This window comes from Myxocyprinus asiaticus, chromosome 16 (assembly GCF_019703515.2).
Source record: "Myxocyprinus asiaticus isolate MX2 ecotype Aquarium Trade chromosome 16, UBuf_Myxa_2, whole genome shotgun sequence".
NCBI lineage: Eukaryota > Metazoa > Chordata > Actinopteri > Cypriniformes > Catostomidae > Myxocyprinus > Myxocyprinus asiaticus.
Window position 1 is genome coordinate 18,774,416 of NC_059359.1, and position 138,485 is coordinate 18,912,900.

The 138,485-nt window shown below is 38.1% G+C and overlaps 6 protein-coding genes across 10 annotated transcripts; 4 read left to right on the forward strand and 2 right to left on the reverse strand.

The window, feature by feature from the left end:
- Positions 1–10,345: 10,345 nt before the first annotated feature.
- On the forward strand, positions 10,346–56,862 carry LOC127453922 (tyrosine-protein phosphatase non-receptor type 6-like). 5 transcript variants are annotated; one of them, XR_007899474.1, is made up of 17 exons: positions 10,746–10,884; positions 11,177–11,205; positions 12,188–12,310; positions 17,458–17,652; positions 36,639–36,819; positions 43,221–43,337; positions 43,968–44,099; positions 46,347–46,443; positions 47,931–48,010; positions 48,097–48,243; positions 48,630–48,764; positions 49,031–49,185; positions 51,271–51,338; positions 52,502–52,653; positions 52,738–52,811; positions 55,786–55,937; positions 56,382–56,862. XR_007899474.1 is itself a non-coding variant. In XM_051720706.1 (16 exons), exons 2-16 carry the CDS (start codon positions 11,198–11,200, stop codon positions 56,482–56,484), a joined length of 1,767 nt encoding a protein of 588 aa, XP_051576666.1. In that variant the 5' UTR covers positions 10,346–10,430; positions 11,177–11,197; the 3' UTR covers positions 56,485–56,862. The 5 variants fall into 5 exon arrangements, 4 of the variants coding, with proteins under 4 accessions (XP_051576666.1, XP_051576664.1, XP_051576665.1 ...); XM_051720706.1 differs by lacking the exons at positions 10,746–10,884; positions 55,786–55,937 and adding an exon at positions 10,346–10,430; XM_051720704.1 differs by lacking the exon at positions 55,786–55,937.
- A 4,880-nt stretch (positions 56,863–61,742) lies between these two features.
- Positions 61,743–65,275, forward strand: LOC127454551 (retinol-binding protein 1-like). Its single transcript, XM_051721845.1, has 4 exons — positions 61,743–62,161; positions 62,824–63,008; positions 63,165–63,266; positions 64,574–65,275. The coding sequence occupies exons 1-4, from the start codon at positions 62,086–62,088 to the stop codon at positions 64,625–64,627; spliced, it is 417 nt and encodes a 138-aa protein (XP_051577805.1). The 5' UTR covers positions 61,743–62,085; the 3' UTR covers positions 64,628–65,275.
- A 4,148-nt stretch (positions 65,276–69,423) lies between these two features.
- On the reverse strand, positions 69,424–86,113 carry LOC127454234 (tumor necrosis factor receptor superfamily member 14). The gene is made up of 9 exons (XM_051721299.1): positions 85,802–86,113; positions 85,615–85,682; positions 83,433–83,558; positions 83,195–83,350; positions 82,853–82,946; positions 78,007–78,089; positions 77,699–77,815; positions 71,979–72,080; positions 69,424–69,759 (listed from the first exon to the last, which is right to left on the reverse strand). Exons 2-9 carry the CDS (start codon positions 85,640–85,642, stop codon positions 69,587–69,589), a joined length of 879 nt encoding a protein of 292 aa, XP_051577259.1. The 5' UTR covers positions 85,643–85,682; positions 85,802–86,113; the 3' UTR covers positions 69,424–69,586.
- A 19,132-nt stretch (positions 86,114–105,245) lies between these two features.
- Positions 105,246–116,858, forward strand: LOC127453729 (mannan-binding lectin serine protease 2-like). Its single transcript, XM_051720364.1, has 11 exons — positions 105,246–105,379; positions 107,259–107,457; positions 107,984–108,164; positions 112,539–112,661; positions 114,084–114,277; positions 114,398–114,548; positions 114,720–114,835; positions 115,158–115,233; positions 115,389–115,514; positions 115,609–115,692; positions 115,830–116,858. Exons 1-11 carry the CDS (start codon positions 105,366–105,368, stop codon positions 116,600–116,602), a joined length of 2,037 nt encoding a protein of 678 aa, XP_051576324.1. The 5' UTR covers positions 105,246–105,365; the 3' UTR covers positions 116,603–116,858.
- Positions 116,859–118,788: 1,930 nt separating this feature from the next.
- LOC127453727 (complement C1r-B subcomponent-like) lies at positions 118,789–127,377 on the forward strand. Its single transcript, XM_051720363.1, has 11 exons — positions 118,789–119,389; positions 119,619–119,820; positions 120,132–120,306; positions 121,242–121,382; positions 121,925–122,127; positions 123,597–123,744; positions 123,834–123,952; positions 124,603–124,681; positions 125,805–125,939; positions 126,017–126,091; positions 126,383–127,377. Exons 1-11 carry the CDS (start codon positions 119,355–119,357, stop codon positions 127,147–127,149), a joined length of 2,079 nt encoding a protein of 692 aa, XP_051576323.1. The 5' UTR covers positions 118,789–119,354; the 3' UTR covers positions 127,150–127,377.
- Positions 127,378–132,804: 5,427 nt separating this feature from the next.
- Positions 132,805–135,516, reverse strand: LOC127454557 (uncharacterized). The gene is made up of 3 exons (XM_051721849.1): positions 135,371–135,516; positions 134,948–134,984; positions 132,805–134,142 (listed from the first exon to the last, which is right to left on the reverse strand). The coding sequence occupies exons 1-3, from the start codon at positions 135,514–135,516 to the stop codon at positions 132,805–132,807; spliced, it is 1,521 nt and encodes a 506-aa protein (XP_051577809.1).
- Positions 135,517–138,485: the final 2,969 nt, after the last annotated feature.

Sequence of the window (138,485 nt, forward strand, 5' to 3'; positions counted from 1 at the left end):
TGCATTGCATGCATTAATGATTTAAGTTTCAGCAAAAGGTATTCATGCAAGCACTAAATATTTTTCCATGAGACGAGTTGTCGCTATGGAAGTACAACTGAAGTCAGAAATTTACATGGACCTTAGCCAAATACATTTAAACTCAGTTTTTCACAAGTCCTGACATTTAAATGTAGAAAACATTCCCTGTCTTAGGTAAGTTAGGATCACTACTTTATTTTAAGAATGTGAAATATCAGGGCTTGGGTAGCTCAGCGAGTATTGACGCTGACTACCACCCCTGGGGTCGCAGGTCAAGCGACATCTTGAATCCAGGGTGCTGAGTGACTCCAGCCAGGTCTCCTAAGCAACCAAATTGGCCCGGTTGCTGGGGAGTCACATGGGGTAACCTCCTCATGGTTGCTGTAATGTGGTTCTCGCTCTCGGTGGGGCACGTGGTGAATTGTGCGTGGATGCCGCAGAGAATAGTGTGAAAACTTAACACCCACTATGTCTCGTAATGGGCTCAACAAGCCACATGATAAGATGTGCGGATTGACGGTCTCAGATGCAGAGGTAACTGAGATTTGTCCTCTACCACCCGGATTGAGGCAAGTCACTACAAGGACCTAGAGCGCATTGGGAATTGGGCATTCCGAAAAGGGGAGGGGGAAATAAAAGAATGTGAAATGTCATAATAATGTTAGAGAAAATGATTTATTTCAGCTTTTATTTCTTTCATCACATTCCCAGTGGGTCAGAAATTTACGTACACTTTGTTAGTATTTGGTAGCATTGCCTTTAAATTGTTTAACTTGGGTCAAAGGTTTTGGGTAGCCTTCCACAAGCTTCTCACAATAAGTTGCTGGAATTTTGGCCCATTCCTCCAGACAGAACTGGTGTAACTGAGTCAGGTTTGTAGGCCTCCTTGCTCGTTCACACTTTTTCAGTTCTGCCCACAAATTTTGGGCTTTGAGATGGCCACTCCAATACCTTGACTTTGTTGTCCTTAAGCCATTTTGCCACAACTTTGGAGGTATGCTTGGGGTCATTGTCCATTTGGAAGAACCATTTGTGACCGAGCTTTAACTTCCTGGCTGATGTCTTGAGATGTTGCTTCAATATATCCACATAATTTTCCTTCCTCATGATGCTATCTATTTTGTGAAGTGCACCAGTACCTCCTGCAGCAAATCAACCCCACAACATGATGCTACCACCCCATGCTTCCCGGTTGGGATGGTGTTCTTCGGCTTGCAAGCCTCACCCTTTTTCCTCCAAACATAACAGTGGTCATTATGGCCAAACAGTTTTGTTTTTTTTCATCAGACCAGAGGGCATTTCTCCAGAAAGTAAGCTCTTTGTCCCCATGTGCACTTGCAAACTGTAGTCTGGCTTTTTTATGGCGGTTTTGGAGCAGTGGCTTCTTCCTTGCTGAGTAGCCTTTCAGGTTATGTCGATATAGGACTTGTTTTACTGTGGATATAGATACTTTACCTGTTTCCTCCAGCATCTTCACAAGGTCCTTTGCTGTTGTTCTGTAATTGATTTGCACTTTTCGCACCAAACTACATTCATCTCTATGAGACAGAATGCATCTCCTCGAGCGGTATGATGGCTGCATGGTCCCATGGGGTTTATACTTGCGTACTATTGTTTGTACAGATGAACGTGGTACCTTCAGGTGTTTGGAAATTGCTCCCAAGGATGAACCAGACTTGTGGAGGTCCACAATGTTTTTTCTGAAGTTTTGGTTGATTTCTTTTGATTTTCCCATGATGTCAAGCAATCATGAGTTTGAATGTATGTCTTAAAATACATCCACAGGTACACCTCCAATTCAGTACACCTCCTATCAGAAGCTAATACTGATTGCCTAAAGGCTTGACATCATTTTCTGGAATTTTCCAAGCTGCTTAAAGGCACAGTAAAATTTTTGATCCACTGGAATTGTGATATTGTCAATTAAAAGTGAAACAAACTGTCTGTAAAAAATTGTTGGAATAATTATTCATCATGCACAAAGTAGATGTCCTAAACAACTTGCCAAAACTATAGTTTGCTAATATTAAGTCTGTGGAGTGGTTAAAAAATGAGTTTTAATGACTTCGACCTAAGTGTATGTAAATTTCTGACTTCAACTGTACACTGGCGGCAAAAAGTTTGGAATAATGTACAGATGTTGCTCTTATGGAAAGAAATTGGTACTTTATTCACCAAAGTGGCATTCAACTTATCACAATGTATAGTCAGGACTTTAATAATGTGAGAAATTACTATTACAATTTGAATTTTTTTTCATAACTTCTTAAACTACTTCAAAGAGTTCTCATCAAAAAATCCTCCACGTGCAGCATTACGCACTGACAAGTTTCTAGTGAAAGCTGTTTCTTTTTTGCCATTTTTGACCTAATATTGACCTTAAGATATGCCATTCTATTGCATACTCTGGCAACTCAAAATCAAACACAAAGACAATGGTAAGCTTTATTTAACGAACCAAATAGCTTTCAACTGTGTTTGATATAACAGCAAGTGATTTTCTAGTACCAAATTAGCAATTTAGCATGATTATTCAAGGATAAGGTGTTGGAGTGATGGCTGCTGGAAATGGGGCCTGTCTAGATTTGATCAAATAGTGATGGTGCTGTTTTTTACATCAGTAATGTCCTGACTATACTTTGTGATCAGTTGAATGCCACTTTGGTGAATTAAAGTACCAATTTCCTTCCGAAACGGCAAAATCTGTACATTATTCCAAACCTCTGGCTGCCAGTGTATATTAATGGCAAATGTCTTTAAAACAAAAAAACACACTGGATAGATCGCAACAGTCTGGTTCCGGAAGTAAAAATCCCATTCATTTCTTCCATAGATGAAATTTCAACGCTAACTTATAAACCTTTAAAGACAGACCTACCATGAGCTCCGAGGTTGTTCATCAATGATATATGCTTCCGTTAAACCCATGCGCCTGCGTTATTTCAACTTAATTGTCTACAAATTGTCTTTAATAGTGGAATTCCTGTTGAACAACTATATTAACCATGGTCCAGCAGAGAAAGCTTCACCAATCAGAGATCCGCAGCCAACAAAGCCCGCAAAATAAGACCAGAAGTGACTGCCCGCTGACGCAAATGAGTCGGTCTCGCTGCACTCTCAAACTACCTATATATTTGTGTATATCGGAATATTTTGCAATAAATGTAAACTATATTGTTTCAATAATCAACAACCTAAAACTAATAGTTTTATATACTTCCATAGTTTTATATTTGATTACGTCATTCGCAATGCTTCATGGGATTGTAGTCTGTGCCCTCATGAAAGACGGAAAGTACACAGACTTGTACCTTTATCTTTTTGTAGGATTTTAAAATACTGTGACAGATCTCTTGCTCTCTTGTAAAGGAGGAAGCAGGAGCCGGATAAACAATCCACGGAAGTCTTTATTTTTAACACTTTACAGCTTAACACAAAGGTTTACATTTCAGCATAACATAAAAGCACACACACACGAACATGGCTGCGTGCGTCTCTCTCTCCCCTCCGGCTGTCTGGACTCCAGCTCTCACTGCAACACAAAACAGCTGTTAGAGATAATTTCCAATAAGTGTCAATCCTTTCCGCTCTTCCTCTCCCAGCCTCACTCTCCACAGACGTCGCTTGGCCATGCCCCCATCTCCACAAATACTTTTTTGCCTTAAAACAAAGTATGTAATGTTGCGATTCACCTCGGAGCTGGTTGTTTTGGTTCATGCTTTACAACTCTTTACTGAAAAGTCTATGGAAGAAATTAATGGGAAGAATACTTCAGGAACCCAGGAAAAGTGAGTGGGCACTATTGCACTCTATTGTACTAATTAAAAAAAAAGCATTGCATTAACAGTGCTTGCATTTTTTTTTAGATGTAATTTCATATGCTTGTATATTTAAACTGTGAAATTTTAAATTGAAATAATTTGTTGGTCCTCTTCTTATATGAATGCAATGAAAATCAATAAATAAAATCTTTTTTTTTTCAAGATCAATACCTGACTGCAACACCTAGTGGTGAAGTCTAGTAGCAGTAAATGAAGATTGTGCATCGCAACTCTACTGCTTTTTCTGTAATGCCACGATGTACAAGGTTGAATTTCCAACCGAATTTTAACAGCTGAAATTTTAGAGGTGAATTTGCAAAGTGAAATGTAATGGACAGAATATTGCCTGTTAAATAATAAAGATTAAATTTTTGAAGAAAAAAAAGATTTTTTTTGGAACTGAATTTCAGAAGGTGAATATTAATATTTAATTTTTAATGATGATATTTTGTGCGAAATGTTTTCAATCGAAATATTCACAATATTCACATGCTTCTTGTTTCAAAGACTTTTGTCATTAATATACTTCCATATGTTGCTTTTGAGCTTAAGAATCAGAATGAGCTTTATTGCCAAGTATGCTTACACACACAAGGAATTTGTCATGGTGACAGAAGCTTCCAGTGCAACGTATATACGTACGAACATATTAATTTAAACATATATACATACAGTGACATAAAAATAAATAATAATAAAAAATAAGATATAACAGATAAATAAAAGAGAAATATACAATAGCGCAAAAATGCTGTTAGAATATTTTATATACAGATATACAGTTATGTGCAGGTGTTGTAATGTTTTGAAGAGGTAGGATATGAAATATGGATATAAGTAGGAATGGATGGATAGAATATTGCACATGGTTGTATTGACCACAAGAAAGTGGGGGCAGTTTTAACTGTTCATGAGTTGGATAGCCTGAGGAAAAAAACTGTTCCTGTGCCTGGCTGTTCTGGTGCTCAGTAGTGCCGGCCAGAGGGCAATTCAAAAGGTAGGCTGGGTGAGTGGGGTCCAGAGGGATTTTTCCAGCCCTTTCTGAATCTGGAAGTGTACAAGACTTGAAGGGAGGGCAGGGGGCAGCCAATAATCCTCTCAGCAGTCAGAACTGTCCTTTGTAGTCTTCTGATGTCTGATTTTGTAGCTGAACCAAACCAGACAGTTATTGAAGTGCAGAGGACAGACTCAATGACTGCTGAGTAGAACTGTATCAGCAGCGCCTGTGGCAGGTTGAACTTCCTCAACTGGTGAAGGAAGTACAACCTCTGCTGGGCCTTTTTAACAATGGAGTCAATGTGGATTTAGGAAACATGTTTAGGATGTTCATTGATGTCTCTTCAAATATCAACATAAATTAATGAAGCTTCATTCTGATCGGAATGATAGCAAGGAGGGCAGTAAACGACACGTAAATGAGTATGTGGTCAGATGATGATGCAGAGAGAAAGAATGAGTTAATGAATGACCAAAACAGACAGGATGGGGAAATTAAGACAATTATGATAAATGGGAGGGTGGATGCAGATAACTTATCAGAGCCAGAGGCTTAGAGACAGAAGGCTTCAAAAGAGGAGATGGTTCAAGTTGTAACTCCACTAAGAATAAATATGCTCTGTTAGTCAACTCCTGTTCCATGTTATTCCATGTTAAGGCACACATAAGATTTGGTCCATCATCTTTCCCCATAAGTGCAGACACAGGATTGTTGTGTGTGAGTGAGCCCTTAATTTTCTGAAAAGAAGAGGACAGCAACATGCCATGCAGGTGAGAGACACATTTCCTACCTGACAAATGTGCTTATATATTTGTGTGTAAAAAGTATTTATTTTCATCTCCATGTAAACACACAACTAAAATGTTGTTGAAGCAACTAATAATGTAATAACTGCACAAAATGTAATAAGTATTACATTATTAATGTAATACAATTTTCATAATGTACTAATTTTCTCAAAACTTTATAATTCTTGAGCTCATAATGTAATAACAGTTTTACATTGAGAAATGTATTACACCATGAACTCACCAAAAACATTTAAAATTAAAATGTAATCATTTTGCCATATTGTAATAACTTCCAAAACAAAAAGTATCATTTTTAAGGCTTAAAAAACATTGGTATTCCTTTATAGTACATATTTAAAATTTAAATCTAGACTTAAACTACCCACGAAATGAACCAAATTTAAATATTCATGCATTTATTATTATATATGCATTACTAATATATGAAAAGTATTATACATATATGCATTAATTTTTTTTTACCTGTGATTGATGAATATAAATTATTTAATGTATGTTTGAATAAATCTAATTCTGTCAAATGTCTAAAAATTGTTTGCAATTTAGAGTCCTTTTACTCAAAAACAAGAGTTTATGACAGACACCTTTTAAATGATTATATCTCGACAATGGCTTGGAGTAAAAATATAAGTTAATAATTAAACAGCTGAGACTTTTACTGTTACGCTCAGAGGATGACAGATGTGATGATCCCAAATGCAGATTTATTAAGGGATACAAACAAAACACGAGCATATACAGAGAACAGAACTGGATATCAAAAAACAAAGGAGAAGTCAAACAAACTAATAACTTAACTCAAACACAGGAGATATTCTTCAAGAAGAGTGACAAGGATGAGTAGTACAGACGTGAGGAGTCAAAATGAGACTAGACAAGGAATGGGAGTTAGATGTAAGTGTTTATAGTGTCCTTGATGAGGTGGCTAATGGAAATCAGGTGAGGGTAATTAGTACTCGGGAGAGTTTGAGCAGAGGAGAGAGGGAGCAGAGACTGATGAGGGGCCTGACAGTACCACCCGCCCCCACTCACCCCCCACGGGCGGCTCCCGAAGCCCAAAATGAAGAGGATGACACCGAAGGCCAGGGAGGAGCCAGTGGATGATCAGGCGACCACAAGGCCAGGACAAGGTCAGGAGGCCTGGGAGGTGGCCACAAGGCAGTGTCAGGAGGTTTAGGAGGAGAATCCGGTGGCCAGGACAGAGTTGGCAGAGGGTCAAGAGGAGGATCAGGTTTGGAGATGGCCATGGAAGGCTTGGAGGAAGGTGAGGAGGATTTGGGAGGTGGAGACTCAGAAGGCGGAGACGTAGGAGGCTCTGGAGGTGGAGCTGGAGAACTTGGAGTGTAGCCGAAGGCTCGAAGGACCAGGGTGGAGCCGGAGGCTCGGAGGACTGAGGCGGAGCTGGGGGACTGATGACCGAGCCGTAGGGATGGAGGCCCCCGGTGGAGCTGAAGGATCGGAGAGCCAATGCGTAGCCAGAGGATCGGAGAGCCAAGGCGTAGCCAGGTGACCAACAGACCAAGGCGGAGCTGGAGGGACAAGGAACCTCGGTGGAGGTGATAGGCTGGAGGACCACAGTGGAGCAGAGGGATCGTAGAGCCGAGGTGATGTTGAGGAATCGGAGGGCCAAGGTGGAGTCCAGGGCTCGGAGGGCCTAGGCGGAGTCGGAGGGTCGAGATTTATTTTCGTCTGTAATGCCACAGTGGGCGATGGTCGAGCTGGTGACTTGGGGAGAACCAGCTGATCAGGAGGAGGAGGAGGAGCAGCTAATGTCCTGGGTGGAACCAGCGGAGGTGGACTGTCCATCGTGCTGGACAGAACCAGTGAAGGAGGAAGGGCTAGGATACTGGATGGAACCAGTGGAGCAGAAGGGCTTGATGGAACCAGCGGAGGAGGAAGGTTTCTCGGGATGGGTGCAAGGGTGGGAACCAGCTCCAGATCTAACAGCTCAGTGAGCGCTGGCTCTGGGATGGACAATGCTTGCAACGTGGGCTCTGGGGCGGACGAGGCTTCAAGAACTTGCTCGTAGACCGTGGCAGGCGTGGGCATTGGCTCATTGGCTGTGGCAGGCGTGGGCTCATTGGCCGTGGCAGGCATGGGCGTTAGCTCGTTGGCCGTGGCAGGCCAGGAGGGCGAGGCCATGGAAAGCTAGGAGGGAGGAGCCGTGGAAGGCCAGGAGTGAGAAGCCATATTCAAACTTTGTCGATAGCGGATAATCAGCGCTGGTTCATTCCAATGGCTGGCTGAGGCTAACATGCGGATGCATAGGGAATACTCAGGGACTGACAACTTTCTCTGATTAAAATGGCTAAGTTGCTCACCGGCGTGGAAATCCCCCGTGAATGGATTGAATACCTCCTGGAAGTGCGTTGTGAAAGCCCCAATGGATTGCATGACAGAGCCTCTCTGTTTCCACATCGCGTCTCCCCATTGAAGAGCCTTTCCGGTGAGGTGGGAGATGATAAAGCGATCTTTGTACAATCATTGGTGAATCGCTGGGGTTGTGTCTCAAACAACAAGGAACACTGGAGAAGAAAACCGCTGCACTCTTCTGCTGAGCCTGAGTAATTTGCCGGTGATGCCACTGGGTATCTGGACAAACTGACAGCTAGAATGCCAAGGATCTGCAAAGCTGTCATTGCTGCACGTGGAAGATTTTTTGATGAGAACTCTTTGAAGTACTTTAAGAAGTTCTGAAAAATATTTTCAAATTGTAATAGTTATTTTTCACGTTATTAATGTACTGACTACACATTGTGATCAGTTGAATGCCACTTTGGTGAATAGAAGTATCAATTTCTTTCCATAAGAGCAAAATCTGTACATTATTCCAAACTTTTGGCTGCCAGTGTGTTAAAAACATGGCATTACCATGGTATCATGTCCAAAAGTCACTTCTTTGTTAGTGTAGATTATCTTTACTCTGAAGTTTGACTTTATAATTTATTTTAAACTTAGAAGATGCACTCTGTTTTAAGTTATCCTTTTTGGCTTTTCAGTTCAATTTATTTCTATAAAACCTTTCACAATATATCATTCCAAAGCAGCAAATGGACAAATTCAAGATACTTTTTCTGGTCTGCCGTGCTGCTTGGCTACCTGTAACTTCAAAGTCGTAATCCAACCACAACATCCAGCAGAGACACTGTAATTAACTGTATTAGTTAGCTCACCCCTCATTGTACAAATAAGATACCTGCCTATCTATGTACATACCTTTCTGCTCTAGCCCCCCAAATGCAGTTAGAAAAGCTGTCATGCTGCTAGCTACATTTCGGAGCAGACATGAAGGGATAGTTTACACAAAATGAAAATTATTTAATCATTTACTCACACTTATTTTCTTCCAAACCTGTATGAGTTTCTTATATGGAACACAAAAAGATGTTAAGCAGAATGTTAGCCATTGTTGCCATTCAGTTTTATTGTATGGAAAAAAGATGCAATAAAGTGAACAAGGCTAACATTCTGACATCTTGTAGGTTTGGACTGGAACAACATTAGGGTGACTAAATGAAGACAGAATTTAAATTTTAGGAGAACTATCCCTTTAACTTGCATTTGATTTCTACCTGCTGAGTTAAACAAATATACAGTACAATGACCACCAGTTCAATAGCAAGGTTTTTCCATAAATTTGTGTTAAGGTTTGTAGATATATTCAAAGAAATCCTCTCACAACACTCCCATCCTTCATAGGCTACACTGGCTGCCTGTCTCCAATCGTATCCAATACAGAATTCTCCTTACAACATTCAAAGCTTTACATGGTCTTGCCCCCTCATACATCACTGATCTTGTCCGCCACTCCACCCCATCCTGCCTGCTCAGGTCATCTGATTTGGGCCTACTATTCATTCCATGTTGCAAGCTGACCTCACTAGGTGGTAGGGCTTTTTGCACATGTACCCCTTCACTTCGGAACTCTATTCCTCAGTCCCTCTGTGATCTCACCTCCATACATGATTTCAAAATCAATCTCAAAACATATCTCTTTACCCTATGCTTCTCTGACTCTTAAATTGTTCTTTTTTTTAATTTATTTTAATTGTTTTTTATATATATACTTTGTGTTTACTCTCATCCCGTAAAGCAACATTGAGTTTGAAGAAAGGTGCTATATAAAATAAACATATTATTATTATTATATATTTAGTGCTTTGGTCTTAAACCTCCTTGCTGAGGACACACTTGCATCATTGCTGGTGCTGTTATTTCTTTGAATGTGTGTGCATCTCTTCAAATAACACAGATGAATTTTAACATTGAAAAAGCCACTCAGGACAGCTTTTGAAAAGCATTTTATTTTTTATTATTTATTATATGCTGTTTGGAACTGAATCCTGGATTTTGCATTTATTCAAATGTTGCATTTACAAAGTAGAGTCTAGAGGGATCACATTTGCCAGGCAAACATATTCTCATTTTCTGGGTGGACTTTTGGTAATAGTTTTTTTTAAACATGCTAAATTTAATCAGTTTTGGTGTTAAACTTCAAAAATTTGATGGCACTGTTTTTTTTTTTTTTTTTTTACATGGAGACATCATCATTAGCATATACTGTTATTTGTTAACTTCTTTTTCAAATTGCAAAAAGTTTTTTAGGGGTAAGGCTAAGGTTCTGGAAATAGGGAAGTATGCAACACTTATACTATGGACTTTAACTGTCAGACTCAATGACATGCAACCTGTGAAATCAGCTGGCGAGGAAGAGAGATATTAGTAAAGATTAAAAAAAGATACCGTATTAGTAAAAGTTGATCAAGGAAGCAGATGGTGGTAAGGGCAGAAGCAGGAGGCTGTGAGAGGGATATTCATTTTCCATTGTTGTCATTATTATTATGTAAAGCCTGCAGTTCCTCTATTAGTGTTTGGTGTGCCACTGTCTGAGTTTATAAGGCACTATGATGGTAAGCTGGTTGTTTACCTGATGATGTTAACAGGTACTTCAGTATATGTAGTGGAACACACATGCTAGATGAGTGCTTGTATCTGAATTATCTGTATCTTTTTTTCTACCTCTCTTACTGTGTTGCTTTCACTCTTTTATGAAAAAGCCACAAAAAGGAAGGAAGGAGTGTGACAGCGCTTGAGAGAGTGAGAGAGACTGAGTGAGAAAGGGAGGGACATCGCAGGGGTAAAGGCTTATATATACTGACAGGAGAACCTGCTCTTCAAAGCGCCGCAAAGACTGTTTATGTTTCGAGAGAGAAAGAGAAGAACAGAGGGCAGGGTAGGTATGAAGCTGGGAAGAGGGTAAATGATTATGGTTCGAGGTTGGTTCTTTCGAGGCATGTTACTGCACAGGTTTTAGAAGAAGAGAGAGAGAGAAAGGCAAATGAGGGGAGGGGTGTAAAAGCGTTGAGGATGAGAACAGACGTATGACAGTGACAGTATACAAAGAGACAGACTAAGGGGTGGATACTGCACATTACAGTTCTGGATTAATGTTTCTGCCTGTTTCATATCTATTAAAAAATTAATTTCACTACATTCTTTTTTTCTTTTTTTTCTTTGACTGGAAGAGGAACATTTGAAAAAGGAAGATGGTTCGGTAAGTTGAGACAGGCTGCTGTGAACTTCACGCACTTATTCCTCATCTTCCCCTTTTTAGTTTTGCTTTTCCTATGTTGTCTACTGCAAACTGTCATCTGTGTGTTTTGCAATAGGCCTGTGTGTGTTTTTAAGAGGATTTTTATTTAATTTAAGTTTCACTTGTTTTACTGTTATTCTTATGTGCCACTGCAAATGTGCAAGGTGTATGTTGCCTGGCTGCACTTGTGTGTGTGCATTTCTGCAAATACACATGGTGGTTAAGCGCGAACTAGGCCTTTACTGCAAAGCGTAAAGAGCAATTGTTTATAGAGTGTGTGCTTGTTTTTGCATGTGCTTATGAAAGTACAGCTACAGTACATGATCCCAGACATGACAACATTAAAGAATTAATTTGCACAAGTGCCCATTTGCTTTAAATAAGTGCTGAATAGCACTGTAGATTTTGCCAGTAGGTAGGTATTTGGATATGTTTTTAAATGTACAATGACCAATTAAAAAGTTAACTGGACACTTAAGCCACTTCTAAAAATGTTAGAATTTCATTGCATTTTTTAAAAAAAAGTCATTTTTAATTTATCCTCACACAGGTGTCCTAGAGTAACCAGTGGTGTAGTTCATCACATTAACTACTGTATGGACATGTCCCACTAAGTTTGAAAACCAGAAAGTGTCCAAATTTCTTTTGTCTTAATTGTAAACAGTATGTCTATTGTTTTATCATTAAACATAACCATTTATATTCTAAAACCTATTTCTTTTTGTGAGTAAACTTTGCTTTAAAATCTATCAATGGTTAAAATAAACACCACTTGGTTTGACATTTTGTTATTCACTACAACGTGAATTTAGTTGATAGTTCTTTTCTATCTTCCAGTGTGTTATACCACACGTGTGTATGTGGAACCATTTTGTAAGGGTCTATTTTATTTCCACCTCTAGTGTGTCTGACACTAATATACATATGTTTGTATGTTGTACAGGTGGTTCCACAGAGATCTGTCTGGTATAGAAGCAGAGACCGTTTTGAAGACACGAGGTGTCCATGGCAGCTTTTTGGCCCGACCCAGCAAGAAGAATGTGGGCGATTTCTCCCTCTCTGTTAGGTACAGCACTATTGGTGTGATCAAATTATATGAGACCATCATTATATTGGAAAATGCTGCTGAACTGACTAATTTTCTTCCTTAGCCATGCTGTAGGCCTATGTCGTTTATAGGTAGAATATTGATTGTGAAAAAGATTGTGTCTGCTGACGGAAGAGCTCTGATTGGGTGATACAGAGATGTCCTTCATAACTACGGCTTAGATAAAGACTTACAGTATTTACTTTCTAAGATTATTTTCCATTTCTACCTGCACCAATTATCAAAGACAATGAAAAAAAAAAGAAGTTTAGATTTAGCTGTATTTGTCTGGTATGAAACTGTACTTTGTTTCTCTGATTTGTCTGACTGCGTTTAGTTCTACAATTCGTTGGAAAACATCTATAATAGGGTTCAAAAGCCTGCCTTCTATTGTGCATTTTTCTTATGTAACACAGTTTGTTTTCATTACACATTATGTTACCAACATAACAATTGGAGGGAAAAGTTGAATTGAAAAAGTAACATGAATTTCAGATTTTTTTTAGTACTTGGCATGTCCCTTTATGCTTTAATGACAGCATGCACTCGAGCTGGCATGGACTCCACAAGTTTGTGCAAAACCTGATGATCCATGTTATCCCAGTATGTTTTGAAAATGTTCCAGAGCATCTTGTGTGTTTCAATGGAAATCCCACTACACATGCTACTCTCCATCAAACCGATTAATAGATTTTTTTTTTTTTTTTGCAATAGGGCAAAGATAAAGGTTATGAATTGAAAAGTGGCACATTAAGTGCTATAAGCAAACGTTTCTGACAGTTGTATCATATCGACATTTTTAATTATTCTATTCTATTTTGTTAAGTATGCTCCTATTATGCTCCTATTAAGTCAATGGCAGGATAAACATGTGTAGAGTATTTTCAAGCATTTTGCTTAAAATCAGAAATTTCTTGTCTCAACTTGCAGAATTGCTGTTCAGTTTATTCATAATTGTGGTTATACAAATAGAAATGACTGTACCTCTTTGGTTATTTTTGATATCTGCAAATAATTTGCTTTTGTATTGTCCTATGTCCCCCTTTTTATTTGTTGCCTCATTTGCAGTGTATTATACCCTTATTTTGAAAAAAATTACAACATTAACAACAATTATGACATAATTATAATGAATACAGACAGTCTAAGTATTCATGTATTAGTTTGTTAAAAGTCACAAGAATTAAACTGATGTGGGAGTCACATGACGCCATGCGATGAGTGGACGTGTGAACTCTGCGCACTTTGCTAGTTTTAATACTAAATGTCTTAAACCGGTAAGATTCGATACACCCTGTTCCATAACTGTTCTATGAAGACAATATGTCAAAGAATTCAAAATCCTCGGGCTCTGGAGACATTAAAAGACACTTACATGCTCAAGCTGATTCCCCTCAGCGGCAGGCCGAAAGCCCTGGACTCAATTCGGACGGTGAACTGAAAGAAATCCGGCGTGAATTGATGAATGTGTCGGCAATGCTGACGAAGGTTGTTGCAGACTTGGAGGATCTTGCTGTAATACGTAGATTGATCACTTTCATGGAGAGGAAATTCTCTGAGTTGGTTACAGGAATGGGGGACGTCGAGAAACGGATCTATTATCTGGAGTCATCGGAGAGGGAATTAGCTGCTAATCCGCTAGCGACCAAGGTGGATTTGGAATGCGTTTGGGAAAAACTGGAGGATTTGAAGAACCGGAATAGAAGAAACAATGTCAGAATTGTTGGAATTCCTAAGCATAAGGAAGGCCGAGATGTGGTAAAATATCTATACAGGCTCTTCCCGAGTCTGCTTGACATAACAGGCCATAAGCTGGAAATGGAGCGAGCTCACATGGTCCCGGCTCGGAGATCCATGGAGGGAGATCAATGCTGGCCAAATTTCTGAGATCATCCGATAAAGATCTTGTGTTACACGAGGCAAGGAGTAAAGGAAGTCTTTCTTGGAAGAACCACAACATTTTCTTGTTCTCAGACTTTGCGAATTCGACAAGAGTGAAACGTAATCGATTCAAGGAATGCAAGAATCTCTTACATCAACGGAAGGTCGCTTTTGCTCTGATGTTTCCGGCCAAACTGAGAATAGATACTAAGGATGGCCATAGAGAATTTACATGCCCACAGCAAGCATTATCCTACATAAAGACAATGGCGTGAGTAAGCCATTTGGTGATTTTCATGTTGCCGCCTAGTGGACCTGACTCACTGAACATTCTCTTGAATGTCCGAGGAAGCTGGGCATCTTTTTCATTTCTTTTTGTGCTGGTTACGCCTAGCGGCTGGAGTTTGTTTTGTGTAGTATCGTTTCTTCGGGACAGCTTGTGGATGAATCTGCTGGTTTTGGGTCCTTATGCCTCCTGTTGGCTGGAGTTGGTTTTGTGGAATATTTCTTGCAGGACATTGGAGTGAGTTTGACTGCCCGAAGAACTGAACGGCCCGTTTTTTTTAAATTTTTTTCATTTTTTTTTTTTTTTTTTTTGCTGGTTCTGCTAGCGGCTGGAGCTTGTTTTGTGGAGGTACACACCTTCGAGACATTTAAATGGATGAATCTACACCTTTTTTTTGTGTTTACACTTATTGGCTGGAGTTTGTTTTATAGATTATCTTCTGTTGTGTAATTCTGTTTTACAGATTTTTGTATAGAACCATTAGCAGCCGTGATAAGAAGGGAGGATTATTTTCCAGGGGTGATGGCGGGAGGTGTGGCGCATAAGCTTTTGCTTTACACAGATTATATTTTATTATTCGTCTCTGACCCCACTAGATCTATGCCTTGCCTCCATAGAATTATTAATTCCTTTTCTAAGTTCTCGTGATACAGAGTAAATTGGTCTAAATACGAAGCTTTGCCTCTGACAGCGTACTGCCCAGTAACTGCTTTTCAGCCGGGCGTCTTCCAGTGGCCCAAAGAGGGCATTAAGTATTTGGGCATTTTATTCCCAGCAAATTTGTCTGATTTAGTTAGAGTTAATTTTGACCCCTTAATAAAAAGGTTTTCGAGTGAAGTGGGCAGGTGGGCTTCATTACATGAATCTATGATTGGGAAGGTTAATGTTATTAAAATGAATTGTATTCCAAAATTCAACTACCTGCTACAATCTCTCCCTGTAGATGTCCCCTTCTCTTATTTTAAGCAATTTGATAGCATAGCAAAGTCCCTCATTTGGAATGGTAAGCGTCCTAGATTGCATTTTAATAAGTTACATAGGCTGATTGACAAAGGTGGGCTAGGCCTACCCAAGATTTTGTTTTATTATTATGCATTCGGTCTCAGACATTTGGCTCATTGGTCACTTCCACTTGAGAGAGCCCCTCCCTGGTTTTGTATTGAATAGGAAGTTCTTGCCCCTATTTTGCCATTGCAAAACCTTTCTATTAAACTAATCTGAGAAGTTAAGTTACACCCCGTTATCTTGCATTTGCACTTGGTATTGACAAAAGTGCCCAGAGTGTTTAATTCTGACATTTATTTAAATGTTGCCTCAAGCATATGGATGAACCCTAAATTATATATTAATAAGTCCCCTTTCTGCTGGACAGAGTGGATTGTGAGAGGGGTTACTACACTTGGTGACCTGTATGAGAGTGTAGTGTTGAGATCTTTTGAGAATTTGGTTCAGCATTTTGGGATTCCCAGATCTCAGTTTTATAGGTATTTACAGCTGCGCCACCTGCTCTTTATTGTTTTTGGGAGTAGCACACCCGCCCCCCCAAAGCGACAGATACTCTGGGAGAGGTGATTACTGCTTTTGGAAAAGGTCATGAGGCATCAGTGTATTACTCCCTGCTAATTAGATTTAAATTTGGTATTGGAGGAGGGGACTGTGTGCTAGGATCTAAAAAATTTCAAGTCTGCATCTAGAGATGCAAGGGTTTGCCTTATGCAATTCAAGATTTTACATAGATTCTATTGTACCCCCTCTAGATTGTATAGGCTTGGTCTTAAAGACACACCCACCTGCTGGCAATGCTAATCAGAAGTTGGAAACACAACCCATGTCTTTTGGGGGGGTGTTAAAATCCAATCATTTTGGTTGAAGTTTCAGAGTTGTTTGTGTGACGTTTTGGGCACTCGAATTTGACTTTGCCCCAGGCTTTGTATTTTGGGCGATGGGGCGGTCATAAATTTGGGGGAGAAACATATAAAAAATTGGGTTCTGACCAGTATCGTGATTGGCAGACATATTATTTTAAGGGGTTGGAAGTGATTTCCGGAGTGGTGTGCGGAGATGGGGAGGGAGGCAGCTTACGAGGAGGTGGCAAATAGAAGGCAGGGGTTTGGGGACGTGTTTGTCAGGAAATCGGGTAATTATTTAGTGTTTTTGGGGGACTCTCGGGGAGGGGGAGAGAGAATTCTAGTTTAATTATGTATGTTTATTATATATTTAAATTTTTTTGAGTGTGTGTATTATTATATGTGACCACAGAGGTGTTCACTGGGGGTTAGGGTGGGGTTGGTGATTAGGGAGGGATATTTGTGGGGGTTAAATGTTAAATGTTGATTTGTTGTGTATGTGTTGTGTTTTCTCTGTTGTGTATTTTTGAATCAATAAAACATTTTATTTACAAAAAAATAATTAAACTGATATTAGTAACATTCGAATTCAGAGTAAAATCACTTTTGATAAATTCAGTTTATGCATGATATTTCTTTGTTCCAAATCACACAGCTTGCTGGCATTCAAATTTTTAAGTTTTATGGAACAATTTAAATTAAAAATCTCATACTTCAAGCCCAAGGAAAACAGGATTGATCCAAATATTCATTATCTTGTATATTGTAATCTGTCCCTTCCGAATAAGAATTCAGATCCAGCAATTACTACACACATATTGTTTCTACACACTTCGTGAAGTTACTATGCCTCCATTTCCTTGACATTTAGTCTTGATGTCAATGCTTCAGTAGTTTTGGATTTTGCCTCTGAAAATCCTAATTCACTCTGATTGTTTATTTATAGGGTTCTGGATTAATTATTTTGAGTTGGCATGTTCAGTTCATCTCTTCCTTTTCATCTCTTGCACATGCAAAGAACAGTAACATCATTCAATAAATAGTAATAGTTTAATGCTACTTGGCATGATGCATCCTCAATCTCCCTTTCTCTCTCTTACTCTTTCTCTCAGAGTGGGGGATATGATCACACACATCAGGATTCAGAACACAGGAGATTATTATGACCTGTACGGTGGGGAAAAGTTTGCAACGTTGGCCGAGCTTGTGGAATACTACACTGCAGATCATGGAGTTCTACAGGATAAAGACGGGACCATTATTGAGCTCAAATACCCTTTAAACTGCTCGGACCCCACCACTGAGAGGTAAGACATCACGTTTGACCCCTAACCTGGAAATATTAGAGCGTATGTATATCATTTACTGAAGCAGATAGGAAATACAAGCTGTTGTATTAGATTGCGGGTGACTATGCACAATCATAAATTGTGTCACCAATATAGTATTGTCACTTACTATATAATTCCAGTGACTTTTGTGTTAAGAGTTTCTGTGACATCATTATCATTGCAGGTCTTTGAGATGAATTTCACCATATATATATATATATATATATATATATATATATATATATATATATATATATATATATATATATATATATATATACATATACATTTGCCATATAGGCTAACTGCTTTATATGGGACAATAAAAAACTTTGCTATTGGACTCATTGATATGCCACCGCTATATCTCTGTTTTCAGATGTCATATTGGGTGGCATTGTAAGGGGGATTCTTGTCCCTTTGACATCTATGAACATTTATCAGAAAACATATTGAAGCCCTGAAGCTTTCAAGGTTGTATGAGTGTGGTGAAAGCAGGCCTGCCAAGCTCTTTTTGAGGCATGGGAACACTTGAGCAAATTCACAAAACAGTTTTGTGGGTTCTCGGTGATGCCATGAGAGGAGCATATGTGTGAACAGCGAGCTCTGCGCACTTTGCTAGTGTTTTAATTATTTTCATGTTATAATCCGGTGAGATTCGATACACCCAGTTACATATTTGCTCTTTGAGGTAAATGTGGGAAAGACGTCAAAATCCTCAGATTCTGGAGGCATTAAAAGACACTTACTTGCTCAAGCTGAAACCTCTGACGGCCCTGCAAGCCAGGGACTCGAGTTGGAATGCGCGTCGGGAGAAGAAATCCAGCGTCAACTGTCCAACATCTTGGTGATGCTGACGAAGGTTGTTGCTGACTTGGAGGATCTCGCTGTAATACGTCGATCGATTATGGCGATGGAAACAAAATTCTCTGAATTGGTCACAAGAGTGGCAGATGTTGAGAAACGGATCGATTATATGGAGTCATCGGAAAGGGAATTATCCGCTAATCCGCCCACATCCAAAACAGACTTGGAACACATATTGGAAAAATTGGAAGATCTCGAAAATAGGAATCGAAGGAACAATATTCGGATTGTTGGAATTCCTGAGCATGCAGTGGACAGAGATATGGTGAAATTCCTGGACGAGCTCTTCCCGAGTCTGCTCGATATAACAGGCCATAAGCTGGAAATCGAGCGAGCTCACAGAGTCCCTGCTCACAGATCTGCTGAGGGAGAGAGGCCCCGATCAATTCTGGCCAGATTTCGGAGATCATCCGATAAAGATCTTGTGTTGTGCCAGGTGAGGAGCAAAGGAAAACTTTCTCGGAAGAATCGCAACATTTTCTTGTTCCCGGACTTTGCGAATTCGACAAGAGAGAAACGTGATTGGTTCAAGGAATGTAAGAAACTCTTACATCAATGGAAGATCGCTTTTGCATTGATGTTTCCGGCCAAACTGAGAATTTTTATGCCCCAAGCAGGCACTGGCTTTTATAGAATCTATGGGTGAGTAAATTATTGCGTGTTTCTCTTATAAGTGGACTGACTCGATGTTCAGTGACTCGACTGTCTAAGGAAGATGGGTGCCATTTTTGTTTCTTTTTGTGTTGGCTCTGCCTAGTGGCTGGAGTTTGTTTTGTGGCATGACACTTCTCCTTCAGGAAACTTTTGCATTGACGGAAGATCGCTTTTACACTGAAGTTCCCGGCCATATTGAGAATGGACACTATGGATAACTGCAATATATCTACATGCTCACAAAGATGATGTCTTTTATAGAGTTGATGGACTGAGTAAGTCATGGTGTATTTATCTATTTTTTTTATGTGGCCTTCGAATGAATTTGACTCACTCAATACACACTTGATCAACCGAGGAACCGGGATGCCTGTATTGTTTCTTTTTGTGCTGGTTCCACCTAGCGGCTGGAGCTTGTTTTGTGGAATAACACTGCTTCGGGACAGTTGTGGAAGAATCTGTTCGTTCTTTTAGGCACTTAAAGTGGTTCTTAGGGGTCGGATCATACAGTATGCCTCATTCACCAAAACATCCAAAGCACGTGAACTCGTGGAGTTGGATGGGAATATTAAAAGTGCCGAGGCAGAGCTGAAGCGCCGAATGTTGTCTGATGGCCTCAGAGAATTGACCCGATTGATACTATTTTATCGCAGAAAGTGGAGTTTTGGCTATTCAGGGCAAGACAGTCATACTTTGAGTCGGGTGACAAAGCAGGGAAGCTTCTGGCAAGATATATAAAACAGAGAAAGTCTTTTTCTACCATTCCCTCAGTGAAATCTGCTGGTGGTGAAATATTTACCTCAGCCATTGATATTAATAATGCTTTTAAAGAATTATATCTCTATAGTTCCATGTCTTCATCTACTGATGAAGATATTAGAAAATTTGTGGAACCATTAGAACTCCCTAAACTGACGACTGAGCAAAAAAATTCTCTTGATTCTGAAATAACCTTGGAGGAGCTTGACGAGGTAATTAAGGCCTTGCCTTCAAGCAAAGCTCCGGGGCCAAATGGTTTTGCCACTAAATTTTTTAGTTCTTATGCTACAGAATTGGCTCCACTTTTGTTAGAAGTTTATACGGAATCATTAAAGAATGGAAAGCTTCCGCCAACCATGACGCAAGCCCGGATCAGTCTGATTGGCGCATAAACTTTTGCTTTACGCAGATTATATTTTATTATTTGTCTCTGACCCTTCTAGATCTATGCCTTGCCTCCACAGAATTATTAATTCCTTTCTAAGTTTTCAGGATATAGAGTCAGTTGGTCTAAATCCGAAGCTTTGGCTCTGACAGCGTACTGCCCAGTAATGGCTTTCCAGCCAGGCGCTTTTCAGTGGCCCAAACAGGGCATTATGTATTTGGGCATTTTATTCCCAGCAAAATTGTGTGATTTAATTTTGACCCCTAAAAAAAACGGTTTTCGAACGATGTGGACAGGTGGGCTTCATTACATTTATCTATGATTGGGAAAGTTTATGTTATTAAAATGAATTGTATTCCAAAATTCAATTACTTGCTGCAGTCTCTCCCTGTAGATGTCCCCCTCTCTTATTTCAAGCAATTTTATAGCATAGCGAAGTCCTTCATTTGGAATGATAAGCATCCCAAATTACATTTCAATAAGTTACATAGGCCGATTGACAAAGGTGTGCTAGGCCTACCCAAGATTTTATTTTATTATTATGCATTCAGTCTTAGACATTTGACTCATTGGTCGCTTCCACCTGAGAGAGCCCCTCCCTGGTTCTGTATAGAACAGGAAGTTCTTGCCCCTATTTCACAATTGCAGAGCCTTTCAATCAAATTAATCGGAGAGGTTAAGTTACATCTCATTATCCCGCATTTGCACTCGGTATGGACAAAAGTGTCCAGACTGTTTAATTCTGACATTTTTTTAAATGTTGCCTCGAGCATATGGCTGAACCCTAAATTATGCATCAACAAGTCCCCTTTTTACTGGTTAGAGTGGAATGGGAGGGGGGTTGCTACATTCGGTGACCTAAATGAGAATGGAGTGTGGAGATCCTTTCAAAATTTGGTTCAACTTTTTGGGATTTCTAGATCTCAGTTCTATAAGTATTTACAGCTGCGCCACCTGCTCTGTACTGTTTTGGGAGTGATTTACACCCCCCTAAAGCGGCAGACACTCTGGGAGTGGTGATTACTGCTTTTGGAAAAGGTCATGAGGCATCGGTGTATTACTCCCTGCTAATTTAGAGTCTGGGGGATGGAACTTCAACTTCTCTGAAGAGATTATGGGAGAAAGATCTAAACTTGGTATTGGAGGAGAGAGTGTGGGTTAGGATTCTAAAAAAATGTCAAATCTGCATCTAGAGATGCAAGGGTTCGCCTTATGCAATTTAAGATTTTACATAGAGTCTATTGGACCCCCTCTAGATTGCATAGGGTTGGTCTTAAAGACACACCCACCTGCTGGCGATGTCAATCAGAAGATAGAGATGTAGGGCTTTACTGGTTGTTTAGATCAGTGTTACTATCAGAAATAATTAATAATTATAATAATTCTTTAGTTATTAATTAATATTTAAATTAATTAATTGAATCTAACTCATTAAAACCTCATATGGGGCTCCAGTAAATGTAGTGCGCTATGTTTAGGAGCGGGTTTGGTTGTTAGCAATAATTAATAATCATCAAAGATAATTATTAATTATTAAAATCAATAGAACATTGATGAGAATCAATGTTAGCTTTTTCTAATCCTTTAAATCAACAATTATCAAAGATAATCGTTAATTGTTAACATCGATGAAACATTAATTAAAATTAACACTAGCTTATTGATCATTCAGATTCAACAATCATCAAAGATAATTATCAATTGTCAAAAATCAATAGAATATTAACAAGGATCAATATTGACGGGGCACCACCCTGGAATCAGGGACTAATAACCAGATAGTATAAAATATAGTCTCATTATTAGATTGTTTTCTTAGGAAAATCGACATCCGAAGAATATCGATTTTCGGAAAAAAAACAATGAATGAAGGCTTGAATCCGAGCATTGACATCCCGTCAGCATGACACGGGTGTATGCAAAACAAACCAAAACACTTCTCTTTGTAATATAACAAAGTTTATTTATGCAGTAATATCAATTAATAATTAATACAATGCAGTCAATAAACTTCCGACATACAACTACAAACTAAACAGTGATATGATTAGATATGGAAACCAAAATAATCCTATAACACATGAGGGTGTGTGTGTGTGTGAGAGAGTGTGTGTGTGTGTTTGTGTGTGTGTAAGGAGGGACGTGCACAAAATGTCGACTCTCGTGGACAATATGTCACGCGAGACTTCCAGCCAGAGAATATGGCCGCGAATGTGGGCGGAAGGAAACCAGTCAATGGTAGCTTAGGGACAAAGCTGAGCTTTATCACGAAGCTATCTACTAGCCAAAAATGTGTGCAAGAATGTTTGTGAGGGGTCGCACGCTTGTGGTTAGTACGAGAGAGAGAGAAGTGATGGCCCCAAAGCCCCAAAGTTTTGCGATCATGGGAGAGAAAGCAGCTGTTAGTTTATCACTCAGAGACGCGATGGACGGCTCGTAAACCGTCCAGCGGTCTTTGATTCTTTAATGGATAAACTCAGTTTGCCTGTCTCACCCACGATGGCGGAAATGCACAACAGTCCAATGTGGTTGGACTACAATACAGCAAATCAAATTCGTGATAATTAATACCCTGAGTATTAATCGCAATGATCCGTAAACTGTACAAGCAATAACCTTGATACACAAGAATAACACACTATAATATTCTATCTCTGCCCAGACGTAAACCTCTTACATGAATCGTATGAGGATGCAGAATGTGTGTTCATCCGTCCTTTAACTCAGACTCGGTTCCTCGAGGCTCGGGTGATGACGGGAGGCCATTTCCTCGCTCTGTCGGCGGGCGGTATGGCTGCTGATTCTCGGCAGGTTGGTGGAGAAATCAGCGACGTCAACTTGACTGAAGATGGAAGACAAATCTTTTATCTCTTCACTTCTGCAGGCAAACGGATGAAGATGTGGATTGCTCGGTGGTCTCCTTCGGATCCGTTAGAGTGTTCGGTGGAACACAGAGTAATCTCAACTCGTCCAGCGAGACGGAGATTGTATGGCCACAGTTTCAAGTCGGCCGTTACTTCCTTGTGCCACGAGGCTACACCTGAGAGCAGCGATGAGCTGCGTCTACACACGGCGAGCAAAGTTGCTGGAAGCAAATCCCGGAAGCATTTCAGAGGTATTTCTACTCCTGATAATGTCATGGTTGAGGTGCGTTCTGTCGTGTGCCTCATCCAATAGGAGTTGAGAGTTCGATCCTTTAGTGAGCAAGGCTTCATGGGATTTGTAGTCTGTTTTGGACTCCCTTTGTTTGATTTTGGCGTGATTTTTATCAGTAAAATTTATGACTTGGTATGTGGGCCTGAGTTAGGTTTTACGAGTTTAGGTTTTGTGTTAGGCCTGCCTTTGTCTTCTATCTGAATACATGAGGCCCAACAGAGACATAACCCATGTCTTTTGGGGATGTGTTAAGATTCAAGAGTTTTGGTTGAGGATTCAGAATTATATGTGCGAGGTTTTGGCCTCTCAAATTTGATTTTGCCCCAGACTCTGTATCTTAGGAGATGGGGCAGTCATTAATTTGGAGAATAAGCATGTGAAAAACTGGGTCCTAACTAGTATTATGATTGCCAGACAGATCATTTTAAGGAGTTGGAAGTCGGCTGGAGTGCCCCCATTTCAGGAGTGGTGTTCAGAGATGGCCAGAGTGGCAGCTCTTGAGGAGGGGCTATCCAGAAGACTGGGGAGGCTAGACCTGTTTGTGAAGAAGTGGGGCAGATATCTGTGTTTTTTGGAGGGCTCTTGGGGAGGGACAGTGGAGAGAGAGGTGTAAGGGATGTGTGTGATTAGTTTATTTCTTTATTTCTTTTTTAAAATTGTATTTATTTTATTTTTTTGTTGTGTGTCTATAATTATGTGACCACTGGGGTGTTGTTGTGGGTCGGTTGGGGGATTGGGGGGGGGGATAGTGAGGGTTAAATATTGATTCTGTATATATATGTTCTGCTGTTCATATTTAATAGATGAATCAATAAAAACGTTAATCACAAAACAGTTTTGTGCACAATGTGTCAGTGCTAAAACCTGCATCTTATTCAGTAACCACTTGCTATCCAGTTCAACCAAGCTATATGTGTTAAAATAGCACTGTGCTGTATTTAAATTAAGCACATGTCATTCTTTTCATTGCAAAACTGGCTCCTTTCTATGCAAATTAGGCTTTTTATATATTGCGACTTATTCACAAAACTCAGCGCTATTTGCCTGCTGCAACTAACCCCATGCTACGGGAAAGCAGGTGGTACTGTAAATGGAATTTCATTTTAAAGAGATGTTTGTGTAAATTTTTTTGTTATCATGGAAGCAGTAGTTCATCAAATGATGATCAAATTATGGAGAAGAGTGTTGTAACCGAGCATATATCCAGATGCGCAGTTTAGAGGATTGACCTTTCCGTATTTTAAAGAGCTGATTCAGATGCCTGGATCACAATGGTGGAGCAAAGCTGTAAAGTCCCAGCAAGTATGCCAGATTGAGGTAGCCTGCTGCAAAACCGATCTGCAATTTTGTGAATTGCGTCATGCAAATTGCATTCAAAACAGAATTTGTGGGAAGCTTAGCGAGTACTGCTGCTGACTACCACCCCTGGAGTCGCGAGTTCAAATTCAGGGTGTGCTGAGTGACTCCAGCCAGGTCTCCTAAGCAACCAAATTGGCCCGGTTGCTAGGGAGGGTAGAGTCACATGGGGTAACCTCCTCATGGTTGCGATTAAGTGGTTCTCGATCTCAATGTGGCGCGTGGTAAGTTGTGTGTGGATCGCGAGAGTAGCATGAGCCTCCACATGCTGTGAGTCTCCACGGTGTCATGCACAGCAAGCCACGTGATAAAATGCGCAGATTGGCTGTCTCAGAAGCAGAGGCAACTGAGACTTGTCCTCTGCCACCCAGATTGAGGTGAGTAACTGCGCCACCACGAGGACCAAGTAAGTTGTGGGAGTTGGGCATTCCAAAAATTGGGGAGAAAAGGGGATAAAAAATAAATAAAAAAAATTTGTGGGGCATTTGCGCCTTTAACAATCCTTGGTAGATTACTTCTGAACTGTAATCTGGTACTGATAAGTGACATGACTCAAATTTTAGTCAGTAACCTAATCTTTTCAAATACATTTTAAAGTAATCTAATCTAATTGCTTTTGGATTACTTTAGACATAATTCTTGTTTATTTGATGTCACATGCATTTGAGTAGGATAAGCTTGTACCATTTTGACATGATGTTGTTTAAATGCATAAAAGAAAACTTACTTAAAATATAAAAATAAGAGAACTTCTATGATTTTTTTGTGTGTTTTACTCACTATACAGTGCATCCAGAAAGTACTCACAGCGCTTCACTTTTTCCACATTTTGTTATGTTACAGCCTTATTCCAAAATGGATTAAATTCATTATTTTCCTCAAAATTCTACAAACAATACCCCATAATGACAACGTGAAAGAAGTTTGTTTGAAATCTTTGCAAATTTATGTACATAAGTATTCACAGCCTTTGCCATGACACTCAGAACTCAGGTGCATCCTGTTTCCACTGATCATCCTTGAGATGTTTCTACAACTTGATTGGAGTCCACCTGTGGTAAATTCAGTTGATTGGACATGATTTGGAAAGGCACACACCTGTCTATATAAGGTCCCACAGGTAACAGTGCATGTCAGAGAACAAACCAAGCCATAAAGTCCAAGGAATTGTCTGTAGACCTCCGAGACACAGATCTGGGGAAGGGTACAGAAAAATTTCTGCAGCATTGAAGGTCCCAATGAGCACAGTGGCCTCCATCATCCGTAAATGGAAGAAGTTTGGAACCACCAGGACTCTGGCCAAAGTGAGCAATCAGGGGAGAAGGACCTTAGTCAGGGAGGTGACCAAGAACCCGATGGTCACTCTGACAGAGCTCCAGCATTTCTCTGTGGTGAGAGGAGAACCTTCCAGAAGAACAACCATCTCTGCAGCACTCCACCAATCAGGCCTGTATGGTAGAGTGGCCAGACGGAAGCCACTCCTCAGTAAAAGGCACATGACAGCCCGCCTGGAGTTTTCCAAAAGGCACCTGAAGGACTCTCAGACCATGAGAAACAAAGATTGAACTCTTTGGCCTGAATGGCAAGCGTCATGTCTGGAGGAAACCAGGCACCACTCATCACCTGGCCAATACCATCCCTACAGTGAAGCGTGGTGGTGACAGCATCATGCTGTGGGGATGTTTTTCAGCAGCAGGAACTGGGGGATTAGTCAGGATCAAGGGAAAGATGAATGCAGCAATGTACACAGACATCCTTGATGAAAACCTGCTCCAGAGCACTCTGGACCTCAGACTGGGGCGAAGGTTCATCTTCCAACAGGACAACGATCCTAAGCACACAGCCAAGATAACAAAGGAGTGGCTCCGGGACAACTCTGTGAATGTCCTTTAGTGGTCCAGCCAGAGCCCAGACTTGAACCCGATTGAACATCTCTGGAGAGATCTGAAAATGGCTGTGCACTGACGCTCCCCATCCAACCTGATGGAGCTTGAGAGGTCCTGCAAAGAAGAATGGGAGAAACTGCCCAAAAATAGGTGTGCCAAGCTTGTAGCATCATACTCAAAAAGACTTGAGGCTGTAATTGGTGCCAAAGGTGCTTCAACAAAGTATTGAGCAAAGGCTGTGAATACTTATGTACATGTGATTTTTTTTTTTTTCAATAAATTTGCAAAGATTTCAAACAAACTTCTTTCACGTTGTCATTATGGGGTATTGTATGTAGAATTTTGAGGAAAATAATGAATTTAATCCATTTTGGAATAAGGCTGTAACATAACAAAATGTGGAAAAAGTGAAGCGCTGTGAATACTTTCCGGCTGCACTGTATGTTATTTCTCCAGCAATTTTGACATTACAAACGCCATCCATGTGTGTTAGCAGATCAGAACAGTTATATTTGTGAATCAACGTCGTCTCAAAAATTGTCTCAAAAGCAAAAGCGCAGAAGCCGAGTACAAAAATAATTTGCAAAACTAAAACTTACTTTACCACACTCATACAATCATTTTGGTATTTATGTGTGGATCTTCAGTGTAAATATGGCTGGTGGCTAGTATGACATAGTTGTGCAACCCCCCCACCCCCATTCTAAAACATTCGAAGACTTACCGAAGGTATATCAGTTGTAGGCTGATTTTGAATAAAGAATTAGTGGGATAAAAAAAACCAAAAAACTATTTAACAATGATCTGATTATGAGTATTTTAAAATTAAAATTTAATCTTTTTCTCCCAATCTGTCTCTCTCCTTTCTCTGTTAACTCTTTAACTGTCAAAGCACAAATCCTCTTTATGGTGCTAAAGTAGCACTTACTTAAATTCACTTTTTTACTCACTTACTAAAATAAATGTACTTAAAAATCAAAATCTTTTCCTCATTTACTTCACTTTTTTAAAACAAACTGTTTACATAAATTACACAGTATATATTCTGTTTAGGTAAGGCGAAAAACATGGGTGTGAAAGATTATTTTATTTTATTATTAAATTAAATATAATTTATTGTTATTTAATGAAATTATGATGCAGATAAACGACAAAAATTGCATATAGTAAAAATAAAGAGAAAATATTATATGATTATAGGTCATAGTAGGATACAATCCAGTCACAATAAATCTGCATTGGAGTGCAAGGCCTATCTAATGATAAAGGTAAGGTAATGGTTACACAGCATATGCTGATTGTCTAATTTAATTATTCACCTATTCTGTTAATGAATTAGCATACATCTTTGACTGTAACTCCTGGATATGGTGCATTTAAATGTCTTATTTTAGGACATATTAGTACCAAACATATGTAAGTAAAAGCATGCAAACATATTAACCACAGATAAGCTTGGACATTCATTTTTATCTTTTACTGCTCATCATTTCATTTTAAACCACCTTGAATCACAAACAAACTCTACCCCTCCCTATGCCATGTGTCTGACTTCCTTTTCTGTTATGCGGTTGGAAACTTTAGATTTGACACATTTGCAAACAGTGACCAGACCCATTTAGGCCTTCCTTCATCTCTCCTCCTCTTTCTCTATCTGTCCTCCACCCTTCTGTCTATCTCTTTCTGGTTTTTGGTCCTACTCATGATGAGCTTTTTGATGGGTGCTCTTTTTTTAATGGACAGAAAATACAAACTTTCTACTCCTGACTGTCTGTCAGGTCACAGCCAAGCCCAGTGTGACACTTTTCTACATCAATAAAAGTCTGCTTATATATGTTTGTCAGATTGACTGTGTGAGATTAAATGCCATACCTGATTATAGAAACATTTTGCAGTGCGCTCTGCACCCAAAGGCACTGAAAATGTGTAGTTCTTATGTTGTTACTATGTTTGCCATTTGTGAACTTCTCCAAAGGTCTTTTCTTCTTCGTCATGTTATAAACTTTCAGTACAGAGAACGACACTTCTGGCATTCTCACTTTACAATAAGGTTGTATATGTTAACATTATTTAGTGCATTAAATATCATAATTAACACTGAACAATTATTTAGTCAACATGATCACAGATTAATAAATCTTGGTATAAAATTATAAATATACTATTATTTATTGTTCATGTTAGTTCATATGCATTAACAAATGATAACATACAACTTTTAATGTTAAAAATGTATGAGTATATGTAGAAATAGTCACCAAAAATGAAGGTCAACCAAGATTGATCATTGCTGTAAAAGTATTGTTTAGAGTTAGTTTATGTTAACTCATATGTCTGCAACCTTACTGTGAAGTGTTACCGAGACATTAAAGAGCAAGAAATAATTTATCTCACACAAAACATAAAAAATTGCATATATGATGTTAAAGCTGTTGCCAGTGATTTCATGCATGTTTAAAATGACTTCATTTTAACAACAATGTTTCTTTGTTAGTATGAGAATATTTCTAATTTCATGTCATTTATAAATCTTGATGAATTTGAGCTTACAGTTTTAAAACGTTTTCACACTTCATTGCCTCTAATCGGCTGATCTTTAGCAGATTGAATTGTAATGGAAAAAATGCTTTTTCTTTCCATAAAACGAGAGATAAGACAGTCAAGTTTATTAACAGTAATGGACCATAAATTAACAACTTTGAGACACTGGTCTTGGTTTTTGACTGAATAGAGCAGAATTTGAAATGATGTTAAAACATAATTGTCTTACAAACGTTAGTAGTACACGCTCACCAGAGATGCAGAATACATACACACAGCACATAAAATACAAATGACACTGTTTTACATTTTTTTTATGAGTTTGTGGTCTTTGTATGCTTAAAGGGATGGTTCACTCAAAAATGAAAATTCTGTCTTCATTTACTCACCCTCATGCCATCCCAGATACAATTTATATAAGTGAATGGTGGCCAGAACTTTGAAGGTGCAAAAAGCATATAAAGGCAGCATAAAAATAATCTGTCTTCAGTAGTTATATCCATATCTTCAGAAGCCATATGACAGGTGTGTATGAAAAAGATAAATATTTAAGTCATTTTTTACTATAAATTCTGCTCCCTGCCAGTAGGAGGCGATATGCATGAAGAATGTGAATCATCAAAAAAAATAAAAATAAAATAAAAAAAAAAGAAGTGGAAGTGAAAGTGAAAGTGGAGATTTATAGTAAAAAAGAACTTAAATATTGATCTGTTTCTCACCCACACATATCATATCGCTTTTGAAGACATGGATTTAACAACTAGAGTTGTATGGATTACTTTTATGCTGCTTTTATCTGCTTTTTGGACCTTTACATTTTTGGCCACCATTCACTTGCTTTGTATGGACCTACAGACCTTCGCTTGTGCTCTGCATAAGAAAGAAAGTCATACACATCTGGGATGGTATGAGGGTGAGAAAACGATGAGAGAATTTTCATTTTTGTGTGAACTATCCCTAGTTACTTATGGAGAACATGCTTATGTTGTAATGCCAAGTTTGAAGAGAATTTGCAATGACACATACACCGTAGTCATTTGTACAATATATACATTTGGCATGCACACAAAATAATATTAAACACACAATCAGATCATTGATATGCACAGATATAACATTGCTAAACAGCCTAATTCAAACTCAAAAGAAGCCTGATTGCATGAAACAGTGGCTTAATCACAAGACAGGTGTCCAGTCACCTCTTATAACCATTCATTGTAATCCTGCATGCTGCTATGCTCTAGTGATTCTAACTGTCATAATGTCTAATAAGATATTTATGACAGCTCTATAACAAGGTTATTACCACTCAGTCTCAGCAGATCATTTTAGCCTGGGGCAATGAACTTCAGAATCAGCATTCATAAAATGTAGCTGGCTAAAGTTTGCACTATTATTTTACCATTTGCTTATATTTATTTCCTTAGTATTCAAATTGAGTTTTATCATACATTTTATTTTATTTTAGAATATAACTATACTTGAATTACTCTTTTATCGCTTAGTTTAATATTCAGGAGTTTAATAAATATTATATTGTATTATTCAACAGTGACAACAATTAATTAGCTGTTGTTGTCAAAGAGCAATCATGAAAGAACTCTCAGAAGGGTGATTTAGCAAGCTTTTTTTTCTCAAGAAAAGAGAGAAGGAAGGACAAGCTAAAAATACACCATAGGCTCGAGTCAAGAAATCTTGTCATCAGAAAATTTTCCGACCACAGTACAGGAAGCTGAAATTGAGAAATTGAGATCTAAACCTAATTGTTAGCTCACATTTTAGCATGTCTGTGCTGGAAGACCATCATACTTTTGAATCATGATCCCGAAATACAATGTTATTAAATTCAAAAATCTGTGCACTGCAGATATAGATAGGTTTTTTGTATTTATGTGTATTGAGTGCATGGCTGCTGTGGTTTGTGGTGCATCTGAATTTGGATCTAAGGGTTTTTATTTTAAAGCAGTACCATCCTCTAAATACCCTAGCTTGGGCTGTGTGCGTCAGAGGCTTCAGTTTCTTCAGATTTCATTCAAATTTGTAATAATTAATGAATAAATGAATTAATGAGCTTTATGAATGAGCTTTATTGCCTAGTGTGCTTACACATACAAGGAATTTGTCTTGGTGACAGAAGCTTCCAGTGCACAAACAATACAACAAGACTGAGATAATAAAAAAAAATATATAAAAGAAATAAAGAGCGAATAGAAAAAATAAGTGTATATATATAGAAATATACAATAAGACAAAAAATATATATACGTATGCACAAATGCAAATACAAATCTGTTATATACAGATGCAAGGGAATGTATGGCAGAAAAGGTAGGATATGTTGGATAAATATAAATAGACTAAGCTGTGTATTGCACATAATTATTGCTCAATGGGGCAGTTTTAACTGTTCATGAGGTGGATGGCCTGAGGGTTAAAACTGTTCCTGTGCCTGACAGTCCTGGAACTCAGTGCTCTGTAGTGCCAGCCAGAAGGCAACAGTTCAAAAAGGTAGTGGGCTGGTTGAGTGGGGTCCAGAGTGATTTTTCCAGCCCTTTTCCTCACTCTGGAAGTGTATTGTTCTTGAAGGGAGGGCAGGGGGCAACCAATAATCCGCTAAGCAGTCCGAACTGTCCTTTGTAGTCTTCTGATATTCGATTTTGTAGCTGAACCAAACCAGACAGTTATTGAAGTGCAGAGGACAGACTCAATGACTGCTGAGTAGAACTGTATCAGCAGCGCCTGTGACAGGTTGAACTTCCTCAACTGGTAAAGGAAGTACAACCTCTGCTGGGTCTAGTGTCATCTGCAAACTTCAGGAGCTGTCATCTGCAAACTTCAGGAGCTTAACAGAGGTGTCATTGGTGTAGAGGGAGAAGAGTAGTGGGGAGAGCACACATCCCTGGGGGGCACCAGTGCTGATCGTACATGTGCTGGAAATTAATTCCCCCAGTCTCACTAACTGCTGCCTGTCATTCAGAAAGCTGGTGATCCATTGACAGATAGACATGGGAACAGAGAGTTGGTGTAATTTATTCTGGAGAATAGCAGGGATGATGGTGTTGAATGCTGAACTGAAGTCCACAAAAAGGATCCTTGCATATGTCCCTGGTCTGTCCAGATGTTGCAAGATATGATACAATCCCATGTTGACTGCATTATCCACAGACCTGTTTGCTCGATAAGCAAATTGAAGGGGATCTAGAAAGGGTCCAGAGATGTCCTTCAGATGGGCCAACACCAGTCTCTCAAATGACTTCATGACCACAGACTTCAGAGTGATGGGTCTGTAGTCATTAATTCCTGTGATTTTGGGTTTCTTTGGGACAGGAATGATAGTGTAGCGTTTGAAGCAGCAGGGAACTTCACATTGCTCCAGTGATCTGTTGAAGATCTGTGTGAAGATAGGGGCCAGCTGGTCAGCACAGGATTTTAGACAAGTGGGTGAAACACCGTCTGGGCCCTGTGCTTTCCTTGTCTTTTGTTTCCGGAAGACCCGGCACACCTCCTCTTCACAGATCTTAAGGGCAGATTGAGTAGCAGGAGGGGGAGGAGGGGGGTTGCAGGAGCGGGTGTGGGATGTGAGACTGGGCCTTTCAAATCAACAGTAAAACACATTAAAATCGTCAGCCAGATTTTGATTCCTACAGTGTTGGGTGTCTTGTAGTTAGTCATTTCTTTCAGGCCTCTTCACACTGATGCAGTGTCATTAGCTGAAAACGTGTTTTTCAGCTTATCAAAATAGCTTCTTTTAGCCACTCTGATTTCCTTAGTCAGTGTGTTCCTGGCCTGATTGTACAAGATTTTATCCCCACTTCTGTAAGCATCCTCTTTGGCCTGATGAAGCTGCCTGAGTTTTGCTGTAAACCATGGTTTGTCATTGTTGTATGTTAAATAAGTCCTAGTAGGAATACACATATCCTCACACAAACTGATATATGATGTCGCAGTATCTGTGAGTTCGTACATATTGGCGTCTGCAGTTTCAAAAACACTCCAATCAGTGCAGTCAAAGCAGGCTTGTAGTTCCAGCTCTGCTTCATTGGTCCATCTCTTTACAGTCTTTACTGGCTTGGTTGATTTTAATTTCTGCCTGTAGGTTGGAAGAAGATGAACCAGACAGTGATCAGAAATTCCCAAAACTGCTCTAGGGACAGAGTGATATGCATCCTTTAATGGTGTGTAACAGTGATCCAGTACATTTCTGTCCCTGGTGGGGCATGTAATGTGCTGTCTGTGTTTTGGCAGTTCACGGGTGAGGTTGGCTTTGTTAAAATCATTGAGAATAATAATAAGTCAGTCCGGGTATTATTGTTCTCACGCACTTGTGGAGGAATATAAACAATAAACGAGGAAATTTCCCGCAGCGAGTTGAAAGGCTTACAGTTGATAAAGAGCGCTTCCAAATTAGGACAGCTCATCTTTTTTTTTCTCCCCGATTTGGAATGCCCAATTCCCAATGCATTCTAAGTCCTCGTGGTGGCATAGTGACTTGCCTCAATCCGGGTGGCGGAGTACAAATCTCAGTTGCCTCCGTGTCTGAGACCGTCAACCCGCGCATCTTACCACGTGACTTGTTGAGTATGTTACCGCGGAGACATTACACTGCCTGGCCCAAAAAAAGTTGCATACTCTAATATTTTGTTGGACTGCCTTTAGCTTTGATTATGGCACGCATTCGTCATCTCATTGTTTCGACAACCTTATGCAATGTCACAACATTTATTTCCATCCAGAGTTGCATTCATTTTTGCCCGAGATCTTGTATAGATGACAGGAGAGTCGAACCACTCCATAAAGTCTTCTCCAGCACATTGCAAATACTTTCAATGGGGTTAAGGTCAAGACTCTGTGGTGGCCAATTCATGTGTGAAATGATTCCTCATGCTCCCTGAACCACTCTTTCACAATTTGAGCCCGATGAATCTAGGCATTATCATCCTGGAATATGCCCGTGCCATCAGGGAAGAAAAAATCAATTGATGGGATAACTTGGTCATTAAGTACATTCAGGTAGTCAGCTGACTTCATTTGATTGCCTCATAACATTGCTGAGGCTAGACCTGACCAATTGAAACAACCCCAGATCATAAAACTACCTCCAGAGGCTTGTACAGTGAGCACTATGCATGAAGGGTGCATTGCTTCATGCACTTCCCTTCTTACCCTGACACATTGCTTTGGAATATGGTAAATCTGGACTCATCAGACCACATGACCTTTTTCCATTGCTCCACAGTCCAATCTTTATGCTCCCTAGCAAACTGAAGTTGTTTTTTCGATTAGCTTCACTAACAAGTGGCTTTCCTGTGGCCACACAGCTGTTTAGTCCCAATCCTGTAAGTTCTCGTCACATTGTGTGTGTGGAAATACTCTTATTTTCACTATTGAACATAGCTGTGAGTTCTGCTGTTGTTTTTTTACGATGTGACTTCACCAAGCGTTTTAGTGATCTCCGATCACGATCATTCAAGATTTTTTTCCGACCACATTCCTTCTGCGAAGCTGACAGTTCATCACTTTCCTTCCAGGTTTTAATAATGCACTGGGCAGTTCTTAACCCAGTTCCAGTTGTTTTCTTTGCTTGATGCAGGCCAGTAATTTGCCCTTCTGAAACACAGTAGCATCTTTTCCATGACCACGGGATACGTCTTCCGACATGGTTGTTTAAGAAATGAGAAGCTACACACTGCATCAGTTAGGGTTAAAATAATTGTTGCCAGCTGAAACATTAATCACTGCAATAATGATTCAATCATAGGCTCTTAAGTATCTGTTTATTTTTTAGGTCAGGTTTGTGCCTGTACAGAAAGTGACTGAAAAATAAACGTACCCTGGAAAAAATATTCACTGGAGTAAAATATGTGATAACCAGCCCAGGTCTTCCCTATATACTATACAGTACAGGAAAATATCTTTCACATTCACATATGAATAAACAACTCCACATTTTACTTTTAGAAGCTTCTATTATGAGAACATCTAGAACAACACACAGAGTACTTTATATAAACTGGGGATGGAACAATAAAAAATTTTCTCTTCCTATTCTGATACCTGAACTCTCAGTATTGGCCGATACCGATCCCGATCCGATACCAGTGTTGTTTTTTCTTAATGAGTTAAACTTTATTGTAAACTAGTCTGAAGGATGCAGCAGCAAAAAGAACAATAATTCCAGTGAAAGTCTTCAGTACAAAAGAAGCCAATTCTCTTTACACATTTTAACTTGTATCTGGACTTGTAAATAGATTCAGATCTCGTCTCTCTCTCTCTCTCTCTCTCTCTCTCTCTCTCTCTCTCTCTCTGTGTGTGTGTTATTTATTTATTTCATTTTAGCTTTATTAGTATATCAGTGGTGGCTCAGCAGTTAAGGCTCTGGGTTACTGATTAGAAGGTCAGGGGTTCAATCCCTAGTACTGCCAAGATGCCACTGTTGGGCCCTTGAGCAAGGCCCTTGACCCAGCGTATCATGGCTGACCCTGCACTCTGACCCCAGGGATATGTGAAAAAAGAATTTCACTGTATATGTGCAAATGTGTGATAAATAAATAAACATAAATAATATCAATCCACTTTTCAGTCACACAGTCATTTTTGGAACCCAATTTATTTTATTGTAATTTCTAATAATAATAATAATAATAATAATTGTATTAAACATTGGTAATACATTTCAGTTGAAATTTCTTAAGGCTTTTAATTTGACTCCGGCTTTTATTTTGAAAGTCCAGCTCTGCGCGCTCCAGGGTGTCTCTGTTTGAGTGTTTGTTTGTAGGCTAATTCACAGTGCTTCTCATTCAACATTTGGTAAAATGCTTGTCCGGTGCCATTCTCAATTCATGTTATAGGCGGACCCCACTATTGATTATCTACATCCAAGATGGAGTTTGTGTGGAGCGACCACATATTGCGCTGAGCAGCGCATCACGAGCCTCTGCGCCCGTTTATGTGTGTAGGCAGAGCGGCGCTCGTTCAGTAAAGCTTGGTGCCAGAGACTACTTAGCTGTGCGCTGACTGTATATTTATTATTAAACACAGCCTTTTTGCAATTCACAAAGCTTTTGAATGACTGTAAGAGCCTGAATAAAATGCTCGAGTTATATGGACTATATTTATTATTAAACACAGCCTTTTTGCAATTCACAAAGCTTTTGAATGACTGTAAGAGCCTGAATAAAATGCTCGAGTTATATGGACTACTTTAATGATGATTTGGATTGGGCTCGTCGGACCGGATCCGGGTAAAAACATCAGTATCGGACCCGATACCGATCCAGGTATCAGATGGGTGCCGTCCCTAATATAAACATCACAGTGGCAAAACCTTTTTTCTTATTCTGTCAACTGTGTGTTTTCAGGTGGTATCATGGTCACTTGTCGGGGCCAAACGCTGAGAAACTGCTCCGAGAGCGTGATGAGACTGGAACGTTCCTGGTGAGGGAATCGCTGTCTAAACCTGGAGACTTTGTGCTCTCTGCTCTCACTGATGATCAGACCAGTGCTGGCAGGAGGGTCTCCCACATCAAGGTCATGTGCAGTGTAAGTGCTTGTGTGGTTGAGCTCATACACATACAGAATGATTGTGAATCAAAGGAAGCCACTAATGTGTTCTCCTTTGTGATCTTTACAATCCAAATGTGCTAAACTAATTGCAAATTACAAAAAGCAAGTGTCTGGACAAAACTGTGTTACACAGCCCTACTTTGACATAATCTGGTCACTCAGTTAAATGTGAAACCTATTAAACATTGAGGAGACGAATGTATCCATAGGTCACCTAGGCCCGTTTTCACCTGGTGTTGCGATGTGTTTCGGGTGATCCAGTCACATGTGGTCAGGTGAGACACATCGCTGTTTACAGCTGGTCGTTTTAATGAGTCTTCTGTGACCGCTTGTGTTCGAATTTGGAGGGGAAGGTCTGTTTCATGACGACATACATTGGTGGCCAAAAGTTTGGAATAATGTACAGATTTTGCTGTTTCGGAAGGAAATTGGTACTTTAATTCACCAAAGTGGCATTCAGCTGATCACAAAGTATAGTCAGGACATTACAGCACCATCACTATTCGAAAAAAGTCATTTTTGATCAAATCTAGACAGGCCGCATTTCCAGCAGCCATCACTCCAACACCTTATCCTTGAGTAATCATGCTATATTGCTAATTTGGTACTAGAGAATCACTTGCCATTATATCAAAAGCTATTTCGTTCGTTATATGAAGCTTAACATTGTCTTTGTGTTTGTTTTTGAGTTGTCACAGTATGCAATAGACTGGCATGTCTTAAGGTCTATGTTAGTTCAAAAATGGCAAAAAAGAAACAGCTTTCACTAGAAACTCGTCAGTCAATCATTGTTTTGAGGAATGAAGGCTATACAATGCTTGAAGCTGCCAAAAAACTGAAGATTTCATACAAAGGTGTATGAAAAATACTCTACAGTCTTCAAAGACAAAGGACAACTGGCTCTAACAAGGACAGAAAGAGATGTGGAAGGCCAGATGTACAACTAAACAAGAGGAAAGTACATCAGAGTCTCTAGTTTGAGAAATAGACACCTCACATGTCCTCAGCTGACAGCTTCATTGAATTCTACCCGCTCAACACCAGTTTCATGTACAATAGTAAAGAGAAGACTCAGAGGTGCAAGTCTTATGGGAAGAATTGCAAAGAAAAAGCCACTTTTGAAACAGAAAAAGAAAATGTTAGAGTGGGCAAAGAAACACAGACATTGGACACAGATAATTGGAAAAGAGTGTTATGGATCTTAACCCCATTGAGCTTTTGTGGGATCAGCTAGACTGTAAGGTGCGTGAGAAGTGCCTGACAAGACAGTCACATCTATGGCAAGTGCTACAGGAAGTGTGGGGTAAAATGTCACCTGAGTATCTGGACAAACTGACAGCTAGAATGCCAAGGATCTGCAAACCTGTCATTGCTGCACATGGAGGGTTTTTTGATGAGAACTCTGAAATAGTTTAAGACGTTTTGAATTTTTTTTTTCAATTTGTAATAGTACATTTTCATGTTATTAATGTCCTGACTATACATTATGATCAGTTGAATGCCACTTTGGTGAATAAAAGTACCAATTTATTTTCATAAGAGCAAAATCTGTATATTATTCCAAACTTTTGGCCGCCAGTCACTATGACATTGTGTTACTGCATGATATTAAAGTGCAACAAAGTCAGAAAAGACAAATAAGGTGCGAAAAAAAACGCTGCGCTGTTTCTCCCAGATGCGGTTGAAATTTAATCTAAGCACAAATGCAACATTGCAAGCAGAATTATTATTTTAGTAGATTACCTGGATTAAAGGAGCTTCAGGTGTTTGTGCTTGTCATCTGTGTTGATATCAGACACACTAAAGAAGATCTGTGAGGCTATAGTCATTGTATATGTTTTCCGATCAGACCGTTATTTCCTTTTAAAGCCGCTCATAAATGGCAAAGTTTAAACTCTTGTTTTAGTGCAGCAGTTGATTGACAGGTGAGGGGTGGCACATCACTGCTGCCAGGATGCATACAGGATGCATACAGGACGCATACAGGACGTATACAGGATGTGATGTTGACACATGCGTTTTTTACCACATTCGTATATGGTTTCTGTGATTCGATCACAAAACTTTTTAGACCCCTTTTAGACCTGTATTTAGGGCTGACCACATGTGATCGGATCACCCGAAACTCATCTTAATACCAGGTGGAAACGGGGTCCTAGATCTGGAGTATTGTTATAAATGTACATTTTATAGATCTTAGCACCTTGATCAAAGACATGGTGTTTTTTTAATTTATTTTTTTTATATGTAATAATTTGAAAAGTTTTACTTCTGACGAAATTAATAGTACTTTTGAAAAATATTTTTAAAATGATGTACACTCACATGAGATAAAGACTCCAGTCATATCAGTAGCCTAAGAAAGGCTGTTTTATTTTACATGGAGCTGGCTCATGAGGGCTGAAATGTTGAGATCATATGACCAGCCAAATACTACTCACTTTATCTCAGTAACCCCTCAGTTATAGAGTGCAACAGTCTGGTTCCAGAAGTGAAAATCCCATAAATTTTTTCCATTGGCCAATTGATTTTTAATGATAACTTATAAACCTTTAAAGAGCCCATATTATGCTAATTTACAGGTTCATGATTTTATTTTGGGGGTCTACTAGAATAGTTTTACATGCTTTAAAGTTCAAAAAACACATTATTTTTCTCATACTGTAAATTTCTGCTAAACCTATTTTCATCCTCTGGCTCAACCGCTCTGATTTAGGTCCTGTCTCTTTAAAGCCCCCCTTTCCGAAAAGCCCAGTCTGCTCTGATTGGCCAGTTGGCCTAGTCTGTTGTGACTGGTCAGCCACGTTGAGCGTATGTCGGAAATGTAATGCCCCTTACCATAACCGAGTTTCAAGCACTATTGTAACTATGGTAACAGTGGTGTCGGTTTTTGCCGTACCAGTTTGAGTCCGATAATGAAAGTTTGGAAGAACAAGCTGATCGACCCAAACCACCTTCGCAAGCATGACTTGAGCAGGACGTTTCACTTTGGTAAGTTTTAATTTTGTAGCTTTCTTACAAGTACACTGTTGATTATTGTGAACCTAACAAAGCTTCAAGCAAAAGACGCGTAGTGCATATAAGTTAGTCATCTTTTGCTGGAATGGATGTAGCCGAACCTTTTTCGCCCGATATATGAACGGAGAGCAGAGGCTTACTCCCGGTTGGACATTACGAGGGGTATTAGAGAGTTAGTGAGCAAGTTAGCTTTGGACTTCCGTGGATAGCGGCCGTGACATTACAGCTTGTAATTGGATAATTATATAAGACTCTTGTGATCGACCATTTTGTTACACAGTTTTAGGTAAAAGCCGGCCCACAGCTGAATAGTAAACCCTTACCAAAACAATAACATTACATAGCAAGTTAACCGAGCACTACCGTAGATTGCAGATGTAAAATTACAGTTTGTAAAAATAAATCCATCTCCACACTTGATCACTATTCATGATAGTAAGAACGACAATCTGCTTAATTCTATACAATTGTAGGTAAAAGTGGACCCGCAGCTGATTAGCAAAACTATTTCAACACAATAATATTAGCTAGCAGGTTAGCAGAGGCCTACAGCAGTGCACTGGATGTACACCGTAGCTACAACACAAAACTCCGCATTTGAACTCTCAGTAGCAGATAAATCCACAAATAATCAAGCATACTTACAGTTTGTGATCCTGAAGCGCCAGATTGTCCCAACAAAGTGGGAACTGCACCATCTTTCAGGAGTAATCGTCTTGAAAATTCAGAATCGGTTGTGGTTGTACTGCTGAGGAATAGTGATAAAAATAAATTTTAACCACTGATTCTTCAATTTGTCTGCCTTTGGAAGTCCAAACAAAGAGGTTTTGCTTTCGCAGTGAATAAAACAGCGTCTTCTCAGCATGGTGACAATGCTAACCCAACTCATCCTGGCCTCTGCTATAACTACGTTTGTTTGAGGGCGGGCCAAAGTAGCCCTTAGGCAGGCATTATGCAAATGTGTTACATAGTGACGTAGATACTTTACGGAAGAAATGGCTGGACTACAAACAGCCCGTTTCTTGTAGTTTTTGAGCAGTGTTGTCTGTGGGAGAGAATAACTCCCTTTTGCATGGACTTTGTGCTTTGTAACTTTGCAGACCTTTTATATGCACAAACTGCTATATTACACACTAAAGGAAAGGTAAAATCCAAAAAAGCATAATAGGGCCTCTTTAAATACAGACCTACTATGAGCTCCGATGTTGTTAATTGATGGTACATGCTTCTGGTGAGGCTATCAGTCCATGATATTTCAACTTCAAAATTTTTTGTGTTTAATGAATTTCTGGTAAAGAATTGCACTGCACAGTACATGATCTTAAAGGGGAACTCACTCCCATGATGCTCTGTGAGTGACAAAATCAAGATGGTCTCCCTTCTCTCTACTTATATATTTGCATATATCTGTATATATTTGTAATAAAATTAAAATATATTATTTATACACTTCGTTTTTAATAACGTCATTCACAGTGCTTCAAGTGATTATAGTTTATTCCTTCAGACATGTACCTTTGTCTTTTTGTCTGGTTTTTACTTCAAATCAAAGTTTGCAATGTCGGGATTCACCTCGTCATGATATTGTTCATGACTTAGAATTTTATGAAATCCCTATGGAAAAAATTTATAAGAAAAATACTTCCGAAATGAATCATGGCTGACTGTGAATAGTGCATTTCTACATTGGCATTGGTTACCAGAAACTATTGCTTTTCCATGATGCTGCATCCACACAGCTAAGTGTGAATATAAGTCCAAGATGACTCCCATATCAGCAGTGCAACAGAAACAAAAAAATTACTGCACCTGTTAGTGAAATTGTTTTGAAAAAAAAAAGCCATTTGAAGATTTTTGTAAACGGCAAAAAAAAAAAAAAAAACAATAAAAATAGTTTTATAATAGTTGTATGAAGTGTATACACACATACACAGTTTGACATATATACACATGCATACAGTATGACTTTTAAATCAACATTTGAGATTTGCACATACCTGAATAACTCAACTGGACTTGAGTCATGAGTGTGTGTGGATGGCTATGCTCCACTCAGGACTCCGAGCCTTGTGGGCTCTAAATAGTTCTATTGTTGTGCTGTGGAAATGTGAGAGGAAGATTATGACCAAGGTTTCAGGCAAAATCAGGTCAGCACACTGCTGCTCTATTGTTTTTTATATTCCATTTGTAAGTATGTGCGTGTGTGTGCTTTACCAGAGGTTCAAAGCGCTCTACCTAGAAAAACACCATCACTGCATTGTCTTGCTCTGTGAGCAGATTAACAGAACAAACTCAGTTCTGTAAGAAAGTTGTAATCAGCTCAGAGAACAAAACAATGCGGTTAAGGCCTAAAACTTCTTAAACCAGCCTAAGTTAACTCTGTTTCAATTCTGAGAAGTTGTAAGCCCTCACCAATGGGCAGCTTCTGTTAATCTGATTTAAAGACACACAGAGCTTTTTCTGTCACTTTTTTTTTATTATTATTATTGTTATTTGAAGATTTGATGAAAGATGCAGTCAAGTACATATTTATTTTTGGGGCTTTCTTGGCCTTTTTTTATTTAGGGGACAGTAGAGGCAGACAGGAAAAAATCATGAGTAATCACGCTAGCATCTACTTCACAATTCAGTATTACTATCAGTTATACAGTACTGTGCAAAAGTTTAGGCACTTGTGAAAAATGTTGCATAGTGAGGATGTCTTCAAAAATAGTTTTCATTGATCAATGAACGTAATACAAAGTCCAGTAAACACACACAAAAAAAAGCTAAATCAATATTTGGTGTGGCCACCTTTGCCTTTAAAACAGCCCCAATCCTCCTAGGTACACCTGGACACAGTTTTTCTTGGTTGTTTGCAGATAGGATGTTCCAAGCTTCTTGGAGAATTCACCACAGTTCTTCTATCTATTTAGGCTGTCTCAATTGCTTCTGTCTATTTATGTAATCCCAGACTGACTCGATGTTCAGTCGGGGGCTCTGTGGGTGCAATGCCATCTGTTGCAGGGCTCTCTGTTCTTCTATTTATTCGCAGAAGGAATGTTTAGGAGTCTAAAATGTATATTTCCTATTGACACTAAAGCTGAAGATATAAATAACCATCTTAAGACAAGTGTTTTTGTGACACATCTTAAGTGCCTAAAACGTTTGCTTAGTACTGTATATACAGTCATATTGCTAAATTTAAAAGAAATGTTGTGAGGTTGTAAAGTGAATGTAAAATCTGAGCAATTGTTTTTGTGTTCTTAATGTGTGAGTGAATATGTTGGAATGTGCTATACTGAACTGGAAATTTCCCAAAGAGGAGGTAAAATATGTAGGAATCCCTCTGAACTCATTTTATGTTTATTCACTTTCAGAATGACCGCTACACAGTTGGTGGTAAAGAGGTTTTTGACACTCTGACAGACCTTGTGGAGCATTTCAAACGCACTGGTATCGAGGAGTTATCTGGCACAATGGTTTACCTCAAACAGGTAAAGAATATCTGGTCCCAACATGTGTTTAAGTGACAGCTGTCTCTTAAAGGTTACACATATAGCACAAAATGGCATGCCACAAAAGCATCACCAACTAATCAGCTTCTGGTATTAACAGCACTGTGGGAGTTGTTTTAGCTTTGGTCACACTGGATAAATTTGATGGGCAGTTAGAGGGCGCTAACCACTGTGATGTACAGATTGAGATTTTTGGTCAGTGGTTTTGATTAAAAGACCAAAAATATACAGGGCTCAACAATGAGATTGGTCCAATGGCCCGGGGCCAGTATGAGAGAGCTTTGGACCAGTTAACTGAACTGTCACTTGCCCAGTGGTTAAATGTTGACTGGCATTTAATTTAATGTAAAGCATTTGTTCTGCTTACATAAACAGATTGGACTGGAAAATATCTGTAAAATTCAGTTATTTACGCTACATTGTGACATAATGGTACATCACAAACAGCTGTGGGAAGAACCCATAGAACCCCATGTTGTGATTAATCTTCGCCCTCTGTCTCTCTCCTCCTCTTTGTTGTCTCCCTCCTACCCTCTGCTGTCTATCTGTATTCATGTCTTGCCTTTTCTCCCTATGTTTGTGTCTTTTGGTGTCTACCCACCTCCACAGCCATATTACTCCACGAGGTTGAATGCAGCTGACATTGAGAGCAGAGTAAAGCAGCTCAATCAGACCTCAGAGAGAGAGAACATGGACGGGGCTGATAAAAAGCTCAAAGCAGGCTTCTGGGAAGAGTTTGATGTAAGTGGCATGTTTAAAGGTCTTCATCAGTGTTCATCAAATCTGCTTTGGATGAACCAAGTTCTACGTGTATTGGAATCAAAACTACATTGTATATGCTCATTGTGGGATTGATTTCAAAAATGCAATTTGAAAATTGTGCAGCAATTCATTTATAACACATAACAAAAAATAAAAAATAGAAATAACAATATATATTTCATACAATGGCCCCCAAAAAGTATTTGGACTAGAGCTGTGAGAATTAACGCATGCGATTATTTAAAAAGCTTGACATGTTAATTTTTCTTAATCACGATTAACGCATTTACCATTAGTACAGTATAAACCAGCATAAACACTTGTTGGAAGGGCAGAAACTTTGTAATGTGTCTGCCCGGAGTTATTACACTGACACCCACTTAACAACATGCACACACACAACAGCTGTGTTAGTGATCAAATGATGGAGAAAGGAACTCTTAACGCTATTTGATGCACAAAACAAGCCCAGATGGGACTTGTGATAGAAATAAAGTATTCTTTAGCCTATGTAAGGTGCATTTTAATTACCACAGAAGCATGTCAAGTCTTAACTATCATAAAAACGCAGAATGAGACATTTTTGTCTGCAAGTACTTTTCATGTGGAGTTCAAAGCGGCGCTTGACGCTGGCATTGATGCCCCTAACCCGAATCATGAACGTGGCTTCATGATTCTTGATATAGGAAAGCGAATAGCCACAGTCTGCCGGCTAATTAATATTGTTGAGGATGAGCGTTTTAGGGATTTAAAGCACATTGCAATGAAAATGCAACCTATGGGGAGAGTAGTTCTTTCAATTAGTCAACCTCCCAGTTTGACTTTGGGAAACGTTTAATGTTACTTGAATTGGTGCTATTTTAGTGCATTTCTGTCTTTATACTGTGGAAGGCTTTGTTTGGAAAATGTTAATAAAGTATTATATTGTTACATATTGTTTTGTTTTTTGTCCTAAGAAATAAATGCATTTTGACAGGAAAAGAAGCATATATAGTGTCAAATTTGAGCACTTTCAAAATCTGTGATTAATCGCGATTAAAACTTTTAATCAACTGACAGCATTAGCATTTGGATGCTTAAGCCATACTTAAAAATGTACATTATTAATATCTTTGCATTATATAACAAAATATCAAACTAAGTGGCATTTACTTTAGAAAAAGTAACACTTTTAAAGAAAATAATTTCACACAAAAAAATAAATAAAAAGCTTATTAGATTTCAAAACAATAAACAAATTTATTAAAATGAAGGCAAAATGTATTTAGGCACTTTCTGGTTGTCAAACTTTGTGGAACATGTCCATTAATAATGTGTTGAACTACACATGCGGTTATTCATACATGCACTACAAATCAGATCCAGTTGAATAAAAATAATTGCACAAATGGCTTAGAAAGTTTTAGTTCTGAGAAAAGGTCTACCATCATTGGTTTGCAGATGCCGCTTGGTTTGATATTTTGTTATCTGATGAAATTCAGACATTTTTAAGTGTGGGTTAAATGTCCAAAAGTGTCCAAATAATTTTTGGGGCCACTGTACAATGGAAAAAAATAGAAGCATTATGCTGACTATGGTAGTGCTACCGCAAATACATGTAGAGTGTTTCAATCCCATGGTCAAAGTTCTGAATGGTTTTAGTGTGGTAGTTTAGTATGCCACAGGTAATACGATCACACCCCGTAACAGCAGTCTATAGGGCGACAAAAGAGGCCTTGTTTCCCATGCAGTGTAATTCTTTATCCCATTTCTTCCCATTGGCCCAATTTTGGGTCTGCCAAAACCTTTAGATCTAATGAAACAACTTATTTGAAACATTGAAACACATAAGCATATTGACGCATAAACACAGAAGAATATTGTGGCAAATACTTACAGTGTTTGACAAGAGGACAGTAGGCATCATATAGGCAAATGTTTTTTAGCCTTTAGTTTTTGCAGCAACTTCTTGATCAGCATTATGAGTCTGATTAAATATTGTATTTATACAAATAATCCTGTTTGTGCACAGCATGGCAAAAATCTTGATTTAAGGTTTAAGCAACTGTTGCTAAAATTAGCACATTCTTACTTTCTGGTCGGAGAAAGGTTAGACCACAGTAACCAAACGGTCGTTCAGAGCCACTCTCAACAGACAGGATGTGGTGATGTATCTTTTATTTTAGTCTTAATTTCCCTGCCCATCTTTGCTATTTTTGGTCTGTAGATTTCTTTTTCTGTCCGCAGGCGCTGCAGAAGTTTGAAACTAAGGTAACGAAGAGTAGAGATGAAGGCATGAGACCAGAAAACAAAAGCAAAAACAGATACAAGAACATCCTTCCCTGTGAGAAACAAATCTAATTTGATCACACTGTAATAATAAATTGCATGTATTTGTTGTTTGATGGTTTGCTTTACTCTTTTCATTTAATACCTGTTTTTCCCCTCATCACACATGGCCAAAAGTATGTGGACACACCCGAATACCATATACGTTGTGCTTGTTGAACATTTCATTTCAAAACAATGCCCATTGATCCCTCCCTTTGCGGCCATAACATCTTTATTTTTCTGAGAAGGTTTTCCCCTAGATTTTGGAACAAGGCTATGGGGATTTGAGAGCAACACAACATGCTCACAAGAGCATCAGTAACGTCAAACACTAATGTTGGGAATGGGGCCTTCCACAGTTGCTGTTCCAATTCGTCCCAAATGTGTTCAGTGGGGTTCAGGTCTGGGCTTTGTGCAAGCCAGTCAAGCTCCCCCACACAAAACTTAGTAAATAATTTTAATGGACCTTGTGCAAAAGGGCATTGTCATGTTGGAACAGAAAAGGGCCCTTCTAAACTACTGCCACAAATTTGTATGGACACAATTCTCTAGAATATCATTGTATGATGTAACATAATATTGGTCTTCAGTGAAATTACTGGAGAAGTCATATATGTTACCACTGTAAAAAAGAAAAAAAAAAAGATTAAATTTATGGTAAAATATCGGCAGCTGAGGTTGCCAGAAATTTACAGTAAAAAATACAGTGACAATTATTCAGGCATGTAATGTCATTTTAATGGCTGCATACTTTACGATTCACTACTAATTATTTCATTAAATTATATAAACTTAATATACTAACCTTCTCTAACTTCACTGTAAAATGTATTGTTAAACACTGCAGTAACAACAGAAGGCCACATAATGACTTAAAGTTGATCAAGAGTGTGGCCCTCCCAGGAGCAATAATTAATACACATGTAGAGAAGTTAATCACGGTAACACATGTGACACATTAAATTAATGCAATAAAAATTAACTAAACTACATAAAATATGACAGAAAACCCCAGTGTACATAACTGATTTAAAAAATAAGAAGAAACATAACCATAAACTGTATACTGAAATGTGATGGGTCACACAGGGACATCTGGGAACGTCAGATAAAAAATAAATTCGCCATCATTTTAACAATAGGTTACAGTAAAAGCACATGTAGTCTCTTGTTATATTAATATTAATTATATGGTAAAATCATACTTTTTAATCTAAAAACACTGGGGAAAAAAACATCTTGTTAAATATATTATAATTTTTTAACATATATGTAAAAGAAACTACCTGTTTATAACTGAAATTAACTGAAGCATTTTTACGTTTTTTTCCCCCGTTAAAATTATGGATTTTTTTTTTTACAGTGTTGAAGGGGATGTCGACATACTTTTAACCTTGAAGTGTATTATTACGAATATACAATTTGTGTTTCTTTGCAAAATAAAAAAAAAAAAATCAGTAACTCTCTTCCTTTCATATCTCTCCTTTCTTGTTTTCTTAGTTGATGACACCAGGGTTATCTTGCAGAACGCAGATCCTAATGCTGTTGGCTCGGATTACATCAATGCCAACTATGTTACAGTATGTCCTCAATATAAGTCATGGTTTTTAAATCACATTTGTAAAATGTCTTTTAAACTTTTCTTTCTCAATGTGTTTGTTCACAGAACAAATTAATGGAAATTGGTCACCAGAAAGTTTACATTGCTTGTCAAGGCTGTCTTGCAACAACTGTAAATGATTTTTGGCAAATGGTATGGCAGGAAGCGTCACGAGTAATCGTCATGACAACAAGGGAGGTTGAAAAAGGACGGGTTAGTATATTAGATTACTGTAAGGTTAGGGTTAGGTTAACGTCAATGAAGAGCTGAAATTCATACAATTTATTAATTTATGATAATTACTGAAAAATCTTAAATTCTTGTGTGACATTTTCATTTGTGTGGTTGCTAAATGTCTGTCGGCCCTTGGTCATGGGAAACCAAAATATAAAATAATTAAAAAATGTAATTTCCAAGAATGGAAAGGTCTTGAAAAATCTTGAAAATTTTTATAATGAGCATAAATTTGTATTAAAAAAAACAAAAACTACGACTCCAAATGTAATATTTCTATTAATATTATAATATTTTCTATTTCTATTAATGTTCACTAATAATTTACCTGTTGTAAAATGATCAAAATTATGTGCTTTCTGCAGAACAAGTGTGTGCCATACTGGCCTACAACTCAAGGAGAGAGCAAGGAAGCAGGCAGGTACATAGTGACGTTACTGTCTGAGAAAGATGCCACTGATTATAAGGTCAGAGTGATGGAGCTTTCAGCTCCACATCGGGTAAGAACAATTTTTTTTTTTCAATACATCTGTGCAAACATTCACACTAACACACAGCACATTTATTTGTGTAGCACCTGTGGCCCATATTCTGTCCCTGTCATTCTGTTCCTTTCAATTTCATGTTGTCAGTATTGCATGTTAAAGTTAAAAATGTGGCTACCACTATCATTCAAGCTTTAATCATCAGTGCACTATATTAAGATATGTGATAATTATCTGCATTCATGTAGCCTCCCTCCCTCTCTTTACTTTTCTGATTCCAGAACGACCCAGCACGGACCATTTGGCACTACCAATATTTGAGCTGGCCAGATCATGGCGTGCCGCAGGAGCCTGGTGGAGTGCTTAGCTTTCTGGAGCAGGTCAACATCAAACAGCATGAATTTTCCGCATCTGGACCAATGATTATTCACTGCAGGTACTTATCTGCTCACAACAGAGCCCCTTAATACCTCCTCTACCACTTGGGGGCTTCATGAGCACAAGTTAGTCAGGTTTCATGTAAAACATTTACCTACAAAACAAACATTTACATTTTAAAAATGTATTAACTTTTTAAATGGCTGAGTTGGACCAGATTGTGAAGGGAAAATTGCCAAGAAGGCAATACATGGGAACACCTTCAATACTGTTTAAAAGCATTCCAGGTAGATACCTTATAAAGTCAGCTGAGAAAATTCTCAGAGTATGCATAGCTGTAATGTAGATATTTTTGGTCTCTACATAATATTCATACTTTCATTTGTGTCATTCCATCAAAACTGATGACCCCTATTTTAAGAGCACTAGCGCTTAGCACAGTGCTATGCTATAAGTTATACAAGTTTTGGGCAAGTTCTGGTATTTCCGTACAAGCATGTGTAAGTCGAGGCACAAGTGGGTTTGACGAAAATAAACATGCAAAGCGCTGATGGGTTTGGTCAAGTGCAGTTTTATTCTGAGGTTCTTCTCCAGCACATCTGCATCCTATTGTCCATTCTCTGTCAAGCACCAGCGATATAAACAATGACAGCACATTCAAAAGAAGTTTGTGGTGTGTATGGACTGAGAACAATTAATTGGAAGAATAGAAATATGGACTTACATTTTTTTGTGCATTAACTGCGTCCTTGTTGAATGCCAGGCTTCTATGACAGTGACACATTCCATCAGGATTTGAATTTACGCTCTGTTAAATTATAGAGGATGTATGTAACTATTAATCATCTACTGACACAAAAATCATGGCTAATATTAACAGTGATTGTATTGGAATGCACTTCTACCAGTCGATTTTGATTTTCAAACAATTAAATTCATTTATTGAAACTTGAAAAAATTAAACCCAAATTATTTCTCAATTCAAATTACACTTCAAACAAAAATTTAATGAAAATAACGAAGTAGCCAAACATTTTACTCTCCTCCAACTTCTTTTGCAGTGTTTTAAAAATCATTGTAAGACAACAATGGAAAAATAGCAATACAAATTAGATCGTAAATACAATTGAAAATATAAACATGATAATAATAAATAAAAAATAAACCATGACACATAAATCTCATAAATATTTGTTTCAAAAAACAAACAGTGACAACAGTGATCGTCATGGCCATAATTTGATGTTCCACTATATTTTCAGCATTTGGACATGGACTATATTACATCCCTGCATGTGGAATCTCAAAACTGCAAATGTAGGAAATGAATTTGGACTTTGCGCTGAGATAAGACATGCTTTTGTAACGTCTTGGCGCAATGACTTATTTATTAACGCACTGTCATATTGCATAGTGCTGTGCTTTGCGCACTCATGAAAATAGAGCACGGTGACTTCATTATTATTCTACAATGTGAAAAGAAAAAATTTAAAATAAAGAATGAGTAGGTGTATCCAGACTTTTGACTGGTAGTTTACATTTTGCATTTGTAAATCTTAACTTTTTTTAAAAGCCGATTTAGACATATTGAACATCTGTAAACCAGGCCTAGTTAACAGTAAATTGGGTTGTATTTCTATTTCGTATGTCTATACAAAGATGATAGTAGCAACTGCAAAGTGTTGTCTTCTCTAATATTTAAACCAAAAGCCCTCAGAATCACATTCTAGGAGATTAACATTGTATCAAACCCAGGCCATTGATTAATAAAAAATAAAAACATGTATAAATGGCCTGGGGAAGGGAATATTCTCTGTTCTCTTTGTTCTTGAATGTCTAGGCATGCAAAGGCAGAATTGCAAGAACTTCTCTTTGCATGTAATGTACTACATGCCAAAAAAAAAAAAAGAGAAAAAAAAGAAACCTAATCAGGGAGGTTTAGGAAGTATTCACACCACTCAGCAAGAAGTAATCACAGTAAATGCATGAACTTTCCATGATCCCTGAATTCGTGTTCTAAACCATTAATTAATAGTCTGTTTACGCTTTAGTATAAATGTGCTCTGGGACATTCAGTGTCTCATGACCTCTGCAAGCTGCATGATATGAGTTCAATGTTTTGTTTCTCAATGTGTTTTGTCAGTGCTGGTATTGGAAGAACAGGAACCATTGTGGTGATCGATATGCTTATAGAGATAATTGATGCTAAAGGTGAGTTTACAGCACTGGCTCTATAGGTTTTTTGAATCTTTACATTTTCAAAACTTTTATGCATTTGGCAGATGCTTTTATCCAAAGTGACTTGCAGTATAGTGCATACATTTACAAATACATGTCATCAGTTTAGGTGTTCCGCAGGAATCAAACCTATGACCTTGGCGCTGCAAGCCTTACTACTGTATAAAAAACTTTGCTTTCTGTGCAGTTTTAAAAGTCAGCAGGCTGGTAACCAGGAGGTTGATGGTTCAATTCCCACCAGAAGCAAGACTAAAGCCCTCACCATTGCGCCCTTGAGCAAGGCACTTAACTCCAGTTTGCTCTACGGGCGTTGTGCTGTTTGATTGCAACATAACATGAAAATCATGGAAATAAATTCTACAGGCCCTGGTCATGTGGCAATAAATTAAGAAATAATGGTTCTGCATTCATTGGAGTGAACCTAAACAGATTTGTGCATACACAGTCTGTTGACACTCTCTACGAATTTGAGGAAATTAATACAGAACATTTTTTAAATTTTTAGGTCATTGGAATGCCTTGACACAATAAATTCGAACTTCTTTTTGAGAAGTTTACATTTTAAATAAGCTCAAATACATTCTAAAAATGTGCTGCATTTCCAGATAGGTTCAGGACTGCCCCAATATTTACCTTCATCTCAAAACATTAATCAAACGTTTCAATTACAGAAGTGATTTTAGATGAAGATCTTTAAAACTGCAATGAGATAATTTGATCTACAGATCAGCTCTCTCAGCAGGAGATTCATAATTCATCAGTTTTATTGCAGGTTATGGGTTAATGCAATGCAGTCACATTGATGAAGGCATAATAACCTGTGAATGTCCTCAGGCTTTCTGGAGCCCATGTTTGCCTAATCTCCCTCCCTTTCAGATGACTCAGATATTTTTTTTCACTAATTAATACCATCCAGAAATGCTTAAGTAACACAATTTAGTGTTGTTGGAGTACAGTTAGTCCATTGTTTATTGCCTTTAAATCTTATAAGAGGTTTATTTATACTTTTTGCAACCACAATGCACATGGACTCCTCAGGCTAGGAGTTAATCTTTGGTTCTGGGTCAAAAATTGAAATGCAAATTATCCTGGTGTTTGAAAATGGTTTTAATGATGTTGTCCAACTGTGATGTCAGGTCTGGACTGTGACATTGACATCCAGAAGTGTATTCAGATGGTTAGAGGGCAGCGGTCCGGCATGGTGCAGACTGAAGCCCAGTACAAGTTCATCTACTTGGCTGTGCTACAGTATATAGAGTCAACTACAGCCACACGAAGGGCCGTCATGGTAAGGGAGTGGAGGGGATATCTATGTTTTTATCCCATCTGTTGTGTTTAGTGTTGCTGATATTTTTTTCACTTTCTGTTACAGGAAACAGAAACTGAGTATGGAAACCTTTCAATTCAACCCAAACACCAGAAAGCCAGTCGCAAAACCTCTGCAAAGTGAGTACGCTCTAAGCGTCAGAGACTTATGCTTGCAGTTTATCCCCAAATATTCACACAACATTCCAGAAATGTTCCCCACACATCCCCTTATCTTCTTCGAACGGATGGCCTGTTAAGTAGGCGGTTCAAAGTTCTCTTAGTTGCACAGGCCATTTTGCTTGCACAAGCATTTGGAAAGGCTTAGAACAGTTGTGCAACTGTCTATTGAAAAGAGAAAGAGAGTGATTGAGTTGTGTATTTTATCTCAGATCAGGTATTGTTTCAGTTTGGCCTTGTTCTAATTGCCGTAAATTGAACTAATCATTGGCTTACTGGACAATGTTTGGCAAGTCTCTCTTTCACGTAATTTCAGGTAATGGCTCTGAGCCATGAAATTTTTTTTTCATTTTAAGTTCATCAAAGCAACTGCAACTGTTGTGGACTGAAAATAAAACGAGTACAAGGAAGTATAATGGCATGAACATCTCCATATTTAAGTCTAATAACAACCTAAAGGAATAGTTCACCTCAAAAATAAAAATTCTGTCATTATTGACACCCTCATGTTATTCCTGTATTACTTTTTTCTTATGCAGAACAAAAAAGATGTTTTAACGTACACTTACTGAGCACTTTATTAGGAACACTGTGGTCCTAATAAAGTCCCCGACATGGTCTTCTGCTGTTGTAGCCCATCCCCTTCAAGGTTCGACGTGTTGTGCATTCTGAGATGCTATTCTGCTCACTACGATTGTACAGAGTGGTTATCTGAGTTACAGTAGGCTTACTGTCAGCTTGAACCAGTCTGGCCATTCACCACTGACCTCTCTCATCAACAAGGCATTTCCTTCTGCAGAACTGCCGCTCACTGGATGTTTTTTTGTTTTTAGCACCATTCTGAGTAAACTCTAGAGACTGTTGTGCCTGAAAATCCCAGTAGTTCAGCAGTTACAGAAATACTCAAAACAGCCCATCTGGCACCAACAATCATGCCACGGTTAAAATCACTGAGATCAAATTTTTTCCCCATTCTGATAGTTGATGTGAACATTAAATGAAGATCCTGACCCAGGTCTGCATGATTTTATTACACTGCTGCCACACGATTGGCTGATCAGATTATCACATGAATAAGTAGGTGTACAGGTGTACCTAATAAAGTCTCATTGAGTGTACATGCGCAACAAAAAAGTCTTGTGACATTACATTTACAAGCCATGTGAATACAAAATTCATTCAGAATGCACTCTAAACCCCAAGTAATTTATTACATTTCTTAAAAGAGCAACAGTGGGTTCAACTTTCGTTTCATTTCTATTTTGTGTCAATTCCTCAAAAGTGACTATTTTGTTCTCTAAAACACGTGAGATGGAAATTCTGTTTTAATGGCAAATTCTTTTGCGATATTCCTATATTGTGAATAGGGCTGCAACTAACGATTATTTTGATAATTGATTAATCTAACGAGTCTATTCGGCGATTATTGCAACAATTAATAATTAGCTCTTAACCGATTATTCAGCTTGTGTCCCGACTTAAAAGGTTGTATTAAACGTGCTTATCAACAATAAAGAGGACAAAATCATTTTTTTAAAATATCTCTAAATGACATTCACTGAATTAAAGGAAAAAAGAAAACCTTTTTATTATTCTTTAATTCAGTAAAGAATTTCACTGCAAAAAATCCTGTCATTATCAAGTGTTTTTGTCTTGTTTTCCATTTAAAATTGTCTTAAGATCCTTAAAACAAGATACAAGCAACATATAAGATATTTAGACTTGCTTTAAGAGAATACATCTTAAATATAAGTTTATTTTATATATAAGTGTATTTTTCCCACTTGGTTATACTTCTGCGAGTGCAGTAAAGACAAAATCTACTTATATTCAAGACCTATTCCCTAAAAGCAAGACTAAATATCTTATATGCTGCTTCTCAGATGAATGCATCTTTTTTTTTAAAGGATTTTTAGATATTTTTAAATATTTGTATTTTTAAAATTATATTCAACATTCTCAGATAACAATTTTTTCTTCTGCAGTAAAGCTGCTAAAGTAAATATACGTTGTTTTAAATTAGTTTTAGATATTTATATTGGAAAACAAGCCAAAACAAAAACAAATCAAAAACATATTTTGTTGCAGTGTATATGAGGCGAAGACTACCTCTCTCACCTTTCTGTTCACTTCAGTCCATCTTTAACTCACAAAAAACAAAGTCTCTCTTAAGCATGCGCGCTCTCTCATTAAGTGTACGCGATTTTTGTTGTCGACATTGTCAATGTCGACTAATCGTTTCAGCCTGTGAATAAATTAAATTCGTAACTTGGATGAAAACATAGCTAATGTCATGCGAGTTCACACGGGAACTTGAGTTGTTTTTGGTGCTAAATAATGCAAGTTGGACTACTTTTATGATCCTTCTGAGTCCTTTTTTAAAGCTTTAAAGAGAGGCACGATCCACTGGCATTAGGGCTGGGTATTGATACAGATTTCCAGATTCGATTAAATTCCATTCGATTTGATATCGATTCATATGGGTTTATTTCTGTTATAATGTCCCTTTTGCTTACATATGAAATTCTCTCCCATCTAATGCTGCTAATTATACAAGGGACCTTCTAACTAGGTACATTATGAAAATATTAATTTTACTTATATTTTATTAGGTTTTCATCATTTTGGTCACATTCTGGATTTTAAAAAAATGAACAAATTGATGTATTCAATAAATAAGATATTATATTTCATATAGTATTTTTTGTAACGTGTTTATTGTTTAATTGCACAATTTGAGGTATTTACATTGATTTGTTGAACACGCGTTAAAACCGGTACTGTCTCTTTAACAAAACTGGCATTCCTGTAAAGAGCATCTGTAGATGAGTGCATGTTAACGAGAGAGGACTAGAAATGCATTATCTCATCTGTGCCATGCATGATTAGAAATAAATGTTTATTTTTTGTTTTTGATCAACAACTGACTGTAAAGAACAGAAAGGATTAAAAGAGACATTACTGAATGACAAATTGGTCATGTGGAATCTCGTCTTTGGACACACATTAACGGAACAACGTTTACTCTCAACATGCAGTGAAAGGACCTGCTGCTGAATATTTCACCACTATACTACACAACTACTGGTGAGTGAAATGTAAACATTTACCAGCCCGTTTTCAAGTATAAACATTTAAGTCGCATAGCGCGAAATCTGGTTGCAAATGCTCATTTTAGTGGAAGGTTGCGCTTGGAGTAAAATATCATTCTTGGGATTTAAGAATCGATATTGTTCAAATGAAGATCGCGATGCATCTGGAAATCTATATTTTTACCCACCCATAACCGGTATATTATTGAAATGATCTCCTTTTGTGTTCTGCATAAGAAAGAAAGTAATATGGGTTTGGAATGGCATGAGGGTGAGTACATTTTGACAGAATTTGACATTTTTGGGTAAACTATCCCTTTAAATGAAGATTTTTCATTTCTAATTCAACTGAACTCCTTTACGTCTTCTGATGTTAGGATGGTTATGATGAATAGACTACTATAAGTTTGTGACTAATCATTGACACTTTCTTTTTCAGAAAAAATGAAGATGTTTATGAGAATCTGGGAGCAAAGGGCAAGAAAGATGTCAAAAAGCAGAAATCTGAGGATAAGAAGAGTGGATCTGTCAGAAAACGATAAAAACAGAATAATAAAAAAAAGAGATGAGATTTTATTTTACTTCATTGTTGTACAGCTTATTATAAAATAAATCTTCAGCTGTTTTACAGACATACTGTTTTAAATCAAACTGATCCAGAGGTTTTTGCGAGAAGCCCAAAAAATTGTTTTAGCAAATCCTGCTACATTTATTTTCAATTTTTATTTGTTAATGTTTAATTATTTAGCAAAAAATTATTGTTCAAGTAAATTGGTTTTACTTGATATAAACTGAATAATGATCTGCTTTCTCCCATGTTGTTCTCAGTTTCAATATATTGTCTACCCAAAGACTGTTAAAAGTTATCCCTTGCCATTACATTTATCAGCAGTAATAAAATGAAGATGTGTTTGCATAGACTGTTCAGTTTTCCGGGATATTATTATTACAGTGGTAAGGCCGAATGGAAAGGCTGATGTCCTGAAGAGATGATACACACAAAGCCTGGCCTGATGCCAGTGAGAAGAAACATCTTGGTTACATACGTAACCTCAGAACCCTGGTGCGAAGGGAACAAGACATTGCGTTTATTAACACATGGGAGTGCCTTCTTACACAACCTAGTTGAAACCTCTCTACAATAACACCAATATTCTAATATTGGCTATGGTGTTTTAGCCACGCCTGTTTGGCGCGAAACTATATGCTATAAAACAGGTGCACAAACACCATTTCAGAATTTCTGACTGAGAACAAGGATCGCGTCGCTCGTGCTGCAAGAACTCAGAGTCTTGTAGTGCGGCTAGCGTTAGCAATGTCTCATTCCCTTCGTCTCATGGAATTGAGGTTACGTATGTAACTGAGACTTTCCCTCAGTGTTGCAGTAATCAAGACGGGTCTCGAGACCACTTTTTGAAGGTCTCATCTCGGAATCGACCGCATTTTTACTCGGTCTTGTCTCATGCCTCTGGAATTTATTTCAAGACCGGTCAAGACCACAGCTACAGGGATATCACTAAATTTGAAATTTGTTACTGTTAAGCTGTCACCCCTCCCCACCCCCGTTCACACGCCCTCCAAGAAAGTGAATGCGGAAGACAGGAGAAGAAACTGTGGCTGTCTGAGAGATGTTAGCCAAATCTTCTGTAATACAATTTGGCTACCTAAACCAGTGTTTCCCAACCACTGTGCCCACTAGTGTGCCGTGAAAGATTGTCAGGTGTGCCAAAATGATCAAATTCCTCAAAATAAATAAATAGAGTTTTTTTTCCTGTATTTGAATGAAGGCATAGAGACCCCCGGCCCGAGTAGGAAAGCTCTGCAAAAACCGCTTGGGGGTGACATGTTGTTCTGGGTACCAACGTAAATACGCTGTTGTCTGCGGTCTCAGAGCAGTTCACGAAGCCGCCGGGTTTGGGTCAGTAGGACTTTTGGTTCGGGTTTGTAATTTATGAAAAAATATACAGGCCTTCCAACCTTGTTTCGCCCACACGTGCTCACTCACACAGATACGCACAAACGGATGAGTTAGGAGCCGTTCACACTGAAGTGTTTTTGCGTGCGTCTACACTGTTTTCCCATTGTTTTTCTATTTAAACGTGCTGGACAACCGTCCTTGATTGCTATACCGCATTTCTGTACTGTTTCTTTAGTGTCTCACGCAGGACCGGCACATTTTTAGACACTGTGTCAAGTTAAAAATAACTTCAGGTTTCAAAAACGCATGTCGAGACGCCTGCGTTCTGTTTCATTCGTTGCGCTACATCTAGACCGTTTTTAGCGCAGGTGTCACAAAGATTTAACGTTCTGAACAAGTTCAGACTGCAAAGAGGTGACTGTTACAATTTTAAACATTATTCCAGATTATTCTTGCAACAAGCAAAGTTTCAGCGCTTGATAAACAGCAGTTTTTTTTGTTTTTCTTATGCTCTTGTGTACTGAGGGGCCGCCGTGGCTTGTATGTTTACTGTTACTGTAACGAATGTTGCCTACGAAGCTTAGCCTACATAAAATACAGCCTTTTGCAACACGATGAACAATACATTGCAGCATTAGAACATTAGCTCCAGGTGAAAGTAAATAAGACAGAACTATATTACTATTGTATACAACAAATCCTCAAAGTAATAATAATAATACTGTATCATATTATAATGACAATCTGGAAAACAATAAATTGTTGTTGGGTTATAATATTAATATATAATGTAACAAATGAATTTCAAAATGTTACTGGGTGAAGTAGGTTTTGCACACCCTGTACACACACACACAAAGTGTTTTGTAAATATATATGTAGGTAAATATTGCTTTTTTTATCACTGTATTGTGGAAAAACTGGAAAACATTCATTAATTACCTTTAACTAGATTTTTCATTAAACATTTTGAATGTACTTTGCTACAACGGCTGATAGGAAGAATTTAAAATTATGATTTAAAATAAATGTTGTCATTTTGTAGCAAAATTTTTCAAAATAGGGCCCCAGGTTGGTTGGCTGCTTGGGGCCTCAGAAATCATAAACCCGCCCCTGTTTTCCATTACAAAGTATTTTATGCAACCAGTTTAAATATTTTGTCCATCATAACATTGTTCTAACAAACTCTAGTCTGCTGTCAAACGCAACTCCTCACATGCCCACAAAATGATGCTTCATCATCACACTTGTAGTAAAAACATTCAGTCAGTGAACCGAATGAATGAATAGAATATAACGGGTGTATTATTTTACTCAAAGACCAAAAGCGGTTTATTTGTGCACAGCATAGAGTTACAGATGAATATGAGAAACTGTTACATACGAATACTAAAAGCAAATTCTCCTGTTTTAAACAAGTCCATTTTTTGCATAGCCGAATTAGAAACATTACGAGTTCACGCTACTAAGACAAAAAACATGGACAAGTTCTTGAAAAGATAAACTATCAACAATGGTTATGTTGGATAGTGGTGTGCCATGGGATTTTTTTTTTAATCATAAAAAGTGTGCCGCGGCAGAAAAAAGGTTGGGAAACACTGACCTAAACCACAAAGAGTTCATCTGCAAAAAAGCGTCCAAAAGAAAACACACAGCAGTATGTAAATCCTGCAATGCAGTGCTTACCGAGACGGCTGGGACCACGTCAGACTTTTATCAGCTCTTAGAAAGGAAGCATAAAGGGAGATAAGCTAAGTTTAAGTGATAATAGCAAAGCTAGCTAGCTAACGTTAGCAATCTGCCTCTTGCTGCATTCCATTCAACTCGGAAAGTTACTATATTGTTTAAGAAATAAAAAGTGAACACTTAAGTATTGAATAATTATCTGATATATTCTGTACTTGATGGTTTCTAGGGGAATAGTCATCCAGAAAACCTGATGCGATGCTTGCACAAAAATTTTATTGTTTTAGGTGGATGGTAAAACTTGGAAAAGGAGTGTTGAATAAAGATGGTTAAGTTGATTTCATCTCCTTAGTGTTATTTGTATTTGTTTGCTCATAGAAAACAAAGGAAAATTCACACACATAAAATTCACCTCTGCAATGCCTTTTGATTATTTATCAAGACATTTCTCATGGTACACTGATACATACACACACACACACACACACACACACACACACATATATATATATATGTGTGTATGTGTGTGTGCGTGGTGTTGGACTCGCACTGGTCTGGTCTTGGTCTTGACACAGTCTCGCCCTGCCTTGGTCTTGGTCTCAACCCCTCAAAGTCTTGGTCTTGTCTCGGTCTTGATACACTCTGGTCTTGGTCTTGACTTGGTCTCGGTTTAGGTGGTCTTGACTACAACAATGCGTTCCCTTACAACTCAGTACACTTGACATTGCATTTATTAACGCATATGGGGAACAGAATCCCATCACACCACACTACACAAGATAATCTCCCAGAAAGGAAGCAAGTGAGTGATGTTCGCCAGAGCACTGCAGGGGATTGGAGATTCTTCTCGTTGCTGTGACGATTCCGCCCGCTGACTCGTGTATATCAACGTCGAAGGGTAAAGGGCTTCTAGACAAGAGATGATCGCTGTCTTAAAGGAAGAAATTCTGAGGAAATGTTCTTTGTGCACCTGTGTTTATAGCGGACAGTTTGGCGCCAAATCAGGCGGGGTTCAAACACCATAGCCAATATTAGAATATTGGTGCTTTTGTAGAGAGGTTTCAGCTAGGTCATGTAAGAAGGCACTCCCCATATGCATTAATAAACGCAATGGCAAGTGTACTGAGTCGTAAGGGGACTGTCTCATTCATATTCTTACATCAGAGAGCTGTACACATATGGGTCAAACATGGCTCTTGATCAGTGAACACCATAAAGTGCTGACCCCATTTGACACCGAGACACAGCAGGAAAAACATTAAGAGAAATTAATGAACTTCACAGAGCGCTGTGTGAACAACATAAAGTGTGCCAGAAAAAATAAAAAAAAGTTTTATTTTTGTAATATTTTGTTAAAGGGATAGTTCACCCAAAAATTTAAATTCTCTCATCATTTACTCACCCTCATGCCATCCCAGATGTGTATGACTTTCTTCTGCTGAACACAAACAAATATTTTTAGAAGAATATTTCATAGGCCTGAATGGGTTTAAATCTCCAAAAGGCAGCATAAAAGTAATTCATAAGATGAACCAGTGGTAAAATCTATGTCTTTAGAAGTGATATGAAAGGTGTGGCTGAGAAACTGATCAATTTTAAGTCCTTTTATACTATACAAAAAACAAACAAACAAAAAAAGCCCAGTAGGTGGCAATATGCACGAAACTTTTGAATCGTCAAAAGAAGAAGAATGTGAAAGTGGAGATTTATAGTAAATATTGATCTGTTTCTCACCCACACCCATCATATTGCTTTTGAATGGTATGTATTTAACTACTGGAATCTTACGGATTACTTTTATGCTGCTCATATGTGCTTTTGGATCTTCAAAATGTTGGTACCCATTCACTTGCATTTCATGGACCTACAGAGCTGAAATATTCTTCTAAAAATCTTTGAGTTCAACAAAAAAAAGAAAGTCATACACATTTGGGATGGCATGAAGTCAAGTAAATGGTGAGAGAATTTTAATTTTGGGGTGAACTATCCCTTTAAATAGCCTAACTGTTGATCACATTGAAACAAAAAGCAGCTACAACATTTTCTTTGGACTGCTATCATACTTTTGTTATATTAATATGAATAAGCATAATTTGCGAATTTGAATGCGTTCAGTGCGATTTAAAACTCAATATGGAGGTTGGATTTTGCTATTTATTAGGATATGAGCTGATTTGGGAGGAGTCATGGCTACTTTGGGGTTTACAACAGAGTGAGGGTGAAATGTGTATCGGTCTTGGAGCATTGTGTGCAACAGAACATCACGGAATAGATTCCCGGAAACACGGAGCAGCTTCTCCGGCTTGGATTCTGATCTGCATCTTGTTCTGCACTGATAGTATTTGCGTTTTGTCAGCAGGAAACACCACGTCAATCGCGCTATTCTTTATAACCAAATTAAACAGCGTAGGATGCGATAGTGCTGCCTGAAGACACAAAGAGATCAGGACGGTCATCTAAAGGGAAAGTGAGTCCACAGAGCCACACGTCAGACAAAGTTTAGCCGGCTGCGTGTCGATTCGCATCCAAGACAGAGAAAATGTCTAAACCCAATTATACCGGCATTTACCACATGGTTTCCCAGGACAGATTTGATGAATATCTGGCGGCTTTGGGTAAGCAGGAATATCTTCACTTCCTTTTTTCTTTTGTCAGTTTGGAAATCTAAGTAAAGATGATGAGAGAGCAAAACTGATTTTGTGCTAGAATATAAAGAGCCTATTCACCACCAAACATAGTCACTCAAATTACAACATTAGGGGGCGTTTAGACTGAACGCGTTCTTGCTAAAAAAAAAAAAAAAAAAAAAAAGCAAGAACAGAATGCAGGTGTCTCGAGGCGGGTTCTAAAGACAAAAGACGTCCGTCTAGCTCATGTTTACATTGGAAAGCTATTGAAAAAACAGCTTAGACATGTTCGGTGTGAACGGCCCCTCTAACTTTGTAACCTGATAATGTGTCGACTTTAATGCACCCTCTCTACTTGTCCTCATAGCTCTGTAAATATGGTGACATATCTCCCTTTAACCTTTGGTTTAATAAAATATAATCATCTTCTTGCCATGGGGAAGAAAGTCAAAACGAGATCATAGCATTGTAATCTGTAAAGAATACAAATGGGAAACTGAATCATGTCTGAACTCTTGCCTGAACACAGCCCATGTGCATTACTCACACATTCAAGATGAACATTACACGTCTGTCATCATATACTGAGTTAATCTCTTTTACCATACCTCTCTCTTCTCTGTGTCTGTCTGTGTAATGTTTCACTTTAGATGTTAATTATGCATTAAGGAAAATCGTCTGCATTCTGAAACCCAGTAAACATATTGAGCATGATGTGAACACCGGCAAAATGAACATAAAGACAGTCACAACATTTAGGAACTTCGACATGGATTTTACTCTGGGACAGGAATTCACTGAGGACCTGGGGCCGGTCGATGGGCGAAAGTGCCTGGTATGTGGGATTTGTACTGGCTTTTTGCTCTTTTTTTCATTTGTGATGTATTTGTGAAAAATGTGCCACTTTAAAAGTAACAACAGCCAGACAAAAGGACTGGGGGAAAGTGTAGTATGTGTGTTGCTAATGGATAATGTTTTCCACATGTTTCAGACCACTGTGGACTGGGACGGTGATAAATTGGTGTGCGTGCAGCGAGGAGAGAAAGAGGGTAGAGGGTGGACACATTGGTTGGAGGGAAACATTCTCCATTTGGTAAGACATTAAGGCTTATCCTGGGCCATACAAACTGCATTACATATGTCTTGTTATCTAGTATTTGCAGAAATCTTATAAAAGGTAACTCAAAAAACTTTAAATAGTTGAAGCAGAATCCTACAAACCTCTTCTGAAGGGGTTTCCATAAAATAAAACAATAGGGGAGTGGAATTCTTTGAGAAGGTTTAATTTTTTAGTACCACAGCAACAGAAACTATTAATTACATTTACAAATGTAATGTATAAAGTACAGGTTTTTTTTTTTTTTTGTTCCGGGTTCCGGGTTCAATACAAGTTAAGCTCAATCGACAGCTTTTACTGCATAATGTTGATTACCACAAAAAATAATTATGACTCATCTGCAAAATCGAGATTACACTGAGGCACTTACAATGGAAGTAAATGGGGCCAATTTTTGGAGAAATTTTAAGCTTATTTTATAGAAGCACATACATTAATTTTTCTGTTAGAACTTGTGTATTATTTGAGCTTTCAAGTTGTTTAAATCATTGTTTTTAAGGTGGTTGTAGGGTTTAAGGCAACAAATTTCCAAAATTGGATTTAACTTTACACAAAAAATGTTCATAAGCAATTTTATCACATTAAAATCATGTTAACATGCTTGCTATTTATCTCTTGTGACTATATTTTGAAACAATGAGTATTTTAACTTTTACAGATTGGCACCATTCACTTCCATTGTAAGTGCCTCACTGTAACCCAGATTTATTTATTTATTTTTTTTAAATAGGGACAAGTCAAAATAAATTTTAGAGGTTATCAAGATTATGCCACAAATGCTGTTGATTGAGCATTGAATAATGAACACGGAATATTTAATTAACTGTTACTTATATGGCATTTATGAAAATCAATTTAGAGACCTAAATAGACCACACATGTGAAGTGTCAAGATGACAAAATGGAAAAAAGGGTATTGAAAGAGGAGATAAAGAGGAGGAGGGGGATTAAACGGAAGGTATTTTGTGGGCTGGTTTAGACAGTCTTTTTGGAAATCTTCTTTTCCCATCCTACTGTCATGTTCTTTCCCATGGTTGCTTGTCATTTAACATATCTTTCAAAACAACAAACAATTCATTCGTTTTGGGGATAGTCCCAATGGAGCAACCTGCGCCTCAATGCCTTGTTCAAAAACACAATGGTGAATAGGCTCTCTCAAAATCTCTTCAGTTCATGGATCGAACCTCAGCCTTCATTGGGCTACTACCAATCTTTGAGTCACTCATAATGCTTTTTTTCCATTTTGTTTTCTCTCCCTCATCTCTCTTTCTTTCTCCCTGCAGGAGTTGAGGGCTCAGGGTGTAACTGCCAAGCAAGTCTTTAAGAAGTCTGAGTGAGGGATAGCGAGAGGGAGAAAGAGAGGGGCCATTTGCGGGGAGTTTTAAGCTCAGAGTGTTTTAAGATATCTGGACTCAGAAAGAGGCCATGTTGCCACATAGATCTGTCCCCAATCAGCAGCAAATATTGTTTTAATGGAGACTACAGATGTAGCAATTGTTTCCCTCTCAGTGAAATATTTCAGCATGAAAATGAATTTCCTTCTCTCACATTTGTAATCCAAACAAAAGTTAGAATGAGATCAGGCCACAGTTAGTAGCCCGGCAGACCTTTGTGAACTTTAGTGAATGGTACTGTAAATATGGACCAGTTTCAGGCTGGATTCATAAAATCCTAAAAATGTTTTATGCTGATATGTTTGCAGTATGCAGAAATAGTGATGCACTTAGCCAATCAAGTAGTTTGCATTCTTAAATTTTAATTCCAAAATGTTACACCTGTTAACCATTAAGTGTCCTGCTACGGAATTTGAATATATTAAAAATTCTGTAATGACTGTTAAATCTGTTTAAATTGTTTTGATTAATGCACTGCACTAGTCAAACATTGCCTAAAAGTGCTGAGATATGTATGGTCAGAAATGTAATGTTATTGTCCTCTACAGAATACAACTCTTTATATTACCATAAAATCAGATGTGTGTGAAATATTTTTGTTACTGGTTACTTGTCCTAAACAGTTTTATATAGCTGTTGCACTGTTTCAGTTGTTAAAAGAATGTTCCGGGTTCAGTAAAAGTTAAGCTCAATCGACAGCATTTGTGGCATAATGTTGATTACCACAAAAGTAAATTTAGACTCGTTCCTCCTTTTCTTTAAAAAAAAGCAAAAATCGAGGTTACAGTGAGGCCCTTACAATAGAAGTGAATGGGGACAATTTCTGGAGGGTTTAAACACAGAGATATGAAGCTTATAATTTTATAAAAACACTTGCATTAATTCTTCTGTTAAAACTCGTTGTTTATATTGTCATTTTTACAGTCATTTTAGGGTTTGTTGACATTACATTGTCATGGTAATGAAGTTGTAAAATTGGCTATAATTTTTACACAGAAAAGGTTTGTAAGTGATTTTATCACACTAAAATCATGTTTACATGCACATTATTTATGTGGCTAAACTTTTTAAATGGTAAGTATTTTAATGTAAAAAATTGTCCCCCATTAACTTCCATTGTAAGTGCCTGCACCCAGATTTTTGCTTCCTTTAAAAAAAGGAGGAACATGTTGAAATACATTTTTGTGGTAATCAACATTATATCACAAATGCTGTTGATTGAGCTTAACTTGTACTAAACCCAGAATATTCCTTTAGTTTATTAAATGCTTATTAACTAAATCACTTACACTGACTACATGGGATTGTACTTTAATCAAGGGCACAGTGGCCACCTCAGTAACTCTTGGTTGACCGATATATCGCAGAGGCCGATAAATCGGCCGATATTTAGACTTTTTTAATGTTCGGCATTGGCTGATAAATTTTCCCGTTTGGCCGGTTTGTATTTTTATTTTATTTTTTCTTGAGGGTGCCGAAAATCGCCTGCTTGCATGTAAAGCGACTGAGACATGTAAACGACCAGTCATGGTTCGTTTTGTTGTAACCTGCCATCGTGTTACTACAATAATAGAACGGAGTGCAACACAGTGTCATTTAAATGGTCCGTACATCAGATCCGCGTGAGTGCAACTTCAAGACTGTGACCAAAACCAGGAAAATGCTGCCTCCGGAGGCTGTATACGGAGGTAAGATGAAAATAAGGTGCTTTTAGAGTTCCATTCATTAAAAACAGATGCCGGTTAAGCCATTAACTGATTAGGCAGCTAGGTTGCAAGTCAGCTGCCTACATTTTTGGATGCAACATTTTTGGTAAAAGCGCTTCACATGTACTAAAAGTAAATGTCATATTCACTATGTACTGTATGTACAATTGGTTTGATTAGGTATTTTTGAAACATGTGAAACGTGCTTTGATCCTGAAGGAAACTGCTGCATCACACATTTCTTTGTCCAATTGCCCATTGTGGATGTTGCATTCTGGGAGTGAAGACCTTTTTTAACAACTATGTATTACTACATATACATGCACAGCTAATCCAGATACAAGGAAAGCATTATTAGAGGTAAAAAGTCATTTTCTTAGTTGTTTCTAAGTCTTCACTGAATTATTGTTGTATATGATGCATTAATACAGATTTGATGCTGCCGGGTTTTGAAAATAAAATTATACTTAACTGTTAATGAACTGCTTGTTATGATTTCTAACCCAATAAATCCACCACACAGGAAAAAAATTAATAGATTATTTTTGCTTATTTGGTGAGGCAAGTGGCTTATTTTGGGCTTGTTTATCCAGACCATGTTGCTTGTTTCTATCAGATCTGGCAACACTGCAATTGGTATTTCACCCACCGCTTAGCACAGAGTACTGTCATTTTAAAAAGAATGTTATTAACCGTTCTTTTATTTTGTTCTAACCGGTAACCTTTTGGAAAGGAGGCTGCGGAACTTTTGAACCGGAACGAAAAAAAAAACAGTTTTTGCTCAGAACGAACCGAAATGAAAAATATTTCATTTTCTGGTCCCTGCTATCTATTATGTTTTCCGGTAAATTATGCGGTTGGAAAAGCAGTGAAACTCCCTCATATATGGTTATCATTTTGAGTTATAATTTTCAGAACGCTAGATGGTGCCAGAGTGTTATTTTCGGCGAGCATTTGTTGACTTTAATGTGCTATATACACTGCCTGCAAAGAAAACAACTAAGGAGATCGCTGAAATCACTGGAATTGGGATAAGAACTGTCCAACGCATAACTAAAACCTGGAAGGATAGTGGTGAACCGTCAGCTTCGTGGAAGAAATGTGGTCGGAAAAAAATCTTGAATGATCGTGATCGGAGATCACTAAAACTCTTTAAGTCACATCGTAAAAATCAGTGGAACTCACAGGCTATGTTTAATAGTGAAAGTAAGAGCATTTCCACACACACAATGTGACGAGAATTTACGGGATTGGGACTAAACATCTGTGTGGCCACAAGAAAGCCACGTGTTAGTGAGGCTAATTAAAAAAAAAAAAAAGAAACGACTTCAGTTTGTTAGGAAGCATAAAGATTGGACTGTGGAGCAATGTGAAAAGGTCATGTGGTCTGATGAGTCCAGATTTACTCTATACCAAAGCAATGTGCGCATCAGTGTAAGAAAGGAAGCGCATGAAGCGATGCACCCGTCATCATAGTGCTCACTGTACAAGCCTTTGGAGGCAGTGTTATGATCCGGGGTTGCTTTAATTGGTCAGGTCTAGGCTCAGCAACATTATGCGGCAATAAAATGAAGTCAGATGACCAGGTTATCCCATCAATGGATTTGTTCTTCCCTGACGGCAGGGGCATATTCCAGGATTACAATGCCAAGATTCATCAGGCTCAAATTGTGAAAGAGCAGGTGCGGGTCCAAAAGGGTGGCAGCTAAAAATGAGCTTTGCTACCCCACTTGCCACCCCAACTCGGACCCTGCTCACGTCTTGGAGACGGTGTGCAACGGTCCATAACAACATTCCGCCCTTGTCTGAGAGGAGACAGCGTTCCTCCTCAGTTGACAAAATGATTAAAGGTATATGTTTGTATGTACGTACAGTACTGTGCAAAAGTTTTAGGCACTTGTGAAAAATGTTGCATAGTGAGGGTGTCTTCAAAAATAATGCCATAAAAAGTTTTCATTTATCAATTAACATCATACAAAGTCCAGTAAACATAAAAAAGCTAAATCAATATTTGGTGTGGCCACCTTTGCCTTTAAAACAGCCCCAATTCTCCTAGGTACACCTGGATAAAGTTTTTCTTGATTGTTGTCAGATAGGATGTTTCAGGCTTCTTGGAGAATTCACCACAGTTCTTCTGTCTATTTAGGCTGTCTCAGTTGCTTCTGTCTCTTCATTTAATTCCAGACTGACTCGATGTTCAGTGGGGGTCTCTGTGGGGGCAATACCATCTCTTGCAGAGCTCCCTGTTCTTCTATTCTAAACTTTTCTATTTGCAAAAGTAATGTTTGGGATGCTAAAATGTATTTTTCGTATTGACACTCTAAAGCTGAAGATATAAATAACCATCTTAAGACAAATGTTTTTGTGAAACATCATAAGTGCCTAAAACTTTTGCACAGTACTGTACGTATTCTTGCCTTCTCTTTGCACTGGAAGCTTCTGTCAAAATGACAAATTCCTTGTGTGTGTGTAAGCATACTTGGCAATAAAGCTCATTCTGATATCATCTCAAGTGAATGTCATTTTATCAAGAGTAGCCGACTTTAAGTGGAGAAAGACTGAGCGAAATTTAAAAAATTCAAAATAACTTATACGTTGTTCGTACTGCAGCCAATAACGACTTGATTTCTGTTAAGACTTCCAAAAAAAAAAAAAAAAAAATTTTTGATTTAAGGCGGATATACTAAGAATCTGACTGTCGGTACCCGTCTCAACAAAGCCTACAAACCTCAAATGTAATGTCTTCCCCGCTGCAAAGCCTTTATTTGACCACTAAGGGGCGATAAGTGGCCTATATCTTCTGGACTTCATCCCTTTTGCTTGTTACTTCATCACAGGGTATATAATTCAAACACATCATCACCCAATTTGACCTCTTTGTGTTTATGGATCAAATGCAGCAATCAAAAAACAAAACAAGCATAAACAAAAACATATCTTAAATAGAGGACTAAAGACAATATATATGTATTATTGCAAGAGAAGAGACCACACTGTGGAACGGCAGTAAAACTCTGAAGGTTTTCATTCATCCAGGTTAAATGTGTGGTAGAATTTATTTGTGCTATTTAATTCTAGTTTTTACAAATGTTTTACAAAAATATGCTTTAAGTAGCTTTATAGTTATAGGTAAACCAAATCATTCTGTACTCATGGATAATTGTCAGGTAAATGGAAGTGAGTTAATGTGTCATAGTTAATCATTCCATTCAGACTCCTGTGGCTCTGATTGATATGTGGAGTGGCACATGATGCTGTCTGTATATCCATTTGCAGCAGTGGATTCTCTGTATTTCTCTGAAACTGTCCTCATTGGCATGGCTCCACAATCACACTGTATGTTACAGACTATGTTTGTGTCATTTTCAACTGTGGAAAAAAATCGGGTACAATCAGTATTGAACAATGATTGAACACCTTTGATAATTCAACTGGCAAATATTTTTTAACTCCACTACAAGCTAGTTCACCTAAAAATGAAAATTCTCTCATCATTTACTCAATTTCCCCCATTGGCCCTTATCTATCATGGCCTCCTAATAATCCCCATCCCTGAGTTGGTTACATCACCCTACTCTCTTCTCCATCAATAGCTGGTATGCGGTGAGCGTACTGGCACACTATGGCTGCCAGGTGGATGCTGCACACTGGTGGTGATTGAGGAGAGTCCCCCTGTACTATGTAAAGCGCTTTGAGTGCCTAGAAAAGCACTATATAAAATGTAAGGAATTATTATGATTAATTATCAGTTTCTTATGAGATTATACTCATGATATCCTGAGAAATCAGTAAAAGCTGCTTACTTCACAAACCGGAAAAACAATGAACCTATTGTCACTCACAATATGACTGGTTTTACAACAGCATGTGAATCAGACCCTGTGTTTAAGCTGAGACATCAAATTATGTGTAGGAAGAACATGTAGGAGTTGTGGGAAGCCAATACAGTCAAACCTTATTAGCTTCTATGGCACACAGTGAAAGATGATACATACTGTATGTGGTTTGTACCCTTCCATCTGTGAGCCGATAAAATCAGAAGAGGTCAAAGGAAATTTGTAATCATTTATATGGTGACGCAAAGCCACTGTTGAAATCATAACACAACATTTGTTACTGTTCATTTAGAAAATCTCCTGACAGTAAGTAATGCATACTGTGGGAATGTTTGTAAGATTCTACAGTGGTGTGACTGAATGTTATCTGTCAGACATCTGGGTCACAGCCTCAGAGAAATATTATTTGAGATCCAGTTTTGCACTAAATGTAATACCTGGATTCTGTTGGAAGCTTTCAATTATCTTATATGGGTTTAAATTCATTATTAGGTTGTACAAATAAGGTTTGAATAAAATAGTTTCACATACACCACTGTACACAGTTAGCACTAAAAAACAGATTTGAGTAAATTGACACAGAAAGGAAAATACTGCCATTTTTATATTACTTATATGTGGTACAAGTATGTGGTAGGGTTGCACGGTCTACCGGTACTAACGAAGTATCGCGATACCAAAAAAATTAAAACAGTACAATATCATCTTATTGCTAAATTCGGTACCATATTACAGTGTGCTGTCATTAACAAAATTATATGAGGTGAGAAATTTGAGATGAAATCAATGGCCATTTGAAAATAAAATAAATAACCTCTGGATATGGCCAAATGTGATCATTAAACAGAAGGATGTAATTTAATAAAATAATATACATTCACATGTGCTGCACGCTACAGAATGAACAAGAGGCGCTGCTCTGTTCTGTCATCTGCTTCACAAATGCAACACACACTACTGGTGCTTAATTTTCATGCAGTGTGTTTAGAGTATAAATGGCTTTTAACACTTAAAGGAACTCCTCCGGTACAACTCTGAGATTTCAGCTCCAGAATTGCAAAGGGAGTATCCCAGCATTAATGGGAAGCTTGATATAACTAACCCGTAAAAACAGGAAGAACTCAAAGGTCTGTCAAAATAAAAGCTCTATTCAACAAAAGTTCTATTCAAATAGATGTGTGAAATTGAAGACAGAAAAATATAACTACTATATAAAAATGTAATATTAAAAAAGAAGAAATAACATTCATAATAACAATTATGTAGTATTAAATGGTATTATTATTATTATATCTGTAAGCAATATCACAAACGCAAGCAGCCTTGTGCCACAGGTAATTTTTTCCATTAATGTTTTCATTAATACTGTGATGCTCTGTTGTGCAGCATTTTATTTTAGCAAAAATAAAATGGCAATTTTCTGTAAAAACAAATAATAATAATTTTGATATTTTTATTTGATTAAAACTGTATGCATTAATTTGATTAAACATCATTTGATCATAACATTTAATTAAAACATTTAACATGCGGTTCTTTTAATCTTTAATCAAGTAAATGTCTGTGTAATTTAATCAAAAATCTGAGGCTTTTTATTTGATCATAGTATTGATTTAGTATCGATACTGAGGTACCAGGGCTGGTATCATACCGAAGCCAAAATTTTGGTATCAGAGCAACCCTAGTATGTGGGTGAAAAGAAGACCGGCAATGAATTTTACTTGGGCATTTAACAGAAAGAGGGTGTTTTACCTTTATGTGTGTGTTGGTGACATTCTGCATGTTTCTCCACACCAGGGTATTTCAGGATGTCTGGAGGAAGTACTGGTGAGTGTAAATACTCTGAAATAATCACTAAGAACACACATATGCACATGTTATTAGATGATTCACAAGCCATAAGAAAAAAAACATGTTAACCAATGCGTGATGGACTCTTTCTGCAGTGCTTGATGAATGCAAAAGTCACATTTTATATATATATATATATATATATATATATATATATATATATATATATATAAATCCCTATAAATGGAAATTCTGTCATCATTTGCTTACCCTCATATCATTTCAAATCCATATGATTTTCTTTCTTTGTAGACCACAAAAGGAGATGTTATGTAGGATGTTTAAGCTGCTCTTTTTTCTACATAATGCAAGTGAATACTGACCAGGGACTGTCAAGCTCCAAAAAGGGCAAAAAACACAATAAAAGTTGTTCATACGACTTGTGCCCTATTTTCTAAGCCATGCGATAGCTTTACGGAAAAAGGCCAGAATTTCCAAAAGTAATTATTCAATGATAATCTTCTCTGCCTCAGCTCTCAAATCTCATTCATGTTTGGATATATTCAAATATGTCATGTCAAGAAGGGCTTGAAATCATGCATTATCCCAAATTTAAATGTGCATATTCCAGTTGCACAACTTTTGAGAGGAACAGTACAGGAGAAGATTTTCAGTTATAAACATCTAAAATTGTTTTCTCATATGACTTTAGAAGACAGTAGCAGAAGTCATATGAACTAATGGTTATGGTACTTTTTTGGAGTTGACAGTGCTTGGTCACTATTCACTTTCACTGTATAGAAAAGAGAAGCATAAACATCCAACATAACATCTACATTTGTGGTCTAAGAAGAAAGAAAATAATTTGGGTTTGGAGAGACATAAGGGTGAGTAAATGAGGAATTTCCATTTTGGGTGAACTTTAATAATTTACTGTACATGTTGCTTCAATCTTCTCACTAACTGTTAGCTCTAACTACCAATTCCAATGAATCATAATTTTAATGTGCAACTATTAAAGAAATAAAACATGTTAAATGTCAATGTTAAATGTACAAATAAATGTAATTTGTATCTTTACAATTTAGATTTATGATTAACTTTTACATTTTGATAATAAATAATTACTCAAATATATAAAATAAAAAAAAACAATTTTCACATTAGAGAGCTGGACATAATGCAAGAGTTGGATGTCATTTTCAGTACTCATCATTTTACTTCTGGCAACAGATGTGTCTGATATGTTTTAAAAAAGCGTGTTTGTGCAGTCTTCATCAGTAATATAAGCCTGTGCATGTGTATGCTGAACTGAAAGGATGTGGTCTACCAGCAGCATTTTAATCTTAAGCATCTTGTGCACCAAGCAGTAAAGCTATTGTCAAAGCACAAAGCGTAGAAACATGTATGTGACTGTTTTTGTGTTTTGTTATATTCCCTACATCCTCACTGATGATGCTATCAGTGACAGCGAGGTATTATAACAAATATCAAATTATTGCAGAGTAGTCTATTACTCAATGACTGGCAGAGCAACTCTGGAAATTGTATGTTTGTTTGTGTGTGTGTTTGTGTGTGTGTGTTTGAGACAGAGTTTGGGGTTTCCCATCAATCAGACCTGCTGTTACTGCAACATGACCCTTTTATTTACGTCAATGCAAAATGATGTTTGCCATCATCAAAAGGACACATTTTTTTCTCAACCCAGATCTGCAACCTACAGATGTCAGAAGTCAGCTTGGTTTAAATGACCAGCTGTACAGAAATGTGTACAGAGACCTGGCTGAGATCAAGCAAAAGTCTATTATAAATACTGTTTTAATATTTGAACATATCTCTTAAAAACACATGTAACTTGTTTAGTGAGTGGGTAAATAATTGAAGAATTCATTCTGAAGTATCACTTGTTTTTCAAGTTATTGAAAAAGCATAATTTTCTGTAAAGCTGCTTTGAAATAATGTGTGTTGTGAAAAGCACTATACAAATAAAAATGACTTGACAAAGATTTTTCATCGTTCATCTGAAAGGCTGAACACCTGAATAAGTTTGAGAAAACATTCTACAATGATCTAAATCATTGAAACCTAACCGAGGGTATGTGCACCCTAGGGGGTGCTAAGTCATGCTCCAAGTAGTACTTGGAAAGATTTTGATTTTTAACCTTGAAAATAGAAAATAAGTCTTAAAGGGATAGTTACGATGGCGTATCTGGGGCCGGCGAGCTCCTCTCTCTTCCCTCTCTGCTTTCTCTCTCCCTTTTGTTATTACCGCCCCCCCTTCCCTTTCTCCTCTCTTTTGTCCTGTTCCCCCTCCCAGGTACACACAGGTCGGATCCAGAGACCGATGTGACCCGTAGATGCTCCCTCCCTAGAAATGGGGGGGGGGGGGGGGGTTGTAGGTCACAGGCCAGAGAAATCCCCGACCTGTGTTCGGTGATGGGGGTATGTGGTGAGCAGGGCGGAGCCGAGCGGCATCTGGGCAGAGCAAGGCCAGGAAGATAAGTGGCGAATGACTTTCACCTGCGTGCCACACCGGTCTCACGTTTACATTTACATTTATGCATTTGGCAGACGCTTTTATCCAACGAGACTTAGAGTGCACTTACTGTATTACAGGGACAATCCCCCTGGAGCAACCTGGAGTTACCAGTTATGTGCTTTAGTCCACTACGCCACCACCACTCCACTCGCGTTCCAGCGAGGGGTGGCAGGAGTACTTAAGGAGAAGAGATAACAGCAGATGGGAGAGAGAGTTGCATGAAGCACTCTGTGTGTTGAGCTGAAAAGCCAACAGAGTTTGTGTAGTGAAGCTGAAAGCAAACATTTTGTGTACTGCTTAAAAGCAGCCTTATTGTGTGCGACTGAAAAGTGCAACAATAAATGTCTACGTGTTTTGTCAAGCTGGCCCCAGCATCCTCCTTTCCACGAACTGTTACAGGGAGAAATTATGAAAACATTTTGTGCTGAGTGATGTTTATGGTGACCAACTCTTCAAGCTTCAAGAAGACACAAAGGTATAATTCAAAAGTCTAATAAATTATTATATGCGACTTGTGTCTTGTTCTCAAGGAATATGATAAGGTTTAGTGAGAAACAAACCAAAATATAATGCATTATTAAGTCAAACTCTTGACTGACCATTGATCTCCTGTGCGTGTTCATGAGTCTGCACGTGAGCTTTTGAGCTTCTTGCACGAGAGCAGTAGTTACGCTGCCGCTCATGAGGTGGGGTGTTCAAGCGAAAACTTGTTTTGTTTCGCTTCAACAGGACCACCAGTGATAATAACAACAGAAAACACAACAAAGATGCACATAAACCAGAGAACAGAACTTACAAAACATGTCTTAAGAAGTTGTGTCTGAATAGATGCATTTCTATGCCCAGCCTTATTTGTTTGAATGGAGTCCTCAATCAAACAGTGTGATGGGGGATGCTGAAGGTAGCTACACATACACACCCAGATGCTACAGTCAGACAGAGAGTACAGGAGACCGCAGGAGATTTTGCTTACCAAAAGTGAAGTGAAAGAAAGGTTGAGGAAGCGAGAATGTCTGTCACCTCTTCTCTATTCTGAACCAGTGTGTGTGTGTTTCTGTGTGTGTGCTCATCGAGATGCACGCTTCTGACGGAGCGGTGCGAGCACTCTAGCAGAACAGCGCTCTTCGTCGGTAGGTGTAACACTCTCGGCCAAAATGAAGTCGTTTTAACCGGCAAGTGTATTGCTGGCATCAATATAATGTTATCAGAGTGATTTTGGACTGGTGCCAGTTCATAGCGGACGAGGTTACCAGGTGCCCAAGCAATCTCTGTTTGATTGAGGACTCCGGTTCAAACAAATAAGGCTGGGCATAGAAATGCATCTATTTTTCGACTACAAAATATTCAGACATGTTTTGTAAGTTCTGTTCTCTGGTTTGTGTACAGCTATGTTGTTTTTTGTTGTTAATATTGCTGGTTATCCTGTTAAAACAACATTTACAAGTTTTTGCTTGAACACCCCACCTTGCGAGCGACAGTGTAACTACTGTTGCTCACGTGCAAGGAGCTCTAACCATACATTTTCACTAGCGTTGTGAGCAAAGGTGAGCAAGCGTTTTCAATTCATTCCTATGGAAGTCGAGCGCCACACTCTCGAGGTGGATTGTGATGTTGACAGCGGTGCAGAAAAAGCAATGAGGATGGTCAAGAATGCATCAAAAATGTTGAAGTTACTCCGCTTTATGCAAATGACGAACGAAAAATAGCAGGCAGCAGCCAATCACTGTAAGCTGAAATCAATGATGTCTGTCATAAGTGCTTCAACATATGAAGATAATGCTGAAGTTTCTGCTGGACTCAGTGCTTTAATCTTCAAATGATGATTGCATGCATACATTGTGACAATACTGTGGCTGGGTGAGCAAAAGTGAGACTCCAAACAGACTTGAAAAACAAAGACAGCATGCATTCATTGTGAAAATAAAGTGGCTGGATGAAAAAGCACAATAAATCAACACAGTTTTTATATGTTGGGCATTTGGAAATAAAGTTTGCATCTTTCTGACTGCAATCACGCATATATCTGATGATTAGATTGACCGTGAACTGAAAACAATCACAGAATGAGTTTGAAATGGCATATTACATACTGTACTACTCTTACTATTTCTGCCATAGACTGATGTGGCAGAAGCAGTAAAAGTATGGGAAGTATGCGATTGCAAAAACAGCCCACATTGGCTGTAACACGCCCCAAAGCAGTAGCTCTCTGGCATTGAAAGCGGCTTTGAGCTGAGTTTTTCTGCGCCAGTGGAAATGTACCGTTACGCTGCGTTTCCACTGCCGTGGAAGAAATTAACTCACAACGCTAGGGAACAGCTTGCTCCGCACTGCTGTCAATCCCACAATCCACCTCGCGAGCATGACGCTCGGCTTCCATAGGAATGAAATAAAAACGCTCTCTCACTTTTGCTCACAACGTGCCAGTGGAAACAAACGGTAAAGCTTGCGTGCAGACTCATGAACGCGCACAGGAGATCAATGGTCGGTCAAGAGTTTCACTAAATAATACATTAGATTGCGGGTTGTTTCTCAAAAAACCTTATCGCATTCCTTCAGAACAAGACATGAGTTGAATACAATAATTTATTAGACTTCTGAATTATACTTTTGTGTCCTTTTGAAGCTTGAAGAGGTGGACACCATAAGCTGCCCTTGTATGACATTACTCAGCACAAAATGTTTTCACAATTTCTCCCTTTGTGTTAAGAAAAAGAAAGAAAGTCATATGGGGTTATAACAACATGGGTGAGAAAATAATGACTGAATTTTCATTTTTGGGTGAACAAATCCTTTAATTGTATTCAATTTATTAATTATTTCTTTCTTAAGAAAGTTTCTCCATGATTTCCCCCAGAACTTTAAAAATTTGTGCAAGACAAACAAGCTTGGGTGTCTCATTAAAGGGAGATGCTATTTAGTCAGTCTGTTTTCCACCCACAGTATTGATTGTTTCATTTGTTTGTTTGTTTTTTTAAAGTGAATCATTGTAATAATGCCCATAAATGGCCTTTATAAAATATTTATGCTGAATGATATCCAATATAATATCAGTTAAAAGGAACAAATTTCTGGGGAAAAAACTGATCTAGATGGGAAACCTCAAACACAAAGGCAAAAACAGAAAAAAAGGATCACTAACCTGATCTATGTGATGGACGTTTCTTTGTCCAATAAATAAAAAATAGGGCCAAAAATATTATCAGGAAAGTAACGACTAGCCCTGCCCACAGACCAGCAGGTAACATCCAAGGACAAGCTGAAATAGAGAAAAAATAGTGAACTAAGGACATATGGACAATAGTCCCGATAGGAGGGTGTGTGGATCTTTTCAGCTTCTTTTCCACTCATTTTCTACGAATGCTTTTTTTTAAATCAAGAAATTAATGTATTTGCTTGATTGTAGAAATACAGTGAACAAGTTCCTCCAGTAGAGTTTTGGAGACTCACATTTGTATGCTTTAAAATCTCCACACACAGCATCTGTTGTGTCGGTCCCAGGACTTTTCAGATGTCGACCCAGAGCTTCACAACTGTAAAATGACAAAGACAGACGAATGAACTCAGAGCTTCCAGGGAAAGGGGAAACTGCATCAAGTTTACATCACAGTTCTACTGGGTAAAAGTGGAATCATTGCACATAGCCTATATAGTATGGGGGTATTTCATACATTCATGTCAATAAACTTTTTTTTAATTAACATCAAGATTTTAAATTACATTTAATTTTAAATGGATGTGTAGTATGATTTAATGATTAGCATGACTTTTATGATTTCAAAGTACAGCTATTCCATATAGTCTCTCAATTAATATGATGTCAGAAAAACTGCATGCATTATAGTTATAAAAGAATTAACAAAATGCCATTTAAAACAGTTTAAATGCCATATAGCATGTCATACATGTCAACTTCCCAAATGTCAACTAACATATGTATCTTGTATTTATCTAAAATGTACTTTTGGTTTATGCCTGTATGTATGTGTGTATTGTGGAAGAGCGCCCTTTGTGTATATGTGTGTGTTGAGGAAAAGGAAGAGAAACATTTGTGTATGTGTATTTGTATGCGTGTGTGTCAGAGAGAGGTTAAGAAAGAAAGCGATACCCTCCCACACCCACACACATGTACCTCTTAACTTTTTTTCAATGGAATCAAATAGATGTGGACTTATTTCTTGTAGGAGAATGACATCAGACATATTGATGTAAATCCTGAATAGGTTAATAACATAAAAGTTATGCATTCCTTCTCTATCTGTTCTTCTAACCAAATAAAGGATTTGCACAATGAGATTAGATATAGGGGAGACCGGAGCTAGTTGTCACAAGGGCTATATCTCAGGAACTATGAATGAATGTTATATTTATATAGCGCTTTTCTGACACTACATTCAAAGCGCTTTACATACTGAAAAGGGAACTCTCCTCACCCATCAACTATATGGCTTTGAGTACAAAGTCCAATAACAAATATACAGGTGCATCTCAATAAATTAGAATGTCGTGGAAAAGTTCATTTATTTCAGTAATTCAACTCAAATTGTGAAACTCGTGTATTAAATAAATTCAATGCACACAGACTGAAGTAGGTTAAGTCTTTGGTTCTTTTAATTGTGATGATTTTGGCTCACATTTAACAAAAACCCACCAATTCACTATCTCAACAAATTAGAATATGGTGACATGCCAATCAGCTAATCAACTTAAAACACCTGCAAAGGTTTCCTGAGTCTTCTAAATGGTCTCTCAGTTTGGTTCACTAGGCTACACAATCTGCTGATCTGACAGTTGTCTAGAAGACAATCACTGACACCCTTCACAAGGAGGGTAAGCCACAAACATTCATTGCCAAAGAAGCTGGCTGTTCACAGAGTGCTGTATCCAAGCATGTTAACAGAAAGTTGAGTGGAAGGGAAAAGTGTGGAAGAAAAAGATGCACACCAACTGAGAGAACCGCAGCCTTATGAGAATTGTCAAGCAAAATCGATTCAAGAATTTGGGTGAACTTCACAAGGAATGGACTGAGGCTGGGGTCAAGGCATCAAGAGCCACCACACACAGACGTGTCAAGGAATTTGGCTACAGTTGTCGTATTCCTCTTGTTAAGCCACTCCTGAACCACAGACAATGTCAGAGGCGTCTTACCTGGGCTAAGGAGAAGAAGAACTGGACTGTTGCCCAGTGGTCCAAAGTCCTCTTTTCAGATGAGAGCAAGTTTTGTATTTCATTTGGAAACCAAGGTCCTAGAGTCTGGAGGAAGGGTGGAGAAGCTCATAGCCCAAGTTGCTTGAAGTCCAGTGTTAAGTTTACACAGTCTGTGATGATTTCGGGTGCAATGTCATCTGCTGGTGTTGGTCCATTGTGTTTTTTGAAAACCAGAGTCACTGCACCCGTTTACCAAGAAATTTTGGAGCACTTCATGCTTCCTTCTGCTGACCAGCTTTTTAAAGATGCTGATTTCATTTTCCAGCAGGATTTGGCACCTGCCCGCACTGCCAAAAACACCAAAAGTTGGTTAAATGACCATGGTGTTGGTGTGCTTGACTGGCCAGCAAACTCACCAGACCTGAACCCCATAGAGAATCTATGGGGTATTGTCAAGAGGAAAATGAGAAACAAGAGACCAAAAAATGCAGATGAGCTGAAGGCCACTGTCAAAGAAACCTGGGCTTCCATACCACCTCAGCAGTGCCACAAACTGATCACCTCCATGCCACGCCGAATTGAGGCAGTAATTAAAGCAAAAGGAGCCCCTACCAAGTATTGAGTACATATACAGTAAATGAACATACTTTCCAGAAGGCCAACAATTCACTAAAAATGTTTTTTTTATTGGTCTTATGATGTATTCTAATGTTTTGAGATAGTGAATTGGTGGGTTTTTGTTAAATGTGAGCCAAAATCATCACAATTAAAAGAACCAAAGACTTAAACTACTTCAGTCTGTGTGCACTGAATTGATTTAATACACGAGTTTCACAATTTGAGTTGAATTACTGAAATAAATGAACTTTTCCACGACATTCTAATTTATTGAGATGCACCTGTATGTATTTTCTTTAGCAGAGGTTTTGTATGTTGTTTCAAACACCTAATTCAAAAACTTCCTAAATTAAAATGATTTTTGTGAATTCTATTCTTCAAACTTAAATTTCAATATCATCATATGCTCTTAATACTATAGATATTTGGTAAACAAGGTGAACAAAGTACAACTACACTGGAATATGTTAAAGGGTTAGTTCACCCAAAAATGAAAATTCATTTACTCACCCTCATGTCATCCCAGATGTGTTTGACTTTCTTCTGCAGAACACAAATTAAGATTTTTAGAATAATATCTCAGCTCTGTAGATCCATACAAAGCATGTGAATGGTGATTAGGTCTTTGAAGCTCCAAAAAGGAGATAAAGTCAACATAAACATAATCCATAAGACTCAAGTGGTTTAATCAATGTTTTCTGAAGCGATCAGTTGGTTTTCGGTGAGAACATACCTAAATGTAACTCTTTTTCATTGTATGTTTTGCCATTGCAGTCTATCCACCTTTTTCCTATGTCCCATTTTAGTGGAGTACCTGTGTTAGTTCAACTTCAGATGTGTGTGATTATACTTGCCACCCTGTATGTTCAAATCAGACAGACACACTGAGGAAGAGCCGTGAAGTTCTCGTCCTCGGGTATGTTATCGATTTTTCAAGTTTTCCAATCGGATGGTTATTTCCTTTTAAATCCACACGTAAGTTTAAACATTTCTTAAGCGGGTGATTGACTGGTGAGAGGTGGTGCTTCACTGCCTTCCGGGACGCATCAGAATGCCATTTTAAACCTCAAATGCGATGTGTTTTTGTGATTCAATCACAAACATTTTGCACCCCGTTTACAACTATATTTATTGCTGACCATTTTCGATCGGATCATCCGAAATGCGTCTTATTACCAGCTGTAAACAGGGTCTAAAATGACTGCAGTCAGAGCTAGGGAATGCTATAGAAAGGCTTCCGGCAGAAGTCCCACCCACAGTAGTTTCCCCAGAAAGACCCCCAGGAAAAAGGTGGATAGGCACGATCATGATTTCAAGCTCGATTACACTTCCTAGTGCTTGACCCATGTGCAGAGCTAGAAAGCGCTGTAGGAAATGTTATAGAGCTTGAAATCATGATAGTGCCTAGACTGCAATGGCCAGATGTATAAAGGAGTTATATGGGTTATATGGTTATATTTGGTCTGTTCTCAGCCAAAACCAGCTGGATCGCTTCAGAAGACATTGATTAAACCACTTGAGTCTTATGGATTATGTTTATGTTGACTTTATCTCCTTTTTTTTATAGCTTCAAAAACCTGATCACCATTCACTTGCATTGTATGGAACTACAGAGCTCGAATATTCTTCTAAAAAGCTTTGTTTGTGTTCTACAGAAAAAAGCAAGTCGTACACATCCGAAATGGTATGAGGGTGAGTAAATGATGAGAGAATTTTCATTTGTGGTGAACTAACTCTTTAAGGCTGGAGACAACTATAATGAAGGTAGATTTTAACCAAAAAGTTGAATTGTGTTTTCAAGACAAAGTTATTTTTCATAAATGTCTGGTCAGGGAATCTGGTCACATGTTTTTAATATTAAAAATGTATACAATTTATTAATTACAATGTTTGTTACCCAAAACAATGGTTTGACATATATTTTACATTTTCTTTTAACTATATTATAATTTCAATTTTGCTGAAAGGTCAATTACAGGCTGTTTAATGGAAGGTTCCATTTTGACAATATAGTGTGAAAACATGTCTCATTATTGGGACAACGTGTGTTCAATGAAGTGTATCTTTTTTCTTGAGGAATAATTGTGTATTGTTTACTTTAAGGTAAATGGCTAAGTGTATTGAAATTGACTAAAAATTTGAAATATTCACTGGAGTACTGTGACAATACGTCCCAGTCTCCCTTACGACATGTAATAAATGCAAAAAATGTGATACAATGCAAAAAATGTAACCAAGATACAGTAAGACAAGAAGTGTTTTTATGCAAGTGTGTGGGACATGGAAGTACTCACTAATGTTAGTCAGAAACTCGTGGTTCTGGTGAAAGAGGTCATTTTTACAAATAGCATCTGATTCTTTGTCAATTGAGTAAATTTGATAGCTTTTTAGTCATATGTTCCTGTCAGTAAGGTGTGTGTGAGTAGGAAGTTTGTGCCACCTGCTGTGTAAATAGTTTTGTACTGTATGTCTTTGTCAGTCTGCTTAAATGTTTTGAATGTTTATTGCTGTCAACTTCGCTGAATCTCACCTAGTATGATTTTTGCAGCTGGAAAAGGAGTCCTCCACATTGCTGTAGGTTCCCTCTAGGCAGGGACTGCACTCTGTGTCTCTCCTGTCTGTGTCTGCAATACATATTCAGTTAATAACAGACCACTCGCCACCCGTGAAGGAAAAGAAAATAAGTGTCATAATTGTGGCCGAGTGGTTACCGCACATGTGTTGACAAGAAATTGAATCTAGATCACAACATTTTCTAAACTCATTCCCCCTTCTCTCTCTATCTCCCTATTATTTAATCCTCATCAACACTGAATTAAATGTAAAAAAAAAAAAACCTGGTACACCGAAAGAGCTGAGGTAGATTGCTTACGTTGCCTGGTCACCCCTTTCCCTGGAGGGCAACTGGAGACGTGATCGCAGAAATCACAGGGTTTCTCGGAGGTGTGTTTGCAATAGAACCCGGGCTTACACTTGCACTGCCTGTTTCTGTCGGCCTCACATTCTTTGTCCGTCATCAGATTTTCATCTAACACACACAAACACAAATGTTACTCCCTGAAAAAGACATGTGGCATATCTGTACTGAGATTAACTGAATGTAAAATTACTGCTTGAGCACTCCCTGCAGGATAGACACTTGGTCATAAAGTTTTCCTGCTCAATATAGGTGCGATGTGGGCAGGTTTTACATACTGTGTCCATTGTAGCATTACATGTTGTATACACATATTTCCCTGAGAAATAAAGAAAGCTGTGTATCATAAAGTTGGTTATGCAATCATTTGTAAGTAATTTGCAATATGACATAAAATGGCACATTTTATCTCATCACGAATATACAGTGGCCCTAAAAAGTATTTGGACAGTAAACCCACACTTAAATTGTATGAATTTGGTTGCATTATAAAACAAAATATCAAACCATGTACTGTAGCATCCTACAAACAAATTAAATTACAGTATGCAAGATGTTTTCTCAGAACTAACTTCACTTTTCTTAGACATTTTTGCAATTACTTTTAACCAGCTGGTCCCAAGTGGATGTATGAAGTGCTCTAGCACAGTAACCACAGGTTAATCACATTAAATGAATATTCCGGGTTCAGTACAAGTTAAGCTCAGTCAACAGCATTTGTGGCAAAATGTTGATTACCACCAAAAATTATTTTGACACATCCCTAATTTTCTTTTTTTTTTTTTAAAGAAAAGGAAAAATTTAGGTTACAGTAAGGCATTTACAATGAAAATTAATGGGGCCAATTTTTTGAGAGTTTAAAGGCAGAAATGTGAAGCTTATAATTTTATAAAAGCACTTACATTCATTCTTCTGTTAAAATTTGAGCTGTGGTAAGTGAACTTTCAACTATCTTTCATCTTACAATTTTTGACAGCCAGTAAGTGTCCAAATATTTTTGTTTTAATTTTAAACAGTATCTATGGCATTATGGCCCAGAATTCAAAGGATAGTTCGGACTGCTGAGAGGATTACTGGCGCTCCCCTACCCACCCTGCTAGAACTGTACACATCCAGAGTGACAAAAAGGGCTGATAAAATCACTCTTGAACCCATTCACCCAGCATACTTCCTTTTTGGACTGTTGGCCTCTGGCCAGCGCTACAGAGCACTGAGCACCAGAACAGCCAGGCACAGGAACAGTGTCTCAGGCCATCCACCTCATGAACAGTTAAAACTGCCCCCAAATACTTTCCTTTTGTCAATACAACCATGTGCAATATTCAGTCCATCCATTCCTACTTATATGTATTTCATTTATATTCTTTAACATATCCTACCTCTTCAATACATTACATCACCTGCACATAACTGTATATCTGTATATAAAATATTTTAACAGCATTATTGCGCTATTGTATATTTATCTGTTATATTTTATTTTTTTATGTATATATGTTTAAATGTATGTTTGTATGTATGTATGTATATATGGTTGCATTCTCTTTGCACTGGAAGCTTCTGTCACCATGACAAATTCCTTGTGTGTAAGCATACTTGGCAATAAAGCTCATTCTGATCATTTAAAACTGTGTAATGTTTTGCTTAAAAATATGCTTGTGCTATCTAATCCAAAAACATTATTAAGTGTCTGAAGTGTCCAATACTTTTAGGGGCCACTCTATATTAGTCTACCTAGTATTTCAAAAACACAATATCCTCTGTTTGGTTAGTGCACATAAATGCCAGGAACCATTGAAATCTTTCCCTTGTTATCAGACAGAAAGGGTACAGTACACAGTACAGGATTTCCTGTGCTGAGCAGAGACTCTAGTGGGCTGCTTTGACCTCGATGAAAACAATATGAAGAGTAAAAATTAAAACCTGATTCCAATTCAGTGCTTTTAACTCAATTCTTGGCAATTTATGACATTATGACCTACATTACCCCAGACACACAACAAAGTAAATGTAACTTATCATAGCTCAGCAAAACACCAAATCATTGTAAAAATGCCATAGTTAAGTAAAGCAAAAGATCAGTCTTGAACAGTCATTCTCACACATTAGCTTAGGGAGAACAACTGCCCTTAGTTTCATAATAGTGTTTCACAGACTATAACAGAGCTTTCATATTGAAAAGTGGTTTAAAAACAGTAGTTCCAAATAGAATGATAATCCAAGTGATTATTAAATATGGCAACAAAAACAAAAAAAAAAGAAAAGAAAAATGACAGAGTGTAGAGTACAACTGTACAAAACTCCTATAGTGTAACCACCTAAATGACATATTTATGCTATTTAAAACAAATCAAATACTTAAACGGAACACTCACCTTTTGGGCATTTATTGCATTTTCCCATCTTGTTCCCGGCTACTTTTACAGTCTGTTTTGATTCTGTCCTGTATGAAAATAGTTGTTTTGTACATACATATGAAGTCTGTGAGAATGGACGCCCCCTAGACACTGCTCACGGACACTGAGCAAATGATCTATTGATTCTTCTGTATATTTACATTACCTGGCAATTGAGGATTATTGAGACATGTCAACCTCTTGAATTGTGTCAGTGATCTTCTTCTCTTTTTTAGTCTTTGCTCTTTGTCCCTCAGTCTGTCTGTCAGTCTTGCTCTCTCTTTTCTTATCTGTGTCTTAACATTTGAGTTTATCTACCACAGGTCTGCAGGCAGAGGAAGAATTTTTTTTCTCTTTCCTTTTCAGATTCCTCTGGCTCTCTTTCATATGTTACCCACTTTTAACCCCCTCTGTTACTCTGTTTCTGCCTTCCACATTGGAAACCCCCGCTAAAACTATTCCACCCTCTGTGCTTTGCTTGCATCTCTCGACTTCCTTCCTGTTCTCTCAGCTCTTAACCTCCAAGAGAGAAAGAGAAAGTCAACATTACCTAAAGGCCTTAGTTTGTTTTGTTTTAAAGGTATTGTTCACCAAAAAATTTCAATTAATTTACCCTCATGTTGTTCTAAACCTGTATCATTTTCTTTCTTTATAGACTGTAAAATGAGATGTTATATTGGATGTTCATGCTGCTCTTTTCCATACGATGAAAGTGAATGGTGATCAGTGGCTGTCAAACTCCAAAAGTTACAAAAATCACCATAAAAGTACCATTACAAGGTCCATACGACTTGTGTGCTATATTCCAAGTCTTCTTAAGTCATACAAGCTTTGTTTGAAGAACAGACCGAAATGTAAGTTCTTACAGGAAATCTTCTTCTCCACCCCAGCTCCCAAATCTCATTTTAGCTGTTCGATTATGTGCATTTTTGGCCAGTTGTGATCAGTTAGGAGATTTATGAGATACAAAGATGTTCTGCATTTATCGATGTTAAACCCGGCAAGACATTTCTTGTGAATGAATGAGATTTGAAAGATTATCAGTGAATAATGACCTATATTTCAGTCCTGTCCTCACAGAAAGCTATAAGACAGCTTTAGAAGTCTTGGAAAATAGCAGGCAAGTCATATGGTCTACTTTTATGGTGCTTTTTGCCTGGTCAACATTCACTTTTATTGTAAGAAAAACATTTAGCTAAACTGCTCCTATTGTGTTACATGGAAAAAAGAAAGTCATACAGGTTTGGAACAAAATGAGGGTGAGTAAATGATTATATAATTTTGGCATGAACTATTAATTTTGCATTCATTTGTATTGTATCAGCAACTCAGCACACTTCTGAAACCACTCTCTATGTCCTAGATAATACTTTGTCTCAAGTCTAATTTAATACCCATGTACTGGTTTAATATGTTGATATCACACAGTACCTATAAAAATATAGCCTTAGCTAGGGGGTGCAAATTTTCCCTTTTCCTCCCAAGTGCAAATGAAGCAAAGGATCGAATTGTATCGTCATGGCGCTAACCCTAAACCTAACTAAACGCACTGGAACGGAAGACACATGTGCATAGCTGCACACATCTTTTATTAGTAGCTCTGAATCACACAGTGCTATGATCTGAATGTCAACCCACACACACTTTTGTGGAAGACACTGCAATACCACCATTGTGAAACTGTGTCAGTGTGTGTGTGTTCCTGCTTTCCTTTTTTGGTCAGACCTGTTAACAGTGTAGTTTCATATATTACTGTACGCTTTGATGTAACAGCACTTGTGAGCCAACATGTGTTGTGACACAAAGAACACTATACTAATGCAATTTGGGGGCGCAAGCCAAGGAATTAATTTGAATACACATTTTTAATCTACCCCACATAATTCACTCGCATGATTCTGAACCAATCATAAAACTTTATTTTCGCAGTTTAAAATTATTGTGAGTTACCCTGTTGACAGTTGAGGCTGGTAAGTCTAGTGGTTTAATTTGAGTGAGGGACCCGGGTTCCAATCTTGACCCAACATACGTTTTAACAGTCTGCTGGTCTCATTTCATTCACTTGAGCAGAATTAAATTAAAATGTTACATTTTCAATAGCCAAATCGGAGGGACACATCTACTTACGCAAACTATAGTCCCAATAAGGAAAAATTGATAATGCAGCCAAGGGCAAATTATGAGAGACAGAAATTAGTTCACCTCTGGAAACTTCTTGTCTGAGTCGTTCATTATTTTGTCACGTGACAGCCGTATGTGCATGGCGTATACGTCTGTCACGTGTCAAAAGGAGGAACGACTGGGACCAGAAGACTCCAGAGGTGAACTAATCATTTCTGTTTCATGTGTGAGCAATGCATAACTTATACAGCCGTCACGTGACAAAAGAACGAACGACTCCGACCAAAAGTGTTGAAAGGTTAACTAATCATTTCTGTTTCCTGTACAGCGCCTATGCGGTTTTCACGTAACAAACAAACGGAGATTGCGCAATGCACATGCGCGGCCAACACAAAATGAACTAATCACTCTCTGAAACTACTCGTTCTTCTGAGTCACAAAAAAGATTTGTTCAAAATGAACGAATCGTTCATGAACGACCCATCACTACTCGGATCATCAGATGCAACTTTGCAGCAAAGCATTCGGCTCCACCCGAACAGCTCTTCCATCCAAATAATCTCGTTATTCAACAGAAGCTGCCACAGCTTTTTTAGCAATATTGACGGCTACCACGTTAAGTGTTATATTTTTTACCCTGTCTTTCTATGCTCCATTAGCCGAAGCAGTTTATAGCATGAAGCTGCTTCTGCAAACTGGCTGCTCCGGCTCTTTAAAAATATGAAACAGCCAGTAGCGGTTCTAGTTTGTATGGCGCACTGGGCGAAACCCGCTTCAACACGCCCCCAAAGTTGTTGACACAGGGGGCGATTGTGTGGTGCATGTCACCCGTGCCTAAATCCGCCACTGGAAACAGCTCTCTACAACAGCTCATGTTCTCATATCTAAACTTTCGAAAGCAGTGCGAGCTACCTCCGTGAACGGGCGCCGTTCTGGCTTCATGCCATTAGATTTCCATTTTTATTTGAAAGCGAAAGAAACGAAGATTAACTATTCAATCCAACCACCATTTCAACCCCTAGTTTTTTTAATCAGGTTCTGCCACAGGTGATGCCTGTCAGCCTCATTAACTCGCAGCAGCTTGTTTAGGGTGTGCTCTTATTAGCGATTGTTCGTCATCTTCTAACATGAATATCACGATTGTTTCTCCCTCCAAAGTGCCCTTCGGAGCGTGATTTATTCCATTCTGAACACAGGGGCATCATGCAACACAGAAGTCCTTCCAATCGACCGATAATCTAATGACAACTTCTTTTCAAACCAGCATTATACACAACCTCTGTCCGAACAGACATGAGCCGAATTCTGCTCCGCAAGAGGCGGATTATGCGCCGCGTCCCAACTCATTCATAATCATCCTGCAACGTGTCTCGCTTCCTCTCATCATTATTGATGTATATTGTACAGCAGGGGGCAGTCATACTCCTAAGGAGCGAATGACCACAAGCGAATCCTTCAGTAATGATTGCAAGTCCATTTCTCTTGCATATCAGTATGCAGCACAGAGCCAAAGCTCTTTTTTTCTCAGATAATTTTATGCTGTTTTTTTCACATTGTTTAAGACGTACTGTATTTCCCAGCACATTTCTCCTGCATTTCTGTATGCAGTGCAGAGCTGCAACTCAATGCATTCCTAGATAATTTCATGCTGTTCACACCTATTGCTATGTGATGTATTTCCTATGCAAGACGTATATTGTACTACAGGTGATAGTCACACTCCTAAGGAGCGAATGGCCTCAAGTGAATCCTTCAATGATGATTGCAAGTCCATTTCTCCTGCATACAGTGCATCCGGAAAGTATTCACAGCACTTCAATTTTTCCACATTTTGTTATGTTACAGCCTTATTCCAAAATGGATTAAATTCATTATTTTCCTCAAAATTCTACAAACAATACCCCATAATGACAACGTGAAAGAAGTTTGTTTGAAATCTTTGCAAATGTATTAAAAATAAAAAATGAAAAAAATAAAAAAAATCACATGTACATAAGTATTCACAGCCTTTGCCATGACACTCAAAATTGAGCTCAGGTGCATCCTGTTTCCACTGATCATCCTTGAGACGTTTCTACAACTTGATTGGAGTCCACCTGTGGTAAATTCAGTTGATTGGACATGATTTGGAAAGACACACACCTGTCTATATAAGGTCCCACAGGTAACAATGCATGTCAGAACACAAACCAAGCCATGAAGTCCAAGGAATTGTCTGTAGACCTCCAAGACAGGATTTTATTGAGGCACAGATCTGGGGATGGGTACAGAAAAATTTCTGCAGCATTGAAGGTCCCAATGAGCACAGTGGCCTCCATCATCTGTAAATGGAGGAAGTTTGGAACCACCAGGACTCTTCCTAGAGCTGGCCGCCTGGCCAAACTGAGCGATCAGGGGAGAAGGGCCTTAGTCAGAGAGGTGACCAAGAACCCGATGGTCACTCTGACAGAGCTCCAGCATTTCTCTGTGGAGAGAGGAGAACCTTCCAGAAGAACAACCATCTCTGCAGCACTCCACCAATCAGGCCTATATGGTAGTGTGGCTAGACGGAAGCCACTCCTCAGTAAAAGGCACATGACAGCCAGCCTGGAGTTTGCCAAAAGGCACCTGAAGGACTCTCAGACCATGAGAAACAAAGATTGAACTCTTTGGCCTGAATGGCAAGTGTCATGTCTGGAGGAAACCAGGCACCGCTCATCACCTGGCCAATACCATCCCTACAGTGAAGCATGGTGGTGACAGCATCATGCTGTGGGGATGTTTTTCAGCGGCAGGAACTGGGAGACTAGTCAGGATCGAGGGAAAGATGAATGCAGCAATGTACAGAGACATCCTTGATGAAAACCTGCTCCAGAGCGCTCTGGACCTCAGACTGGGGCAAAGGTTCATCTTCCAACAGGACAACGACCCTAAGCACACAGCCAAGGTAACAAAGGAGTGGCTTCGGGACAACTCCGTGAATGTCCTTGAGTGGCCCAGCCAGAGCCCAGACTTGAACCCGATTGAACATCTCTGGAGAGATCTGAAAATGGCTGTGCACCAACGCTCCCCATCCAACCTGATGGAGCTTGAGAGGTCCTGCAAAGAAGAATGGGAGAAACTGCCCAAAAATAGGTGTGCCAAGCTTGTAGCATCATACTCAAAAATAACTACTCCATTCCCCACTTAATTCACCTACTAGACGATTTCCTCTTTATCTCGCCCCCCCCAATGCCCCTCCCGTTGCCCACCTCTGTACCATCCAGAAACTTTTTGCCAATTTAGGAATTCCAATTTCCCAAGAGAAAACAGTGGGTCCCTCCTCATCCATCGAATTCCTAGGTATCATTCTCGACACAGATGTTTTTCAAGCCTCCCTGACAAAAGAGAAATCGACAGGATAATCATAATCATGTCCAGCCTCCTATCTAACAAAAGCTGTTTAAACGAGAGCTCCTCTCCCTCCTCAGGCATCTCAATTTCACCATGTGCATCATTCCTCAAAGCCGTCCCTTCATCTCGCACCTCCTCACCTCATCAGTCGCTGCGCTAAACAACACAATAACCCTAAACCCATACTGCTGCGCTGACCTCCAGCTCTGGTTAACATTCCTAAAACAATGGAATGGACTTACCTTCTTTTACGAGGACTTCCTCTCATTCCCTGAAGACATCCAACTTTTCACCGATGCCGCCCCGTTCGTCGGATTCTGCCAAGGTCGCTGGTTTGCCTCCACCTGGCCCCCAGAGCTCACCAGCCTTCCACAATCAGCAGCTTCCTCAGCCCTGCACGAATTATTCCCTATCGTGTTCGCAGCCTTTCTGTTGGGAAACAAATGGACTTCAAAAGCATCATAGTCCATTGCGATTATCAGGCTATAGTTCATTGCATCAACAAGGGCCGTTCTCGTGCCCCCGAAATCATGCCATTTCTAAGACGTCTAATTTAGATTTCAGCCTGTAACCAATTCATTATCTCTGCTAGACACATACCAGGATCAAAAAAACAAATTGCTGACTCACTTTCCCGCTTTTCCTTTCAGAAATTCAGAGCATAATCTCCAGAGGCGGACTTGACTCCGATCCCGGTACCTCCCTTTTTTGGAGCTGAGATTCCTTTAGACCAGTGGTTCTCAAACTTTTTTGTCCCAAGGCACACCTTTATAAATATGAAATTTCCAAGGCACACCATTTTTTTTTCTCGAAATGCAATAAATGGGAAATAAATTGTATTAAACCCTATGCTGCCTCTGAAAAACAAATCAAAAAAATAAAATGAACTTGAAACCTTGTTTTAGCAAAACAAAAACAGATTTTATTGTTAATTATATAATTTAAGTGCTTTTAAATGATGAACTGAACAATACAGCATGTTACATTAACTTTCATTAAGAGCACTAACCCAAGACCAACAAGGCAACCACACACACACTTTTCAAAGCTCTGCTCATTTTAACTGGTTAGTGATTAAACAAAATATTTAGGCTGAAGTGCGAGAAAACGGGTCCTCAGTCTTTCAGGATTCGGTTAGTGACTGATATGAGCATGTCTCTGAGAACAAGAGTTTCTTGATACATGCAGGAATAGTTGACAGTGCCTCTCGCATGTCCTCCTCCACCGACAAGCGTTCTCTTCTTTTGTTTTTTATGCACGTCATTGATGAAAAGCCCAGCTCGCACAAGTAGGTTGTCGGGAATGGTAACAGAATAGCAATGGCACGGTCTGAAAGATTTGTGTATTGCTGTGCCACCCGCAACCAGAATGTGTCAAGGGGAAACTCGGCAAAGTCAATTTTAAGTGTGCGATCTACCTTCAGTTCCACAAATTCCTCTTGTTGTCTCACTGACAGTTTCTGCGCAGATGCGGAAGAGAGTGAATGGAATGGTGCGCGGACCCAATCGTGGTCTTTAACATTTGTAGAAGAGAAGTAGGTGAGGAACCTCTTTTCCATCGTGTCCAGGTGTTTGCATAGGAGATTGCGCAATCCCATTTTACCTGCGGTGTGCGCCGATGTTAAGGGAAACATTTTAATGTTCCCACCGACCACACTCTCTCGCCAGAGGGCCATTTTTGACCGAAATCCTCGCAGTTTATCTGTTGCTGTCAGAATGGTCTCGTTTTCCTCTGCATTTTAATGTTCAGCTCATTCAGGTGGCTGAATATGTCAGTGAGATATATCATCTTTGCCCACCACAAGTCATCTCAATTAGATTCGTGCGAGGCAGTTCATGTTCCATTGCAAAAGATTTCACCTCATTGGTGAAGCATCAGCTCATATAAATGGGACAGCATTTTTCCCTGCAAGAGCCACCTCACCTCTGTGTGCAGTAACAAGGGCTGGTGCTCTACTCCGATCTCTGCACATAGAATGGAAAATAATTGGGTTTTCAGGGGATGTGATTTAATGAAGTTCACGATCTTCACACTCTGTTCCAGTACCTCAGTTAATTCAGGTGGCATTGTTTTGGCTAAAAGAGCTTCGTGATGCAAGAGGCTGTGAATGGCTTTGATGGCAGGATTCTGTTCCTTCAACTTACTCACAAAGCCTTTGACTTTCCCTGTCATCACAGATGCCCCGTCTATGCAGAGGCTAATTCAGAGGAAATTCTCCAAGACTGAATCCCCATCAGTTGGCAGTATCCACTGATATCAGTTGACTCGTCGATCTGCAGGGAAAACCTGCCACTAGTAATACGTTTATCACATACAAGCTCCTCTATGTCAGCTGACATATAGTCAATTCTGCGTTTGACAGTGGAGTTTGAGTGAGGGATTTTCTCAGTCTGCCTGCATCTGGCCCCATCATGACACTGACTATTTTCTTGCACGCAGGTTGGATATGTGTTTCGGCAATGGTGTGTGGTTTTTTGTCTTCGTGATGAGCTCAGCTACGAGGTAGATATCCTCTTAGGCTTTATCTGAAACTCACATGCAGTCCATCATTCATTGGTTCTGTCTAATATTGTTTCCCATCAATCGTTTGAAGTACTCAGTGTCCTTCTTTAAAAATGAAGGGTGCTTTGTAGTCAGGTGGCATTTTAACTTACTGGGTACCACTGAATGGTACCGGGTCCTGATGCTGCGATACCGCCTGCCTGATGGTAGCAATGAGAACAGCCTGATGCTGCGATACCGGCTGCTCTCACTGCTACCATCAGGCAGGCGGTATCGCAGCATCAGGACCTGCAACAGCCGACTTCATGACAGCTTCTTCCCCCAAGCAATCAGACTTTTGAACTCTTGATCTCTCACGATCAGTATACATCAGCACTGCACTTTATTAATCTTATTATCTCACACTGGACTGTCATAAATTATATTCTCTTAACAGCACACTGGCAACTGACTATCAACCGACAGCCTGAATGTCAATACAGTACAATACAACCTACTGTACATTTTATATATACTATATATACTATTTTTTTTTTTATTGTATAATGTGTATTCTATATATTGTGTGTATTGTATAATGTACATTGTATCTTATTATTTGTATATTGTGTTGTAATTATGTGTATATTAGATTGTAAATTGTGTTGTGTACATTTTATGTTTATTGTAGATTGGTATATGTCTCATCACTGTCACGACTGCTATGTTGATCGGAACTGCACCCAAGAATTTCACACACTGTGGCACTTGTGTATATGGTTGTGTGACAATAAAAGTGATTTGATTTGATTTGAATTGTTTGCCAGCTTCTCTCTACAAATGAGACATTGGGGTTATGGAGAAGCGGCATCACCCATCCACGTAAAGCCAAAGGCGATGTAACTATCATGTATTGTCTGTTTAATGTTTTCGATATTTTTTCTTTTGGTTCACTCTCAACTGAAGTTGAAGAGGATGTTTCAGGGTCGCTTCTTTTCCTGCTGTATGTATATATATATATATATATATATACACATACACACACAACCGGTCAAATGTTTTGAAACACTCATTCTTTATTATATATATTTTTTCACATTTTAGAATAATAGTAAAGTCATCAAAACTATGGAATAACATAAACGGAACTATGGGAATTATGTTGTGACTAAACAAGATCCAAAATAAATCAAAACTGTGTTATATTTTAGCATCTTCAAAGTAGTCACCCTTTGCCTAGAATTTGCAGACATGTACTCTTGACATTTTCTTAACCAACTTCTTGAGGGATCACCCTGGGATGCTTTTTAAAGAGTTCCCATCTATGTTGGGCACTTATTGGCTGCTTTTCTTTATTATTTGGTCCAAGTCATCAATTTCAAAACCTGTTTTTTTATTTATTAAATTGTAGTTTTATAATTAAATAAATTAATATGGTGGCACAATTATAGTTTTATCTACAAAACTAATTTCAAACATTTAAGCATACGCCTTCAGATCAAAAGATTTTTAAGATCATGAGAAACATTTCAATCAAGTGTTTCAAAACTTTTGACTGGTAGTGTATATATCAATCAAATCACTTTATTGTCACACAGCCATATACACAAGTGCAATGGTGTGTGAAATTCTTGGGTGCAGTTCCGATCAACATAGCAGTCGTGACAGTGATGAGACATATACCAATTTACAATAACATCAAATTAACACAACACAATTTAAACATCTGTTATACATAATTAAACTCAACTTAAAACATCAAATTAACACAACACAATTTAAACATCTGTTATACACATAATTACACTCAACAATATACAAATAATAACATACACTGTACAGTATACAATATGCTGTTTTTGTTTTTGTTTTTGTTTTTTGTTTTTTTGTTTTTTTGTTTTTTACTATATAGATACTATATATATTCACATTAATCAATTAAAAATTAAAATATATATAAAATAGTACATACATATATAGTATATATATATATATATATATAGAATGTACAGTATTGTACTGTATTGACATTCAGGCTGTCGGTTGATAGTCAGTTGTTAAGAGAGACATAATATAATAACAGTAATATAATTTATGACAGTCCGGTGTGAGATAAAAGAGTAATAAAGTGCAGGGCTGATGTATTTTGATCGTGGGAGATCAAGAGTTCAGAAGTCTGATTGCTTGGGGGAAGAAGCTATCATGGAGTCGGCTGGTGCGGGTCCTGATGCTGCGATACCGCCTACCTGATGGTAGCAGTGAGAACAGCCCATGGCTCGGGTGGCTGGAGTCTCTGATGATCCTCCGAGCTTTTTTCACACACCGCCTTGTATATATTTCCTGGAGGGAGGGAAGCTCACCTCCGATGATGTGTTTGGCAGTTCGCACCACCCTTTGCAGTGCTTTGCGGTTGTGGGCGGTGCTATTGCCGTACCAGGCGGAGATACAGCCAGTCAGGATGCTCTCCACAGTGCAGGTGTAGAACCGTGTGAGGATGTGGCGGTTCATTTCAAACTTCCTCAGCCGTCTCAGGAAGAAGAGGCGCTGATGAGCCTTCTTCACAACGACTTCAGTGTGGACGGACCATGTGAGTTCCTCAGTGATGTGGACACCCAGGAACTTGAAGCTGCTGACTCTCTCCACTGGTGCTCCATTGATGGTGATTGGACTGTGTTCTCTGTCTTTTCTTCTGAAGTCCACCACAAGCTCCTTTGTCTTACTGACGTTGAGGGAGAGGTTGTGCTCCTGACACCAGTGTGTCAGAGTGTGCACCTCCTCTCTGTAGGCTGTTTCATCATTGTCAGTGATCAGACCTACCACCGTCGTGTCATCAGCAAACTTAATGATGGCATTGGAGTTATGTGTTGCCACACAGTCATGTGTGTACAGGGAATACAGTAGTGGGCTGAGAACACAGCCCTGCGGGGCTCCAGTGTTGAGGGTCAGTGATGAGGAGATGTTGCTGCCTATTCTAACCACCTGGCGTCTGCTTGACAGGAAGTCCAGGATCCAGCTGCACAGCGAGCTGTTTAAGCCCAGAGCCCGGAGTTTCTCATCTAGCTTGGAGGGCACTATGGTGTTGAATGCTGAGCTGTAGTCTACAAACAACATTCTCACATAAGTGTTCTTTTTTTCCAGGTGGGAGAGAGCAGTGTGTATTGTAGATGCAATGGCATCATCAGTGGAGCGGTTGTTGCGGTATGCAAACTGCAGCGGGTCAAGATTGAGTGGTAATACAGAGCAGATGTAATCTCTGATTAGTCTCTCAAAACATTTGCTGATGATGGGGGTCAGAGCAACAGGACGCCAGTCATTTAAACAAGTTATTTTTGATTGTTTTGGAACAGGCACAATGGTGGATGTTTTAAAGCATGTGGGGACTACAGACAAAGAGAGGGAAAGGATGAAAATGTCCGTAAAAACACCAGCCAGCTGGTTCGCGCACGCTCTGATGACGCGGCCCGGAATGCCGTCTGGACCCGCGGCTTTGCGGATATTCACCCGTCGGAAGGATCGGGTTACATCCGCTACAGAGACGGAGAGTGAACTAACCTCTGTAGCTTCGGCCGTGAGAGCTCTCTCCACGAGGGCGGTGTTATTTCCCTCGAAACGAGCATAAAAAGTATTTAGCTCATCCGGTAGAGAGGCAGCGGTGTTCATGGTGGAGTTTTTATTCCCTTTAAAGTCCGTGATGATGTTAATTCCCTGCCACATGCTTCTAGAGTTGGTGGTGTTAAACTGTCCTTCAATCTTGCTCCTGTACTGGCGTTTTGCTGTTTTGATAGTTTTTCGGAGGGCATAACTGGCTTGTTTATGCTCCTCCACGTTCCCGGAATTAAAAGCGGAGGTCCGCACATTAAGTGCCGCGCGAACATCGCTATTGATCCACGGCTTCTGATTCGGATAGATTCGTACAGTTCTGGTCGGAATCACTTCCTCTACGCACGTTCTGATGAAACACATTACGCTATCAGCGTAAAGCTCGATGTCGTCATCAGAGGCGGACCGGAACATCTCCCAGTCCGTGCGATCAAAACAATCATGTAGCGTAGAGTCTGATTGGTCCGACCAGCACTGGATCGTTCTGAGGGTGGGTGCTTCCTGTTTCAATTTCTGCCTGTAAGCGGGCAGAAGCAGAATGGAAGAGTGGTCTGATTTGCCAAATGGTGGGCGGGGGAGGGATTTGTAGCCATCCCGGAACGGAGAGTAGCAATGGTCCAAAACCCGGTCCCCTCGTGTGTTGAAACTAATGTGCTGGTGATATTTTGGTGCGACTGATTTTAAACTGGCTTTATTAAAGTCCCCGGTCACAATGAACGCAGCCTCAGGGTGCGCGGTTTCCTGCTCACTTATACCCCCATACAGTTCCTTGAGTGCCCGGTCTGTGTCGGCTTGTGGGGGAATGTACACAGCAGTGATAATGACCGCTGTGAATTCCCTCGGTAGCCAGAATGGTCGACACAGAAGCATAAGAAATTCCAGATCAGGAGAACAGAAAGACTTGATGGAATGTACGTTCCTCTGATCACACCAGGATTTGTTGATCATAAAACATACACCACCTCCTCTAGTTTTACCTGAGAGGTCTTTCGCTCTGTCCGCTCGGAGCATGGAGAACCCCGCGGGTTCAATGGCTGAGTCTGGAATCTCCGCAGACATCCAAGTTTCCGTAAGGCAGATAATGCAGCAGTCCCTCGTCTCTCGTTGGAAAGAGATCCGCGCTTTCAGCTCGCAGAGCTTGTTATCCAGAGACTGAACATTTGCCAGTAGAATAGTGGGTAGCGGGGGTCGATTTGCACGGCGTCTTACTCTGATGAGAACGCCGGCTCTGTTTCCCCTTTTCCTCCTGCGTTTCCGCGGCCGTGCTGCCCAGACAAAGGGCTCCGCTTGCGTGTTTGTAAACAGCGGGTCGGCATTGAGGAATGTGAAGTCCGGTTTTCGGTGTGAGATCGCTGAACCAATGTCCAAAAGTGTTTGTCTGTCGTAGACAATAAGGCAGACAACATCCAAGACAAAAAACATAAGAATTGTAAACAAAACAAACAAACCATTGCTATGTTGTGTCGGAGCTCGCAACGCAGCAGCCATACTCGGCGCCATCTTGAGTCCTTATATATTTATATATATATATATATATATATATATATATATATCAGGCCCGGTTCCAGATCAAAATCACTGAGGGTGCTTCTGAAAATAGTGGGGGTGCTCTGTATAAAGTGGAGATGTATTGTAATTACACATTTTTTAAAATATATTAAATCATGTTTAAACGCTACCATTTTAATGTACAAAACATTTATTGCTTCGTTTTTTTCACATGATCTGTTGCTGAAAATGACAGCAAAATGCTGCACGTGCAGATTAGAACACTGATTTGCACAATCATACACATTTTTACGTTTTGATGCAGCAATTGTGTGTTCACACAAGTGCAGGTATTTTTGTGTGTTTGATGGGATTCAAGGAAATCTGCTTGCCAATTTACATATTCAATTGAGCAGAGGTGTGCAATTGTTTTGGTACAGGGGTCACATCAGCCATTAAGTAGAACATGGAAGAGAGAAGATAAAAATTTCTGCATAGTTGTATCTTTTAATCCCAGAAGTAGTAGTGCACTCATGCACTCAATGAATGATGCACAATTTTCTGAAGTGTATTCTGATGGGAACATTCTGCGATTGTTTGAAGTTTTGCTGCTACATTTCTATCACGTGTTAGTAGAACTGAATTAAGACTGAGTATAATTATTAATTGTTTATTTTACCATACTTCAATGCAGTAGTAATTTAGTATTCAATTTAACACTCTACATCAGGAGTTTGGTTTAATAGTAAAATAAAATATTCTGAAATTATGGATTCTAAAGGCTTATTTTATGTTGGCTGCAAAGTAGACACATTTGTTTTATTCTCAGAACATTATCAACCTCTTTACACGCTCATTGCTCATGATGTGAGTCTCATCAATGTTTGGAATCCTGAATAAAACAGGCTGCATGACACTGATAAATGATTACTGCCATAGGAACATTCACATACAGGTGTGAGGGACTTCAGCATTTTACAAATAACACAAAGAACAAACATATTGAGCACTTTAAGGTTTTTTCCAAAGAGGAGAGAGCACGCACACTCGCATGCATGGTTGCCAGATTGCATTAATTATGACATAAGGTGAAATATTTCCTATTTGTGCAAGTATGAATCTCTGATTGGGGTGATGCATCTATTATCTGGCAACCCTGAGCATGTTAAAAGCTTATGGATGCGCATAGGTCCCAAAGCCAGATAGATTAAAGATCTAATAAAAAATGTTCATGATAAATCGACCAGCGGCAGCAGTTTGCACTGGTCTGCAATTGAGGGTGCTCTAAGGTTCGTATGAGGGTGCTTAGCCCCCTTAAGCAACCGCTTAGAACCGGACCTGAAAATTGTACAATACACATATCATGGAATAATTGAAAAGGGTTATTTAGTTTGTAAGGACAAATTCCACAGCACGCCAACTCACCTCCCTCAGTACACCAGTGTGAGAACCACTGCTTTAGACCATCCCCTCAAACAAATTGAGTCATTAAAATGAATCAAAATCACCACCACCACTGATTATTTTGAACATTATCAGTAATAGCAGACATAGTGAACTATGGTGCAATATACTCCTCCACCTCCTCCATTCCGGCATCCCGGCAAAAGTTTACTCCAGTCATTCATTCCGTATCGGCGCAGCAACCACAGCTGCCCAAAAAGTTTTATCAGAACAACAAATTCAATCTCTCGGTCATTGGTCCTCAGACACATATCACAGCTACATCAGATCCAATCGTTTCCACATCAGGAAAGCTCATCTATCACTAATCAGCTAATCCCTTGTCAGTACCACCTGTCACCGTCACTCACATCAGCACACGCTGGCAACTTGATACGTCATACATGCACAGGCGCATACGTGTTCACCTACGTTTAAGCGCGGATGTGTGCATGTGCATATATATATATATATCTTTTATACATATCACCTTACAGTCTAGCTGATCCCACAAAACTCAATGTGGTTAAGATCCATAACACTCTTTTCCAGTTATCTGTTGTCCAATGTCTGTGTTTCTTTTCCCACTATAACCTTTTCTTTTTGTTTTTCTGTTTCAAAAGTTGCTTTTTCTTTGCAATTCTTCCCATAAAGCCTGCACCCCTGAGTCTTCTCTTTACTGTTGTACATGAAACTGGTGTTGAGCAGGGTAGAATTCAATGAAGCTGTCATCTGAGGACATGTGAGGCGTCAATTTCTCAGACTAGAGACTCTGATGTATTTATCCTCTTGTTCATTTGTACATCTGGCCTTCCACATCTCATTCTGTCCTTGTTAGAGCCAGTTGTCTTTTGTCTTTGAAGACTGTAGTGTACACCTTTGTATGAAATCTTCAGTTTTTTGTGCAGTTTCAAGCACTGTCTAGCCATTCATTCCTCAAAACAATGATTGACTGATGAGTTTTTAGAGAAAGCTGTTTCTTTTTTTTGCCATTTTTGACCTAATATTGACCTTAAGGCTTTGGCAACTCAAAAACAAACACAAAGAAAATGTTAAGATTAATTTAATGAACCAAATAGCTTTCAACTGTGTATGATATAATGGCAAGTGATTATCTAGTACAAAATTAGCAATTTAGCATGATTATTCAAGGATAAGGTGTTGGAGTGATGGCTGATGGAAATGGGGCCTGTCTAGATTTGATCAAAAATAATTTGGTTAAATAGTGATGGTGCTGTTTTGTTTTACATCAGTAATGTCCTGACTATACTATGTGATCAGTTAAATTCCACTTTGGTGAATTAAAGTACCAAATTCCTTCCGAAACAGCAAAATCTGTACATTATTCTAAACTTTTGGCTGCCAGTGTGTGTTTATATATATACATACTGTCTGTATATATATATACATATATTGTAACGTTCTGTAACGTTGGTGCTGGCAATGACGATGATGAAGACGATGAAGTAAAGATGAAACCAAGTGCAGTTTATTTACATAAGTGACATCCAAAAACCCTAACTATCAATGTGAACAAAATACAAAACATGAAATTGACTATAACATGACTTGACATAAACTTTACTAGATTTAACTTGACTATGCTACACAAACACAATACCTGACAAAGGACAATGGTAAACATGAGGGCTTAAAAACATGGACAAGGGGTAACACAAAGATGAGGGAACTAACGAACAGACAGAACTGATAACAAGGTAATCAAACAATAAACCAATGAAAACAAGACACATGAACCTGGAGGGAAACATGAAATCACATGACAAGGGAACCGCATGACATGAAACAGGAACTAAACTTTTCAAAATAAAAGACATGAAAAACATGAACCAACACATAAAACATGGTATAAACTCAAAGTTCTGTAGGGAGCTGGGAGGGGGGTCTTGAGGCTTGGCAGGGCATGGAGCATGGGATCAGGGCGGAGCTCATGAGGGGTGGAGCCATGAGAGGCTCGAGGGGCGGAGCCATGGAAGGTGGAGCTGTAAGAGGCTTGATGGGCGGAACCATGGAGAACTGGATACCCGGAGTGTAACCGAAGACTCGAAGGGCCAGGGTGGAGCCGGAGGCAGGGAGGACCAAGGCGGCACCAGAGGCTCAGAGGAGCAAGGTGGAGCTGGGGGATTAGAAGACTGAGGCGGAGCCGGTGGGACTGAGGACCAAGGTGGAGTTGTAGAGAATGAGGTCCCCGGTGGAGCTGACAGATCGGAGGGACGTGGCATAGCCAGAAGATCGGAGAGCCAAGGTGGAGCCAGGTGACTGACTGATCAAGGTGGAGCTGGAGGGACCCCGGTAAAGCCAACAGGCTGAAGGACCACAGTGGAGCCAAGGGAACGTAGAGTCGAGATGATGTCGAGGGATCGACAGGCCAAGGCGGAGTCCAGGGCTCGGAGGTTCTAGGCGGGGTCGGAGGGTCGAAAGTTCCCCTTGCCTGATCAGGAGAACTAAGGGTGGGTACAAGGGCGGGAACCATCTCCAGGTTCAATTGCACAGATGTGGTAATGACATGGCATGGAGCAGGCTCAGGCGTGGCTGTGACATGGCATGGAGCAGGCTCAGGCGTGGCTGTGACATGGCATGGAGCAGGCTCAGGCGTGGCTGTGACATGGCATGGAGCAGGCTCAGGCGTGGCTGTGACATGGCATGGAGCAGGCTCAGGCGTGGCTGTGACATGGCATGGAGCAGGCTCAGGCGTGGCTGTGACATGGCATGGAGCAGGCTCAGGCGTGGCTGTGACATGGCATGGAGCAGGCTCATGCGTGGCTGTAACATGGCATGGAGCAGGCTCAGGTGTGGCTGTGACATGGCATGGAGCAGGCTGAGGCTTGGCTAAAGATGGCGCTAGCTCAGCGGCCATGACGCGGAACTCTGGCTCGGCGGCCATGACGTGGAACATTGGCTCGGCATCTGCCTCCCCTATAGTGAACGTAGAACCAATAATCTGCAGGGCAAGGTCGATATACTGAGCCAGGCCGTAAGTACTCCGACCGCCAGGCATCAGGGAGGAAACTGGCTCACTCAAACCTGGCCAGAAAATGTCCTTGAAGGCTATTTCATTAAAGTCCACCTGGCAGAGCGCAGAAGTCCTCCACATAATCCTCTAGGGGATGCTGATGTAGGCGTAGGAGTCGGACCACTGGATTCATATTGTGTCGGTCAGGTATTCTGTAACGTTCTGTAACGTTGGTGCTGGCAATGATGATGATGAAGATGGTGAAATAAAGATGAACCCAAGTGCTGTTTATTTACATAAGTGATATCCAAAAACCTTAACTATCAATGTGAACAAAACACAAAACATGAACTTGACTATAACATGACTTGACATAAACTTGAATTAACTTGAATTGAATTGAATTGAATTGACTTGACTTGAGTTGACTTGAATACGCTACACAAACACAATACCTGACAAAGGACAATGGTAAACATGAGGGCATAAATACATGGACAAGGGGTAAAACAAAGATGAGGAAACCACTGAACAGACAGAACTGATAACAAGGTAATCAAACAATAAACCAATGAAAACAAGACACATGAACCTGGAGGGAAACATGAAATCACATGACAAGGGAACCACATGACATGAAACAGGAACTAAACTTTTCGAAATAAAAGACATGAAAAACATGAATCAACACATAAAACATGGTATAAACTCAAAGTTCTGTAGGGAGCTGGGGGGGGGGGGTCTTGAGGCTTGGTGTATATATATATATATATATATATATATATATATATATACAAATTCAATTTGATGGAATTTTGTTATGAAATTGAAATGTGTAAAAAAAAAAAAGAACTTTTTGAATTTGTTGTGTGTGTGTGTGTGTGTGTGTGTGTGTACAGGTTTAGCATATTGTTTTCTGTACTTATTCTGGCCCTAAAGCAGTCTTCTTGAGTTAATAGTTCACACTTTTAAATGTTTTAAAATGTATAAATTTGTATGTGTAAATATAAAGTTATGTATAAAGTTAAACAAAATTGTACATTAAAAACAAAGGAAATCAAATAAATGTACATAAACGTTCACTCAGAAAAATATTTTCAATATTTACACGTTTCAATTTCATAACACATTTCCATCAAATTGAACTGAGTAATCTTTAAGAAAATGAAGTAAAAAAATTTAGATATTTTAAGTTTTACTAATTTAATTTAGTTTGAGATCACAACATTCATTTAGATGGATTTTCTTTTTCTTTTTTTTTTTTTCTTTTTTTTCTTGAGTGTAGGGCATTATGAACTCAAGAGATCTTACCATAAAAGGAAGGACATTACTTTTTTGGACATGGGTTTTGGACATTTAATAAAAATCTGTGCAGTGCAAAATGAGTAATTAATATTTTTTATACATTTCCCGGAAGACTGTCAATTTTATATGTATATATCAGCTAAAAGGTAATTTTGACACCTTTTATGAATACAATATAGATGGATTCAAAGCTAATAGACATGAACTAAAAGCAAGAAAACAATTTTAATTTCATAAGGGTACTATGTGAGCAAGCTCATATAATCAGGTTTTCACTCATACAACTCTTGGTGTGGTACAGATTCACTTTATTTGAATAGCTATTAAAATAGAGTAATCTGAAGTGTTTTGTCTATGTGACAGAAGTTAAAACAACAATTAGAAGTGGGATTTATAGCGTGGGCAAAGACTTTGCTGTCTAAGAGTAAGAATGATCTGTTTTACTTCCTGATTTCTGGGTTAAATTAAGATATTAAGACTTTCTGTTTTACTTCCGTTGTCTGGTGGAGAAAATCAAAGCATGCTTGCTTATCTTATATCAAGTAGGTGTTGTATAAATATCTGATAATTGGTAATGAACATCATTTGCAGTGCTTATTAGCAAACAATGCAGCACAATCTTTTAAAGGCCCCATTTGACCTTTTTTGTGTGGTTGTTATGATAAATGTTTGTTGGAAAATAATCAAACAATACACAGCAGAGAACCTCTGCATGTAAGTGCCAATCTTGCTACGGCTTTGCCAATAATGGTGGTCTCTGTGAAACTTCTTTTCTGAAAGTCATTGAATCTCGCCCTCCCGTCCCTGTCAGAACAGGGTAAACACCCACTGACAGATATTGGGAAACACTCTGAGGTATGTTGACTGGTTTTAGGGGAAAGGAGGGTGGGACACTACGAAAGTGTAGAAAGAGGAAAGGCAGAGTTGTCTTGTTGCAGTTCTCATCATGATCATATTCTGGTATGTAAACACTTCTCTATTTATAAACATTGGGTATTTAAACATACATTTCTATACTGTTTAGGTACTGTTCATAAGTGCCAATGGTATTTATGTCGGACAGCTCTTCAACTCTGCTGTTCAGAACAAAAATGACATGGATTATATAAGAGAGGCAGTGGAGTTTTAATGTTGATCAGCATTTGCTGTTGTTTCTCTTCTCTCAAAATGCTTCCTAGTCTTTTCTTTCCTTTCCTTTTTCATCTGTCTCTATCTATCTATCTATCTATCTATCTGTCTGTCTGTCTGTCTGTCTGTCTATCTGCAGGGTTGGGGAGTAACGGAATACACGTAACAGGAATACGTATTTAAAATACAAAATATAAGTAACTGTATTCCAATACTGTTACAATTTAAATCATTGGTAATTAGAATACAGTTACATTCAAAAAGTATTTTGATTATTGAAGAGATTACTTTGCATTTTATTGTCGTTTGTTTCATTTAATATTTAGTCCTTTCAGATGGAAAACTTTTATACATATAAATGATGCGATTCAAAGTGCATTTGAACAGCGGTGAAACACTTTCTTATGATGTGTTACATTCATACAAGCAGACAGAGAAGTAAGTTTGAAGTAAGTTTGGAGCAGTAGAAATTGAAATAAACCTTGTGTAAATTGTCAGCATTACGCTAAGCTAAAATGCTATTTCTAGCCATTTTACATGCACATGCTTCCAGGCGTGATCATATTTTTTTATCATGAAAATTCATGATATTTTGGCAAAAATCGTATTCTTGATAATAATTTTTGTATTGTTTTCCTGTAAAAATCCTAAAAACAAGATCAATTTGATTTCTCTTGTTTCAGAAGCAACACTGCATAAGATATTTAGGTTTTTCAGAGAATGTATTTTTAACATGTGTGTTTTGTCTTACTGTACTGGCAGTTTAGTGGTGAAAAAATCTACCAGTGTTGAAGAAGTAATCCAAAGTATTTAGAATACATTACTGACCTTGAGTAATCTAATGGAATACATTACAAATTAAATTTTACAGCATGTATTCTGTAATCTGTAGTGGAATTCATTTAAAAAGTAACCCTCTATCTATCTATCTATCTATCTATCTATCTATCTATCTTTCTTTCTGTCCGTCCGTCCGTCCCTCGTCCGCCCGCCCGCCCGCCCGCCTGCCTGCCTGTCTGTCTACACTCACTGAGCATTTTATTAGGTAAACCTGTACACCTACTTATTTATGTCATTTTCTAATCAGCCAATCATTTGGCAGCAATGCATAAAATCCTGCAGATACGGGTCAGGAGCTTCAGTTAATGTTCACATCAACCATCAGAATGGGGAACAAATTTGATTTTAGGGATTTCGACCGTGGCATGATTGTTGGTGACAGACGGGCTTGTTTTAGTATTTCTGTCACTGCTGATCTCCTGGGATTTTCACGCACAACAGTCTCTAGAATTTACTCAGAATAGTGCCAAAAACAAAAAAACATCTAGTGAGCAGCAGTTCTGTGGACGGAAATGCCTTGTTGATGAGAGAGGTCAAAGGAGAATGGCCAGACTGGTTCGAGCTGACAGAAAGGCTATGGTAACTCAGATAACCACTCTGTACAATTGTAGCGAACAGAATAGCATCTCAGAATGCACAACACATCAAACCTTGAGGCGGATGGGCTACAACAGCAGAAGACTAAGTCAGGCACTTTATTAGCACCATATGTTCCTAATAAAGTGCTAAGTGAGTGCATTTGTCTTTTATCTTTTTCTCCCTCTTACATGCTCTTTTTTATTCTGTTTTATTCATGTCTATTCCTGTCACTTCTCCTCTCTGCTCAGTTTTAAATCTGATTTTCTATATGTTTTTCCCCCTCTCTGTCTAGTTTTATCACCCTTCTCCTTCCCTTGTGCGGGTCAGTGCCATTAGCTGGGTGGGTGCAGTCCCCTGGACATCCACGTGGATATAACCCTGATTCCAGCCTGACATGGAAAGAGTGTGCCCCGAACGGACACAAAATCACCCTCACTCTCATACACTTGGACCTGGAAGAAAGCGATAAGTGTGAGAACGATGCTTTGAAGGTGTGGTTGTACCTTGCTATTGTTTGGGGAGAAAGTGGGCTAAATCTTTTCTCATTTGGAAAAATGATTCGGTTACACTTTAATTTAAAGTGTCCTTGTTACAGTGTAATTACACAAGTAATTACTGATTATTACTAATTAACAATGCATACTATAGGTTTAGGGTTAGGGTAAGGGTTTTGTTTAGGGTTAGTTGCTTGTAATTATGCATAACTGACTGTTATTACTATAGCTAATACTATATATGTGTAATAAGGAAATTGTAAAATTAAATAAAGTAAATTCTTTTTCTTTTTCTGAAAATGCTAACTTTCTTTTATGGTTTCGGTTAGGGCTGGTTGAGAACCACTGGTCTATAATTTTTATAATGCACTGTTTATATAAACACAATAAAAGCATATTCTACATACAGGTACATTATAAATATAAAGGTATATTCTACAAAAAGTGTATTTTAGATTTTTATTTATATTTTGTGTGTGAGAATGTGTGTCTGTGTAAGTGACATCAGCCACTTTTTGTCCAGATATTTGCAGATGAAGAGCTACTTTTCAATCTGTGCGGGACCAAGTTTTTGCAGGAGCTACAGACATCATTCAACCCATTCCTTCACTCCTCTTCTGGTGGCTGTCTCTCTCTTTCATTTCTCGCAGACTACTCAAACCCGAAGAGACACACAGGATTTCAAGGCTTTTACACCATACAGGGTGAGAAACAGTTAGCAAGAGAAAAAGATGATGAGTAATACAGTAACCAGTACAGTAAAAGCGGTGGAAAGAGTACAGATTTTTTTTTACTTAAGTAAAAGTACTGCTACTGAAGAAATAATTAACTTGAGTACAAGTAGAAATACTGAGAAATATTATGACTCAAGTAAGAGTAAATAAGTAGTTTGCTGGAAAACTATTCAAGTAATTATGTTACAAGTTACTTTATGAAAATTATATTATATGTAGTATATACCAGGGGTTGGCAACCTGTGGCACGTGTGCCAGCATCGGCACGTGGAGAGGTAATCACTGGCATGCCAGCTACAGCGAGAGACTGTTTTATTTATGTAAATTCTACACCTGCATTCCAATCTACATCTTGATGTAATCCTTCCCCGTGATCACGCAGCATGTTTTCATGAGCTGAATAGGAGGCTAAACAAAATTAATTAAAGTTAAAATGTGATGAGACTGCAGTATACCCAACAGACTCATGCAGCACTTGAAAGCCATTTGCGCATCACGAGCTGGCAGCACTTCACGTTCAGTTAATCGCTCGAGTAAATGCACCCGCTTTGCTTCGGTCAGGCTACGCGGATGACAGTCTACATTCCATGTTTCTTTGTTTCTTTTTGCTTTCAGAACAACATGTGATGTAATAAGGAAAACACCACTATTAATCCTTGAGATTTCCAACCCAGCATACAGGTACACCCTCCTTAAACCATAGTCACACTCAAAATTACATTAAACGATTAAAAGAGAAAACATAAACCCACATTGTAGGGTTTAAAAATCTTTTCAAGTCTATTCAAAATCTAAATTAAACCTGGAAATAAAGTTTTAGGATTTTGCAGGTGCGATTCACCAAAAAGGGCTAAATAGTTGATCGGCTTAAGATGTGCAAATGCCTTGAACGTGCAGCGCGAATCTCGTCATACTTCAGTGGTGTGTATGCTCACATTCAGCTGATGAAAACATGCTGTGTGATCATGTGGAAGGCACAGCCATTGACCAGGAAAATAAAAAATGCCACTCCATGTCAAAAAGGTTGCTGATTTCTGGTATATACGCTTCCATTTTTAGAACAACAAATACTTTTTTGTTCTTGAAAGAAATGTATTCTTCTTTTCACCAAGGATGCATTAAATTGATCAAAAGTACTGCCAAAATCATTAATTGCTAATTATTATTACAGTTATTATTTTTCTTTACCTGTGATGGCAAACATATACTGTGTCACCTATTCCTTACAAAAACATTCTAAAGTGCTAATTTGGTACTCAAGAAAATTTTCTTATTATTAGAACAATTGAATATGCTTGTGTTACCATGTGGAAATCACAATACAGTGGGTATTTCCCCCATATGCTGAGGTATTGAGTTCTAACAAGTTGCTTTACACTTGCAAGTCAAATTCTGTTTTTAAAAACAGGCAAAAAGAAACACATTTCTCCTGAAATTCTATTTTCTCCTAAAGTCTATTGTTTTAGAGAGATGAAGGCTATTCCATGCATTACTGTTTTGAAAAAATAATCTCTAACCAGGATAGAGAGGGAAGTGGATGGCCCAGATGCACAACAAAAAGACAAGTAAATCACAGTCTCTAGTTTGAGAAACAGACTCCTCACATGTCCTAAACTAGCAGCTTCTAAATGCCAAAGACCTGCATTGCTGCAAGAGGATTCTTGGGCAAACGGAAAATTTTAAGAATACTATATTTATTTAAATAGAAATAGCCATGTGTAACATTCTTAATGTCTCTAAATCATCTCTAAACTACATAATGTGCATTGTGACTGAAACACATTCCTATTTCAGGTTTATTCTCATTCACGTATGTCCAAGTATTTTGGCTATTAAGTTAAAATACTATACAAAACTAATATAATGCAGTATCATAGAGGAGGAAATTTATCCTCTATGATATTGCAGCAATTATCCAGATATGGAATGAAATTATTAAGCAAACTGTTTTCAACTCCTACATGCCAACTGAATAAAACAAGGCAGGAATAAACATTTCACACAGTGTTTAGTGAGAGATATGATTGATTTAAACACTAAAAGTGGTTGTTCTGTATATGTATTATTGTATTACAGTTGTGATAATAAAGTCTTAATTGACATTATGGTTATTTAACATATTGAGATATTATAATTAAGTAAATTGTAGAATTCGGTTGCATTATGTTTTGTGAATTCTCATACATTCTTTATATAACATCCATCCCTTGCGCACTTTGGCCTTTAGCAGGTGAGGCTTTTCAGACAGATAAACAGAAGCACAAGGCAGGGAAGTACAGTACAGCACCATGAGCGAGAGTGTTACCCGCTAGGACATCTTATTTTGAACAAGAGAGGCGAACGGTTACGGAATTTAACGCGGGCGTACAATACCGAACTTATGCGGATAGATAGAAGCGTAGAAACCGTCTGTGCGTGTGATGGTGCGAGGAACCGGACAGCGGGAAAAAAAAATAATGCTCAGTGAAAAGTCAAAAGATGATCGCAATGTATGTAGTTGTAACTATATCAGATATTATTAATAAAACATGGGAACTCGTTGCGTGGGCATTTTTTGCCAACATATTTTGAATTTCGGTGGTATTTTTGCCCGGATTCCCTGTTAATTTCTAACACTATTGGCATTGTGTCTTTCTAAGGTATTTAAAAGTTTGTTTTAGGGGGCCTGGGTAGCTCAGCATGTAAAGACGCTGACTACCACCCCTGGAGTCATGAGTTCGAATCCAGGGCGTGCTGAGTGACTTCAGCCAGGTCTCCTAAGTAACCAGAGTCACATGGGGTAACCTCCTCATGGTCGCCATAATGTGGTTCGCTCTCAGTGGGGTGTGTAGTGAGTTGTGCGTGGATGTCACGGAGAATAGCGTGGGCCTCCACACGCCATGTGATAAGATGCGCGGATTGATGGTCTCAGACGCGGAGGATTGAACTGAGATTCATCCACCGCCACCCGGATTGAGGCGAGTCACTACGCCACCCCGAAGACTTAGAGAGCATTCCAAATTGGAGAGAAAAATATAATATCAAGGAAACAAGATATCCCCACATATACAAACTACATTGTGTTAATGTTTGACACAGTTAAAACAGTGCCTACCTTAAAAACAAGTGAAGTTGTATCAGTGGTTAAACGTGTTCAGACAGTTCCCTCATACCTGAATGAACAGCTCCTTTCCAGAATAAAATTATCTCTCATGATGCTGTGCCCTGCGGGCTTCCGTTTTGTCGCACACAGCGCATTTTAGTTTATAAACAGATTAAGTGCTTATAACTTTCTTCATCCCAAAAATGTACTTAAATTGAATACTTAATTTTTAATCAACTCAAGTAAAAGTAAAAGTACTATTATTTATTTATAATTAAAAATGTACTCAAGTACTGTAACGAGAGCAGTTGTAATTTGTTACTTTCCACCTCTGCCTACACTACACTACCGGGCAGAAATTATATGAGATTGATTAGAATAAATGAGATTGAGATTAAGAAAAATGCAATTACAATAAATTAGTCTATGTTTCTGTAATCTTTCTAACAGCTCTGCCCCTCAGCAAATGTTGTCTTATGCCCTAGACTTTTATGAATGAGCCTGATTCAGTTAGCAATTTAGTTGCTTTTACCATTTTCCGTGCAGTTTTCCCATAAGCAGATCAGTAAACATTGATGATTCTCATGAAACCTGTCAAGCAAATGTCCTGGTCATATTTAACCCCAAATAATTACAAGAACAAAATATACAATTATATTTAGCATAAAGAAAAAATGCCTATATTTATATTGTAGCTTTTAAACATTGTGTTTACATTTTAAAACACTTTAAACTGCAGTACAGACCATTGAAGAGACTGTACGTCTATCCCTCACAGCATTGTTGTCATTACTGTCAAAAATCAAAGATGGCGCTGCTGTGAATCCCAGATAGCACACGTACATCTCTGAGATGTCTGTTTTAGATCTTTTCATCTGGAAAGCATCACAATCTAATTAAAATCTGCTAAACATCTTAAAAAGTTCAGATTTACAAACATTCTAAATCATAAACATCTCAAAAACATCAGCTGAATGTCTTATTATTGACATCCAAGACATACTTATTGACATATGTCTTATAGACGTATTGCAGATAAAAAAAAAAACAGTGGAAAAATACGTCTTCCAGATGTAAACACACACATCAAATAGACGTCTGGGTAATGTATGTGTGCTATCAGGGTAAGGTCTATTACTCACTGTGAAAACTGCAGTGCTCTGATTCTGTCTGGGTCTTTGAGTGTATTTGTAGCTTAGCAAGCTTAGCTGTTACTTACTGTACCAATCTAATCTTTAACCTCAAATCATGTTGACTTTTAGATGTTGATGAGTGTAAGGACTCTGATAATGAGTGCTCTCACCACTGCAATAACTACATTGGTGGATACCGTTGTTCCTGCAGACCAGGGTACCTCCTCAACCCCGATCAGCACACCTGCAGAGGTAATGCTCAACTTTTCACCACTCTGCAGGTTTTAGCACTAATATATTATGACTGAGAGTGATCTGATCAGTGTTCAGTAAGTTACTCAAAACAGCAGTCCACTTCAAATTACTCTTTTCTTATCTAAATTGTAATTAGATTAATGGCTTTACTGATTTATTCATCGAAAGAAGTAATAACATTACTAATTACTTTTAAGTTACTTAAAAAATGTTTATCACACAAAAGTTTGTTTTTCCAGTAAGCAAATTAAAAATGAAGTCTATATTTCCTCCTTATTCATTGTTACACACAAGTCATACACTCAGCACAACACGTTTATCCATTACAATGACTCGTTAGTGGGCGCACACCCTTCAGCTTTTACAGAAAATTCAAACAGATGTACAGTACTGTACATATGGCTGTAATTCATGTTTTAAATGTATTCTTCACAAATAATTATATTGTAGAAATATGTGTAACCCATGTTATGTACTTAAATGTAATTAACTTAATTGAAGTCAGTAACTTTAATCCTGATTACACAAATTAGTAATGCAAAAATGTAATGCACTACACCAATCTTTTTATTTGTAATTAATTACCTTGTAATTACATTACACTGAACACTGGGTCTGATGTGATTACAGATATTGTTAAATCCATACATTGTAAAAATGAAAAGTTAAGAAAACTCAAAATATCATAGCAGCGTGATGTAAGAGATATTTGACTTTTCTCAAATTTTCTCTGAAGTACCACACACTACTTAAGGAACTGACATTACTAAATACAACAACCATATCAAATTACAAGTAAACAGTAAAACAATAATCCTAGAACTGTAAATACAATTGATTCATGCCACAAAGCAAGCTGGCAACACACAAACCCGAACAAATCAGCAACATATTTAAGTATTAAAGTGTTTCTGCCAGGGGCGTAGTTTCCAGGGGGGATGGAGCGAGGTAACCCCCCAATAATCAAAACAAGCAAGTATTTGCCCCCCACAATATTTATGCCATGATAAATGGAAACATGTAGATGCTTCACGCTGCAACCCTCCCAATATTCAAGCCAAATCTATGCCTTGTTTGTTTCAGCCAACATTTATGGTCGGGCTAACATGTAATTGTATGTATTGTCAAAACATTCACAGTCAATTGCTCTAAAGAAGTCTCAACATACAAAGGCGTGTTTCATGGACATTGTAATGCTTGTTAGTTCTAAATAGATGGGTAAACCTGCTGACTGCACTTGCAGTTGTAAGTCAAAGTACCTTATTACATAACTTTGCATGGAATTAACACCAAAATTGCCATAAGCACAACAATATGTTAGATTTGTTTATAGTGTATTTCCATAGCAGTTCGTGACATGGTTTTGTTCTCTCTTGCTCTCTCTCTCTCTATCTTTATCTCTCTCTCTCTGTCTGTCAGTTAGCTGTAGTGAAGATCGCACAGGCTCCCAAGAGGGTGTGTTGATGTCACCTAACTGGCCTGGATCGTACCCAGAAAACTCTGTCTGCTCTTACACTCTGGCTGTAGAAGAGGGTCTGCAATTTGAATTAATGCTCACTGGGGTCTTTGATGTGGAGATGGCAGAGAACGGACAATGCATCGACACATTAACTGTAACACTAAACTGTAACCCATTGAACACCTACTTTTACACCAAGATTTCCCCCGATCTCATGTCTATGTTTTTGACCTCTTCAGTCTCTTCTGTCTTTTTCCATATCCTCTCCTCCTAGATAAAAACTGTTTCAGAAGACTTCGGTCCATTTTGTGGCCAGGTCCGCCCTAATTCCGCCATTCTCTCTAGGTCTCCACATGTTGAAATTATCTTTAGGACAGACGATGCAGGAGCAAACCAAGGGTTTCACCTCAGTTACAAAACCAGAGGTGTGACTGTTAATGCTCTCCATCTTTAATACTAGGCATTTTTCTGCAGGTTCTAACTCTATTTACTGTATATATACTGACCAGATTGTTGATTGAAAAGTGCTGTTTTTTTGTGTTTTCTTTTTTTTATTTATTTATTATTATGTCTATCGATTACATTATTCCTCACAGAAATTACTTGTCCTGGAACCGTGACTCCAATGTCTAGTCTGAGCCCAAATCGTCCTGAATATCTCAAGGACTATGAGGTTACAGTAAAGTGTGACAAAGGGCATGTATTACAATCGGTAAGTATTTCTTGCTGAATATGATCTATTTTACCCTCCCAGGCTTAAGGGCCACCAACTGAATATTTGAGTTTACCAGAGATATTTTAGAACAGTGGTTTTCAACTGGTGGGTTGCAACCCGATAAAACTGATCACAGGTCTGTTCAAATAATGATGTCCAATGTACAATCTGTGTCCTAAAGCAAAACATATTTACTGTAGCTACTGTATGCTGACTATAGCTGAGTGCATGCATAGTTTATGAGCCAACCCTTGTTTACTCTTGCAGGTTTTTGGTGTCTTTACACTATGAAGTTGACTATTCACACTGTGTTTCACAGGAATCAACAGCTGAGGTTGAGTATAAATCCATATGCCAGAAGAATGGAGAGTGGAGCCCTGTTATTACATGTGAATGTAAGAAAATATTTTCTTTACCATAGGCTTCTTTTCTTAATTTCTAAACAGTAAGCTGGGTTTTTTAGATGCATATCAAGGTTTATCAGCTGTCACTACAAAGAAACAGGGAAACAATTTTCACAGTAAATCTGACTCTTCTATTTCCCCTTCAGCTGTGGATTGTGGCATTCCTGAGCTACCAGATTTAATAGAGCTAACAGTGGAGCATCCTCTCACAACTTATCAGAAAAACATCACTCTCAAGTGTTCGTCTGAATATTACATAATGTCTGGAAATGGTGAGAGGTGTATGGTGTATGTCATCTATGTTGGTTTAATGCTTGATGCAAAAGAGTAATTAGTTTTCTGTTTCTGTATCTCCTCTTACCTTAGGTCATTTCACCTGTGATGCCGAGGGTAATTGGGTATCTGAGATTGGACAAAAATTCTCAGATGATTTGCCTAAATGTGTCCCAGGTACACTCAGTCATCCTGTGTGTACTGTATGTAATGCATATAAAACCAATTAACGTTGTCTTTAGACCGTCTTAAATGCTCTGAAGGTGCATTATTCATTCTCTATTTCATATCTTTCTCTTTTTTCTATATTATAGTGTGTGGACTGAATACAGAAATCACTGCTGGTGGCAGAGTCTTTGGTGGGAAGCAAGCATTACTGGGGCAGATTCCCTGGCAGCTCTTACACAAGTCATCTCCCAGAGGTGGTGCTTCTCTGATCAGTGATTACTGGGCCCTCACAGCTGCTCATGTAGTAGATGGATTTAAAACAACCACTATGAGTTGGTTAGGGGGAATGATTGATGCTCAGGCCAAAAACATTGTTACCATGGAAACAGAGAAGATAATAATTCATCCAAAGTATAATAACATAGTAGATAAAAATGGAGAACAAACAAGCTATGATAATGACATTGCATTGATCAAAATGTCTGCCAGGGTTCCGATTGGTCCAAACCTCAGGCCGGTGTGTCTTCCAAAGAAAACAGACGGACCTGTGATGGAGGACATGATGGGTACAGTCTCAGGTTTTGGAGGATATAGCGATAAAAGTCTAAGAAGTAAAAATTTGCTTTATGGTCATGTTCAGGAATATTCTCTTGTTGAATGTGAATCAAAAGGTAAACTTGTCACTGATAACATGTTCTGTGCTGGAGATGATGGTCAGGGTATAGACAGTTGTAAAGGTGACAGTGGAGGTCCACTATTTCTCCCTACATTGGAACAAGGGTCTGCAGAACAACCTTTTAGGATTGTAGGTATCGTATCGTGGGGTCCCCCTGAATGTGGACATAAAAGCTTTAAAGGTTACTACACTAAAATACAGAACTACCTGGATTGGATCAGAGAAACTATGGAAAACAACTAACATCCGCACACTGAAATGAGATTCAGCTCCATCTTGTTATTGTAATACTCACTGGTCAGGTTTTTCATAAAATACAGTTTTATCTGGTTAACATGTATCTGCTATTTAGATAAATTATTCAGCATTTAGTTTTTAATCGTTTTTATAGACTAATATACTCTAATATAATATACAATACTATAATGTATTACAAAAAAATTATAAAACATATATACTCTATATACTGCAATCCAATAAAATAACTTTCATATGTTAAGACATTTTTTTAATCTGACAAGGCAAAAGTTGCTTGTTCTGTAGTATACTCTTTTGGGCTAATGTGAGTACCATTACACTAACTGCAATCATGCAGGTTGCTGTTTTCTACAGTTTTCCAACTTTAGATTTCATGGGTTGCCTCAGCCTGCTACATTTCTCACTTTCTCTCACATGTTGTGCCTTGTACTGTTGCTTTTACAGGTTTGTCTTCTTCTGCCAAATCAAACAAACCTGATTTTTGTTGTGACATTTAGACTTGTTTCACACATACGATGCCTCTCAATTAAAAAAATCAAAGATTTATAAATAATAATAATAAAAAAGGTAACACTTTACAATAAGGTTCCATTCATTAACATTAGTTAACGCATTAGGTATCATGAACAAACAATGAACAATATATTGTTTACAGCATTTATTAATCTTTAATGCTAGTTAATAAAATATTTTTTTTCATTGTTAGTTCATGTTAGTTCATAGTGCATTAACTAATGTTAACAAGCACAACTTTTGATATAAAAAAATGTATTAGTATATGTTGAAATTAACAATAAGATTAATAAATGCTATAAAAGTATTGTTCATTGTTAGTACGTTTACTTTTAATGTTGTTAACTAATGTTAACAAATGGAACCTTAATGTAAAGTGTTACCAAAACAAACTCTTCGTGATTGCTTTATAGTCGTCCTCTGACATCCATCTGACAAAGATGGACCACATCTAATAATTGTGTGACTTCAATACATTTACTCTTACTCTAAGAAAAGCTGCATAAAAATGGTCCATGTAGACTTTAACCCTTACCGCTTGAGTACATAATTTGGGGAAAAAACACAGGGATTACGGGAAAATTGTGTTTATATATGTCTCTCTCTCTCTTATTTTTTTGTCACTGTTTTTAACCTTAGCCAAATCAAACAAGATTATCTTTTATAATGACCTATAGACCTTTGCGCTCTCACTAGAGAGGCTTTTCATTTTTAACCTGTTCAGCTCTTAGGTTTTTTTTTTAATTTTTATTTCTGCCTGAAACTGACATACCAAAATCTGAAGTGAAGTAAACCCACATACAGTGAAGTAAATGTAAAATTTTGGTCTCATTTTAAAGGAAACTTAATTATTGTATAATTAATAATTATCAATAATCAATAATTGTTATTGTATGTGTTCAAATTACTGTAATAATCCCCCCCCCCCCCCCCTGTCTTTGAAAGTGCATAATTCTGGCCCTGTATGCTCTGTTTATATATGGCAAGTTTTGTTTGATTCCACTAGATAGCAGCAAACATTACAAAAAAAAAAAAATAAAATAAAATAAAAAAAATAAAAAAGAAAGTTTTTTTTTTTACTCTATCATTTACCATTCAAAAGGTATTACTATGAAATCGAAGGGAGGCAAAGTGGCCATTTAGTGTCTCCAAGGTCCAGGGTTATCCAAATTGCAAAAACAAGCTATTACAAAGAATATTACACTAAAAATCCTACTTTTACTATTTGGTATACATGACAACAGCACTTACAAGGATTCCCAAACAGGTTTTCTTATCTTCTTTTCAAAGACACACAAAATATTAGTAATGGGATAGACGAAAATTAGACCTGAGACATGAAAATACTGAAGATGTTTTTATTTATTTATTTATAATATCATAACAAATGTATAAACTCTCTTTTGCTGATTGTTTTGCTTTTTTGGAGCCATACTGGGATAAACAATAAACTATAAAAAATAAAGTGTGCGTCTGCAAGTGCTTCGGCAATACGAAGTGCGTCTCACGTGAGCGCACGTTACAGGCCTCGTGTTGACGCCCAGCTGCGCACAGACAATGATGATGATTATCTCAGGCTATGATTGGTCGGGAGGGAAAGATTGACATGTCTTTGGACAGCTTAGATCATCAGCTTTCCAATGATTTGAGTCTCGTCATTATCCGTGGACGATACCATATTTTGCCGATTTTATGAAAATAACCTATGTTCTGCACTACGGCGTTTACAAATATAAAATATCTTCTTTGCAGTTCATCCGGCGATCATTTGATCTGTTGTTTTATTCCATCAAAATAAATTAAATATACATAATCTGGAGAATGACAGCTTTTGTTTGATATATGGCTTGTCTATGTTCATCAAATCTGAGCGATATGAAAAATATTCAAATTCATAATCATACTTGATTTTTATCTATATATTTGCTGCGGAAGTGGGAATTTAAATATTCAAATGCTGCGCGGTAAAATAAATAAATAAATAAATAATAATAATAATAATAAATGATGGCTTTGTGTGAAAAGTAGAGGGTCTAAGCTTTGTAATGATACCACATATGACTGTTAATGTTCCATCAGGACATAAATATTGAAGGATGATCGTGATTATATAATTTTCAACACGGGGGCGGGTTTAAGAGCTGTCCTATTTCTGAACACAAGAAAAATAATGGTTGTATTACGCATTTAATGAAACAGCTACTGTCTGCTGATATTTGTATGTATGTATGTCATGGGTGGAATACATCTAATAATTAGGTAAGTTGTGTTTAAATGTAATTCTTAAAAATGTATTTTTTATTATTTCATAATATAACACTTCAGCCTTCATTTCATAACAATCTTCGGTGACAACAATGTTCATTAGCCATCTAAGAACGCATCCCATACCTATTTACCGAATTATTCAAACATAAAACTATTATGACCTCTTTTCTACTAATCATGTCTCTTTCCTACTGCAATGTTCCTAAATGCAATGATCCAGCCTGCTGTTGGCCTGTGTGAATGTTTGTGAGTGTGAGCTGGTCATGTTTGGGGAGGTGTCTTCTCCTCGGTACCCCCAACCATATCCTGCAGATCTCCAGGAACAGTGGGACCTGGAAGTGCCACAGGGCTATCAGATCCAGCTAACGTTCAATCACCTGGACATTGAGCCCTCTCCAAACTGCTACTATGATTTTCTTATGGTCAGTGATGCTTCATAACAGTACTTTAAAATCATGCCCATCATGGTATAATGGGGTTGTTTAAATGATTATTGGAAAATGACTACTCCAATGTCATTTCAGTTGCACAATGCATATACTGTACCTTGTTCTGTGTATCTTGTGAAGTGAAATGAAGAAACAAAGGTGCATCAAGGTGCATGACTCCGTATTCCATATAACATATCTGAATTATGTTTAAAAATTACATGCTGTTTAAACTATCATTAGGCTTCAGCATATGTTTGGTGCTTCGAAAACAGTTACACAATGGGTTATTATTTTGCATTCAGGTTGTTTATGATAAGAAAGTTCTGGGGAAGTTCTGTGGCCAGAATTACACAGACAGGTATCATCCTGGTAATAAGCCCATCTTGGCTCCTGGCAATCATCTCCAGCTGTTTTTTGTAACGGATGACTCCAACCATGTGTCACACCTGGGCTTCACTGCATTTTACCAGGCTGTTGGTGCGTTATAAAGCAGTTAAATCTGTTCAAAGCATGTTACATGTTACAAACAATTTCTTGATGAAGTACATGCACTACCATTTAAATGTTTGGACACATTTACTCATTCTTTATTATGACTATTTTCCAAATATTAGAACAATAGTAAAGTCCTCAAAACTATGAAATATCACAAATGGAAAGATAGGAATCATGAAGGACCAAAAATATTTTATAATAGTTACCATAGCCTTTCTGTCAGCTCGAACTAGTCTGGGCTGTGTTTCCTAAAAGAATCGTTAGCCTAAGTAGATCATAGAAAACATTGGCGCAAACGGTCTCTACGATCAACTTAAGCTTGTTATGCTTTTGGGAAACGCAGCCCTGGCCATTCTCTGTTGAGCTCTCTCATCAACACGACATTTCCGTTCGCAGAATTGCCGCTCACTGGATGTTTTTTTTTTTTATATATATTTTTTTTGGCACCATTCTGAGTAAATTCTAGAGATTGTCGTGTGTGAAAATCCCACGAGGTCAGCAGTTACAGAAATACTCAAACCAGCCCATCTGGCACCAACAATCATGCCACAGTCAAAATCACTGAGATCAAATTTGTTCTCCATTCTGATGGTTGATGTGAACGTTAACTGAAGCTCCTGCTCCTGCATTGCACTGCTGCCACACACTTGGCTTATTAGATAATCACATGAAAGTGTACAGGTGTTCCCAATGAAGTGCTCAGTAAGTGTATATTTGTCTGCAAAACTGATATAAAGAATTTAAGCATAAGTAAGTCTGTTGATCAAACATATTTAAACATTATGAGAAATATAAATTTAGTCAAGTGTGCAAACTTTTGACTGGTAGTGTATATATTCCTAAGCTTTAGTACTATCAGATCCTCTTGTTTATGCCTGTTAATGCTGTGTGCCCTTATACACCTGCTGTTCCCTTAGATATAGATGAGTGTTCCTCCTCCAGTGTGGAGAATGAATCAAATCCACCTTGTTCTCAGATATGCCTTAACACTCTGGGCTCCTACCTGTGTGCCTGTCACCACGGTTACCAGTTACTACCTGACCAGCACACATGCATCTGTGAGAGTTTTCATTAGTAAAAGCAATAATCAATAAACTAAGGATAGTATACGTTCATCTAATAGATGTTGGTGTGTAGCTTTGACCTTTGACCTGACAAAGTCCATTCAGGGTCAAAACGCTGTCATTAAACTGGAACGTTAACTGTGTGCCAGTGTTTTCTCTCTTTTTTCATGAGTAAAAGTCTCATAAATAAAAGCCCATATTTATGTTGATTTTGTAGGTTATTGGTAAGCATTACCACATTACTCTGGGTGCTAAAATATTTAAAATGCTGAAATATTAAAAATATACATTTTGTTTCAAATGTAATTTTTAAATGTTCTGTTTTCAATGTTTTCGCAATTTTGTACATCTAATTATTAGACTAATGTGTAGACACATGATTTAGGTAAAGTTTCATGTCCCAACACTGAGAAAAGAGAAGAAACAAACTTAACAAACACAGTTAATGACATGAAAGGTTATGTCATCAAAATATTATTGACAACAACATAGTATTAGAAGCTGAATAAGTGGTGTGTGTTTCCTCCTTGTTTTAGTGGACTGTGGGGGTGGGGTTTACAGTGAACCAGAGGGGACTATCTCCAGTCCTGGATACCCAGACACCTCCCCACTTGATCTGCACTGTGTCTACAGCATCTCTGTGCAGCCAGGCTTCACAATCACCCTCAACTTCAGCCAGACCTTCCATATAGAGCAGGTCTTCAACCAAGGTCCGACCTGCCTCTTCCATTGGCTGAAAGTAAGTTTTGCTGTCTATCTGTCTGTCTTATGTTATTCCAAACCTGTATGACTTTCTTTCTTTTTTCTGCAGAACACAAAAAAATATATTTTAATGAATGTTCGTTGACTGATTTCAATACAATGGCAGTAAATGGTACTCACTTTAAGGGTCCTATTTTAAGAGCGCTATGCCTTAAGCACAGTGCTGTGCGATACGTCTTACTTCAGTGGGCATAGCCATGAAGTTTTTATTTTCATGCGAACATGCACTAAGTCTAGGCACTAATGGATTGTTGAAACAGCGTGTGCACAGTCAAGTGCAATTTATGCTGCATTCCAGACAACTCGGAACTCATGATTTTCCAACCTCCGACTTGAAAATTATGACTGGAACGCCGCTTGAAGTCGAACATTCGACTTGTGAAATCAGGGTAGATCAATGAACCCCGACTTCAGCGAGTAGCGTCATTTGACATCATTTCCATGATGGTACGACCTCCGAGCATAAACTGGAGCTGGGTTTTGTGAAGCATAAAAACAAACTTTTAAGTATTTTCACTGCAAGAAATGTCTGTATATGCAATATTCAGTAAATGAACAAGAGGATATTAAGAGGAGTTGTTTGTGTATCAATCAATTTCTATGTTTTCACTTATTTTGCTTGTGAAATAGCTACTAGATAGACAGCTAGCTAGCATCTTCAAGATTATGTATGTGTTTATGCATTTGGCTTGTGTTCATGTAACCATAATGTGTGACTGACTGGAACGCACTGAGGTAGGAAGTGGGAAATTTCAAAATTACACCTCCGACTTCATCTGGAACACAGCATTAATTCTGAGGCTTATCTCCAATTATTGCACTGTCTGCATCGTTACTATATCTATTCCATTTCATGTCAAGAAATGTTGATATAAATGAAGACAGCCCATTTGGTGTAAATGGGCTGTATGCAATGCATCCCCTGCTCTGTTTGCTCTGCCTAGCATGGTCATGAAAATAGAGCCCTGAAGCTTAATAAAGTATCCAAAGGTGTCTTAAAATTAGTACATGCAACCTGTGCTTCATATACCAAGTCTTCTGAAGGCATGCAATCTCTTTGTATAATGAACAGCTTTGGTGGTGGGTTCGACTAGTCATGGATCATATGACTTCATTTGCATGTGTTCTATCTATACAATCTTACACAGCATGGCAAGTAGAAGGGAAAGTACTGTGTTGCCTAAAATGTTACTTTATTGTTGAATTTCACCCTTTAAAAGTATCCTATTTCACTTCTTGCAATAATTATAGCCTATAAAACTCTTTTACCAGCCTTACATAAGGTAAACAATGACTTCTTAACTGGATGGTTAGTTGATAAGTAAAAATGAGTAGTCTTGCAATCCCTAAAATAAAAGAGTTTATTTAGATAGCCATCAGTGTATTCATGGAATATACAGTACATTCATGTTTATGTCTAGTTATCTGCACTCCTATCTATTCCAGGTGTTTGTTCCAGAAAAAGAGCCCCAGAAGTTTTGTGGTGGGAAAAGCCCTGGACTCCTCCACACTGGCTCCCATTCCACCCAGCTTGAGTATCACACTGACAAACACGGACAGAGCCAGGGGTGGAGCTTACATTACACTACCCAGAGTGAGAGAAAAATAAGGATTTGTACTGGTGTTATTATTTTGATGCGTGCTAATCCTTAAACGTCAAATATCCTCATATCTCTTTTAAAGGGGTGCAATGTCCAAGACCAGGTGGGATACGTAATGGAAGAATCACTCCAAACTTTACCCAGTACTTGTACAGAGACTACATTCATGTGCTCTGTAACCCAGGATACAAGCTCATGATGGTAAGATTAAAAATGATATTTGGGGGCCTGGGTAGCTCAGTGGTAAAAATATGCTGGCTACCACCCCTGGAGTTCGCTAGCTCACTAGTTCAAATCCCAGGGCATGCTGAGTGACTCCAGCCAGGTCTCCTAAGCAGCCAAACTGGCCTGGTTGCTAGGGAGGGTAGAGTCACCTGGGGTAAACTCCTCGTATAATAATGTGGTTCGTTCTCAGTGGGGCATGTGGTGAGTTGAGCGTGGTTGCCGCAGTGGATGGCGTGAAGCCTCCACACGTGCTATGTCTCTGTGGCAGCACGCTCAACAAGCCACGTGATAAGATACATGGGTTGACGGTCTCAGACGCGGAGGCAACTGGGATTCATCCTCCGCCACCCGGACTGAGACGAATCACCACGTGACCACGAGGACTTAAAAGCACATTGGGAATTGGGCATTCCAAATTGGGAGAAAAAGGGGAAAAAAAATCCCAAAAAATAAATAAATATATAAATAATAATAAGAAAATAATATTGGGGAGAAAATAAAGAACAGCAAGAATGCATTAGTTTTCACAAGTCAATCATTATTATCCATCTTTTCTGCCTTGATATTAAGTATGGATATCAGTATTTACAGGCGTTACACTTTCCTTTTCCTTTGCCCTTTGTTAGGGAGAGAAAGAAATTAGAAGTTTTAAGTCCATGTGTCAGAGAAATGGAGAATGGCATTTGACACTGCCAGAGTGCAAGAGTGAGTAAAAACATGTACTGAAACATTTACTTTAGCCTTCATTAGCCTACATTTTATCCATTCATAAATATAACAACCACATAATATAAACTACTCCTATGTCACAGTATTTCTTCCTTCAACACATTTAAGAGATGAGATGTGGACAGCAGAACTAAGTTATGAAATTTTAAATAAAACCAAGCTATAGGAAATCATATATTTTTTTAATCAAATTGTTTATTATGTTTCCAGGAGTGTTGGTTATTCATGTTTTTGAGACTTTACAGACATTACATCACAAATTAGCATAATTAATTCTGATTCAAAGTAATGGCCAGCATCATCCAATCACTGCCAACCATGTTAAATAAAATCATCCATTATAAATTCTGAATTTTTGTACTGATTACTATTGTCCAATGTCTGCCAAACATGTTGAGTGATCCAAAAACTGCAGCCTGAAACTGAACTTTTAGTCAGATTTTAGGATTGAATGCACTTAGCTGCATAGAGAGCTATAGGATGTCCCCTTGCTACCTATTTAGTGAATGTCTCAACCTCCCTTGTGCTGTCTGTTTGTACTGGTCTAAGAACAGTCGAAACACACCTTATTTTCATCCTAACACCATATAAAGCCTCTGAAAGTAAAACTTTTCAGCTTTTGGGTGAACCCATTGATTCTTAATATGATAAAGCACAGTAAATATAGGATTTCTAAGGAAAAAATGTGCTAAAGTACACATTAGTGTACATTGTGTTAAGCAGTGTGGCGTTTCACAATAAATCGCTCATATTTTAAAATCGGATGAAACTAGAGACTTGTAGAGCCAGATTTGTAGTTTTGCTGGCGTTTCTCACAAAGACAAAATCCACTGTGATCGGCACTATGCTGCTTTGTCACATGACTCAGTACGTCAAAAGTTTAACTCTTTACTGACAGCCCAGAGTCTTCTTAACTGAGATCATTCAGTTTAAATTAATTTTTATGCGTTGCGTATTGCAAAATACAACGTCCACGCATGTGTGCGCTGGGTCACACGAGGATATAAATATGTTTTACACTGTCTTAGTATTTTCTTTGGACTGTGATGCATACATCTTTTTGTTTTGTAGTTTATTTTTGTCCTTTCTTCTTTTGCAGTTATTGACTGCGGAGATCCAAAGCCTTTGATAAACGGTGGGGTTCATTTTATCAATGGATCAAATAATGAATATCTCTCAGTCGTTGAGTACCACTGCAATGAGCCATACTACACTTTTGAGGAGACTCCAAAAGGTTTATTGGAAAAGTTTCCTTTATTCAATGTGATTTCAGATTTTCAACAACTTACTTTCTTTATTTCTCTTGTGTAGTAAGATACACCTGTGCAGTAAATCGTAAATGGACAGAGGATGATAACAACGACATTATTCCTCCTTGCATTCCGGGTAATCATTCTGAAATGATATTTGACAGTGACAGTAGCCAACCAGCCAGCCGGATGGATGGATGGATGGGTGGATGGATAGAAAAAACAAACACACATGCAGAAACAGAATGTAGCCAGCCGGATGGATGGATGGATAGAAAGAAAAAAACACACATGCAGAAACAGAATGTAGCCAGCCAGATAGATAGATAGATAGACAGACAGACAGACAGAAAGAAAGAAAGAAAAAGAAAAAGAAAAAAACACACATGCAGAAACAGAACGTATAATCTCTCTCTTTCTCTCTCAGTGTGTGGACTGAATACAGAAATCAAGGCTGGTGGCAGAGTTATTGGTGGGATGCCAGCATTACCGGGGCAGATTCCCTGGCAGCTTTTCACTAAGTCAGGATATGGAGGTGGTGCTTCTTTGATCAGTGATTACTGGGCTCTCACAGCTGCTCATGTAGTAGATGGATTTGAAAACACCACCATGTATTTCCTTTGTAGTATAACTGATTTAAATAAAAATGATTTTGTCAGTTTAGAGACAGAGAAGATCATAATTCACCCAAATTATCAGAGAGTGGGTACAGACAAACGTGAAACAAACTATGATAATGACATTGCACTGATCAAAATGTCTGAGAGGGTGCCACTCGGTCCAAACATCAGGCCAGTGTGTCTACCAAAGAAAACAGACGGACCTGTGATGGAGGGCACAATGGGTACAATCTCAGGTTTTGGAGGGTTTCAGTATCAGTTATTGAGTAAACAATTGCGTTATGGGCATGTTCAGGAATATTCAAATGATAAATGTGATTCAGGGGGTCTGACTGTCACTGATAACATGTTCTGTGCTGGGCAAGATACTGAAGGTGTTGACAGTTGTAAAGGTGACAGTGGGGGCCCTCTGTTTCTCCCTATGTTGGGCTATGGGTCTGCAGACCAGCGCTATGAATTGAGGGGCATTGTGTCATGGGGTCCTGCTAGATGTGGTAATAAAAGTTTTAAAGGTTTCTACACTAAAGTGCAGAACTACCTGGATTGGATCAAAGAAACAATGGCAAATAACTAGGATTGACTGACCAAGAGACATGACCCATTTGTTATTATTACACCACAGATAAAATTCTTAACCTTGAGTTGTTTGGGATCAGTTTCAGTTATGCACATTTCAATAATTCACATTTAGTTTCGTATTAAAGCTGTAAATCTGCATTTTGATTAATCTATTAATGTGTAGTAATATTAATGTAATGTATTCAAGATTTTGAATTAAAGTGTTACACCATGTTAAAAAAAAGAACAGATTTTTTTCTTCTGCTACAGCAGACATGGCAGAATTGTGCCATATTTCCAGAATCTTGATTTTTCCTGTTTTCATCTTTTGTTTTCTCTTCAAGTTAATAGGCTAACTAGTTCATAATAATATTTCATAATTTATAAGGCAATCAGGGACATAAACTGCATCTAACAATTAAGTCTGAATTACACTATACATGATTTTAGCCATGATTAGCAATCATATGGAGTCTGTGCTTATCGGCTATAGTATGCAGATTTTGGGCCAGCAAAAGTTGACAGATTTCAAAAGTATTGCAGTACATGAACACAGACTCAAATTTCTTACCCTAAGACAATGATTACATAAAGTCAGTGTATATCACACATGTTTGGTACTTTAGAGCCAATTATGAGGACTAGGAACAAAATAATTTTTCCTGTGATTCCTTGCATCATGACGAATCTTTTGGACTATCATTAATTTTTTGTTCTGCCCTTTCGTTTACCCGCTATTTTGGATTGTTTGAAAAAATACCTAGTCCTAGGCGTTCACCTGATCGGAACCAAACCAGTGCAGAAAGATTCAGCAGAGTCCCAATATGAAAAGTTATCAAAGGAATTTTTAACTTTTGATTCATCGTCAAACGGTAAGCCAAAACGTACATAGTGGGCATGGCTACTTTTAGTAAAACGGTTATAACTCATGAAAGGAATGAGATATCACCAAATTTGGTACACATATGTATGGGGTCATTCTGAGGACACACACACACACACTCACAAAAAAAATTCTGATGTCATTTACAGCATTCTTACAGACGATACTATTCTTAAATTAAAATTTCAGAAGATTGAAACAAAGAAAGAGTGAGAACCCTTTACATACAGTGGCATGCAAAAGTTTGGGTACCCCTGATCAAAATTTCTGTTGTTGTGAATAGCTAAGCGAGCAAAAGATGGCCTGATTTCCAAAAGGCTTAAAGTTAAAGATGACACATTTCTTTAATATTTTAAGCAATTTTACTTTTTTATATTCATCTTTTACAGTTTCAAAATAACAAAAAAGGAAAAGGGCCCGAAGCAAAAGTTTGGGCACCCTGCTTGGTCAGTACTTAGTAACACCCCCTGGCAAGTATCGCAGCTTGTAAAAACTTTTTGTAGCCAGCTAAGTGTCTTTCAGTTTTTGTTTGGGGGATTTTCACCCATTCTTCCTTGCAAAAGGCTTCTAGTTCTGTGAGATTCTTGGGCCATCTTGCATGCACTGCTCTTTAAGTTCTATCCACAGATTTTCAATGATGTTTATGTCGGGGGACTGTGAGGGCCATGGCAAAACTTTCAGCCTGCGCCTCTTGAGGTAGTGCATTGTGGATTTTGGGGTGTGTTTAGGATCATTATCCTGTTGTAGAAGCAATCCTCTTTTCATCTTCAGCTTTTTTACAGATGGTGTGATGTTTGCTTCCAGAATTTGCTGGTATTTAATTGAATCCATTCTTTCCTCTACCAGTGAAATGTTCCCCTGTGCAACTGACATCAACACAAGCCCAAAGCATGATCGATCCACCCCCGTGCTTAACAGTTGGAGAGGTGTTCTTTTCATGAAATTCTGCACCCTTTTTTCTCCAAACATACCTTTGCTCATTGCGGCCAAAAAGTTATATTTTAACTTCATCAGTCCGCAGGACTTGTTTCCAAAATGCATCAGGCTTGTTTAGATGTTCATTTGCAAACTTCTGACACTGAAATTTGTGGTGAGGATGCAGGAAAGGTTTTCTTCTCATGACTCTTCCATGAAGGTCATATTTGTGCAGGTGTCGCTGCACAGTAGAACAGTTCACCACTACTCCAGAGTCTGCTAAATCTTCCTTAAGGTCTTTTGCAGTCAAACAGGGGTTTTGATTTGCCTTTCTAGCAATCCTACGAGGAGTACTCTCTGAAAGATTTCTTGGTCTTCCAGACCTCAACTTGAACTCCACCATTCTTGTTAACTACCATTTCTTAATTACATTATGAACTGAGGAAACGGCTACCTGAAAATGCTTTGCTATCTTCTTATAGCCTTCTCCTGCTTTGTGGGCATCAATTATTTTAATTTTCAGAGTGCTAGGCAGCTGTTTAGAGGTGTCATGGCTGCTGATTGTTGGGACAAGATTTGAGGAGTCAGAGTATGTATAAAGCTTTGCAATTTGCATCACCTGGCCTTTCCAAACGATGATTGTGAACAAGCCATAGCCCTAACAAGCTAATTAAGGTCTGAGACCTTGGTAAAAGTTATCTGAGAGCTCAAATCAACTTTTGCATGGTGCTCCTTTCTTTTTATTTCACTCTAAAATTGTACAAAATAAAAATAATACACTAATATTGCTTTAAATGTTGAAAATGTTTCATCTTTAACTTTATGCCTTTTGGAGATCAGTTCATCTTCTACTCACTTAACTATTCACAGCAACAGAAATTTTGACCAGGGGTGCCCAAACTTTTGCATGCCACTGTATGTGTGTTCCACGAGACTGCACGCCTACGAAGAAACAGCGCATCAGACATGAGCATAGATGGCTTTCTGTCATCTGTTCTTAAAAATATAATAAAGTGTGTTTCTTCAAGTGCATGTCTGTGTGTCTAACAGCATTTTTTGTGTCATTCCGAATCCGAGATGTCTTAGTTACCCATCATGCACATTATATTCGCTACCTGCAATTAAACATCTTCTGTTTTTCTTTGGAAATGTAATTAAGTAAAAGTACAAGTATTCCATTTAAATTGCACTCAGGTAAAGTACAAATCTCAAAACATAATACTTAAGAATAATACTTAAGTATTTTACTCAATTAATTTAAACCCCTGATGATTCCAAGCTTGATTAAACTTATGCCCTGTGCATTCCTCAAGTGCTAAGAAGTTAATCGAGCTTGAAAGTGATATTACAGTAGGTGTCACTGTCATATACTTACCAACTATATAAATGACAACAGAAAAATGGACATTAAACACACCAATATAATTATATGGACAAACAGACATAATATCTCCATTAAAATATCTTTGTGTGTGTTCTGAGGAAGAAAGAAACTCATACGAGTTTAAGAGGACATAAGTGTGAGTAAATGATTAGAGAATTATAAATTTTGGGTGAACTACTCCTTGAAGAAAGTCTAATTCATTGCAGACATTGCATTGACACTGAACACACAGCTCGACACAGTTGTGCCTCAAAAGACAAATCTGCATAATATAAGAAAACAGTGCTGCCAAATGGATTTTAGTGAACAAATTTGGCTATTACAAAAAGAAAGGTAATAATAATAATAATAAAAAACTAAGGGCTTGGACTACAATGACGGAGAAATCAAATTGTGTCTATCCATCGGTAGCCTGGACCGTCAAAAATATGTTTAGAACAAACATGGTGCAAGAGGTAAAGAAGGAAATATTCAAGAGTAAACAAAAAATCTTGCAACATGTGGTGAACAAGTGCTGCATTAAAAAGGACAACTTAACAAGTAATTGAAATACTCTGAAAAAGAATCTCTCAATTTACTCTCAGCACTCAAGGATTACTTCACTGGAGCAAAGTGATACACTCTCAACACCTGACCTGTGTATCTCTGATCTCTCTCCTTTCCTTTCTGTGTTGATTTGGCAAAAAAAAAAAAAAAAAAGTTTGAATGGTGATTCAGGGTTATTATAATTTTTTTAACTTCAGTATCTAAAATTTTAATTAATGTAGATTACGTGATGAGAATTAGCCTAGTTGCATTAGGAAAAGAGACCTATGATCAATATTTAAGTAGATTTTTAATATAAAAATTCCACTTTCACTTTCAAAATGTGACAGATTGTGAATGTGGAGATTTGTATTAAAAATTTACTTAAATATTCATCTGTTTCTCACTCACACCTATCATATTGCTTCTGAAGATATAGATTTAACCACTAGAGTCCAATGGGTTACTTTTATGTGATTTTTGGAGCTTTTTGGAGCTTCAAAGGTCTGGTCACCAAAGGTCATGGACCAACAGAGCTGAGATATTCATATATATATATATATATATATATATATATATATATATATATATATATATATATATATATATATATATATATATATATTTATTCATACTTTTAGAGCTTTGATTGTGTGTTTGTGTTATTTTAATGTACCCACAAAAAAATACTGATAAGCACTGCTGGAGTATGAGTCTGCAGAATGATCACAATTTGTATTTTTATATTTTTTATGTTTTACTCTTTTGCAAAAGTGCTTTTTTTACAGTGCATTTACCATGCACAATGACTTTTGTACAATGCACAAGGACCTTTTAACAGTGCATTAATACTTTTTAAATTGCACAGTGATTTTTATTTTTTTATAATGGATCTTTTTTTTTTTATTATTTTTTTTTTTTTACAGTGCACAAGGAGGTTTTCTTGGAAGAGCATATCAGTGTTCATGTACCGCCAGGACCAACTCTGGCTTGAGTGTTTCTCTTGGTGAATGAGAATTTCATGCCCCAAAATGTCTTCCTCCTCTTTTGTTTCAGGGCTGCATGGTGTGGAGCTGGGACTCTGGTGTTGTCATCTGTGTTCATGTCTGAAGCATGGCTTTCATTTTTACTGCTCTTACTCAAGCTAAAGGGCTTCATCAGCTAAAAACAAATGACACTCATTAGTAGAAGAATTTAATTTAATTCTGAACTTTGTCAAGGAAGTATGGGTATGAGGTACAGTGACCATGTTTACATGCACTTTTTGGAAAGTCGTGTAAATGCAAACCGTTTTTATTACACTGCTTTCCTTTCGTTTTTTTATGGTTTAAAGTCCCCATGAGCGCAAGAGTTGTCTTTGGCCTGTTGACATATTTCCAACTGAAACAAGAAGTTGGGGTGGTTTACAAAACCAATCTAAAAAAAAAAAAATTATGACTTGTTTTTCGTAATTTCGGTTTAATGATCAAGTTAAAATAGGAAATTGGAAAAATAGCCACAGGACACTGTGCATTTTGATTATTTGATTTCACTAATATATGGCTTCAGTATTTGATTCAAACATATGGGTGGACCTGAAATGCCTATTTCTTCTGATTGGTCAACCTGCACTGTCGTCTTCTCATATTTTCCCTCTATGTGAGTTTGTTGTGTTTTATATCTGCAGTGTTTTAATTCCTTCACCCTACCATGGATAAAATCCATTGTGAGCTAAATTACAGTTCATCACCATTAGGGGAAGAAATACGACAGTCGTATGTAAATGTCAGAGATATTGAAAGGGCAGCTTCAGACAGCATCGCAGGAAAATTCTGTTGCTATGGAGAAAGGTACTTACTGACCGAGCAGCATGAACAGTATATGGGGTAAAGAGAAAGCCGCAAACACAGTGCATGTAAACAGGAATGCCACTTTCAGGTCTAAGGCAACTTTCTCTCAGAACAAATCTGAATGAAGAGCCAATCTCACACTACCTTTTGGACAATGGTGGATTTCAGAACCTTTAACCTCTCTCTGAAGGTCATTGGCCTGTTTAATTGATTCCCATGTGGAACCACAGCTTCATTAAATGTTGTCTCTTGAGCAGCATTGGCAGAACCAGTCAGAGCAAATTTTTTTGCATGGATATCATAAACCTGACTGACCAGCAGCTCTGTCAGAAGAGCCACTGTTTTATGGAAAGCCGCAATAGTGCAGATGTCCTCTTCATCACTCTCAATGGGCATCATTGGCGTCTCATGATTAGAGAATTTAGAGCACAAGAGAAGGCGTTTTACTAGTTCTTCAATTAAGTTGTGTAGAAGTTCTTTAGCCGCCCCTCTGACCTCCTCACCCTCCGAGATGTCCTTTGTCTGTGTTAGGTCTTCCAGCGCCTCTTGACTTGCTTCTAGGAATCTGTTTCCAAAATCTGCAAGCTTCTGGTGCAGATGCTCTGATGCTGTACAAATATCATCTAGCGAACTAAAGTCTTTGCCCTTCATGTAGAGTGTGCTCATCACTGTGTCCAATAAGGTGGTCATTGTTAGCCCATCACTCCCTGAGGGGTGATCTAACTCTGATGGATGTTTGTCCTGTCGACTCAGTACAAGTGATACGGCAGCTTTAGATGTCTCAAAACACGTATGTAAAACTGGTATATGTCTATATAGTGAAGAGGACTTCCCATTCCATGCTTGAACAACATCCCAAAGAATGTACTCAATGACATTGCTTGTAACGTCCACCGTACGGCTCGGTCTCGGAGCAGATGGAAGCTTTTCATCTATTGCAAACAAAACCCTGCTGATGGCTCTTGTCGCTGCTGAACGGGAGATTGTGCAATGTAATGCATTCAGCTTTCTAAGGACAACGTTTATTAGTATGTCCCCAATTTCAGCACAGGATTCTGGGTAGAAGTAAACAAAGGGTAAAGATTTGGCCGTGTTGATCTTGTACACCGTTTTGTATATAACTGAATTCACCTGATTAAAAACTTCTTCCACCACAATGCCAGAGAATTCAGAGACTTCCAGTTCACTAAGACAGTCACTTAGATTGCAGCTGCTAAGGAGACTATCCACTGTGATCCCAAATAGGGATTCCAGTGTATAAAGAAATAGGAATCGTTCCTTCTTCAGGATTATTGATGTTTCCTCCTGAATGTCCTCAGAGAATGAGACTGTCGATGACCTGCAAACTGAGTCTACAAATGCAGATGGATTTGCACCCACTATCTTACATAGTTTTGGTGTGAGTTCTACTGCAGTTGTGGCTACTGACTTCACAATGTAAGTCAGCATTTTACAGATTTGCTGTCTGGAGAACTGTGTGGAATAAAGACAAAAATAAGCTTAGTCCTAATGCAGTGACAATTTTCTGCCATACTGTAAGTTTTTATCATGTTAAGTTTACAGATATCAATACGGCCATTTCCTAAATTCTGTTTTCCATTTTTATTTTTTCTAAATTCCATGTTTTAAAGTTTAATTCAGTTTACTTATTGAAAAGGTGCTTAATCAAATGACTTTCACTAAAACTTTAAACAAATAAAAAAGGAACCATTCATTTTCAACATAATATTGTATTATTTGTGTCAATTGAAGTGATTCTGTGCAGATCCTTACAGCACAATCAAAAACACAACATTGGAATTATTTTTGTCAAAGTACTGTATACAGAGCATCATAGTAGGCTATACAGTAGATGAAAATGTTTATTCAAGCTTTTATTTTGGCAGAAAACTGAGTGAAGACCTTTCATTTTCTGTGTGAATATGACGGTAGTTTCTCACCTCCAGATAAGCAGTTTGCTACATGGCACAGTGTGATTATTGAATGCATTAAATGCATATTTAATTAAATATGTATTTTATTCAAATGCTTGTGGTTTAACAGTAACACTAGGACACATCATGATTTTAATTTATTTATTGTACCTGCATTTATTTTGAAATATGTCAAATTCTTTGAAATTCTGCTTTTATCTTTAATCATTTTTTTTAATGACTTAATTCTGTGATTCTGTCCTCATTGCAGAAATCATAGGGCCCTACAACATCCATAAAGTTAAAAAGAATAAACCCTTATTGACATACTTTGTATCAGAGTAAATATGAAAAAGTTGACTTACCGGACTGCTCATCGCTCCCTGTATCACTTCCAATTCGCTGAAAGATAGACAAAAAAAGAAAATATATTATAATAAACAGTAACAAGTTGTGTGGTTGATTCAGTCATATTAAGTACCACATGAAGTACATAAAATGTAATGTAATATAATAATTTTATATTTAACATTATAATTTTTATATAAATAATTATCATTGGATTATATGGATGAATTATATATTATAAATAAATATGTAATTATATATGAAATCATGTTATTTAGTATTATAATATAATATAATATAATATAATATAATATAATATAATATGGGGGGCACTTTGGAGCAGCGCAGAAGGTATCCGTATCTTACTTTGCTCCTCCGCATCCAAGTCAGTAATATAATATAAGATAAAATAAGATAAAATAATATAATAAAAGACATACTGCTCAGTCAGATTCCAAAAGAAGTTGAGGATGACTGAGTTAGATCTGATGTCCTCAGATTTTGCTGCAGCAAATTCTTCTGCCAAATGGACCCACCAGGCCAGGTCCCTCTGCTGCTCTGATTGAGTCATATCATCACAAGGCATTGTTATCTGTGATCGATTACCAATTATAGCATGAGTGCATTTTGTGCAATTTCCACATTACTGAAGACATGTGGACTGTGCAGCCCAATTTATGCTGTGCTGTTTCTGACATCATAGAGGGTTCTATGACATCATAGAGCCCTTGTTGTGACCCAAAAGTTACCATGGTAACACATTCCATTAGAATTCTGATGGAATATAATGCTCTTATTATTAAGTAGCTTACACTGTCTCTTTGTTTAGAACCCCTTTTCTTCTTTTTTTATTTTTATTTTTAGTTGCACAACACAAATTTAATATAACATTAAACATTAATCTTTTCTTGAATTTGATTGCTTACAGGATTAAGTTTTTATTATAGTACAAATGTTATAATTAACAGCTATTAATATATGATTACAGTATGTTGTGGAACATCCTGTAATAACATTTTTTTTATTGTTACCAATACTACTAATGTGTAATATACAGCCCTTTCTGTAATTTAACAGCATTTTTCCGTTTAGAGGTCATGCAGGACCCTTTGTTATAAGAAGTTGTAACACTGCATGAAAAAGTTCCATATTGATATGTTAAAAGTTGTCAAATTCAACTTTTGAGCATGTACGAGTTTAGGACGCTTTGACTTAAGAAGTCTGCTCTCAAAGAGTTTGAGACATTCACAAAGTTTTTAATTTCCCCATTGAGTCTCTTTCTCTCTTTTTTTAAATTTTTATCTCTAACTACAAAACATTTAGTGAATGGTTGCATCTAAAATGTCTAGTTGTCTTAAAGGTCTTTGAATTAATTAATTGGAATTACATTTATGCATTTGGTAGATGCTAAAGCGACTTACATTCAAGGTATGAATTTTATCAGCAAGTGTGTTCCCCGGAAACCCTTGAAGTTGCTAGCACCATGCTCTACCAGTTAAGCAACAGGAACACTAGCATTGTAATGAAGTCTATCTACACAGTATAATGAACTAAACCTTACAAAATCAGATTTAGTTTTTCTTTGCAATCCTTATTTTATTTTCCTAATTAAGATAAACATCACACATTATATTTTGCCAACCTTTCTTCTTAATCTTATTTTATTTTATTTATTTATTTACTTAATAATTGTTACAGTGCTCTCTTTTTCTTATCACTTATTTTGGACCTCTCAAAAATGTTAAAAAAAAAATTAAAGCCTATCTGTGCTTACAAACCATGTAGTAAGTTGTAGTACATATGAATTTAGTGATGTTGTAGTAACATTTTTCACAAATTGTGTTATATTTGGCTCACTTCTAGGAAGCTGTTTCACAAATCCACAAACTTCTGCTGCAGATGATCTAATGCTGCACAAATATTTTTTATTAAATCTTTATTTTACCAGATTAATACCTTGAGATTAAAATCTCTTTTTCAAGAGAGACCTGGCCAAAATGAAAGCATATAATATTCTAACAATAATGAACACAACAAACATAAAGCAAGGGATTATCAATGTCTTGCCATGTTAAGAGCCAGGTGTGTGTCACATTTGGGAGTCTCATCTTTGGTTTGGAACTGGGAGTGAGGGAAGATCTGAGTCGACCCTAATAAAAGTTTTCAAGACAAATTCAGCTGCGGAGGTCCAGTGAAGAGTGTTGATTTTTTATTTTTGTTTGTTGTTTTTGGTGTGTCGGATGTGGAGCGACTGTCTTCAGTCAAGTGTCGTGTCAATTCCAGTCAATTTATTCGTTTTTTGATAATTGTTGAGTCTAATTGTGGCTTTATCAAGATGGACTTTTTAAAGGAATGTTTTTGTGGCTCCATCTGAAGAAATGTTCGATGGTTTAACGAAAGAGCAATTCCATAGTTTTTGATCATTACAACTATAAAATTGAGCTCCTAAAAGAGAAGAAAATTACAACAACTCAAAAAATTTGTTAGAGAAAATATACAGCATTGGAAGTAATTTCTTTAAACCCTATTAGTGAGACCAGGGATCTGCCAGATTTGCACAAATAATGCACACTTTTTTTTTAACTTTTTATTTTTACTCTCTATTTATCTATTTCAGTGCACAAAGATATTTACTGTACATTTTATTTTCATTTTCATTTTGCAGATGCTTTAATCCAAAGCAACTCACTATGTATTCAAGATATACACTCACTGAGCACTTTATTAGGAACACCTGTGCACCTACTTATTCACGTGATTATCTAATCAGCCAATCGTGTGGCAGCAGTGCAATGCATAAAATAATGCAGATACAGGCCAGGAGCTTCGGTTAATGTTTACATCAACCATCAAATTGGGGAAAAATTTGATCTCAGTGATTTCGACCGTGGCATGATTGCTGTTGCCAGACGGGCTGATTTGAGTATTTCTGTAACTGCTGATCTCCTGGAATTTTCACGCACAACAGTCTCTAGAGTTTACTCAGAATGGTGCCAAAAACAAAAAACATCCAGTTTATGGCAGTTCTGCGGACGGAAACGCCTTGTTGATGAGAGAGATCAACGGAGAATGGCCAGATTGGTTCGAGCTGACAAAAAGGCTATGGTAACTCAGATAACCACTCTATATGCACAACACGTCGAACTTTGAGGCGGATGGGGTATAACAGCTGAAGACTGCGTCTGGTATTTTATTAGAACAACAGTGTTCCTAATTAATTGCTCAGTGAGTGTAGACAATATATTAATTGACAACTAAAGCCTTCATCAGCCAAATAACAAAGGACAATGCATCTGTGTGCACTTCTGCAGTTAATACAGGATGGTCTTCAAAGACTTCAGTCATTAATCTTACAGTTTATACAAAATCTGGGACTCACTCTTACAAAATCGTGCAACAAGGCTGTCACATTAAAACTCGAAATTCTAATATTCTTCAAATTTAAGATAAAAATGCACATCAGAATGCTAAAATAAGCATGTGCCAATCACTGATGATGACATACCTTCTAAAACAGGTGCAGTGCAACAAATAAAACAAATCGCAGGTGTTTCG

Bases quoted from the DNA above. Each gene is read 5' to 3' on its own strand.
- LOC127453922 (XM_051720703.1), top strand. From the start codon at position 12,177: ATGTTGTACAGGTGGTTCCACAGAGATCTGTCTGGTATAGAAGCAGAG. The intron at 36,820-43,220 runs GTAAGTGCTTGT...ATTCACTTTCAG, and splicing joins ACATCAAGGTCATGTGCAGT to AATGACCGCTACACAGTTGG. The intron at 46,444-47,930 runs GTGAGAAACAAA...TTGTTTTCTTAG, and splicing joins ATACAAGAACATCCTTCCCT to TTGATGACACCAGGGTTATC.
- LOC127454551 (XM_051721845.1), top strand. From the start codon at position 62,086: ATGTCTAAACCCAATTATACCGGCATTTACCACATGGTTTCCCAGGAC. The intron at 62,162-62,823 runs GTAAGCAGGAAT...GTTTCACTTTAG, and splicing joins TGAATATCTGGCGGCTTTGG to ATGTTAATTATGCATTAAGG. The intron at 63,267-64,573 runs GTAAGACATTAA...TTCTCCCTGCAG, and splicing joins AGGGAAACATTCTCCATTTG to GAGTTGAGGGCTCAGGGTGT.
- LOC127454234 (XM_051721299.1), bottom strand. From the start codon at position 85,642: ATGGGAAAATGCAATAAATGCCCAAAAG. The intron at 83,559-85,614 runs GTGAGTGTTCCG...TTTATTTCTCAG, and splicing joins ATGCAATAAATGCCCAAAAG to GGAAATATGTGTATACAACA. The intron at 83,351-83,432 runs GTAATTTTACAT...TGTGTGTGTTAG, and splicing joins CTGCAGGGAGTGCTCAAGCA to ATGAAAATCTGATGACGGAC.
- LOC127453729 (XM_051720364.1), top strand. The intron at 108,165-112,538 runs GTGAGAAACAGT...GTTGACTTTTAG, and splicing joins AGGCTTTTACACCATACAGG to ATGTTGATGAGTGTAAGGAC. The intron at 115,234-115,388 runs GTAAGAAAATAT...TTTCCCCTTCAG, and splicing joins CCCTGTTATTACATGTGAAT to CTGTGGATTGTGGCATTCCT.
- LOC127453727 (XM_051720363.1), top strand. From the start codon at position 119,355: ATGTATGTCATGGGTGGAATACATCTAATAATTAG. The intron at 119,821-120,131 runs GTCAGTGATGCT...TTTTGCATTCAG, and splicing joins GCTACTATGATTTTCTTATG to GTTGTTTATGATAAGAAAGT. The intron at 123,745-123,833 runs GTGAGAGAAAAA...TCTCTTTTAAAG, and splicing joins CTTACATTACACTACCCAGA to GGGTGCAATGTCCAAGACCA.
- LOC127454557 (XM_051721849.1), bottom strand. From the start codon at position 135,516: ATGCCTTGTGATGATATGACTCAATCAGAGCAGCAGAGGGACCTGGCC. The intron at 134,985-135,370 runs GTATGTCTTTTA...TCTATCTTTCAG, and splicing joins TTTTGGAATCTGACTGAGCA to CGAATTGGAAGTGATACAGG. The intron at 134,143-134,947 runs GTAAGTCAACTT...TATTCCACACAG, and splicing joins AGGGAGCGATGAGCAGTCCG to TTCTCCAGACAGCAAATCTG.